Raw genomic sequence first — 141,251 nt, forward strand, 5'->3', positions numbered from 1 at the left:
CTGCACCCTCTCAGCACACAGGACTCCCACAGTCATGAGGTGTGATCACAAGAGCCACCACAGCTGCTACTACTTTTGTCCAAAAGCATGCCCTCCCTTTCTCATCTGGTTGCCATGTACCATGGTGGGGAATGGGGGAGAGAAGTGTCACTTTTCTTCAATTGAGTGAACAGGCCTCCTATTCCCCTCAGGGCTCTAGACTGAACTCAATGACAGTATAGCCCTCTAGGCTGTCCCTCATTCTAAACCACCAGCGTCACAGTCCGCTGTAGTCTGATCTCACCTTGCTCTCCAAGCTGGCACTTTCTCTTGCTCTCCAAGCTGGCACTTTCTCTGGTATTTTTCTCTGCTGCTGGGGTCATGTGTTTTGTCCATGCTCATTGCTGCATATCTGCACCTTCCATACAGGTCCAAAAAGTCTCTTCTGCAGAATCTTCAATGCAGTTTTTCCTCCAACTTTCCCTTGGGTATACACTTTCTCTCTTTTTATTATTTTCTTTTCTTTTTTGTGTGTTTATTTGACAGGTAGAGTTATAGACAGTGAGAGACAGAGAGAAAGGTCTTCCCTCAGTTGGTTCACTCCCCAAATGGCCTCTATGGCTGGCACTGCACTGATCTGAAGCCAGGAGCCAGGTGCTTCTTCCTGTTCTCCCACATGGGTGCAGGCACCCAAGCACTTGGGCCATTCTCCACTGCCCTCCTGGGCCACAGCAGAGAGCTGGACTAGAAGAGAAGCAACCAGGAATAGAACCAAGCACCCATATGGGACACCAGTGCCACAGACAGAGGATTAACCAAGTGAGCCACAGTGCCATCCCCTATTTATTTTTATTTTTATTTTTTTGCAAGCAGAGTTAGACAGAGAGAAAGAGAGAGACAGAGACAGAGACAGAGAGAAAGGTCTTTTTTCCATTGGTTCACCCTCCAAGTGGCTGCTATGGCCGACACGCTGCACTGATCTGAAGCCAGGAGCCAAGTGCTTCCTCCTGATCTCCCATGTGGGTGCAGGGCTCAATGACCTGGGTCATCCTCCATTGCACTCCTGGGCCACAGCAGAGAGCTGTACTGGAAGAGGAGCAACCAGGACAGAACTTGGCACCCCAAAACCAGCCCCTATTTTTACTATTTTCCCATAGCCTAGAGTAGCTTGCCATTCGCCTATTCTACCCTCTTGGAATCCAGAATTTCTTGAAAGGCTGATCTGGTGCTGGTGAATTCTTTTTTTGCTTATCTGAGAGATCCCTTATTTCTTGTTTTCTTCTTAAGCATAGCTTTGCTGGTTATATTCTCAGCTGGAAGATTTTTTTCAGACATTGAATACATCCTGCCACTCTATTCTGGCCTGTAGGGTTTTGGCTAAGTTTTATGTTAGTCTGACTGGTTTTTCTTTTTACATAATTTGATACTTTACTTTTTTAAGGATTCTCTACTTGTCCTTATTTTTTTACAATTTGACTTCAATATTTCTTGGCGAAGATTGTTTTGGGTTAATCTTACTAGGGACTTTTCTTCTTCCTGTATCCTGATATCCATGTCTATTTCAAGACCTGGGAAATTTGCAACTACTATATCATTTTATACTTTCTCAGTGTCTTTTACTCCTCATTCAGGAATCATTGTCATACGAATATTCGGCCATTTAGACCATTAAACCTGTGTTTCACAAAAACTTTGTTCATTCTTTTTAATTATTTTCCCTCTATTTTTGTGTGACTGGGCTACTTCCAAAGTCTTGGCCAGATAAGAAATCCTTTCCTCTTTGATGTATTCTGCTTTTGAAATTCTCAACCATATTTTTATTTCACTGATTGAAGTTTTCATTTCCAGTATTTCTATTTTGTTCTTAATGATTTCTACCTCTTTCATGAACTTTTCACTCTTGTCATGCATTGCTCTGTTCATTTCTCTTGCATCACATGGAGCTTCCTTACAATCCCTACTTTGAGTTCTAGTTCTGGCATTTCATTGATTTTCCTTAGATGAGAATCTAATTCTGGAAAACTCTTGTGTTCGTTTGGAGGTGTCATGTTATGTTGTGGCACTTTTACTTTGTCCCCACATTGATATATGTGCATCTGATGTAATAATCTCTTCTCTATGGAGCAGGTTTAGATGGAATGTAGGGTATCACTTGACTTGTTTTGTCTTTGGTTCTATGTGAGGACTGTGTGATATGTCTGGTCCTTCCTGAGGTCCTGCTGAGAGAGTGCAACTAGTGACCATGCTTACAACACCAACATTCCTAGTCCCTTGACTGGGGGATGTGAACTGAACCAGATCCAGTCCTACAGAATGAGTACAAGATATACAGTTATACTGCAATGGCAGGTGTGGGTTCAAAGTAGAATGCAGGCCATTCTTCCTTAGGTTCTACAGGGCTGATTCTAGATGATTTGAGGAAATTAATACTAATTTTTATAGCTCTAGAGTTGCCAGATACCATGAAGTATGCAAGTCAGGTTTTGAGGACAGTGGTAGCCACCTGTCTGAAGCACAGTGATGTAAACAGAGAACTCCAGATGTTACAAGGGCAAATTTCTCCATAGTTTAAAGTAGAAACATCAGCCACCCCAGTTCTGCAAGGCACAGAAGAAACTGCCCTCAGTTCTCACAAGACATGAATGAGTGTTTTCTTTTTAACTTGTACCCATATCTCTCAGCACAATGATCTCAGAGGTGCTGAGGACACTTCCTGATGTCAGATCCAGATATTTTAAGTGCTGCTGCTGTTGCTGTCCCCAAGTAGCTGAGGGGGAGCTCCTCTGGATCATATAGAGTGGGTGAACATAGCTTTTGGGCTTATGCCCAAAACTCCTACATTGCAGGAGGCAAGACATCTGTTCTGTACCTTGCAAGTTGCCCTGGTTCTGGCTCTTGTCACTTTTGGTAGCTGCAGAACAGAGATCAGCTGCATGGCCCTGAAAAGCTGAATCTGGTTTTTTGCAGATGCAGGGGAGGCAAAGGAGTTGAGGTGGCTTCTTAGAGCCAAACTGTTGTTCAGACCCCAGTTGGCACTCGAGAGGAAGTTAACACCAATGGGGCACAGAGAAACAAATTCTTACCATGGGAAGATGGCAATCCTCAGCTGGCAGCTGGCCACACCACACAACTAGCTGAAGAAGTGTCTCAGTCCTCTGTCCCCATGATGTTCCATGGAATCTATCTTCTGTCTTGTCATTTCTCCACTGGAAACATCAGTCAGTCCCTTGGAAACATGTTCCTTTATTTTTCTCACATCCTTCTGCAGCTGAAATCAGTATGGCCATCTTTGATCTCATCTGTCAAATTCCAAAGTCTTGACTCAATGCAACATTTTAAAATTCTATAGTTCATAGTCTCATCTGAGACTTAAGGCAAATTCTTAACTATGGATCTTCAAAATTAAAAAAATAAAACTAGTCGTGTAATCCCAAGATACAATACGGAGATAAGCAAGATACACATTTTCACTCCAAATGGGAGAAAAAAAAATGGGATTAATTGGACCAAGGCAGATGAAAATCCTGCAGGAAATACATTAAGTTCCAAACTTGTTTCTCTTATTCTGTGCATTTGGTTGGGGGCTGGGTTCTCAAAGCCTGGGTAGCCTCACCCATAATTACAGCTTCAGGTTTTGCTGTTCATACTTCATTGTCACAGATGTGAGTCTCAACTATACAGCTGCACTAGGAACTACACTAGTGGAATCTCCTTGTCGTGACTATTGCCCTGGAACTGGGCACCCTGATTATCCAATCCATCCTTTGAAATCTAAGTGGAAGCCTCTGTATATTCATGGATTCATTGGACTTCACTAAATGGGAGCACTCCAAGGCTGCAAGCTGATGTCATTGTCCAGACTACCCTGATGCACTGCTTGTAGATTTTCTCAACATATGTCTCGCATTGCTGACACTTCTGCTTTGTGACTTCCTCTACAACTCAGTTATTATGGACTCACTGTGCATTGCTCCATAGAGAGGCTCCTGCCATGAAGCACAGCTCTACCTGGCCTTGCAGGTTCCCCTTTGAAGTCTCAGTGGAAGTTTCTGTGACCCCCTATCTCTTCAGCTCTGTATGCATCCAAAACCAGCACTACATGGGCAATGTCAAGATCTGACACCAACAGATGACACACCTGCAACTCCTTCATAAAATTACTCTGTCTTGGAAGATTTTTGAAACAAATCTTCACTTTTGTGACTTTGATGTGGCAGTGATGGGAAAGGTCACCTCAAAGGTCTCTGGGGTGAACACACATCTTTAGCAAGAATTTTCTCATTTGCCTTTTCATGTCTCAAACAGATGAGTGCTTTCTCTTTCCTTCTTTGGCCAACCTTGAAATTTTCCAAATATTTCTGCTCTGTTCCCTTCAGTTACTGATTCTTACAGTAAAATATACAAAGAATGGACATTAACACCCATGCCACTTTTTGAATATTTTACTGCTTTGAAGTCTTCTCTGCCAAAAAAAAAGATCAGTCCACAGTCTTTAAGTCAGCCTCACACAATCTCAGGACACCCAGTACAGTGAAGTTCTTTGCCACCATATAACATGGGTAGACTTCAGTTCAGTTCCCCATTGGAATCTCATTTCTATCTGAAATCTCATCAGTATGGCCTTTACTGTCCACATTTCTTCCAACATTCTGGGCTTCTGAGGCCCTATCAGTCATCTATGCTTTCTCTATTCCTTTCTCTAGCCTTATCCAGTCTCTTCCACCTTTCCCATCAAAGCAATTTCAGAGGTTCCTCTATATCTTCATGTACAGTTAATTATAATAACCCAACTTCTTGGCACCAATTTTCTGAATTACCCCACTAGAGGAGTTTCTTTATGAAAAACAGTTTATTTCATCAATATGAAGTGGCCTCATAGTTATATGAGAATAGATATCTTAACTGTTAGCCCAGACTTTTGACTGCCCATAGAGTTAACACTAAATTAGAGGCATGATGTGGTGGACAGTGAGAACAGTATTTATAGCATAAACCAACCATTGCTTTGACATACTCAATTGTGATGTCATAAACCACCACTGTGACGTCTTAAATATTGTGATGTCATAATGAATCATGATATGCTAAAAGCCATTGTGATTTTATAATCAATAGGTCTTAAGACCATTGTGATGTCATAAATAATTAGGAGGACACACACTAACAATTGTGATGTCTTAAATCAACCATTTTTGTCATAATCTACTATGATGTCAAAAACCATCATTGTGATGTTTTAAATAATTGTGATGTCCTAAAAACTATTGTGATGTCATAATCAATTATATTTTTCCAAAAACCATTGTGATGCCTTAAATATTGTGATGTAATAAGGTAAGATTGTGATGATCATTTTGTCATAATCAATTATGATGTGATAAACCACCATTATGATATCATAAACAATACAGTGTGCTGTCATAATCAATTGTGAAGTCATAAGAATAATTGTTATGGGGCTGGCACTGTTGCATAATGGGCTTAGCCTCCACATCAGGGCTGACATCCTATATGGGTGCCATTTTGTATCCCAGCTTCTCCTCTTGTGAATCCAGTTCTCTACCTATGGCCTGGGAAAGTAGTGGAAGAATGTCCAACTGCTTGGGCCCCTGCACCCACTTAGGAGACCTGGAAGGAGATCCTGGCTTCTGGCTTTGGATTGGCTCAACATTGCAGCCTTCTGGGGAGTGAACAAGCAGATGGAAGACCTCTCTCTTTGTCTCTCCCTCTCTTTGTAACTCAACTTTTCCAATGAATAAATGAAATCTTTTCAAAATTATTTAAAAAAATCATTGTTATGTCACAAATTTACCTTTGTGATGTCATATGTGGAGGCTATGAAAATAATTATGATATAAAATAATTGTTTTTTCACAATCTATTGTGATGTCCTAAACTGCAGTTGTAATGTCATAAACCTGAAATGCTGATGTCATAAACCTACAATGTGGTGTCATAGAAAACATGATGTCATAATCAATTGGAATCTTAATTCCACAACTGTGACACCATAACCAGTGATGTCATAAGCCAACATTTTGGTATCATCTATTGTAATGTCATTCAAACCATTGTGATGTCATTAATTAGTAGTATGATGCCATAAACCTACCATTGTAATATCTTAAGACAACCATTGTGTTGTCACAATCCAGTGTAAAAACCAATGGACATCATAAACAATATTATAAAAAATTGTGGTGTCATAAACTACTACCATTATGATGCCATAATCAAGTGTGGTATCATAAACCACCATTATTATATTATGATTGTAATATCATTAAAGCCATTTGATGCCATACACCAATACTACCATGCCATATACCAAACATTGTGGAGTCATAGTGAGAAGTTATAAAATAACACATCATAAACCTACTATTGCAAATCATAATAAATCATGATGTCATAAACCACCATTATGATATCATTTAATTTTGATGTCATAAATATTGCTATGCCATAAAACTATCTTTGTGATGTCAGAGATAGACCATTGCTTTATTTTTTTTACAGGCAGAGTGGACAGTGAGAGTGAGAGAGACAGAGAGAAAAGTCTTCCTTTTTGCTGTTGGTTCACCCTCCAATGGCTGCCGTGGCTGGCGTGCTGTGGCCAGTGCACCACACTGATCTGAAGGCAGGAGCCAGGTGCATATGCTGCTCTCCCCTGGGGTGCAGGGCCCAAAGACTTGGGCCATCCTCCACTGCACTCCCAGGCCACAGCAGAGAGCTAACCTGGAAGAGGGGCAACTGGGACAGAATCCGGCACCCCAACTGGGGACTAGAATCCAGTGTGTTGGCACTGCTAAGCAGAGGATTAGCCTATTGAGCCATGGCACCAGCCAGACCATTACTTTATTATAATCATTTGTGAGGTCAAAAATCTGTTGGGGCCTATGCTGGGCCATAGTGGATAAAGCCGCTGCCTGCAATGCAGGCCTCATATGGGTGCCAGTTCAAGTCCTGGCTAACTCACTCCCAGTCCAGATCTCTGCTATGGCTTGGGAAGACAGTGGAAGATGGCCCAAATGCTTGAGCCCCTGCACCTGCCTGGGTGTCCTAGAGGAAGCTCCAGGCTTCTGGCTTTGGATTGGCCCACCTCTGGCCATTGTGGTCATCTGGGAAATGAACCAATGGATATAAGACCTATCTCTGTCTCTCTTCCTCTGCCTTTCTGTTACTCTGCCTTTCACATAAAGAGTTTTTAAAAATATACTGCTTTGGTCTGGTATTATGCCATAGAGGGTTAAATAACTGCCTGTGACAATATCCCATGTGGATGCCAGTCCAACTATCAGCTGCTCCTTTCTGTTCTAGCTCATTGCTAATGAACCTGGGAAAGGAGAAAATGGCCCAAGTAATTAGGCCCCTGTGCTCATGTGGGAGACTCACTTAAAGCTCTTGACTCCTCAGTATTTGGACTGGCCCAGCAATAGCTGTTGCAGCAGTTTGGGGACTGCACCAGCAGATGGAAGCTCTGTCTCTCTGCTTCCCCCTTCTCTCTTTGTAACTGTCTTTCAATTAAATTAATAAATAATTAATAAGGCTACCATGTGATGTTAGAAACACCTGTGATATCATAACCATCATGTCATAAACCATTGTTTTCCATAATCAATTGTGAGGTCAGAACTGTGATGTCATAATAAATTGTGATATAAATGATTGTTTTATTAAAACAATTATGATTATTATGATATGTATATATAATATATATACAATATACAATATATATGTATACATGTACAATATACAATAATATACAATTATTATGATGTTACAATCAAATGGTTCATGATAAACCCACCATTGTGAAATTATAAACCTACAACAGTGATGTCATAATCAATTCTTTTATTAACCTGTCATTGTTCCAAGATGACCAATTGTGACATCACCTGTGATGCCAAATTAGTTGTCATATTATAAACCACCATTGTTATGTCATAAATCTACCATTGTGGTGTTGTAAATCAACTATTGTTTTGTCATAATTGTGTTATCATAAATCATGATTGTGATGTGATAAGCCAAAACTGTGATGTCATAATAAATTGTGAGGTCCAAAAATCATTGTGATGGCCTAATTGTGACATAATTAAAACTAACATTATGCCAAAAACAGCATTGTGATGTCATTATCATTAAGATATTGTGATGTCAACATCAATTATAATGTCATTTAAAACAATTGTGATACTATAAATCTGTATTGTGCTATCATGATCAATTATGAAGTTACAACAACACTGTGATATCTTAAACCTACCATTATGACCTCATAATCAATTGTGACACCATAAACCAGCATTATCAGGTCATAAGTGTGTTGTCAACAAAACCATTGATATCAGAAATGAATATTGTCATGCCATAAACCAACTATTGTGATGTTTTAAAACATTGTGTTTACATATCAATTATGGTGTTATAAAACATCACTGTGATATTGTAAATACACCATTGTATGATAAATTATGATGTCATAAAACAGTCAGCTGGAGGCACACCATGTATTTGTGTTTAGAAGCATTGCTATACTATTATTGTTCTTAACATAGAATTTGGAACTTGGGGAGCTTTCCTATTCTCATTTTTTGAGGATACCCTTTGGTGCACTTACAGGGTTAGCACTGAGTTGTGGAGGCAGCAAAAAGCCAGTGGGGAGGAACCTATTGATCCATGTTTTATGTGCTAAAAAAACATGATTTCTGTAGAAATTCACCACATAATAGGGACAATTAAGAAGAATTACATCTTGGGAAGATTCCAAGATGACATAATAGGGAACGACATACTGTACAAGGCTATTGAAAAATATCAAGGAAAAAAGCATAGGAAGTGCACTCTCAGGGGAGAATTAGAAAATCCACACTAGGAATTCTACAAAGGAAGTATAATGCCATGGACCTGTCTGGAAGGTGTGGACACAGCACAAACATGAACACAACACAGGACTGCAGCAGCTGAGAGCAGGAGCAGGTGGAAGCTTGAAGGCAGAGGTGAGACCAGACTGCAGAAACCCTTGTTGGTCAAGCCAGAGGGAGAACATGGTGTGAGTTGGGACTGCAGCCTTGGAGGCAAGTAGTTACTAGTGGCTACTCACACATTCAGTGGAAGTAAAGAGGGCACATTTATCTCACCCCATTTTCCCCATAACAGGGCCTGCAGCCCAGCTGAGAAAGACAAAACGTTAAAGGGAGAGAAGACATTAAAAATGGGAAAACTCCCATGTTCATGATTGGAAGGATAAATATCATTAAAATATACATACTACTAAAAGAAATTTATAGATTCAATGCTATCCCAATAAAAATGCCATTGACATTTTTCTCAGATCCAAAAAAATCTGCTAAAATTCATATGAAACCACAAGAGATCTCAAATAGCTAAAGCAATCTTATACAGCAAAAACAAAGCCAGGGCAACACAATACCAGATTTCAAGACATACTACAGGGGCTGGTGCTGTGGCTCAGTAGGCTAATCCTCTGCCTGCGGTGCCAGCACTCCGGGTTCTAGTCCTGGTTGGGGTGCCGGTTCTGTCCTGGTTGCTCCTCTTCCAGTCTAGCTCTCTGATGTGGCCCGGGAAAGTAGTGGAGGATGGCCCAAGTGCTTCAGCCCTGCACCCACAAGGGAGACCAGGAGGAAGCACCTGGCTCCTGGCTTCAAATCAGTGCAGTGCACAGGCTGTAGCGACCATTTAGGGGGTGAACCAATGGAAGGAAGATCTTTATCTCTCTCTCTCTCTCTCTCTCTCTCTCTCTCTCACTGTCTAACTCTGCCTGTCAAAAAAACAAAAAAAGACACAGTACAGGACAATTATAATCAAAACAGCCTGGTACTGGAACAAAAATAGATGGATAGACCAGTGGAACAGAATAGTAACTCAAGAAATCAATCCAAAATCTACAACCATCTTATCTTTGACAAAGAAACTAAAATCAATCCCTGAAATGAGGACAGTCTGTTCAATAAATGTTGTTGGGAAAACTGGCTCTCTGCTTTCAGAAGTATGAAATTAGATCCATAACTTACCCTTTACCCAAAAATCCACTCAAAATTGATCATATAGCTAAATCTATGACCTGATAGCATCAAATTACTACAGAAAATTCAGGAATTCTATGAGATGTTGTAATAGGCAAAAACTTCTTGGAAAAGACAGAAGCACAGGCAATCAAAGCCAAAATTGTAAAATGGGATTACATCCAGCTAAAGAGTTTCTTCACTGCCAAAGAAATACTCAGCAAAGTGAACAGGCAACTGACAGAGTGGGAGAAAATATTTGCAAACTATGCAACTGATAAAGGGTTAATATCCAGAACCTATACAGAATTAAAAAAAAATTTCAACAACAGCAAAACAAACAATCCAGTTAAGAAATCTACAAAGGATTTGAATAGCCATTTTTCAAGAGAGGAAATTCAGATGGCAACAGACACTTGAAAAGAAACAAAAATGGTCATATCACTAGTAATCAGAAAAATCTAAAACAAAAACACAAGTGAGCTCTACTTCACTCCGGTGAGAATTGCTCTCATACAGAAGTCAACAAACAACAAATGATGGTGAGAATGTGGGGAAAAAGGTACAATGTTTCATTGTTAATGGGAATATGCAGCAACTGTGGAAGACAATGTGGAGATACCTCAGAAATCTGAATATAAACCTAACATATGTTCTATCCATCCCACTCAGGAATTTGCCCAACTGAAAAGAATTCAGCATATGAGTTATCTGCACCCCATGTTTGTTGCAGCACAATTCACAATGGCTAAGATATGGAATCAACCCAGGTGTCCATCAATGGATGCCTGAAGAAATTGATACACTTTTGTGTACTACTCAGCTCTAAAAAAGGGAAATCCATAAAATAATAAAATCTTTTGCAACAAAATGGACACAACTAGAAACCATTGTATTTACATAAATAAGCCAGTCCCAAAAAGAGAGATACCAAAGGTTTTCCCTGAACTGAGGTAACTAATATAGTACCTAAAATGAAATGTGTTGGAGTGAAATGGACATTTTGAGTTTCAATGATTGTTTACAGCCCTTGTCTCTTCTGTTGAGGAACAGTGACTTTTTTCTTCATATTATTTGTTGATCTCTTATAATCTAGTGTTACCTTCATGATCATTAAGTAAACTGAAAATCAGTCTTTGTAATAAGTAAGAGCAGGTATCGGAGTGGCAGGTGGAAGAAGGTTTGCAGAATGGGCAAGAGGGAGGGTTGAGTGGAAAGTATCACTATGTTCCTACACTGTATATATGAAATACATGAAACTTGTATAACTGTAATAAAATTTTTTAAAAACTAGAAAAGAGTAAGAAGACTAAGAAGATGCAGAGGGAGAGAAGGAAGAAGAAGGAGGAGGGGAGGGAGAAGGGCATTGATATCTGGGAGTACTACAGGGCACTAGCTGACCACACAGCTCCCAGGAAATGCGGAGAGGAAGATTGCATGATGGAAGAACAGCAGCAGGGCTGTATGCTGTAGGCAAGGGGAAAATAGTATTTTAAAAGTGGAGAAAGGCATTCTCAGGGGAGAGTTGGAAAACCACAATGGAGATTCTGTTGAAGGAGGAGAGGTGTTGTAGATCTGTGTGGAAGGTGCAGAGGCACATCAAACAGCACAGACACAAAAAGCCCTGAGCTGGAGAAAGTATCAGCTTTACAGAATAATATGAAATCAGACCGAAGTGGCCTATGACACTGGTGATATAGCCCAAACAAGAGCTTAGAGGACGGCATTGTCTTTGAGTCCAGACTAGAGCCCTGAAGGGAACAGGGTGCCTGCTCACTGAGACAAAAAAGAAAAAGGGCCTCTCTCTCACCATGCTTTCCGCCCCCCTAACAATGGCATTTGGCCATTGATGAGAGAATTTGGGCACCGTTTTGATGTACGTATGTAGTAGTTGATGTAGGTTTGTGTGTGCACCCAGGACAGTCACCATCTTGTCAGCAGAGGCAACTGCAGTGTCTCAGGTGCAACTGCTAGGGAACGTTGCCATCTTGTCAGTAGAGACAAACACAACAGCTTCTGTGCATGAACCCAGAAATGGGTTGGGATAAGGGGCCATTCTGACATTAATACTGGCTGCAAACACTTGTATGTGACCAGCATGATTGTGAAATGAGTATAGCTGCAGACAGCAGGTATTGTGCACGCATGTGACCCAAGGATTTTACTAGGGGGAAAAAGCCAAGTACCCACTGACTTTGATTCTGGCTGAGGGGATTAAAAGGCACTGGGCAACCACATACAGCTGTGAGGTGCCCCCAACCTCTCAAAATAACACAGGCTCTGGGCCTCAGGGGCTCAAACTGCCTCAGTGGCAGCTGGCTCTGGGAACATCTCAGCCTCCCTGTGGACATGACAGGCTAGGGGGCGGAGTGTTTCCTTGGCACTCTATGACTATAGGAGTCCTGACTACAGAGACTGTGAGAATTCTGACTCCATGAGATGGCTCAGGGTGTAGCTGGGTCTCTGAGCAATCACATTGTGCAGATCCACATGCTCAGCATTCCCTGACTGCCTGGGGTATGCCATTGCAGCAGGATCCATGTTCACAGTGAAGACTACACAGATCTCTTGTGCAGGTAATGCAAAAGTATAGATGAGTGCTACATCCACTGAGGGTTAACACTCAGGCACTGCTCACCTTGTAAGGGAAAAGCTGAAGATTATGTCAACAGTGACCATACCTCCCTTATGTTAACAAGACATCAAACACACCCAACTTGTGTATCACCGAGGATACTCATCCCACCATAGAGCACTGAGCAGAGCTCTCTGGCCACACGCAGAACAAACTTCTCATCAACATTGCAAGAGCAGATATTCCACTAAGCCACAGAGGCATTGTTCAGAGAAAAGCAATCAGAGGAAAAAAAACAAATATCTCCACAAATACCTAAAAATAAATGCAAAATTTCAAAAAAACAAGATTAGGAAAGACAACATGGCACCCTCTAAGGAGCCCATAAACACCTCAATATTAGATTATGAAGATGAAGAGACTGATAAAATTTCTCAAATGGAATTCACAAGATTATTAGGATTACTCATAATCAATGGGAAGAAAATCCGTGATTTAAGAATTTAAGAGAATGAAATTTTTCTCATGAAGTAAGGATTTGAAAGAGAAATCAAAATGAATTATTAGAAATGAAGAACTCAATTGTGAAATAAGAAAATTGGGAAACAGAATTGATAAGGCAAAAGAATGTCTGTGCTAGAAAACAAATCTTAGGAAATTTTTCAATCAGACCAAAAACAAAAAAAGAAGAAATTAGAAAAATTAAAAACAGTATTAGAGATTTATGGGATCCTATCAAATGACCCAACATACAGGTCCTAGGAGTTCCTGATGGCATGGAAAGAGAATGGACTGCAAAGCCCATTTAATGAAATAATTATAGAAAACTTCCTGAGTTTGGAGAAAATAAAAGTTGTGCAAGTACAGAAATCACCTAGAACTAATAGATATGACCAGAAAAGATCTTCACCACAATGCACTGCACTCAAACTCCGCACAGTAAAACATAAAGAAAAGATTCTAAAATGTGCTCAAGAGAAATGCAAGATTACTTGTAGGGGATCCCCAATTAGACTCATAGCTGACTTCTCAGAAACCCTAGGTAGGAGAAAATGACAAGATACAGTCCAAGTCTTAAGAGAAAAAAATGTCACCCCAGAATACTGTAACTTGAAAAGCACTTATTTATGGATTAAATAATTTATAACCAGTATCTGGCCTTACAAAAGATGCTTAAGGATGTGCTACAAACAGAAACAGAAAGACAGGCATCATTATGAAAGAATGTGAAGGCAGAAAATCTCCAAGTAAAATTACAAAGAAAATCCAATGCAAACAGTGGTAACATTAATCACAATGTCACAACCTAACGGTTGTGTTAACAATCAAGTTTCATGTCATAAAACTTTGTGATGTAAACATCAATTAAGATGTCATAAACCAACAGTTGTTTTGTCATAATGAATTGTGATATCATAAGCCTGTTATTGTGTTGTCATAGAAAACATTGTGAGGTAAAAACTATTGTGGTGTCATAAAGCAAGCTGTTTTGTCATAATCAATTGTGATTTAATAGATCTGCCATTGTGATGCCATAAACCTAACACTGTAACATCGTAAAAAAACTATGTTGTGATTAACCTATGATGTGATAAAACGTTATTATTAAATTATTATTGCAATGTCATGATTAATCATGAGGTCATAAAATACATTTTATCATCATAAATCTACCACAGTGACACTGTAATCAATTGATGTCATAAAACATCATTGTGATAATCCATTGTGATGCTATAAACTGATAAGTGATGCCAGATACCAACCATTGAACCATCATAAAGCAAAAACTGTGATTTAATCAAATGCATAGTAATAAATACCATTGCTGTGGCCGGTGCCACGGTTCATTTGGCTAATCTTCTGCCTGCAGCGCCAGCACCCCGGGTTCTAGTTCTGGTTGGGGTGCCGGATTCTGTCCAGGTTGCTCCTATTCCAGTCCAGCTCTCTGCTATTACCCAGGAAGGCAGTGGAGCATGTCCCAAGTGCTTGGGCCCTGCACCCAAATGGGAAACCAGGAGGAAGCACCTGGCTCCTGGCTTCAGATCAGCACAGTGCACTGGCCATAGTGGCCATTTGGAGGGTGAACCAATGGGAAAAAGGAAGACCTTTTATTTGAAAGGCTGAGTTACAGAAAGGCAGAGAGAGAGAAAGGTCTTCCATCCTCTGTTTGACTCCCCAGATTGCTACAATGGCCCGAGCTGGGCCAATCTGAAGCCAGCAGCCAGGAGCTGCTTCCGCATCTCCCATGTGAGTGCAGGGATATCTTCCACTGCTTTCCCAGACTGTAGCAGAGAGCTGGATTGTAAGACACCTTGAGCAGGCGTCCCACAAACCAAACCCCAGAAACACAGACTCCACTCCAATCGATGCAAAGGCAAAAGGAAAGTTTATTTCATTTGCAAATGGGCCGTCTCAGTAGCACCCTCTAGTGAGGTGCAGAGAGAGAACGGCCCCGAACATCAGCTTTACTGGATATTTAAAGCTCAAAACCACAGCATTAGCATATCTAGTCGTGTTAAAGTTCTATTGGATATGTTAATGGTTACTGGGTAAGGGTTTGGGATGGGGGTAGCGCGGGCAGTTTCTTCTTATCAGGTGCCAAATCCGTACAACTTGCTAAGTACCTTGCCCCCGTCACGCACTTGGTATACAGTGTTAGATTTAAAGGATGCTTTCTTCTGCCTGAGGTTGAGCCTCCAGAGCCAACCCTTGTTTGCCTTCGAGTGGAAGGACCCGGAGACTGGATTTTCAGGACAATTGACTTGGACAAGACTTCCTCAAGGATTTAAGAATTCGCACACACTATTTGATGAGGCCCTACATCATGACTTGGCAAGCTTTAGGGTGAGTAACCCTCAATGGACTCTCTTGCAGTACGTGGATGACTTACTCCTGGCAGCAGAAACCGAAGCAGACTGTAAACGAGGTACAGAACTGGTGCCCATATGGGATGCCAGCACTGCAGGCAGCAGCTTTACCTGCTATATCACAGTACAGCCCTGCCCCGAATTATATGTTCTTATATTTTATATTTTTCCACTATACAATCCAAGGTTTTTTTCCTTAAATTTGTTAATGGTATTTTCACTTTCTTGCTACCTTGAATGTTAATGTTAATTGTATTTTCATAATGTTCATTGCTAGTATACAGGAATATAATTGATGCTTATATCTATTTTATACTCTGAACACACTGAATTTTACTTTGAGCTTTTAGTGAATTCTCAGGATGTTTTTTGCTTACAAGATATGTCTTAGGCATTACAAATCATATTTACGCTTTTGTGTACAATTTGGATGTTTTTTGTTTGTTTGTTTATGATTTCTTTTGCATAGTCCTCTGCTCCACCATTGAATGGAAGTGTTAAAAGTATTATCAATGCCTGGCTCACACTTTATAGGAATTTACTGTAGATTTTCCATAGGTGCCCTTTCTGTGGTGGAGATTCCCACCAGTTATAGTTAGTTTAGGGTTTTAATCACAAGCTGAATTTAGTCAGTTTTTCTATATCAGTGGAATTATCAAATCTTGATATTCTTTTATTAGCATAGCTTATTTTATTATATATTTAACCTTAATATTACTATTTTTTTAACTTGAGAGAAGGAGAGAAAAAAATCGAGTGAGTGAGCTGCTATCTACTGGTTCACTCGCCAAATGTCTGCAATGATCAGGTCTGGCCTGCAACTGGAACTGGAGCCAGAAGCCAGAGGCGCAAACACAGTCCTTGCCTCCTTGTGGGTTTCAGGGACCCAAACTACTTGTCCCATCACCACTGCCTCCCATACTCTGTATTGACAGAAAGCTAGGGTCAGTGCCAGAGCAGAGAATTCAAGCCAAGCACTGTCAAATGGGTTGTGTGCATCATAACCAGAATCCCGACTGAGAGGCCAAGTGTGCATTCCTAGCCTCTCTGTTCCACTCCTTTGGTCTGTGGATTTGTTTTCATGCTAAAATGACACTTTTTGGCTATTTTTCCTGCTGAAAAAGGAAATGTGAATCCTCCAGTTTTGATCTTATTTTCAAGAATATTTTGAGTATTTGGATCCTTTGAGATTCCATATGAATTTTCTCTATACTTTTTAAAATTTTCTAATAAAGGTAACTATTATGGTGTTATAAAGAAACATTTGAATCTATAGGTCACTTACAATCTTCTGAACTTCATATATATATATATATATATATATATATATGTAACAATATATGAACTCAGGACATATTTCCATTCATTTTTTTTGACAGGCAGTGTTAGTGAGAGAGACAGAGAGAAAGGTCTACCTTTTCCATTGGCTCACCTCCCAAGTGGCCGCCATGGTCAGTGCTGTGCCAATCCAAAGCCAGAAGCCAGGTACCTCCTTCTGGTCTCCCATGCAGGTGCAGGGCCCTAGCACTTGGGCCATCCTCCAATGCATTCCTGGGCCACAGAGAGAGCTGGACTGGAAGAGGAGCAACCGGGACAGAATCCAGCACCCCAACCGGGACTAGAACCCAGTGTGCCAGTGCCACAGGTGGAGGATTAGCCTAGTGAGCCTTGGCACCAGCCTATTCATTTGTTTTTTAAAAAGGTTTTTATTTTTTATTTGGAAGTTAAAGAGAGAGTTAGAGACAGAGAATGAGATCTTCCATGCACTGGTTCACTCTCTAGATGGCTGCAATGGCCAGAGCTGTGCCCATCTGAAGCCAGGAGCTAGAAGCTTCTTCCAGGTCTCCCCCATGGGTGTAGAGGCCCAAGGACTTGAGTCATCTTCCACTGCCTTACCAGGCCACAGCAGAGAGCTGGGTTGGAAGTGGAGCACATGGGACTAGAATCAGCACCCATATGGGATGCCAGTGCTGCAGGCCAGTGCTTTAACCTGCTGTACCACAGCGCTGGCCCCTATTTCCATTTATTTCATGATCATTTATTTGTAAGTTTCAGTGTTTAGATATTTTATTTCCTTGGTTAATTTTATTCCTAAGTACTTTATTCCTTTTGATACTATTGAAAATTCTATTGTTCTCTTTATTTCCATTCAATTTATTTTTATTTTTAAAAATATTTTACTTCTATAAGGTGAGCAAATTTATGTATTTCATATATACAGATTTAGGAGCTAAGTGATACTTCCCACTCTGCCCTCTCTCCTACCCATATTTCCAACCTCCCTCATTCCTCCTTTCTTATTTTTTCTTTCAAATTTCACAACAACATACTTTCAGTTTATGCTATAATTCCAAGATTAACCCTCCACTAAGTAAAGAATTCAACAAATACTCAGTCGGAAATGCCACTGTTTCTTAAGAGTATAGACAAGGACTATAAAAAAAATCAGATCTCAAAATGCCAATTTCATTCATTTATATTACATTTTTGTACTCTGTATATTAGTTACCATACATTAGGGAAAATACAGGGTATCTGTCTATTTGGAGACTGATTTATTTCACTAAATATAATGGTTTCCAGTTCCATTCATTTTATTGCAAGAGACAGGATTTCATTATTTTTATGACTGAGTAGTATTTCATACTGTGTGTGTGTGTGTGTGTGTGTATATTTCCTTTATCCAGTCAACAGGCTACTGACATCTGTGTCAATTCAACATTTTAGCTATTTTGAGTTGAGCTGCAATAGACATGGAGATAAAGATAACATTTTCATATGCTAATTTCATTTCCTTTAGTGAAATTCCCAGGAGTGGGATGTCTGGGTCATGTAGTAGATAAATTGTCAGATTTCTGAGAAATCTCCAGACTGTCTTTTTAAATATTGGTTGTACTAGTTTGCATTCCCATTGACAGTGTATTAGAGTACCCTTTGCCACACATCCTAGCCAAAATTTATTTTTTAAATGTTGGTTTATAGCTGTTATAACTGGGATGAGGTGACATCCTATTGTGGTTATTTTTTAAGATTTATTTATTTATTTGAAAGAATTACATAGAAGGAGAGGCAGAGGCAGACAGAGAATCTTCCATCCAGTGGTTCACTCCCCAAATAGCTGCAATCATCAGGGCTTTGCCAGGCCAATGGCAGAGGCTAGGAACTTCGTCTGGACCTCCCACATGGTGGAGAAGTCCAGGACTTTGGTGATTTTCTATTGCTTTTCCAGTTGCATTAGCAGAGATCTGGATCAGAAGTGGATTATCCAGGACCCAAACTGGCATCCACAGGGATGCTAACAGTACATACAGTGGCTTTACATGTTACACCACAGCACCAACCTCTCATTTTGTTTTTTTTAAAGATTTTGTTTATTTGCAAGTCAGAGTTACACAGAGAGGAGAGGCAGAGGGAGAGAGAGAGAGAGAGAGAGAGAGAGAGAGAGAGAGAGAGAGAGATCCTCCATTTGATGGTTAATTCCCCAACTGAATGCAACAGCCAGAGCTATACCAATCTGAAGCCAGGAGCCAGGTGCTTCTTCCTGGTCTCCCATGTGGGTGCAGGGGCCCAAGGACTTGGGCTATCTTCCACTGCTTTCCCAGGCCATAGCAGAGAGCTGGATTGGAAGTGGAGCAGCCAGTTCTCGACTGACACCCATATGGGATGCTAACACTTCAGGCCATGGCTTTAACCCACTGTGCCATAGTGCCAGCCCCTCATTGTGGTTTTTATTTGCATTTCCCAGATGGCTATTGATCCCAGCATTTTTTCATTGTTGGCCACCTGAATTCTATCCTTTGAAAAATTCCTGTTCATGTCCTCTGCCCATTTTTAACTGTTTACTTTATTGCTGAATTTCCTGAGTTCTTAATAAATTCTCAATAATATTCCTTCATTCACATATAATTCACAAATATTTTTTTCCATTCTGTTGATTGCCTCTTCACTTACTTGTTTCCTTTGCAGTTAGGAAACTTCTTAGCTTAATGCAATCCCATTTGTCTACTTTTTGCTTTTATTGCCTGTGTGTCTGGGTTCTTTTCCAAGAAATCTTTGACTATGCTGATGTCTTGCAGAGTTTCACCAACATTTATTTACCTCTCATGATTTGATTTTATCATGTCATAGATTTAGATCTTTGATCCATTTTGAGTTGATTATTGTTTAAAGTGTAAGGTAGGGATCTTGTGTCATATTTCTGTATGCATAGACCTAATTTTCCCAGCTTCGTTTGTTGAAGAGACTGCCCATTCTCTGACAATTTATTTTAGCTCATTTGTGAAAGATTAGTTCATTGTATATATGTGCTGATATTAGTTTTTCCAATCCAAGAATATGGAAGATTTTTCCATTTTTTATTGTACTTTTTTCTTTCTTTCATGCTTCATAATTTTTTTTCATAGACACCTTTCACCTGCATAGTTAAATTTATTTCAAGTGTTTTAAGCTTTTTGTAGCTATTGTGATTGGGATTGATCTTACAAGTTCTTTCTCGGGGCCAGTGCTGTGCTGCAGTGGGTTAACACCTTGGCCTGAAGCCCTGGCATCCCATATGGGTGCTAGTTCGAGACTCGGCTGCTCCATTTCCAATCCAGCTCTCTGCTACAGCCTGAGAAAGCAGTAGAAGATGGCCCAGGTCCTTGGGTCCCCGCACCCATGTGGGAGACCCAGAGGAATCTCCTGGTTCCTGGCTTTGGATTGGCACAGCTCCAGCTGTTGTGGCCATCAGGGGAGTGAACCATCATATGGAAGACCTCTCTCTCTCTGCCTCTCCTCTCTCTGTGTAACTCTGACTTTCAAATAAATAAATAAATCTTAAAAAACAAAAACAACAAAAAAACAAGTTCTTTCTCCATCATGGCATTGTGTCTGTATAGAAAAGCTATTGGTTTTTCTGTGTTAAATTTATATCCTTCAACTTCACCAAACTCTAATGGGTTCCAATAGTCTCTTAGTGGAGTATTTTGGTTCCCCTATACATAGATACATGCTGTATGCAAACAGTGATAATTTGACTTCCCACTTTTCAGTTTGTATCCCTTTGATTTTTTTTTTCCTAATGGCTATGGCTAACATTTCTGAGAGTATTTTGAATGGCAGTGGTGAAAGTGAGTATCTTTGGTTCTGCATCTTAGTGTAAATACTTTCAAAATCTCCACATTCAGTATGACACTGGCTGTGAGTTTTCTATTATTGTCTTGATTGTTTTGAAGAATGTTTTTCCCTACCCAATCTGCTTAATGTTTTCATCATGACAGGATTTTTTTTAAAAAAATATTTTATTTTATAGGCATATTTACAAACAGAGACGGGGAGAGAGAGAGAGTTCTTCCATCTACCACTAAACCCCCAAAATGGCTGCTTTGGTCAGAGCTGGGCCAATAGAAAGTGAGGAGACAGGTGTTTCTTCCAGATCTCCCATGTGAGTGCAGGGGCCCAAACACTTGGGCCATCTTCTTTTGTTTTCCCAGGTGTATTAGCAGACAGCTGGGTCAGATGTGGATCAGCTGGGTTCAAACTGGCACCCATATGGAATGCTGGCACCACAGGTTGAGGCTTAACCTACTACACCATTGTGCTGGCCCCAGGATGTTGTATTTTATCAACTGCTTTCTCTGTATCTACTGAGATAATCATATGGTTTGCATTCTTTGTAAATGTGATATATCACATTTATTGATATGAGAATGTTTAGCCATTCCACTTGGTCCAGATGAATGATCTTCATGATGTGCTATCAGATTAAATTAGCTAGTATTTTGTTGAGAATTTATGCTTCTACGTTCATCAGTGATATTGGTATATAGTTATCTTTCTTTGTTGTGCCTTTTTCTGATTATGAAAGTAAGTTGATGCTGGCCTCATAGAAGGAGATATGGAGGACTCCCTCTCTCTTTTTTTTTAAATAGTATCAGCACAATGAGAATTAATTCTTCAAAGTCTTTTAAAATTCAGTAGTTAAGCCATCTGGTCCTACTTTTTTGTTTGGAGGTCCTTTATTACTGATTCAATCTGTATCTTGTTTATTTGTCTGTGTAGGTTTTCAATGTTGTTGTGCCTTAATTTTGGTAGATCATATGTGTTCAGAAATCTATCCATTCTATATTTTCTTATTTGTTGGCATATAGCTGTTTGTATTCATTCTTGGTGATTCTTTTTAATTCTGTGGTATCTAATGTTAGATCTCCTTTTTAAACTCCAATTTTATATATTTGGGACTTCATCTTTTTTTTTTACTAGTGTGCCAATAATTCATCAATTTTGTTTACTTTTTCAAATTACAAGCTGTTCATTTCACTAACCATTTACATTTATTTGGTTTCAATTTTGTTTGTTCTGTAATTTTAATTACTTGTTTCCTATTACTCATTTGGAGTATATTTTGCTGTTTTCCTTGATCCTTGAGATGCACTGATAGCTCATTTATTTTATGTTTCTTCAGTATCTTGATGTAGACACTAATTGCAATAAACTTCTATCTTGACACTATTTCTGCTATATCCCATAATGTTTGATATATTATGTTGTCATCTTAATTTATTTACAGATTTTTTATTTCTTCTATCAATCATTGTTCATTCAGGAGTGTGTTATTCAGTCTATCCATGTTGCACATTATCTATAGATTCTTTAGTTACTTCCCAGCTTCATTCTGTTGTGCTCAGAAATGATATATGGTATGATTTAAATTTTCTTGTAATTTTCTGAGATTTGGTTTATAGGATAGGATATGTTTTTGTCTAGAATAAGTTAAATGCACAGATGAAGAGAATCTGTATTCCATAACTATAGCATGAAAGGTTTTGTAGATATCATTTATGTCCATTTGGTTCACAGAGTAGAGTAGCTCTATTTATTTGTTGATATTTTTGCCTAATTCTTCAATATTGATGCAACTAGGGTGCTGCAGTCCCACATTATTATTGTGTTTGAGTCCACATCTCCCTTTAGGTCCATTAACATTTAGGATGGCACCCTGTCACTAAGTGAATGATCTATTTACTTCAGACACATCTTTCTGCTGAATTGATCCTTTTTTTAACATTTATTTATTGAATATAAATTTCCAGTGTACAGCTTATGGATTACAATGGCTTCCCCCTCCCATAACTTCCCTCCCACCCGCAACTCTCCCCTCTCCCACTCCCTCTCACCTTCCATTCACATCAAGATTCATTTTCAATTCTCTTTATATACAGAAGATCAATTTAGTATAAATAGTTCAACAGTTTGCACCCACATAGAAACACAAAGTGAAACATACTGTTTGAGTACTAGTTATAGCATTAAATCACAATGTACAGTACATTAAGCACAGAGATCCCACATGAGGAGCAAGTGCACAGTGGCTTCTGTTGTTGACCCAACAAATTGACACTCTAATTTATGGTGCCAGTAACCATCCTAGGCTGTCGTCATGAGTTGCCAAGGCTATGGAAGCCTTCCAAGTTTACCGACTCTGATCATATTTAGACAAGGTCATAAAAGAGTGAGGATAGTAACCAATGATCCTAAGAGTGGCATTTACCAGGTTTGAACAATTATACAGCATTAAGTGGGGAAGAGGACCATCAGTACACACAGCTTGGGAGTAGAGCCATTGGTGGTAGAGTAGAGGTTATGATTAAAAAGGAATGAGGCCCAAGTGCACTAGACAGGGTCTAGAACAAAGGACAGAGTCATTATTAGAGGAGCTAAGAAAGGTGCTGTCTAAGCTACAATTAAGTTTTCTGATTGAAAGGCAAATAGAACCTGATAGAAGGGGCTTGATAATAATCTGGTGGGCTTTAGGCCTTGTAAATTCAGAGGCCCAGACCTATCTATCTCTTCACATGGGGTATATCCTAAGGGAGGTGTGAACCTCCTAGGGGAAGGCACTCTGTTGACTTTCATTACTTGGCTGGCCTGGGAGGAGAGCTGGCCAGGTAAAGGCAGGGGGCATCTCTAACAAGAAATTTACAGTTCTGCCTGCAATGTTGCTGACCCTACTTGACCATCCCCTCAGCTGAAGTGGTCACTTTGGAAGTTGGGCTGAGTGAAGGGCTTTTCAGCTTAGAGCCAATAAGATCTGTGGCTCTGACCTGAGCATCCTTCGACTCCAGGGCAGGTCCATTTCCAGTGATCCAACTCTTGGCAGAGCTGCCAGGGCTCTTCACAAGCTGACTTCTGCTGAAGCCTAGGCTTACCACATTAAAAGCCACTGCAGTGGACTGGCCTGTTGGGTCTCCTTGAGGGCAGATCACTGTACAAATCAGCCATTAATAGGCCTGCCACCCATTGCTTCTGATGCCGAACTTTCTTTTCCTCCTGGTTTGTGTTAAAGCAGACCAGAGGATGCAAGTCAAGGGAGTGCCCAAGTCCCATCTCTAATCTTTGGTGGCCTGAACTACAAGTCTATAGTCACAGGCATGTTCTGTAGTAGTTTTTCTAAGGTAGACAGTGCCCATGAGGAAAATTATATTCTCACTTTAAAACTTTCTTTCCCTTTGGTCTGAAAAGGAGGTTTTTTCTACTTACTGTATACTTCGCTGATGGCGAAGTAAATCTAGCTATGAGATTATTATTTAAGTTCTTATTTTGGCTATGCTATTATAGAAAAATATTAGCCATCTCTTTTATAAGGTCTAAAGATTAAATTGTGCATCCTACAGATTCCTTTATAATAGAATTAGTTTCCTACCTTGAAGAGAATAGAGAAATGAAAGAACAAGTTGGGCTTAGAATAGAGAAATGAGGGAGCAAGTCCTAGATCGCTTGCTGACAATAGCAATATTACATGAATACTTAGCAAACAGTTTCAACCATTAGATAACAACTTAAGAAAACATTTACCAGAAGGTCCAATGCCTTCTATAAATTTTAAGAATCATGAAAGAACGAGGCCATCAAAGAAGGAGGTACCTTTCTCTGAAGGGAGGAGAGAACTTCCACTTTGACTGTGACCCTATCGGAATAAGATCAAAGTCAGCGAACTCTAAAGGCTTCCATAGCCCTGGCAACTCATGACTAGAGCCTAGGGAGATTACTGACGCCATGAACAGGAGTGTCAAATTGTTAAGTCAGCAGCAGGAGTCACTTTGTACTTACATCCCATGTGGGATCTGTCCTTAATGTGTTATCTAATGTGCAGTGATGCTATAACTAGTAGTGAAACAGTATTTTTGCACTTTGTGTTTCTGCGTGGGTACAAACTGATGTGATCTTTACTAATTATATACTGAATCAATCTTCTGTATATAAAGATGATTGGAAATGAGAAAAAAAAACCCTAGTGTTAAATTGGAAATGGCATAGAAAATTAATTAATTTTTTAAAAAAAATATTATGTAGGATCTCTGTCTTTAATGTGCTGTACAGTCTTATTGAATGCTATAACTACTACTCCAACAGTATTTTTTTTTCGCTATGTGTTGCTATATGGGGGCAAACTGTTGAAATTGTTACCTAATATATACTAAACTGATCTTCTGCATATAAAGAGAATTGAAAATGAATCATGATGTGATAGGAAGGGGAGAGGGAGCGGGAAAGGGGAGGGTTGTGGGTGGGAGGGAAGTTTTGGGAGGGGGAACCCATTGTAACCCATTAGCTGTACTTTGGAAATTTATATTCATTAAATAAAAGTTTAATTTAAAAAAAATAAAATAAAATAAAAAAATAAAAAAAATATTTAATTGAAAAAAAAAGAATCATGTATTTGAAAACACCTCTTAAATATCTAACGTGGTGTAGTTTGTTTAACCAGTAAACTTAAGCACAACCATATAAAATGTTTTTAGTTTCTTTCTACTAACAAGTTTAAAACATATGATACACAGATTCAGGTTACACAAATTAAAATGTATCTTTGATTGATTTTAGCAGCTTAAATTTATGGACAATCTTATCTATAAGCCATTTAAAATAAAACTCTTAATAAAATTTCCCCATGTGGACATACAATATGTACACACATATAACATAGCATAATAGACCAATATAGCAATTTTAATAATACTTTTTAAAATCTTTAACTCTTTTTGTAGATTGCCAATTGATTTGAATTGCTTTTTGTTTTTAGTAACCTCAGTTAACCATACTTTCTCTCAGTTGGTACTGTTAATACATTATTGGCTTCATCTGTTTACAGAGCCATCCCAAAGTACTGAATACAATAGAAGTGGCTGGAAAAAGTCCATAGGAACCTATAGGAGGATAGCTAAACACAGAACCAACAACGCTTTAGTTTTATGAGCAGCAAATCATATATAACTATGGATGACGAAAGACTTTTAGTCTCCATGTTTAAAATTATAAACTCATCAGCCAACAAGAGGCACTTGCTTACTTCACAGTATTTTTGAAAGCACCTGTAGGATTTTACAAGTATTAAACCCTTTAGGCCTCTGGGGCTTTCTCATTAAGATAACTATCATGTCTAGTAACACAAGATCATTAGACTTTTTAATTCTCAAACATTTGTATTAATAGCATTTTCCATTATAGAAACTTAAAGTTTGGTACCACATCACATCTTGACAGTACTTCTAATATAATCCAAATAGCCTGATTAGTTGGTGTCTCTAGAAGATGAGAGACATAGGTCCTTCGATTTTTTCAGTTGGGCCCAAACTGGAAAAACCAAAGTCCAGGATTTACTGGAAATTTTAGAGACCAGATTGTTTGAAACTTTGATTTTTTGAATGCCTGTCAAGAATGCCAAGAAGGCTCAAAATCCAAAATATCTGGTTGAAATAAGATTCCTTAAAATCATGACATAACACATACCAAATTTGATCATTGTTACAAGGTGATTATTCAAATCTTTGAAAATAAGCACATAGTTAAATAACCCATAGCTCTTAATAAAAATGCAGCTGTATTTGAACAATTAGAATTTAACAGACATCAAGAGAACACAATAGATTACTTTAACACATTGCTTTAACAGAGCATCAGAGTTTAATTCTATGTCAAAGAGAAATTGAGCTTCCTGTGATCTTTTGCTGTGAGGTTTCCTTCCTTTACCTTCTTTCATATTGGTGACCATGTTTCTGTGTTTCTGTGTGTAAGACATCTTTAAGCATCTTTTGCAGGGCAGGATGAGTGGCAACAAATTCTTTCAGTTTCTATTTGCTATGAAAAGTCTTTATTTCACCTTCATTCCCAAATGAGAGCTTTGCAGGATATAATATTCTGGGCTGGCAGTTTTTCTCTCTTAGTACCTGGGCTATGTCTTGCCATTCCCTTCTAGCTTGTAGGGTTTCTGATGAGAAGTCTGCTGTGAGTCTAATTGGAGATCCTCTGAGAGTAATCTGAAGTTTCTCTCTTGCACATTTTAGGATCTTTTCTGTATGTTTCACTGTGGTGAGTTTGATTACGACGTGTCGTGGTGAGGATCTCTTTTGGTCATGTTTATTAGGGGTTCTATAAGCTTCCTGTACTAAGATGCCTCTGTCCTTCTCCAAACCTGGGAAATTTTCTGCTAGTATCTCACTGAAAATGCCTTCTAATCCTTTCTCCCTCTCCATGCCTTCAGGAACTCCTAGAACCCGACTGTTGCGTTTTTTAATAGTATCCTATAGATTCCCGACAATATTTTTTAGATTTCTAATTTCCTCTTCTTTTCTTTGGTTTGCCTGTTTCCTTTCCTGTTCTCTGTCTTCTAAGTCCGATATTCTCTCTTCTGCTTCACCCATTCTGTTTTTAAGGCTCTCTAATGTGTTTGTCATTTGATCTATTGACTTCTTCATTTCATTATGATTTCTCATCACTATCACAGTTTCTTGTTCCACTAGTTGTTTCATTTCATTTTGATTCCTCCTTAATATTTCATTTTCACGAGAGAGATTTTCTATCTTGTCCATGAAGGATTTCTGTAGTTCAAGAATTTGTTTTTGAGAACTTCTTAATGTTCTTATCAATTTTTGAGATCCGCTTCTTGCATTTCTTCTATCTCATCATCTTCATAATCTTGAATTGGGGTGTCTTTTTCATTTGGGGGCGTCATAGTGTCTTCCTTGTTCTTGTTACCTCGGATTTTGCGTTTGTTGTATGGCATGTTTGAGATATTTGGTTTCTTCACTGTGGTGTTTTTCTTGTTATACTATGGCTATAGATTAAGTGGACTGTCTGCTTTTGGTGGAGCCTTAGAGGCTTGAGATGAGTGTGGTCTGAGAGCTGTGTTTGGTTCCTCAGGGTTGAGGGTGTGTCAAAGATGACACTCCCAGGTTAGGCATAGTAAATCTCTCTTTCTTTTTTTTTTTTTTTGATTCAAAAAGGAAGTAATTCCACACAGCTGAATGTAATTGGAGGTAGTTAGCAGGCGAATGATATACCCACAGGAGCCAGTGATCGGAAGCTCTTTCCCAAGGACCACACAGGGAATCTCTGCTGCCCTCAGTGTGGGCTCCAATTCTCCTGCAGTCTCCCACTGGGTTGCCAAGTTAGATCCTAATCTTCTGTTATTTCACCCCCCAGAGTCAGGTTTTTCTGCTAGGCTCAGGGCCAGTGCAGACCTGAGGTCACCCTGCTTATGACGTGTGTCCAAAATGGCGCCTGCTCTTTGTCTTGCTATCCGTTGAGGGGTGAGCAGAGAGAGAGAAAGTCATGTCCGTATCGGTCACTTTTTTTTCCCTCTCTCTCTTCTAGTTAGCCTGGTGAACTTTTCCCCACGGAGTTTCAAGCCTCGTTCCCTCTAGTCTCCTCTTTCCACTTTCCCGCTGGTGTCTTGGGCTATTGAGGTTTGGCTCACCTTGCGTTCCAGTGCTGGTGTGTTGATTCTGCCGCTGGTGTCCCAAACTTGGGCTCCCATGCTCTCCACGCAGGTCCACTGTGAATCACTAGTTCCGGAAGAGTTTCCTCTGCTGTTTCTTCCCCTACTCTTCCTTGACCCTGCAGTATCTCCACTTTTATTAACCTGTGTCTTGCCGAACTATCAATGTGCCCCCTTCCTATTCCGCCATCTTGCCACTCCTCCTGAATTGATCCTTTAATCACTATGTACTGCAGTTGGTTGTCTCTTTTAACCATTTTTGTGTTAAAGTCTATTTTGTCTGATGTTTGAATGGCTAATCCTGCTCATATTGCTTTCTGTTAGATCAGAATATCTTTACCCATCCTTTCACTTTCAGTTTGAATCTTTGTTGGTGAGTTGTTTTTCTTGGAGACAACAAATAGATGGGTCCTGTGTGATTTTTTTATTTGACAGGTATAGTTGTAGACAGTGAGGGAGAAAGAGACAGAGAGAAAGGCCTTCCTTCCATTGGTTCACTCCCCAAATGGCTGCCATGGCCAGTGCTGCACCAATCCAAAGTCAGGAGCCAGGTGATTCCTCCTGGTCTCCCATGTGGGTGCATTGGCCCAAGCACTTGGGCCATCCTGCATTGCCTTCCAAGGCCACAGCAGAGAACTGGACTGGAAGAGGAGCAACAGGGATTGAACTCAGCACCCATATGGGATGCCAGCACCACAGGCGGAGAATTAACCAAGAATGGGCCATCAAAGAAGGAGGTACCTTTCTCTGAAGGGAGGAGAGAACTTTCACTTTGACTATGACCTTGTCTAAATAAGATAGGAGTCGGCAAACTCAAAAGGCTTCCATAGCCTTGGCAACTCATGACAAGAGCCTAGGGTGATTACTGATGCCATAAACAAGATTGTTAATTTGTTAAGTCAACAACAGGAGTCACTGTGCACTTACTCCTCATGTAGGATCTCTGTCCTTTATGTGCTGTACATTGTGATTTAATGCTATAACTAGTACTCAAACAGTATTTTCCACTTTGTGTTGCTATGTGGGGGCAAACTGTTGAAATCTTTACTTAATATATACTAAACTGATCTTCTGTATATAAAGAGAATTGAAAATAAATCTTCATGTGAATGGAAGGGGAGAGGGAGCGGGAAAGGGGAGGGTTGTGGGTGGGAGGGAAGTTATGGGGGGAAGCCATTGTAAAATTTATATTCATTAAATAAAAGTTAAAAAATCTAAAATAATAAATAAAAAGCAAGTTGCACAAATATCTAGCAAAAAAGGACATCCATGGAGAATAGAATGGAAAGAGTATGAAAATATCTTTTAAAATTTGAAAGGACCTGCATCTGTGGAATTCAAGTTTAAGAACATTTAGAAGCAGCACACCAGAATTTCTGTATAGAGTAAACAAAGATAAAGTGGGTGGAAATCAGTATTAATTTATTTCTTTGAAATGTATAGAAATTTTATTTATTTGGAGTAATCCTGAGCTTATTTGGGGCCACTAAATCTCCTATATGTTTATCATGTTGAAAATCGGAATCATGAAGGATGTAGAATAAAAACACCTGAAAAATCCAAAAGACCAAATGCACAGTCAACAAGGACAAAAAATGAAGAACATTGATATCCAAATGTTTATTAACACATGAAATATGACACTTACACAATGTCCTTTTTGAAATAAAAATTGATCTTTTACTATTTTGCCCAAATTAATTTTTTTAATTAGGATAATATTTGGGTTAATACATATCTATTGGTTGAACAATTCCAAGTAAAATTCAGATAGTTAAATCCTAGGTAAAGATTGTTATACACAACTTATCAATACTTAATACATAGATCACCAACTCTTGTCTGTGTAGGTGCTATCTTCTTGCCAATGCCTTATCAATATCCTTTATATCCTCAGGGCATCTCCTTTGAAGTAGCAATACCAACACCAATGAGGAGGTACAAAAAATATAGCTTGAAAATTAGGTTTAATGAAAACATCATGTGTAAGAATATCTAGTCAATGCCATGGTGCATACAAGCCTTGAAGGAGTAATTTAACCTAACAGTGTAGCCTCACTAATGTCACTTGTCCAGTAGGAAGAAGAATGACTGTCCCCTGGCTAACAGGAATATTCAGGAATAACAGGAGTAATCACCTCAAACTCTCAGTGATTGAAAAACATAATAGCTTATTTTCTGGGAGGAAAAGTCAGTTATGTTCAGATCATACTCTATGACCACTGTCTTCCTTTGAGGATCTTTATCTGAAAGGGTTTACATAAAATGTGTGCAGACCCTAATTTCAGTCTCTAGGGAGACCCTGCCACACACACTGCATTGACACACATGATGTTTTCTCAATGCATCTCCAGGAAACTGCCTCCACATTTACCATGACAATAAAAGAGAACACTTAACTTGCAGTTCAGGGTTGGATTAAGAGAGAAAAATGGGCCATCACAAGAAGCATGATAATCTAATAAATAGGGGTAAGTACAGTGATATACTATTTGGCTTCAGAGCATACTACCAAACTATAGTGATCAAATCAACATAATATGGGCATAAAAACAGACACATCCATATACACAAACAGAACAGAACAAAAGCCCTAGAGGTAAACTCATACATCTATACACAGCTAGTTGACCTTTGACAAAGGTGCTAAGAGCATGAATTGGAGAAAACATGGTCTCATTAAATGGCACTAGAAAAACTGAAGATCCACTGCAGAAAAATGAAACTAGACCTCCATCTCTCAAAATACAAAATTGACTCAGAATGTATTAAATACTTGACTGTGCAACCTGAAACTCTGAAATTCCTCAAGAAAAGAATGCAAATGCTTTAGGACAATGGAATGTCCAAGATTTTTGGATAAGATCCAAAAATACAGGAAGCAAAAGAAAACCATGTATAAATGTGATTTCATTAAATTAGGAAGCTTCTGTACAACAAATAAACAATGCCTGAATGATGAGGTGACCCATTGAATGGCAGAATATATTTACAAACTGTAAATTTGATAAGGGGTGGGGATCTAGACTATATAAGGCAAGATAATAATGGTGATGATTTAAACAGATCCATAGACCTATATAAACATCTTTCACAAAAGACAAATGTCCAGTATGTGTATGAGAACAACTTTGGCATCACCAATCATCAGATAAATGCAAATCAAAACACAGTGAGATGTTACACCATTGCAGTTAGGTTGGCTATTATAAAAAAGACAGACAAAAACAAATGCTACTAAGAATATAGAGAAAAGGGAGTCCTTACACATTGTTACTCCAAACACAAGTTACTATATGGAAAACAATATGGGGTTACTCAAAAATTGAAAGTAGAACTGTCATGTGATCTAGTAATACCACTAATGAATGGATGGATAGATAGATCTCCAAAGTAAATAGAAACACTATGTTCAAGAGACATCTACATTCCCATTTATTGCAGAACACTCACAATAGACATGAAATTGAAACCATCTACACATTCATCAACTGATTAATAAATAAAGACAATTACATTTACATATTACATAGTGTAATATTATTCATCCATGAAAAAAGATAAAATGACATTTTCAACAATGAGGATGTGTCTTTGAGGACATTATGTTAAGCAAAATAAGATTCAATCTCCATATTGGTAATCAGTCTGTTTAGGTATTCTATGGCTTCATGATTCAATTTTGGTAGACTGTGTTCAGGAATCTATCCATTTCTTCTAGGTTTCCCAATTTGATGGCATACAGCTCTATATAGTAATTCCTGATGATTCTTTTGGTTTCTGTGTTATCTGTTGTTACATTTCCTTTTTCATATTTGATTTTATTGATTTGGATCTTCTCCCTATTTTTTATTGGTTAGTTGGGCCAACGGTATATCAACTTTGTTATTTTTATTCAAAAAGCCAGTTCTTCATTTCAATAATTGTATTATTTTTGTTTAAATTTGGTTTATTCTCTAATTATTTCTTTTCTGCTACTTATTTTGGGCTTGGTTTGTTTATCTAGGTCCTCTAGATGAATTGATAGTTCATTTATTTGATGACTTTCCAATTTCTTTAGGTAGACACCAATTGCTATAAACTTCCCTCTTAACACTCCTTTTATTGTATCCCACAGATTTTGATATGATGTATTGATGTCCTCATTCATTTCCAGAATTTATTTCTATTCTGATCTTTTATGATTCAGTGTTCATTCAGAAGTATGTTGTTCAGTCTCAATCTGTTTGCAGATTATTGAGTTGTTAATTTCCAGCTTCATTCCATTGTTGTTAGAGAAGATGCCTGATATGATTTCCATTTTTTGAATGTTCAGAAACTTGCTTTGTGGCCTAGCCTATGGTCTATCCTAGAAAAAGTTCTATGCACTCTTGAGAAGAATGTGTATTCTAAACTGTGAGACAAAAATTCAGTAGATATCAGTTAGGTCCATTTTGTTAAGAGTGTCGAATAGCTCTCTTGTTTCATTGTTGATTTTTCAGTCTAGTTGACCTGTCCATTGTTGAAAGTGGGATGTTGAAGTCCCCTGTTACTGTTGTATTGGAGAATATGTCTCCCTTAGATCCATTAACATTTCTTTAGGTAGGAGCACTTTTTATTATTTTTATACATTTTTTGTTATAAATACATTAATTTATTGTTATAAATACATTAATACATTATAATATATAATTTTATAATAAAATGTAAATTTATATTATATGTATATTTAAATTACATATTATATATTTACATATATTTTATATAATTACAATTATATAAAAAGCTATTTACATTTATTATAGTCACATCTTTATTTGAATTGGTTCCTTAATTTTACATAGTGCCCTTCTCCATCTCTTCTAAGAGTTTTTGTGTTAAAATATATTTTGTTTGATATGAGCATGGCACCACCTGTCTTTTTTTACTATCCATTAGCATGAAATATCTTTTTCCATCCTTTGCTTTCAGTGTGTGGGTTCTTTGCTGGTGAGATATGTTTCTTTTAGGGAGTAAGTAAATGGGTCTTGTTTTTTTTTTTTTTTTTTTTTTTTTTGGACAGGCAGAGTGGACAGTGAGAGAGAGAGACAGAGAGAAAGGTCTTCCTTTTGCCGTTGGTTCACCCTCCAATGGCCGCCGCGGTAGCGCGCTGCGGCCGGCGCACCGCGCTGTTCCGATGGCAGGAGCCAGGTTCTTCTCCTGGTCTCCCATGGGGTGCAGGACCCAAAGACTTGGGCCATCCTCCACTGCACTCCCTAGCCACAGCAGAGAGCTGGCCTGGAAGAGGGGCAACCGGGACAGGATCGGTGCCCCAATCGGGACTAGAACCCGGTGTGCCGGCGCCGCAAGGCGGAGGATTAGCCTGTTGAGCCACGGCGCCGGCCCATGGGTCTTGTTTTTTAATCCATTCACCTAGTCTATCTATGAACTTTACAGTTGAGGTCATTTGCATTCAAGGTTACTGTGGATGTGTAAAATGACATGGCTCAATAAACATTCCTATAAGACATTTAAAAAATAATTAATTCCAATTTTCTCAAGCTATTCTAAACAGTTAAAAGGGAGAGAAACAATTAAAAGGGAGAGAATCCTCCCAAGCTCTTTCTGTGAAGCCTGCATTACCTTAATTCCTAAACATGAAAGAGATACAACAGAAAGTTTACCATAGACCAATATTCCTAATGAACATAGATGCCAAAATCTTCAACAAAATATTAGCTAATCAAATTCAACCACACATCAGAAAGATCATTCACCTGGACCATGTAGGATTTTCCTCTGATATGCAGGGAGGGTTTAGCATTCACAAATCAATAAATGTGATTCATCACATAAACAAACTGAAAAACAAAAACCATGAGATTATCTCAATAGAGAAAAGCATTTGATTAAATACAACATAATTTCATGTTGAAAAATTAAGCAAATTGGGTACAGAAAGAACATTCCTCAACATAACTAAGGCATTTTATGGCAAATGTATGGCCTAAATTTTATTGAACTGAGAAAAGTGGGAAGCATTCTCCCTAATATCCAGGACCAACAAGATGCCTTCATTCACCATTGCTATTTGGTATTGTCCTGGAAGTTTTAGCCAGAGCCATTAGGCAATATCAGAGGGCTACATATTGGAAAGGAGAATGCCAGATTATCCTTTAAAAAAATGATGATTCTATAAGTACAGGATCAAAAAATTCTACTAAAAATAGAATGTCCTTATGTACTAAAGATGGTTGGGGGGCTATGGACACTCCAACCCTGCAGAGGCTCCAACTCCAGGAGGACCATAAAATGATGCAGCACCAGAAGCTCCATTCATCCACCACACCTAAGTTCCTATGGTGTTCATCAGCCTAGGCCTTATGGACAGGCTGGCACCTCTTCTGGTGTGGATCCTGATGCCTACTCATGTTCCAGTTTTGGACTCAGATCATACCAGTTATATTCCCACCAAGGAGCTAAAGCAGGCTCTGTCAATTATTCCTTGTTCAATGACAAGATATGCCTCATGATGATAAACATGTTTGACAAGACCAAGTCAGGCCACATCAATGTCTCTGATTTCTCAACCTTTGGGAAATTCATTCAGCACTGGAAGAACATCTTTCCACAGTATCACCAGACCACTCAGGCTCCATCAAGCTGCACGGAGATGCAGTAAGATTTGTCTCAAATGGGCTACAGCCTGAACCCCCAGTTCGCTCAGCACCTGGTCTCCCTCTGTTGCCTGCAAATCCCACCATTAAGCTTGATGGTTCCATTCAGGTGTGCCCCCACCTGAAGGTGCTGGCTGAGGCCTTCTAGAAGAACGCCACCACTGTATAGTTCTTCAGCTTGGCTTCAAGGACTGTCACCAAGATAGCTTCTCAGATGCTATGACCCAGATCATCTGTAGAGTGGAGTGCTACAGGGGTCTCTTTTAGCTCATTAGAGTGGGAGAAACAAGTGAGCCTCTCTTACTTTCCTGCCCTCTCAGAGATTCTCCTTTGCTTGATGCATCACTGAGAGAAGGGTAGGGGTCTTGTGTCATACTCACCAAATAGTGGGAACCTAGGTTGAGGCCACATAGACAGGGACCTGACTTAGGAGATAAGTGGAAGTTGAAAACCTGACAGACCTGAGAAGTTGAGTGACACGGTCTGGCAACAGGAGCAAGAACTCCAGTCATTACAGTGGGGTTAAGTGACTGGCCAGCTGGACCCTGGCTCTGGCTTTTCTTTCTGTGCCATGAAGCCAGTACTAAGTGTTCAACTGTCTCTTACTGTTAGCACTTATGTTTCCTCCCTCAGACTGTCGTGTCAGATGAACCCAGTTTTACCAAAGTAGAGTTGATTAGGCATGAGAGAGATTTTCCTGTGGGACCAGTATCTTGGATTGCCCCACATCCACAAGCCCTTGAGTTACTTCTCAATACCTAGGGGCTATCATTGTTCAGGGAGCTCAGAACCCTACCTTTTGGGGATCTTTGGCCAGACTACTGCTCTTAGGTCTTGGATTGCTCACTTCCTTGTCACTCTGTGTTCTGCTTTAATCCCCAGGGGACAGTTGCCACATTCCACTGCCAATGATTTTTTTTTTCATTTTCAATTCTCTTTATATACAGAAGATCAGTTTAGTATATATAAAGATTTCAACAGTTTGCCCTCACATAGCAACACAAAGTGAAAAAATACTGTTGGCGTACCAGTTATAGCATTAAATAACAGTGTATAGCACATTAATGACAGAGATCCTACATGATTTTTTTTTTGACAGGCAGAGTGGACAGTGAGAGAGAGAGACAGAGAGAAAGGTCTTCCTTTGCCATTGGTTCACCCTCCAATGGCCACTGCGGTAGGCGTGCTGCAGCCGGCGCACCACGCTGATCCGATGGCAGGAGCCAGGTGCTTCTCCTGGTCTCCCATGGGGTGCAGGGCCTAAGCACTTGGGCCATCCTCCACTGCACTCCCTGGCCACAGCAGAGAGCTGGCCTGGAAGAGGGGCAACCGGGACAGGATCGGTGCCCCGACCGGGACTAGAACCCGTGAGCTGCGGCGCAGGCAATATTTTTTTTTTTAAATTGATTAATTTTCTATGTAATTTCCAATTTAACACCAAGTTTTTTTTTCATTTTTAATTATCTTTATATACAGAAGATCGATTCAGTATATACTAAGTAAAGATTTCATCAGTTTGCACCCACACAGAAACACAAAGTGTAAAAATACTGTTTCAGTACTAGCTATATCATTACTTCACATTGGACAACCCATTAAGGACAGATCCCACATGGGACATAGGTACACAGTGACTCTTGATGTTGATTTAACAATTTAACACTCTTGTTTATGGCGTCAGTAATCTCCCTAGGCTCTAGTCATGAGTTGCTGAGGCTATGGAAGCCTAGCACCTTGGCAGGGTCCAGGCGGCTGCGCAGCATGGCGCCACTGGGCTTGTCCCCGCCGCCACCCCCGCCCCCGTAGATAATGTTGCCCAGACTGTGGTAGCGCTTGTGCTCTTTCTCGGCCCCCCAGTCCCGCCACTCCTACAGCGTGAGCATGGGGAAGCGGCCGATGCTGAATTGCCTGCCGGGCTCTGCCGCCACCTTGCCCAGGGCCCCAGGCCTTGCCACCACCTGCTGGGTGCGGGAGGCTGTTGGAGCGGGACAACGAGTGGGGCAGGGGCCCCAGGCCATGCTCGCCAGCCCATGAGCTGCCGGCAGCTGCCGGCATGGTGCCAGGGATGCCAGGGAAGGTGCGGGTATGGGCCAGGGGTGGGTGTGGTCCCAGAGGCAGAAGTGCGTGTCCTGGCTGGCCTAGCCGAAGCAGTAGGTTCTGGAGCCGGCCTTGGGCAGTGGGGAGACCGGGATGCGTCCGGCAGAGCCTGGGCACCCGGCCGCGGCCTCCCCCTCCTCCTCGCCGCCCCCCTCCCCACCACCGCCGGCTGCCGCCACCTCCTCTGCCCACGTGGTGTAGGGGTTAAAGGCTACAGAGTTGACCCAGGACTTGTGGTCGTGGCCACGGGCCACCATGCGGCCCTCGGTGAAGGACCACACGGTGACCAGGTCGTCTTCACCGCCTGTCACCATGTAGCAGCCGTCTGGGCTCCAGCACACACATAGCAGCCCGCCCAAGTAGCTCTTCACGAGCCCACGCAGGAGCACGGAGTCCAAGTGGAAAACGCGCTGGCAGCCGTCCTGGCTGATGCAGGCCAGCTGCCGGTTGTCAGGCGAGAAGGCAAACTTGTTGAGGGGCCCCTCGCCCACCGCCCACTTGGCCAGCGGGTTGCAGGGGCCTTGCTCTCGGCGGGGTAGGCGGCGAAGCCCTCGCCCTGCCTCAGCAGGCTGTACCGCCAGCGCCGAGGCACAGGATGGCCAACGTGCACAGGTACAGGTGGTCGCTGGCGTGTGAGGCCAGGAACAGGCTCTCCGACTCGGGCACCACTTCAGATACGTCACCTTGGTCTTGTGGATCAGCCGCTCTCCGTTGAAGAGCTTGCTGGTGTCCTTGAGGTCCAGGCACTGCACCTGGCCGGCTGGGAAGCCCACCAGCAGGGAGATGGTCTCCGTGGCGGCGGCGAACTGGCTGAAGTGGCAGGTGGGCTGCGTGCCCTTGTAGCTCCACTTGTCCGTGGGCTTCTTGAGGTCGATAGACCGCTGACTCCCGCGGCAGCAGCCCGCGTAGAAGTTCAGCTCGCGGCCCAGGTTGAAACAGACGCGGGCGCCCGGGCGCCCAGCCCCGCGGGCATGGCCGGCGGCTCCCGGAGGCAAACGAGGCTGAGGCACTCGGCGGGCAGCGCGGGTGCGGGCCCAGGGCCTGGGGCGGCAGGGAGGACGCGGGGTCCCCGGCGCCGGGCCGGAGGCGGAGGCAGGGCCGGGAGGGAGTTGCAGCGGCTGGGGTGGCGCCAGGGTCTGGGCGGAACCCGGACCGGACCGCGAGCGGCGCCCCTTCCGCGCTGTGGGCCGCCCAAGGCATCCCCGGCCCGCAGCCCCCGGGCCCTACCAGAAGCCGCGGGACCGCGCTGGAGAAGTTGGGGTCGTCGCCCCGGAGACGCCTCTTCCATTCGAAGTTGAAATATTTTTAAAATTAAGAGATATGGAGCACAGAATGAGAAAACCTATCAAACCGCACGTCTTCGGAGCATGCAGGAAATACTTTACATGAAAGCATAATGACTCTGCTTCTCCAATCCCTCTAGCCCAATGCAAGAAACAGTATGTCCAATGCGTGCCAAGAAGAGTGAGTGACAAGAAATCTACATACAGAGTATAAGGTATGACTTCTTAATGGAAAATAGATATAATTATAAAACTTACATGGGAAAAAGATGATTGAATAATGAATAACTGGACTAATAGATGAAAAAGAGAAAACGGAGAGCCTTGAATACTATCTTTGAAGTACTGAACACAGTCACTACTGCCCTGCACTTATCCAGAAAGATGAGCTGTCGTTATTGACAGTGAAATGAAACCAAGAGATCTTCCTAAGAGGCAGGGCATGATTTCAGAAGAATGAGAGGCAAAAGAATGGTGAGTAGTAAATAAAATGCAAATTACATCATCATCTGTTTGAAATAATAAACCTAATGGCTAATTTGAGGGGCTGAAAAAAAGAACTAAAATTCTGAATAAAAGCAACTCCAAATCAGAAAAGCAGTGATTACATTTTAAGTGTTCTAACAATCCCTGCAGTCCTGAGGAAAGAAGTACAAATAATTTAAACTTTTACCTTATTTAGAAAAATCTGTATGGTAAATGTTCCAAGATAATGACTAGTAATAGAAACAGTAAATATGCATCCCCAAAAAGGAAAGGAGAAAGACCCCATAAACTAAGTAACAAAATAATTGCTAAAATAACAATAGGAAAAATGGTAAAATTTTCTCAAAATCACCCAAATGGGTTCATTAGACAAAACTGAACAGTTTTTAAAAAAGGCATTAAAATACAAAGTGAAAAAAAATGGTTGTGAAAATATTGAAGTAAAGAACTTAAAATATATTTCAGGACAATATTTTAAAAAGAAAGTCACAATCAATATATCAGACAAAACAGACTTTAAGGAAGACAAATATTTTTTGGGGAAAAAATAATCAACACATAATGACAAAACTTTTATTCACTAGGAAGATAGGATCTCAACTTAATGCTCCAAGTTACCTGAAAATATTTAACTCAATTAAAGAACTAAACTACTGCAAGAAATAAGTAAATCTAAAATCCTAATGGGAAACTTTATTGCATATCTCTACTGAAAAGCCTTAAGCACAACAACTTGGAACCAAATAAGAAACAAAGAAACAAATTCACATGAGTACTGTGTACATACACATAAAATACACAGCACTTGAACCATTCAGTAATATTCACATTCTTCTCCAGCACTCCTCAAACCTTTACAAAAGCCTATCATGTGTTGCACCATAAAGAATGCCCCCACAATATCACAGAGACCCTGTGTTTTTACTGGTGTTTCAATTTAGTCAAAACAAAAAAGATCATATATACTTCAAAATTATTAAATATTCCAAGTAAAACATAGATCAACATTGCTCCTCAATTAAGCTCTTCTAAAAAACAGAGTAAAAGCCTATTATTTCTAGTTTAAGAATAAATGCATTAAGATATATTTCATTTAAGAAATAGAAGTGGTAGAACTGAAGTAATGTGACCATAGGGGAAGGGATTAGGATGACAAATGAAACTGATAAGGCTGTATTAGCCATTCTCTGCAACTTTACTTGTCAGTTCTGGGCACATATCCTATTGAGACCTTAAAATGATTTTTAATTTTTTATTTCTTTTTAATTGTTATTAATATGAAGAGAGTATATTTCATGTTTTTCATATGTATAATTCTTTTTATAGAAAGCTTTTATTTAGTCAATATAAATTTCATAAGTACAACTTTGGGATTATAGTGGTTCTTCCCCCAATACCCACTTTCCCACCCCCAACCCATCCCACCTCCTACTACCTCTCCCATTCCATTCTTCATAAAGATTTATTTTTAAATTATCTTTATATATAGAAGTTCAACTCTATACTAAGTAAAAATTTCAACGGTTTACACCCACACAGACACACGAAGTATAATGTACACTTTGAAGACTAGTTTTACCATTAATTCTCATAGTACAACAAGTTAAGGACAGAGGTCCTACATGGGGAGCAAGTGTACAGTGATTTCTGTTGTTGATTTAACTGACACACTTATTTATGACATCAGTGATCTTCATAGGTATAATTCTAAGAAGATAACCATACTTCCCCCCTCCCTCTTCACTCCATCATTCCCCCTCCTTCCTTACTTTTTCCCCTTTAACTTTCACAAAAACATAATTTCAGTCCACTCTATAATTGTAGGCCTAAGGCATCACTAACCATAATATTGAAGAAGTCAAAAGTATAAAGATCACAGTTCCACAAGAGTATAAACAAGAGCTAAAAACTACAATCAAATCATAAGATGTCCATTTTGATCCTATACAATTTCTTTGAATTTTAACTGGTAAATTTAAAAAAAATTGAAAAGTATATATTGTTCTACAGAAACCAAATGTAAGCCCCAAATTTTTCTAATATTCTAATAAATTTAATTAGATTCACTCCAATTCACTTGCTTAATGACAAGTGTCACTTTATTGTGGATGATTGAGCAGAGTTGCAAAACCATACAATAAAACTTATAGATTGATTTGATTATTTTATGGAATAGTGAATCTTGAATGAAAACTGTTAATATCAGATGACACAATTTTTTAGCTCACTTAATATCTGCCTTCCAGAACATTCTCCCCTATCCCAGAGGGTTTGTTAGTATCTGAAACTTCTAACTGGAGAGTAAATATCTTCTCGGATTAAGAATGCTCTGTTTATTGACCCAGCTTCCTGCCTCCTTTTTCTAATCATCACTGGATGGATCCTGGATTACTTGGGGACCTTTGGTTCTGATTCTTATTCAAAGTTTGCCTCTATAGAATTTTTTAAAAAATGTCTCCCATGTCTCTCTCATTGAAGACATCCTCAATCAATTGGTTCTTTCTGCCATTTCCAGTATCGATTCTAGATAAACCTATTGTTTCTAGTATGTATGTCACTAAAGGCATTTCAGTTTCATTCAATGTACCCAATACACTGTTACAGTAAGCCATTGATAATCTCCCAAGATTTCTGTTCCTTTTGGATTTCTCAAAACAACATTCTTGTGACTTTATTGAGGCATCAAATGTTGATAAGTTTGAAACCAATCAAATTAGCTTCTACCCATGAAAATAAAAGGTCAAATATGATACCGAAAGGGGGTATTTTTACCTACTTGAATGATTTTTTTAATTAAACTTTTATTTAATGAATATAAATTTCCAAAGTACAGCTTATGGGTTACAATGGCGTTCCCCCCTCCCAAAATTTCCCTCCCACCCACAACCCTCCCCTTTCCCGCTCCCTCTCCCCTTCCAATCACATCATGATTCATTTTCAATTCTCTTTATATACAGAAGATCAGTTTAGTATATATTAGATAACGATTTCAACAGTTTGCCCCCATATAGTAACACAAAGTGAAAAAAAAATACTGTTGGAGTACTAGTTATAGCATTAAATAAGAGTGTACAGTACATTAAAGACAGAGATCTTACATAATATATTTTTTAAAAATTAATTAATTTTCTATGCCATTTCCAATTTAACACCAGGTTTTTTCTTTTTTCATTTCCAATTACCTTTATATACAGAAGATCGATTCAGTATGTAATTAGTACAGATCTCATCAGTTTGTACCCACACAGAAACACAAAGTGTAAAAATACTGTTTCAGTACTAGTTATAGCATCACTGCACATTAGACAACACATTAAGGACAGATCCCACATGGGATGTAAGTACACAGTGACTCCTGCTGCTGACTTAACAATTTGACACTCCTGTTCATGGCGTCGGTAATCTCCCCAGGCTCTAGTCATGAGTTGCCAGGGCTATGGAAGCCTTTAGAGTTCACTGACTTTGATCTTATTCTGATAGGGTCACAGTCAAAGTGGAAGTTCTCTCCTCCCTTCAGAGAAAGGTACCTCCTTCTTTGATGGCCCCGTTCTTTCCACTGGGATCTCACTCACAGAGATCTTTCATTTAGGTCTTCTTCTTTTTTTCTTTTCCATCGTATCTTGGCTTTCCATGCATACAATACTCTCATGGGCTTTTCAGCCAGATCCAAATGCCTGAAGGGCTGATTCTGAGGCCAGAGTGTTGTTTAGGACGTCTGCCATTCTATGAGTCTGCTGTGTATCCCACTTCCCATGTTGGATCTTTCTCTCCCTTTTTGATTCTATCAGTTACTATTAGCAGACACTTGTCTTGTTTGTGCGATCCCTTTGACTGTTAGACCTATCAGAGCCATCGAATGTGAACTGAAATTGATCACTTGGACTAGTGAGATGGCATTGGTACATGCCACCCTGATGGGATTGTATTGGAATCCCCCGGCACATTTCTAACTCCACCATTTGGGGCAAGTCTGATTGTGCATGTCCCAAATTGTACATCTCCTCCCTCTCTTTTTCCACTCTTAAATTTAACAGGGATCACCTTTCAGTTAAAATGTAAACACCTAAGAGTAATTGTGTGTTAATTACAGAGTTCAACCACTAGTACTAGAACAACAACAACAAAAACAACAACAAATACTAAAAAGGATGAAGTATTACATTGTACATCTAGAGTCAGGACAAGAGCTGATCAGTTCATTGTTTCTTTTAGCGTCCATTTCACTTCAACAGGTTTTCCCTTAGGTTCTCAGTTGTCACCGATTAGGGAAAACAAATGATATTTGTCTCTTTGGGACTGGCTTAATTCACTCAGCATGATGTTTTCCAGATTCCTCCATCTTGTCACAAATGACTGGGTTTCATTGTTCCTTACTGCTGTATAGTATTCTATGGAGTACATGTCCCATAATTTCTTTATCCAGTCTACTGTTGATGGGCATTTGGGTTGGTTCCAGGTCTTAGCAATTGTGAATTGAGCTGCAATAAACATTAATGTGCAGATGGCTTTTTTATTTGCCAAGTTAATTTCCTTTGGGTAAATTCCAAGGAGTGGGATGGCTGGGTTGCATGGTAGGGTTATGTTCAGGTTTCTGAGGAATCTCCAGACAGACTTCCATAGTGGCTTAACCAGTTTGCATTCCCACCAACAGTGGGTTAGTGTCCCTTTTTCCCCACATCCTCTCCAGCATCTGTTGTTGGTAGATTTCTGAATGTGAGCCATTCTCACCGGGGTGAGATGGAACCTCATTGTGGTTTTGATTTGCATTTCTCTGATTGCTAGTGATCTTGAACATTTTTTCATGTCTGTTGGCCATTTGGATTTCCTCTTTCGAAAAATGTCTATTGAGGTCCTTGGCCCATCTCTTAAGTGGGTTGTTTGTTTTGTTGTTGTGGATTTTCTTGATTTCTTTGTAGACTCTGGTTATCAACCCTTTATCTGTAGTATAGTTTGCGAATATTTTTTCCCATTCTGTTGGTTGCCTCTTCACTTTCCTGACTGTTTCTTTTGAAGTACAGAAACTTCTCAATTTGATGCAATCCCAAATGTTAATTTTGGTTTTGACTGCCTGTGCTGCTGGAGTATTTTTCAAGAAGTCTTTGCCTGTACCTATATCTTGCAGGGTTTCTCCAATGCTCTCTAATAATTTGATGGTTTCGGGTCATAGATTTAAGTCTTTAATCCATGTTGAGTGAATTTTTGTGTAAGGTGATAGGTATGGGTCTTGCTTCAAGCTTCTGCACATGGAAATCCAATTTTCCCAGCACCATTTATTGAATAGACTGTCCTTATTCCAGGGATTAGATTTGGATCTTTGGTCAAATATAAGTTGGCTGTAGATGTTTGGATTGATTTCTGGTGTTTCTATTCTGTTCCATTGGTCTATCCATTTGTTTCTGTACCAGTACCATGCACTTTTGATAACAACTGCCTATAGTATGTCCTGATATCTGGTATTGTGATGCCACCGGCTTTGTTTTTGTTGTACAAGATTGCTTTGGCTATTCGAGGTCTTCTGTGTCTCCATATGAATTTCAGCATCATTTTTTCCAGATCTGAGAAGAATGTCTTCGGTATCTTGATTGGTATTGCATTGAATGTATAAATTGCTTTTGGGAGAATAGACATTTTGGTGATATTGATTCGTCCAATCCATGAGCATGGAAGATTTCTCCATTGTTTGGTATCCTCTTGTATTTCTTTCTGGAAGATTTTGTAGTTTTCATCGTAGAGATCTTCAACATCTTTGGTTAAGTTTATACCAAGGTATTTGATTGTTTTTGTAGCTATTGTGAATGGGATTGATCTTAGAAGTTCTTCCTCAGCCTTGGCATTGCCTGTGTATACAAAGGCTGTTGATTTTTGTGCATTGATTTTATATCCTGCTACTTTGCCAAACTCTTTGATGAGTTCCAGCAGTCTCTTAGTAGAGTTGTTTGGGTCCCCTAAGTAAAGAATCATATCATCTGCAAAGAGGGATAGTTTGAATTCTTCCTTCCCAATTTGTATCCCTTTAATTTCTTTTTCTTGCCTAATAGCTCTGGCCAAAACTTCCAGAACTATATTGAATAGCAGTGGTGAGAGTGGGCATCCCTGTCTGGTACCAGATCTCAGCGGAAATGCTTCCAACTTTTCCCCATTCAATAGGATGTTGGCTGTGGGCTTTTCATATATTGCTTTGATTGTATTCAGGAATGTTCCTTCCATACCCAGTTTGCTTAGAGTTTTCCTCAAGAAAGGGTGTTGTATTTTATCAAATGCTTTCTCTGCGTCTATTGAGAGAATCATATGGTTTTTCTTCTGCAGTCTGTTAATGTAGTGTATTACGTTGATTGTTTTGTGAATGCTGAACCATCCCTGCACACCAGGGATAAATCCCACTTGGTCTGGGTGGATGATCTTTCTGATGTGTTGTTGCATTCTATTGGCCAGAATTTTATTGAGGATTTTTGCATCTATGTTCATCAGGAATATTGGTCTGTAATTCTCTTTCAATGTTGCACCTTTTTCTGGCTTAGGAATTAATGTGATGGTGGCTTCATAGAAAGAATTTGGGAGGATTCCCTCTTTTTCGATTGCTCTGAATAGTTTGAGAAGAATTGGAGTTAGTTCTTCTCTAAATGTCTGGTAGAACTCAGCAGTGAATCCATCTGGCCCTGGGCTTTTCTTTGTTGGGAGGGCCTTTATTACTGTTTCAATTTCTGTGTCAGTTATTGGTCTGTTTAGGTTTTCTATGTCCTCTTGGCTCAATTTAGGTAGGTTGTATGTGTCCAAGAATCTGTCCATTTCTGATAGATTTCCCTGTTTGCTGGCATACAAGTCCTTGTAGTAATTTCTGATGATTCTTTTTATTTCTGTGGCGTCTGTTGTTACGTTTCCCTTTTCATCTCTGATCCTATTGATTTGGGTTTTTTCTCTTCTTTTTTAGTTAGTTGGGCCAATGGGGTGTCAATTTTGTTTATTTTTTCAAAAAACCAGCTCCTCGTTTGGCTGATTTTTTTGTAATTTTTTTTGGATTCAATCCTGTTGAATTCTTCTTTGATTTTAATTATTTCTCTTCTCCTACTGGGTTTGGGTTTGGTTTGCTGCAGATTTTCTAGATCCTTGAGATGACTTGAAAGCTCATCTATTTGGTGCCTTTCCAATTTCTTGATGTGGGCACCTATTGATATAAACTTTCCTCTTAACACTGCTTTTGTTGTATCCCATAGGTTTTGGTATGTTGTGCTGTTATCCTCATTTACTTCCAGAACATTTTTGATTTCTCTTTTAATTTCTTCTATGACCCGTTGTTCATTCAGGAGCATGTTGTTCAATCTCCATGTGTTTACACGTGCTCTAGGGATTCCCGAGTTGCTAATTTCCAATTTCATTCCTTTATGGTCTGAGAAGCTGCATGGTATGATTCTAATTCTTTAGAATTTGCTGAGACTTGCTTTATGGCCTAGTATGTGGTCAATCCTAGAGAAGGTTCCATGTACTGCTGAGAAGAATGTAAAGTCTTTAGATGTAGGATGAAATGTTCTGTAGATATCTGTTAGATCCATTTGGGCTATAGTGTCATTTAAATCTACTGTCTCCTTGTTGATCTTCTGTCCTGTTGATCTGTCTATCTCTGAGAGTGGATTATTGAAGTCCCCCAGTACTATTGTATTGGGGTCTAAGTCTCCCTTTAAGTCCCTTAACAAGTCTTTTAAATAAGCTGGTGCCCTGTGATTCGGTGCATATACATTGATAATCGTTATATCTTCCTGTTGAATGGATCCCTTAATCATTATATAGTGCCCCTCTTTGTCTCTCCTAACAGTTTTTGTGGTAAAGTTTATGTTGTCCGATATTAAGATGGCTACGCCCACTCTTTTTTCATTTCTGTTGGCATGGTATATCTTTTTCCAGCCTTTCACTTTCAGCCTGTATGGATCATTGTTGGAAAGATGAGTTTCTTGTAAGCAGCAAAAAGATGGGTTTTGTTCCTTAACCCAATCAGCCAATCGGTGTCTTTTAACTGGACAGTTCAAGCCATTAACATTCAATGTGACTATTGAGAAGGAGTAACTTTGCCCTGCCATTTGCCAAAGATATTTTCTAATATATGGTTTCAGATTCCTGTGATCTTTTGCTGTGAGGTTTCCTTCCTTTACCTTCTTTCATATTGGTGACCGTGTTTCTGTGTTTCTGTATGTAACACATCTTTAAGCATCTTTTGCAGGGCTGGACGAGTGGCGACAAATTCTTTCAATTTCTGTTTGCTGTGAAAGGTCTTTATTTCACCTTCATTCATAAATGAGAGCTTTGCAGTATATAATATTCTGGGCTGGCAGTTTTTCTCTCTTAGTACCTGGGCTATATCTCGCCATTCTCTCCTAGCTTGTAGGGTTTCTGAAGAGAAGTCAGCTGTGAGTCTAATTGGAGATCCTCTGAGAGTAATCTGGTGTTTCTCTCTTGCACATTTTAGGATCTTTTCTTTATGTTGCACTGTGGTGAGTTTGATTACGACGTGTCGTGGTGAGGATCTCTTTTGGTCATGTTTATTAGGGGTTCTATAAGCTTCCTGTACTAAGATGCCTCTGTCCTTCTCCAAACCTGGGAAATTTTCTGCTAGTATCTCACTAAAAAGGCCTTCTCATCCTTTCTCCCTCTCCATGCCTTCAGGAACTCCTAGAACCCGACTGTTGCGTTTTTTAAGAGTATCCTGTAGATTCCTGACAGTATTTTTTAGATTTCTGATTTCTTCTTCTTTTCTTTGATTTGATTGTTTCCTTTCCTGTTCTCTGTCTTCTAATTCCGATATTCTCTCTTCTGCTTCACCCATTCTGTTTTTAAAGCTTTCTAATATGTTTGTCATTTGATCTATTGAGTTCTTCATTTCATTGTGGTTTCTTGTCACTATCACAGTTTCATGTTCTACTAGTTGTTTCATTTCATTTTGACTCCTCCTTAATATTTCATTTTCATGAGAGAGATTTTCTATCTTGTCCATTAAGGATTTCTGTAGTTCAAGAATTTGTTTTTGAGAACTTTTTAATGTTCTTATCAGTTTTTTGAGATCCGCTTCTTGCATTTCCTCTATCTCTTCATATTCATAATCTTGGATTGGGGTGTCTTGTTCATTTGGAGGCATCATAGTGTCTTCCTTGCTCTTGTTACCTCGGCTTCTACGTTTCTTGTTTGGCATGTTGGAAATAATTTATATATATATATATATATATATATATATATATATATATATATTTGTTTTTGCTGTGGTGATTTTTTCTCATTATACTATGCCTCTAAGTGGGCTGTCTGCTTTGATGGATCCTTAGAGGCTGTGATGGGTGTGGCCAGAGAGCTCTGCTTCATTCTTCAGGTTTAAGGCTGTGCAAAAAGTGACTCACCTTCCTCCTTGCTGGATCTCTCTCTCTCTCTCTCTCTCTCTTTTTTTTTTTTTACTCAGTTGGGAAGTAATTCCGAATGGCTGAGTGGAATTGAGGGTATTTGAAATCTGGCCTCTGTGAGTATTCGTTTGAACTACCCCTGGGACCACACACAGAGTTTATGCAGCCCTCAATGTGTTCTCAAGTTTCACCTTAGACCCAAAGTTACTGTGTTTATGTACTCATTGCCGCTTTACATATGTAAAATGGTGCCTGCTCTTTGTTTTGCTCAAGTGCAGGGAGGGGCCTCTGCCTTTCCCCACTAATGTCTTGTATTTCTGAGGCTTTTGTCTTACCTCCCGTTCGTTCCCGCACTGGGGAGATTCTGCGGCTCGGGTCCCGCGGCTGGATTTCCACGTGGTTTGCTCCTTGTAGATCCTCTGTGTGACATCCACTAGATCCGGAAGCGTTTCCTCTGCAGTTTTTTTCTTGAATCTTTTCCTGAGGCTACAGTAATTCCACTTTTATGAAACTTTATTTTCCAGACTATCGGTGCACGTCCTCACTATCCGCCATCTTGGCTCCGCCTCCTACTTGAATGATTTTAATCACCTCTCTTTTTCTTATAAGTGATGAACAGGAAAAAATGTATAACAGATATAGGTGGACATTCAAAGTTGAATTATTTTTCAAAATAAGTTAGGATTAAACAGCCAAGAACCACAACTCAGATATTTCCATATCAACATCATTGTGCTAAGCACTGTATGGGTAGGATGAGGGTGGAGAGTGAAGACATTGGTCATTTATACGTCATATGTTATCTTGTAAAAGCTACAGTGGATGAACCTCTCCTAGAACATTTTTATGAGTATGTTTACTTGTAATCATGACAAGATAATTTCCTGTATGAAAATTGAAGTACAGAGACAGAGCAACAGATTTTCCATTTTCTGATTTACTTCCCAAATACCCAAAATGGCCAGGACTGGTCTCCTACAGGGTGGCAGGGATCCAAGTACATGGGCCATCTGCCACTGCTTTCCTGGACACATAAGCAGGATCTCTAAATTCTCATGAAAAAATTTTGCTGTAGAGGTAGTACCAGCTCCTCTAATAGTACTGACTCACAAAGGGGAGGACAAATAACGCAGCATAGTAACATAAGGATAATGGTGCCATACAAAAACTTTCTCTCTACTGATTGTTCCTCTACTACAGATCCATACCCAGAACAAGATTGTTCACATTTAAGGAAGCTCATTTCTGTGCACATAAGCTTAGGCCAAAGAAGTGTTCTTCTGTTCAAGAAAACATCTTTATCATCAAGACATTACCATTGTCTGGAAGAGAATTCAGAGGTCATCTTAGGTAGCCTTGTAGGTGACAGAAATTGCCACTGAACTTTTTACTGTTTAAGAACGATGGAGTGCCTTCCATTTCAAAGGGCTTAGAAAGAGGGACAATAGTTCAAACATGCCAATAGAAAGTAGTAAAAAAATAGTCATTGAAATATTTTTGATACAATTTTCCACATCAGAACAGTATACGTAGTCTGTCTTCTGTGGAGAACAAGGGGAGTTCCTAGACCTCTTTCTTTGGAATCTAATACATACAATAAGGCCATGAAGTATTTCCTTTGATCTACAGTTTTACTTTCCCTTAAGGTGCCTGTTTGAAAACTGAGAGATCATTGAAGTCTATCTTGAGTACAACTGATCTTATCCAAACCTCCTTTTTCACATGAGGATGCTAAATGCTAAGGCCCAGAGAAGTAAAGGGAATTGTTCAAGGTCACATAGGTAAGTTGTAGCAGGGATAATTCTGTATTAGAATTAGGTATCCTGATACATAGGCCACTGTTCTGTCAATTTAGTACTCCTTCTGGAGTTAAAGATTATAAGTTGTGGAAAATTAAGTTTGGAAATTTAGTGGTTGCTATGTTGTTATGGTGAGAAATTTCTGTGTATACTTATGAGTTGTTTGAATTTTATTCAATATATTTTTCTAGTATGTTTGCTATTTAGTTGAAATGTATAACAAATAGCTTCATCTATTTGCCAAAATTTTTTAAAGATTTATTTATTTTATTTGAAAGTCAGAGTTACACACAGAGAGAAGGAGAGGTAGAGAGAGTGGTCTTCCATTCACTGGTTCACTCCACAGTTGACCTATTTTTGAGGAATTAAATTGATAGGCTGGCATTGTGGCTAAGTGCAGTAAGCTGCAAACTGTGAGGCCAGCATATCACGTGAGTTCCACTTTGAGTTTAGGATTCTCCACTTCCAATTTAGCTCACTGTGAAAGCACCTGGGAAACCAGCAGAAAATGGACGAAGGACTTGGGTCCCTGCCACTCATGTGGGAGACATGGATGAAGCTCTTGACTTCAGCATGCCCCAGACTCAACTGTTGAAACTCTCTGGGGTGTGAGCCATCAGATGAAAGATATCTCCATCTTTCCCTCTCTCTCTCTATAAATCCACCTTTCAAATAAACAAATATTTAATAAACAAATTAACTGATTTCAAAATACACAAAAACATGAACAATATTATATCATCATTACAACAAAATGATAAAAAATAACAAATGCTAAAGAGCATATGGGAAAAGAAAACCTTCATATATGGTGGGTGAAAACACAAATTAGTACAGATGTTATGGAGAACAGTATGGTCATTCCTTAAAAAAGATAAAAATTGGGGTTGGCATTGTCATGCAGTGGGTTAAAGCCCTAGTCTGAAGTGCATAGCATTCCATATAGGTGCCAGTTCTGGTTCCAGCTGCTCTTCTTCCAATCCAGCTCTCTGCTATGTCCTGGGATAGCAGTAGACGATGGCCCAAGTCCTTGGGCCCATGCACCCATGTGGGAGACATGGAGGAAGCTCCTGTCTTCAGAATGGAACAGCTCCAGACTTTCTAGTCATCTATAGAATGAACCAGCTGATGGAGGTCCTCTCTCTGTCTGTCTCTACCTCTCTGTAACTCTTTCAAATAAATAACAAAAATTTAAAATAAAGATAAAAATTGACCTACCATTTGACAGTTATCTTGCTCTTGGCTATATATAAGAAGAAAATTTTATAAGGAAATGAGAAGATCATATCAAAGAGACAGCAATTTTCCACAACACAGTCACTATAACACAGTTCACTGCAGCCATGATTTGGAACCAATCTAGCTGTCCATCAATGAAAAAAAAATGGACAATGGAAAATCATTTAGATACAAAAAAGGAAGTAGTATTAAATTCATTGAAATAAGCCAGAAACAGGAACACAAATATCACATGGTCCTTGTCACATGTGGAAGTGAAAGAAAATAATGGGTCTGAACACAGAACTGTGATTATTAGAGGTCGAGAAGGGAAGGAGCTAGGGATAGAGGAGGATTGGATAATAGGTAACAAAATACAAAGAGGCAGAAGGAACTTCTGGTGTTCCATAATATAATGAGATGACTACATTCAACCATATTAGGTTCTGTGTAAAGAACTGGAAGAGAGGAGCTGGTAGTCTCAAATCATGAAGAATTAGAAACTGTAGTTGCTTGGGGGCCAGCACTGTGGCACAGTGGGTTAACACCCTGGTCTGAAGCACCAGCATCCCATGTGGGCACCAGTTCTAGTCCCGGCTGCTCCTCTTCTGATCCAACTCTCCGCTATGGCCTGGGAAAGCAGTAGAAGATGGCCCAAGTCCTTGGACCCCTGTACCCAAGTGGGAGATGTGGAAGAAGTTCCTGGTTCCTGGCATCAGATTGGCAGATCTCTGGCCATTGTGGCCATCTGGGAAGTGAATCAGCAGAGGAAGACCACTCTCTCTCTCTGCAGCTACTTCTCTCTGTAACTGTCTTTCAAATAGATAAATCTTTAAAAAAATTAATAAAACTGTAGTTGCTTAGCTTGATCAGTTTCTACTACATAAATGTGTGCAAATATTGCACTATACCCTGTAATAATGCATGACTAGTACACATTAATCACAAATTATTTAAATAAAATTTTAAAAATCAGAAGCATTTCTTTATATAACAATGAACTATTTGAAAAAGAAATTAGAAAAACATTTCCATGCATAGCAGCATAGAACCAGGAACCAATTTCTTCAGCATTATCAGTGATGAATCAGATTCACAGCCCTCAGCATTCAGCTTTTGCCATAGCCCTTACCATGGCAATTGTGGGAATTTAGTAGTAAATTAATGGACAGGAATCCTTTGTCTCTAAATCTGTTAAAGAAATAAACAAGGAATTCATCAAAGAGAAAGTGATATCAATTTGGATGCCAGGTCACAAAAACATAGGCACTTGAGCTTCCTCCACTTTGTGATGCCAACAAATTTTCAGACATGTTACATTTTCAGAGACTTTTCTGTAATCTTGCTAAGCTTTCTGGAAATCTGCCTTATAGCAAAGGGTTTCCCAATTCCATTACACTCATGATTTTTCTTTTGTGTGAGTTATTGGTTTACCATCTAGAGATGATTTATGGTACAAAACTTTTCTATGCATGCATGTTTTCTCATTTGTGAGTCTGTTCATGGGAATTGAAAACTGATTTATGGCAGAAATAGTTTTTCCAAAGTCATTGCATGGACAATTGTTCCTTATGAATTCTCTAAAGTCTGTTGATGTCTAATTTCTGGCTAAAGGTTTTATCATATTTACAGCATGCAAAGAATATCACTTTTGTGAATTCTATATCTATACAAGCCTGAAATAAAGAAAATGTTTTCACACAACCATTATACTCCTAAGAAACCACCGGTGTCAATTCTCTGATGTACCATAGATTTCTGACAAACAACCTTTTCACACTAATAATATTTATAAGCTTTCTCCCTTACATGAGTCTCTGTTGGATAGGATGTGATTTCCACCAAAAAGGTTTTGTCACAATACTTAACATTTATTTTTTGGAAAAGCTCTTCTGCCTTCATTATATTGTTAAGGTCTCTCCCTTGTTCAAATTCCATGATGGATTATGAGGCATTACCTATGTGAAATGGCTTTCTCACATTTATTTCATAGATTAGATATATATGTTGTGCATTCTGATATAAGGAGAGATTTGCGCAGAGCTTTCCAACGCTCAATACACCCATAAGGTTTCTCTCCCATGTGAATTCCCTGTTGTCTTATGAGGTATGGCTTCTAATTAAAGGGATTTTACTTTCAAAGGGGTTTTTCCCTATATGAATTTGATGATGTACAATGAGGGCTGAATTATGGTAAAAGGCTCTGAGTCATTACATTCATAAAATTTCTCCCCATGAGAATTTTTATGTTTGATGAGGTCTGATTTGCACCACAAAGGCTTATTCACATTTATTACATTCATTTACTCTCCCCTTGATGAATTCTCTAATATTTTATGAGATATAACTTGCACAAAAAGGTCATGTAGAAAACTCCCTGTGTGAATTCTCTGATATCTTATGAGTTATGAATTACAGCAAAAAGGCTTTCCACCATCTTTACATCCATAAAACCTACCTAAATTGAGCAACAAAGATATAGAAAACCTAAACACACCCACAACCAGATGGAAATGATATCAGTAATAAAGACCCTCACCACAAAGGAAATCCCAGGACTGGATGGCCTCACTGCTAAATTCTTACACACATTTAAAGAAGAACTACCTGTAATTCTTCTCAAGTTATTCAAAACAATTGAGAGGCGATTCTCCCAAATTCTTTCTATGAAGCCAGCATCACCTTCATTCCTAAACCTGAACAAAGTGCAACAGAGAAAGTAATTATAGACCAATTTCCCTGATGAACATACATGCAAAGATCTGCAAAAAAAAATTCTGGCCAATTGAATCCAACAATGCATCAGGAAGATCATCCAGCCAGACCAAGTGGGATTTATCCTTGGCATGCAGGGATGGAACCAAAGGCATTTCCACAGTCACTTTATTCATAACTTTTCTCCATGGTGTGAAGTCTCTGATAGTTTCTGAGGTTTGACTTCTTGGCAAAGGTTTTCCACAGTCACTGCATTCATAAAGTTTCCCCCCAGTACAAATTCTCTGATGCTTTGTGAGGTTTGAATTCTCAGCAAAGACTTTTCAAGTCATTACATTCATAAGGTTTCTCCCCTGTGTGAATTCTCTGATGCATTTTGAGTTGTGATTTCTGGCCAAAGGTTTTTCCACAGTCATTGCATTCATAAGGTTTCTCCCCTGTGTGAACTCTGATGATTTATGAGGTGTGAATTCTTGCAAAAGGTTTTTCCACAGTAATTGCATTCATAAGGTTTCTCCCCTGTGTGAATTCTCTGGTGATTTATGAGGTGTGCTTTACGGCTAAAGGTTTTCCCACAGTCATTGCACTCATAACGCTTATCCCCTGTGTGAATTCTCTGATGCCTTCTGAGGTTTGAATTTTGGCCAAAGGTTTTTCCACAGTCACTGCATTCATAAGGTTTCTCCCCTGTGTGACTTCTCTGATGATTTATGAGTGTTGATTTGTGGCCAATGGCTTTTCCACAATGATTACATTCATAAGGTTTCTCACCTGTGTGACTTCTCTGATGATTTATGAGGTGTGACTTATGGCCAAAGGATTTTCCACAGTCATTGCATTCATAAGGCTTATCCCCTGTGTGAATTCTCTGATGATTTATGAGGTGTGGTTTCTGGCCAAAGGTTTTCCCACAGTCAGTGCACTCATAACTCTTTTCCCCTGTGTGAATTCTCTGATGCTTTCTGAGGTTTGAATTTTGGCCAAAGGTTTTTCCACAGCCACTGCATTCATAAGGTTTCTCCCCTGTGTGACTTCTCTGATGATTTGTGAGTCTTGATTTCCGGCCAAAGGCTTTCCCACAATGATTACATTCATAAGGTTTCTCCCCTGTGTGACTTCTCTGATGATTTATGAGGTGTGACTTATGGCCAAAGGCTTTTCCACAGTCATTGCATTCATAAGGCTTATCCCCTGTGTGAATTCTCTGATGATTTATGAGGTGTGACTTATGGCCAAAGGTTTTCCCACAGTCATTGCACTCATAAGGCTTATCCCCTGTGTGAATTCTCTGATGATTTGTGAGTGTTGATTTCCGGCCAAAGGTTTTCCCACAGTCACTGCATTCATAAGGTTTCTCCCCTGTGTGACTTCTCTGATGATTTGTGAGTGTTGATTTCCGGCCAAAGGATTTTCCACAGTCATTGCATTCATAAGGCTTATCCCCTGTGTGAATTCTCTGATGATTTATGAGGTGTGCTTTACGGCTAAAGGTTTTCCCACAGTCATTGCACTCATAACGCTTATCCCCTGTGTGAATTCTCTGATGCTTTCTGAGGTTTGAATTTTGGCCAAAGGTTTTTCCACAGTCATTACATTCATAAGGTTTCTCGCCTGTGTGGATTCTCTGATGATTTATGAGGTATTTCTTCTGGCCAAAGAACTTCCCACAGTCATTACATTTATAAGATTTCAACCTTTTGTGAATTCTCTGATGTCTAATGAGATCTGACTTCTGGTGAGTGGTTTCTCCACAATCATTACATACATGAGGGTTTCCCACTATGTGAGTGCTGTGATGGAGGGCATGGCAGAATTTATTACTGAATGATTTCCCACAAGTTTTACATGCATAAGATTTCTTCCCTATATTTGGTCTATGATTCATTCTAAGATGTGATGGGTAAATGACAGGTCCCACAGGCCCAATATATTTATAAACATTCTCTCTTTTGGGACTTTGTTGATGTATACTGAGGTTAGAATTTTTATGGAAATCTTGTAGTACTTGAGTTATCTTGCCAATAGTGGCAGTTGACTTATTACAGGTTTCTACCATAAAAAGCTTCTCAGATTCACAGAATATATTCTTCCTTTTGAAGACTTTCCCTTGTCCAATTTGTTCAAGTGCCTGCTCTATTTCTGGATAGTTTCTCTTTCTGATACTCAATTTTGGAATATGGCTTGAACTTAAATTAAGTGTTTTTCTGAATTCAACTCCCTTGGAAGTTAATGTCTTACTATTTTTCATAACACCCTGATTCAGATTTTTCTCCAGACTTTTCTGGTTGGTCTTAATCAGTTCATCCAGTTTCATGGCAACTGAAGTGAGAAAAAAAATGATGTCACTAAATCAAATATAATTGTTTCTCCTAGCATACTCATGTAATAGGAATGAAGTTACTTATATTCCAGAGGGATAAGATGTTAGGAAAAGTTCTGGATTGGTGCCTCCTCACACAGGGCACCAAAATGTTAGGAAAAGAGTTGTAGAATAGAGGAGACAGTATATAAATTTACAGCCAAACAGAATTTATCCAGAGAAAATCAATCCGCAGAGGTGGGTGACCAACTGCCTGTGTGTACAAGATGGAGCATGTGGCAGAAGGCTCTGACTCCCAGGGGCCAGGCCTTTTTAAGGAGGGCTAGGGCTGGGCATGGGGGTAGGGGGCAGCAGTGGAGGGGAATTCCAGGAACTGGGTGGGGGCCTTGGGAACCTGGAAAATAATGCTAGGGTGGGGTATGAAGGCAATAGGCTGTGAGACCCAATTGAGTTTCAAGGGCAAGGAATACATTCCAAAGTTTATCTCCTTTGAGCAATGAGGGAGAATGGCTCAGGCTTATATCCTCATTCCATCATAACATTTTAACAAAACAATTATAAGATACATATTTATGAATATTATATAGATTTACTCCATAATACATTAGTATATTAAATTGTATCCATAGATTTTCCAATGTTCATCCATGATCCTGTTTACTAACAGAATTTTTTTTCAAGTATGACTGAGTGGTTTTTGTGGTAAGATGTCTTAAGTCACTGCTTGAGATGCCTGTATCTCAAAACAGTGCCAGTTTAAGCTGAGGCTACTCTGCTTCCAATACAGCTCTGGGATAATATATACTGGGAAGCAGCAGATAATGGTTCATGTGCTTGGGACCTTGTGATAGAGATGAGTAGGTGAAATTCCAGGCTTCTGGCTTCAGATTAGTCAGACATATTGTTGCTAGTATTTGGGGAGAAAGTTAATAGAAAATCTATTTCTCACTGTTTCTCTCTCACTTTATACTTTACCAAAAATGACTAAGACTTCACAGAATGGACTAATATTTAATGAATATATTCACCTGTAGCCTAGAAACCAATTTTTCCCTGTCCATTTTTTACAGTTATTTTTTAATGTATTTTTATGTATTTATTTATTTATTTGACAGAGTTAGACAGTGAGAGACAGAGACAAGATCTTCCTTCCATTGGCTCACCCCACAAATGGCAAATATGGTTGGAACTATGCCAATCCAAAGCCAGGAGCCAGGTGCTTCCTCCTTATCTCCATTGGAGGTGCAGGGGCCCAAGCACTTGGGCCATCTTCCACTGGCCTCCCGGGCCACAGCAGACAGCTGGACTGGAAGAGGAGCAACCAGGATTAGAACCCAGGGCCCATATGGGATGCCAGCATTGCAAGGGGAGGATTAACCAAGTGAGCCATGGTGCCAGCCCCTTTTTCAATTCATTTTTAGAAAAATTGTGGGTTTGTACTTCGGTGATATTTCAACCATATATATGGGGAAGTTTTTCTAGATCATTTGCTTGCAAGTGGAGAGTGAAATGTGTCTATACTCTAAGCAGGATCACATTCATGGGACAAGATTTGAGTATGTGGTTGTCTCATGTTCGGTTTTCCCAGGGAAACAGCATTTGTGAGATTTTTCTAATGAAAATCTCTGTTTTATCTGCACTGTTACAGTTTCCCCATATTACTAAGGAAAGCTGACATCCTCAGGTTCTTTGAACTACAACAGTTACAGAAAGTCCCTATATACCACCTTGGCTATACATTCCCACCAGTTTAAATAATTTGCTTCTGCAGCCCAGAGTCTGCTCAATTATTGAAAATTGATTTCTAACTCATTGTGAAGACGTTAGCCCTGGTTACCTCCTCTTGTTTCTTTCTATAAACACTCCTCTCTGATAATTTGAGATTCTGGAGGTTTTTGATCAGTTGTTCATTTTCACATAAAACTTCATTTCCGTTGCCTTTACCAGAGATACTGATCTACATAGACACTGTAGACTGTCTGTGTCTGAATCACAGGACCAGCTGTCTTCAGAAGTAAGACTTGGGAAAAACTCATGGAAAGAACACCAGTCAACATCTGCTGCACTGCTTCTACTTTGGCCTCCCTGCCCGTTATGTGCAGACTGACCTGGAAGGCTCTGATGTAGGCATTCTTCCCCCATCCAGGGCTCTGCTCCTTGCTCCAACTTGAAGATCAAGTCAGGTTTGGTCATGCAGTACCCTATTAATGGAAACAATGTAGACTTTGTGAAATCACTATCTTGGGTTAATTAAAGAAGTACAGCTTGGTCCAGAAGCTATGCAACAAATGTTCCAATTTGAATTCCTTCCCAGGTGGTAGACATTCAGATTCTTCATGGACTCAAATTCTATACCTATCCCTCATTAAACTTTATGAATAGTGCTCACTTATTTGTAAAATAGCGAGAAAATGTTACCATTGGGCATGTGAGGAGTGTCACTCACCCAGGGAGAACAGGCTGCTGTAGGTCTCCAGCATCACATCCCTGTACAGGATTTTCTGAGCTTGGTTCATGTTCTGCCATTCCTCCCAGGTAAAGTACACAGCCAGGTCTTCAAACGCTATCATCACCTGGGATAGAACACTCCTGGTCAACATGTCTACTCTGTCATATAACAAACAATCGCAGTTGCATATCTTCTACATGGGTACAGAGGAAGAAGAAGGAAGAATGCCATTTGATTTCAGATTTGTTGAGCATTTGGACAGCCACACAGAAGCAATCAACAGGGGATCAAACCTATGGTATAAAGGCTGTGAAAAATGCCCAAGCTGGAGGGAAACAGGAATTTCTGTTCACAAAGGCCAGACTATGTCAAGGGCAATTGCACAGTAGGCTGAAAGGGGGACAAAAGTCACTCTGGAATGAGCAATGTTCAGAAGAATGTAGAAGTATTCAGGGAAAAAGACAAGAAACAATCAGGGAAGTTATGAAGGCATTGAACGGTGAAGAATTTCCAGGAAAACACTATACACAGTCAATGCAATTATGGCAGAGAAAAAAAATTTTTAAAGAGACAGTAGGCATTTAACTTAGTGTTTACAATGCCAGCTCAGATACTCTATCTCTGCATCAAATTTCCAAAGTTGGACTTCATGCCAGCTCCAGTTTCCAGCTCCGAGCTAATGCAGACTAGGGGAAGCAATGGTGATGCCCACCAAGAGGGAGGCCTAGATTCCATTCCTGACTCTTGGCTTCAGTTGTGCCCCACCCCTGCTTGATATGATTATTTAGGCAGTGAAGAAGTGCATGGGAGCTCTCTAGCTTTCTCTCACACCATCAACTTTTTTCTCTACCAAGCTCATAAATATTTTAAAATAAGGGAGGAGATTCAAGAAAGAATAGAAAGCAGCTTTGGCTTTTTCTATAATTATTCTACTCATAAACATTTAAAAAACTGAAATAACGTTATAACAAATTAAAGTAAAAGCAATGGAGTTATTTACACAAGAACAGAACCTGAGCAATTCTGAAGTATAATCTGCATTTGTGACTGAGGGAAATGCAGAGAGATTTGTTTGAGAACCTGCAGTAGGCACCAGCATTGTGGTGCAGCAGGTAAGTCTCCACCTGCAATTCAGGCATCCCATGTGAACAAACAATTTGAGTCCCTGGTGCTCCACTTCCAATTGAGTTCCATGCTAAAGTGCCTGAAAGAGCAGTGAAAGATGGCCTGAGTATTTGGGCCACTTCCATGGTTATGGGAGACCCAGATAGAGTTCCAGGCTCCTGGCTTTGGCCTGGCCAACCATTATGGCCATTTGATGAATGAACCAGTAGATGGAAGATATCTCTTTCTCACTACCCATCTCTCCCTATCTCTATTACTCTGCCTTTCAAATAAGTTAATAAATTTTGGGGTGGCACTGAGGCACAGTAGGTTAATGCCCTGGCCTAAAAAAAAACAGCATCCCACAGGGGCACTGTTTTGAGACCCAGCTGCTCTACTTCTGATCCAGCTCTCTGCTATGACCTGGGAAAGCAGTAGAAGAAGGCCCAAATCCTTGGGCCCTTGAACCCCTGTGGGTGACCCAGAAGAAACTCCTGGCTCCTGACTTTGGATCAGCACAGCCCAGCCATTGCAACCAATTGGAGAGTGAATCGTTAAATGAAAGATCTCTCCTCTCTCTCTTTCTCTATGCCTCTCCTCTCTCTGTGTAACTCTGATTTTCAAATGAATAAATCAATCTTTTTTAAAAAAAATCTTAATACACAAAAGAACCTGCAGTAGATTATTTTCCCCACATCATCCTTACTCTAGCTCAGGATCAAGTTCATCTCCTCAAACTATTAAGCACTGCATTGTTCTAACAATTAAAAATAAATGCAACTTTTTTGTGTTTTAGCCCTAGGTAACTCTTTCCCTTGCAGAATGCTAAGTGTTTATTTCCAGGGTGGCACTAAAACACTGTCCACTACATCATCTGTATAACACTAAAGACTCTATTGGACATCATGACCCCAAAATTTAGAATATTGTCCTTGAAGCTTCAACTGAAATCATATAACAAATATATATTTTGCTATGGCAACAGAAAGATGAGAGACGAAACTGCCTTATCTTGGATAACTGCCATGCTTGATAGTCATGACATATTCACCTTTCATCTTGTTTTTATATATTCCCTGAGAATAAAATTCATCTTCATTTATCCATTTGCATTAATAAATTATTATTAACCTAAAAAGAAAACTGACAGCAAGCTGGGGAATAAGAAAACCACTCATAGTGGCCAGTGTGATTGCACAGTGGGTTAAAGCCCCAGCCCGCAGAGCCAGCATCCCATTTGAGTGCTAGTTTGAGTCCTAGCTTCTGTACCTCAGATACAGCTCCTGATAATATGACCAGGAAAGTACTGGAGGATGACTCAAGTCCATGGACCCCTGCAACTATGTGGGAAACACAGAAGAATCTCCTGCCTCTTGGGTTTAGATTGTCTCAGCTCTGACCATTGTGGCCTTTTGGGGAATGAACCAGCAGATGCAAGATTCTGTCTCTCTCTCGCTCTCTTTCTCTATCACTCTCTGTGACTCTTTCAAATGTATAAAATAAATGTTTTAAAAAGTACACAATTTGCAGGTAGTGTATGAACTTTCTTTGCTCTTTGAAATATCTGGAGGTGCCCTGAATCATACCTGGAAGAAAATGTGAATGCAAGGAATTAAAAGAAAATTTCTTGTCTTTCCTTCTACATTGCACTGTAGAAAAAGGAGTGATAAAATGAATAAAGAATCTTGAATATATAAATAGAGAAAATGTCAACTTCACCATGGAGGAATAAATGTTTAAACATGGAAATATAGAAGCAAGTGCCCCCACCTCTATTAAGTGGCAGAGATTAACCAGAAGTTATCATTGGTTTAATGAAAGCATTGCCAAAATTTTATTAAATGACAATGTAACAATAAAAAACAGTAAAACTTTGTTGTTCAAATAAACTATGTTCAGTAAATTTACACTAATGAAAGTTATTTTGGGGACTGGCACTGTGGCTTAAAAGGTAAAGCAGCTGTCTGTATCCCATATGGGTGCAGGTTCAAATCCCAGCTGCTCTACTTCAGTTCCAGTTCTCTGCTATGACCTGGGTAAGCAGTAAAAGTTGGCCCATGTCCTTGGGCCTCTGCACCTGCTTGGGAGACCTGGAAGAAGCTCCTGGATCCTGGCTTTGGATTGGTGCAGCTCTGGCCATTGTGGTCAGTTGGAGAGTAAATCAGCAAATGGAAGACATCTCTCTCTCTCTGCAAATGGGATTGTCACAGAGTATCCAAACTTCCACATTTTTGCAAACTAGGTCTTGTATAAAGTTCTGTAACCTTGAAAGAGTAGTGCAAGGCAGGCTACACAATGCAGGAAAACAGAAATTTTTCTAGAAGATGATACACCATGAAACCCCAAAATTGCAATTGTCACATAGTGTAAGTCAGCCTGCATATATCTCATGAGGATTTCTCAGGGAATGCAGGGACATTTCACTAGCAGTGTTAATCTTACAGACAGGTAAATAGTGACAGAGGTGCAATAGATATTCACCCACACACATTTCATCCCAAATGGCCTGAACCCCCAGCTCCATCCCATTGCCGTCTTGGATGAGACAGACTTTCTACAGAATTTTTAGAACTGTACTCTGTACACCTGGAGACGCATTGGTCTTCTTTCAGTGCACCAATTTCTGACCAAAAAAATCCTTAAAATCTCAACCTTATTCACCTTTTCTCTACTTTCAGTGCAGCATTTTCTGACAATTTGTTTTTTTTAAATTTCAACTTTCTAAAATATGTTAATAAAAATTCACTCCTTCTACAGCTCCAGAACTGAGGCTGTGCCACTGGTGTCTCTTCCTCGACCAGCCAAGATCTACAGGGTGCACCTGAATACCTGACTTAACACCTCAGATCTATGGCTGTCACCTATGCCACCAAGGGACAGACACCTGTCCTGCTCTCCAAGGTTCCTTTCACCCTCACACTAACACCCACAGATGCAGAAACCAACCACACAGCTCTTGAGCATATGAGGAAAGCCCCAGGGGTCAAGAATTCTGTGAAGATGGTGGGAGTGGTTGGAATGGCACATGCTGAGAAGGAGGCCAGAGGAGATTTCCCATGGTCCTGACCTGCTGACATCATGGGCAGATGACGCTAGATTCCCAGATACCAATGCACGCCTCCATTAGGAAGAAATGAAGATGATCCATATATTGGCTGGAAAATCAGCCTCCTAGGACATGGAGGGGATATATCAGAACTTTCCTAACCACATGAGATACCCACATAATTGTGCAATTCCTCAGTAATTCTTGGTTTGACATATTTACATCTGAAAGAAACATAGTATAAGTGGAGAAATTCAAATGTGGAAAGAATTCTTGGCAATTGTCATTAAATTTATTATTATTTTTAAATCTCATAATTAAAATATGGTTCTAAAAACCTCACATATTTTTAAGGCTTATTTTATCTATTGAAAGACAGAGATACAGAGAGAGGTAGAGCAAGAGAGAGAGGTCTTCCACCTGCTAATTCACTCCCCAAATGGCCGCAACAACCAGAGCTGAGCTATCCAAAGCCAGGAATGGAAACTTCCACTTGGTCTCCTGTGCAGCTGCAGGGGCCCAGGGACTTGAGCTGTCTTCCACTGCTTTCCCAGGCCATAGCAGAGAGCTGGTTCAGAAGTGGAGCAGCTGGGACTGGAATTAGGCCCCATATAAGATGCCAGCACTGCAGGCCAGGGCTTTTACCTGCTGCACCAAAGCACAAGCCCCCCTAAATATATATTTCTTACAGATGCTCAGGAAAAGACTCCAAGAATTCTTTTTAACTTAAAATATTCAAAGAAACTAATGTTCCTGAACAACCCATTTTTAATCTTTTAAAATGATGCTTGATCTAACCTACTAAAACATTTTTTTCACCCATGAATGCATCATATTTTGCAGTGAGGAAAATTATTTGAATATATTCAGTGGATTAAAATGGCTAGAAATTGGGCTGAGTGCCTTCTAAAATATTTATGAATATTTGAAATTGCACTGCCTGGTAATTTTTTTTTTTTTTGACAGGCAGAGTGCACAGTGAGAGAGAGACAGAGAGAAAGGTCTTCCATTGCCGTTGGTTCGCCCTCCAATGGCCGCTGCGGCCGGCGCGCTGCAGCCGGTGCACCGTGCTGATCCGATGGCAGGAGCCAGGTGCTTCTCCTGGTCTCCCATGGGGTGCAGGGCCCAAGCACTTGTGCCATCCTCCACTGCACTCCCTGGCCACAGCAGAGAGCTGTCCTGGAAGAGGGGCAACCGGGACAGAATCGGTGCCCCGACTGGGACTAGAACCCGGTGTGCCGGCGCTGCTAGGCGGAGGATTAGCCTGTTGAGCCACGGCGCCGGCCAGTTTACCCAAAAGTTCCTGAAATTCATCTATGAATCACTCCATTTAGTTAAGTATTTAACAAAACTTTATTTTTTTTGAGATCTGAACTTAATTTGTGGTTTCTCCCACAAATTAGCAGAGAGACGGATATAGGGATGCCATGGACTTCCTGCTTTTACTCCTTTTCCTCTATAAGTGAGAATGGATATGAAATTATGATCAAATTCTTGATGATTTGAGCGGTAGTGTCATTGGGCACTGACTCTTGGCCCATAGCTATTGGACAATTTTTACTAGATATAATGTCTGAACTGTGCTGTTGAAATTCCTGTATCATCTCTGAGCTGGTAATTACCTTTCAGTGACTTTATTCTGCAAATCGAGGGAGGTCAGTCTTCTTTACTTTTTAATTTTTAAATATTTACAGGATTTATTTATTTATTTATTTATCTGAGAGGAAGAGTTATAGATAGGGAGAAGCAGTGACAGAGATGCCTTCCAACCACTGTTTCACCCACAATGGCCAGAGCTGGGCTATACCTGCTATATCACAGCAGCAATCTCAGTAAAGCTTTTTAAAAATCTAAAGAAGGAAAACATAAAATGCATAAATTATAGTTGTCTGCATGTATACATTTCTGAAAAGTACATAATTTGATCCTATTGAAAACCTAAAATTCATTTTTAAATTATATAATTAAAAAAGATAAAAAAAGATGTTCTGTCTTATGTCTCTACAGCATAAGATATAAATCAACTTTCCCAGGTTCTATATTCATTTATTAACAAAGTTTCATAGATGTAATCAGTTGAGTGGCTCCAATAAGTCTTAACCAGGGATGCAACTAAATTTAACAAGAGTACTCAATAGGAATTTTAGAAGAATTCCAAAATATGTATCAGAAGAAAAATAAGTACTTTATTTGGTACATCTCATTTTAACTATACTATTGTCTAAATTTCCAGTTGTCAGATGTACTAAAAAAATACCAGAAGTGGCAGAGTTAGTCCAACATGATGCGTAATAAAATAAAGTTTTAAAGTTACAACTTGGCTAGAGAAAATGAGTTTGCAGATCCCAGAATACAATAACCAAGAAGGCCCAATAAAAGAAAACTCAATGTCTTCATATACTAACATTTCCTACCTCAGATTTATTTAACAAAAAGGTGATTATTCAAGCTATACCCCATTAGGTAGCCCAATTATACCTTCTAAATCCAATTAAAAAAGCACCTCATGATAGATTACTAAAATCATATTGCTATATGCCATCCACCATGTCTACTGTACCTTATAGCTAATGCTAACAGATCTGATGCATCTCAATAGATAAATGCTGTGTCTTAACCAAGTATGGCAAATGTGTTTTGTTCAAAGTTTTTCCATAAGCCCCTCAGTCTCAGTTTGCCTTCACCTTGAAAAGACACTTCTGAGGTATACAAATCAGTCCGGCTTCTTTGGACCTCCCTTCAATGAAAGGGGCTAAAATACATCAAAATGAACTCTAGGCACTGTCCTTGTGCTCTCAGTGACTTTTTCACTCTAGAGGCTCACAAACCTTCTAAATTCTTTACATCACCTGTGATGTCCATTAGTTCTCAAAGACTATGATGCAAGTAATTTCTGCTCTTGGAACCTTGTTATTAACTGTGCTGTATGAGAAATGAAGTCTCCTACACACCTTGTACTTATGATTCTCCAAACTATGTTGTCTGCTAGGACTTTGGCCATGAGTATAGGACAGTAATACCTGAGCATGGTTACTGAGGTGTCCTTAATTAAGGATAGACTGGGGCCAGCACTGTGGTGCAGTGGTTTAATCCTTTACCTGCAGTGCCAGCACCCCATACGTACCCCAGTTGTAGTCCCCACTTCTCCTCTTTCCATCCAGCTCTCTGTAATAGCCTGGGAAAGCAGTAGAAGATGGTCCAAGTGCTTTGGTCCCTGCAAAAATGTGGGAGACCTGGAAGCTCCTAGCCTGGATTGGCCCAGCTCTAGCCATTGCAGTCATTAGGGGAGTGAACGAGCATATGTAAGACCTTTCTCTTTGTCTCTTCCTCTCACTGTCTGTAACTACACCTGTCAAATAAATAAATAAAATCTGTGTATGTGTGTGTGTGTGTGTGTATATATATATATAAAATGAACCAAAATGTGGCATTCTCCACAAGGGACAGGCTCCAATATCTACTGTCTATGACAGTATGTCAGTATAATGCAGGAGGTTACCTCTCTACCAAACAAGAAAACCTATTTTATTATTATTATTTTTTGACAGGCAGAGTGGATAGTGAGAGAGAGACAGAGAGAAAGGTCTTCCTTTGCCGTTGGTTCGCCCTCCAATGGCCGCCGCGGCTGGCGTGCTGTGGCCAGTGCACCATGCTGATCCGATGGCAGGAGCCAGGTGCTTCTCCTGCTCTCCCATGGGGTGCAGGGCCCAAGCACTTGTGCCATCCTCCACTGCACTCCCTGGCCACAGCAGAGAGCTGGCCTGGAAGAGGGGCAACCAGGACAGAATCCGGTGCCCCAACCGGGCCTAGAACCCGGTGTGCCAGGGCCACAAGGCAGAGGATTAGCCTTGTGAGCCGCGGGGCTCACCAGAAAAGCTATTTAAGTTCAGCTGGACACCATTCTGCTGACTGTTGACCTTATTTACTGTTAGTCTGGATGCTATCATTGGTTGCAATCCAGAGACCCAATTTTCCCATAGATATTAACATCAGCAAACATGAAAATTTAGTAAGAAAAGCTTAAACTCAGAGTTATTATTGATAACTATTTTAACAAAATTTCTCAGAACCCATCTAGTCCAAACCTTGGACAATTGGAAGCTGTTGTACTTGGCCCACCCATAATCAAAATGGATTCTAAATTCTTTAACTGCAAAGAGAGTATCATAGACATTAATGCTCCAAACTGATCCAGTTCCCTGCTAGTGTGTCTAGAAAAGCAGCACATGATGACTCAAATATTGGGGCTCCTGCACCCATGTGAGAGACTGAAAGAAGGCCCTGGCTCCTGACATCAGTCTGGCCTAGCCACAGTCATTGCAGCCATTTGAGGAGTGAACAAACCAGGAGGAAAATCAATCTCTCCCACTCTCTTTCTAGTGCTGCCTTTCAAATAAATAAATACATCTTTAAAAAAGTAGATCATTTCAATAAATTTGCCATTGCTCAGTCATGATGACTTTTACTACCCGAAGTTCTTTTTCAAAAGATTTATTTATTCAAAAGGCAGAAAGAGGAGCTGGTGTTGTGCAGTGGACAAAGCTGCTATCTGTTACACTGGCATCCTGTATGTGCACCAGTTCAAGTAACAGCTATTCCACTTCTGATCCAGTTCCCTGCCAATGGACTGAAAAAACAGTGGAAGATGGGCCAAGTGCCTGGGCTGTTGCCACACACATTAGAGGAGAAGCTCCTGGCCTCAACCTGGCCACACTCTGGCTATTGAAGTCATCTCAAAAATGAATCAGGTGATGGAAGATTTCTGTCTCTCCCTCTCTCTGTAACTCTTTCAAATAAATAATTAAATATTTTAATATGATAAAAAAGGCAGAGAGACACAGAGACAAAGAAAGAGGGAAAGAGAAACATAGAGATCTCCCATCTGCTGGTTCACTTTCTACATGGCTACAACAACAGTGCAAGACCAGGTTCTCAAGTCCCCATTTAGGTTACAGTTCTCCAAACTACATGACAGGAATCAAAGAATTCGAGCTGTCATCCATTGCTTCCCGGGGATATTAACATGAAACTGATTTGGAAGTGGAGTACCCAAAACTCAGATTAGCATTGCAATATAGGATGTGGGCATCTGTTGTGATGGCTAACAAATTGGAAAACCTAGAGGAAAAAAATCAACAGATTCCTGGACATACACAATATACCAAAATTGAGTCATGAAGACACATAGAAAAGCTAAACAAATCAAAACCAAGACAGAGATTGGATGAGTAATAAAGACCCTCCCAACAAAGAAAAGTCCAGGATCAGACAGCCTCACATTTGAATTCTTCCAGTCTTTTAAAGAAGAACTAATTCCATTTCTTCTCAAACTATTCAAAACAATTGAAAGAGAGACAATCCTCTCAAACTCCTTCTATTAAGCCTGCATCACCTTAATTCTTAAACTAGAAAAAGATACAGTAGAAAATGAAAACTATAGAAAAATATCCCTGATGGGGGCTGGTGCCATGGCACATTGGGTTGATCCTCCATCTGCAGAGCCGGCATCCCATGTGGGTGCCGGTTCTGGTCCCAGTTGCTCCTCTTCCAGTCCAGCTCTCTGCTCTGGCCTGGGAGGGCAGTGGAGGATGGCCCAACTGCCTGGGCCCCTGCACCTGCATGAGACCCGGAAGAGGCATCTGGCTCCTGGCTTCAGATCAGAACAGATCTGGCCATTGTGGCCATTTGGTGAGTGAGGCAGTGAAGAGAGGATCTTTCTCCCTGTCTCTCTGACTTTCTGTAACTCTACCTGTAAGTAGAGTTAAAAATTTTTAAAAAGAAAGAAACATATCTGTGATTAACATAGATGCAAAAATCCTCATAAAAAATACATAATTGAGTCCAAATGACCACAATGCCTGGAGCTGGGCTGATCTGAAGCAAGGAGCCAGGAGTTTCTCCAGAGTTTCCCACATGAGTGCAGGGGCCAAAGTACTTGAACCATTTTTCACTGACTTCCCAGCCCATTTGCAGAGATCTGGATCATTAGAGGAGCAGCCAGGATACAAACTGATGTCCATGTAATATGCCAGTGTGGGTGGCAGAGGCTCAATCTAGCACACCACAGCACCAGCCCCCCAAAAGCAATTACAGATTCAATGAGATCCCAATCAAAATACCAACAACACTCTTCTGAGATCTGGAGAAAATAATGCTAAAATTAGTATGAAAATGAAAGAGACCTCAAATAGTTAAAGGAATCTTAAGCAACAAAAACAAAGTTGGAAGCCTCACAATACCAAAATTCAAGACCTATTACAAGACAGTTATAATCAAAACAGCCTGGTACTGGCACCAAAAAGTCATGTGGATGAATGAGGTAGAGTAGAATCCCCAAAAATTAATCCACAAATCTACAACCAACTAATTTGTGACAAATGACCTAAAAGAAATCCCTGGACAAAGAACAGTCTTCAAAAATGGTACTGGGAAAATTTGACCTTCTCATGCAGAAAAATGAAACAAGATCTCTACCTTACAACTTATACAAAAATACAGTATAAATGGATTGATGATCTAAGTCTATGATGTGATACCATCAAATTCCTAGAGGGAAACATCAGGGAAACTCTGCAAGATACTGGCATCGGCAAAGCCTTCTTGGAAAAGGCTCCAAGAAGCACAATCAATAAAGGTATAAATACTCAAATGGGATTACATCAAGCTAAGAACCTTCTGAACTGCAAAGTAAACATTCAACAAGATGAAGCACCTGACAGAATGGAAGAAAATATTTGCAAACTAGGCAACTGAAAAAGTAAAATATCCAGAATCTAGAAAGAGCTCAAAAAACTCAGCAACAAAACAAACAATCCAGTCAAGAAATGGGCAAAGGATATAAATCGACATTTTTCCAAGGATGGATTTCAATTAGCAAGCAGACACATGAAAAACATGCTCAGGAACAATAGCCATCAGAGAACTGCAAATAAAAGCCACAATGACCTCTTGCCTGGACCAGTTAGAATGGCTCTCATACAGAAACCAAAAGTCAGGAGATGGGGGGTTTTGTGTAGCAGGTTAAGCTGCTGCCTGCAGTGCTAGAACCCCACATGAATGCAATTTTGAGTTCAGGCTGCTCCACTTCTGATCCAGCTCCCTGCTAATGTGCTTGGGAAGGCAGCAGAAGATGGCCCAAGTACCTGGGCCCCTGCATCCACTTGGGTGACCAGGGAGATGCTTCTAACTCTGGCTTCAGATTGGACCAGCACCACCTGTTGGGTCGTATGGAGAATAAACTAGCAGATAAAATATTTATGTCTCTCTGCCTCTGCCTCTCCCTCTCTGTAACTCCACCTTTCAAATAAAGAATTGTTTTGAAAAAGTCAAACAATAAAGGCTGGTGGAGAGGTAGAGAAAAAGGTACCCTAACCCACTGTTGGTGGGAATGAAGCTAGTACAGACATTATGGAAGGCACTATAAAAGTTCCTCAGAAATCTGAAAACAGATATACCATATGATCCTGCCATCCCACTCCTGGGAATTTATCCAAATGAAATGAAATAGAATATGCATATGCACTAGAATATGCATATGCATGAGTTATCTGTACCCTCATGTTTATAACAGCTCAATTCACAATAGTTAACATGGAATCAACCCAGATGTCCATCAACTGGTGACTGGAAAAAGAATATGAGCAATATATAGAGTGTAAAATACTATTCAGCCATAATTTAGAATGAAATCCTATCTTTTGTAACTAAATGGATGCAACTGGAAACAATTATGCTTCGTGAAAGAAGCCAGTCCCCAAAAGACAAATACCAAAGTTTTCTCTGATTGGTGGTAATTAATATATAGACAACAAAATGTAGCATGAGTTAAATTGACATTTTGAGATTTGGTTATTGCTCATAGCCCTTTTCTGTATTCTTTGAGTATAGAAAATATACTCATTGATATTTCTGCTACTACTTGAATTCTTTCTTTTGTAGAGGGCTAAATAAAATCAAAGAATGCTGTTGCAAAAATTGAAAGAAAATAAAACAAGAAGGAGGGAGTTAGAAGTATGAGACAAAGGGAAGATAGGGTAGGATGTATCAGCTTGCTCTTAAATCTGTATATATAAATTACATGAAATTTGTTCATTTAATATGAATTTTAAAATATGAACTTAACACTAGAAGAAAAAGACCTGAGATCAGTGTTTTCTGGATCACCACTAATAAAATTTAGTCTTCATTTATGTCTGATCATATTTGATTTTTTATTTATTTTATAAGAAAATTAACATCACCATTCCTAACAAGCCCATCCTGAATCATCCATATCTATCAGTTCCCACTATGCTAATAATTTCTCATGAACTTATATCCATATCATCTTAAAAAGATTCAATGTGGGGATGGCGCTGTGGCATAGCAGGTAAAGCTGCTGCCTACAATGCTGGAAACCCATATGGGTGCTACTTGAAGTCCTGGCTGCTCCACTTCTGAACCAGCTCTCTGCTATGGCATGGGAAAGCAGTAGAAGATGGCCCAAGTCCTTGGGGCCCTGCACACAAGTGGGAGACCCGGAAGAAGCTCCTGGCTCCTGGCTTCAGATCGACACAGACCAGCCATTGTGGCCAACTGGGAGTAAATCAGTAGATGGAAGACCTCTCTGTCTCTGTCTTAGTCTCTCTCTCTGTCTCTCTCTCTACCTCTCCTCTATTTGTGGAACTCTGACTTTCAAATAAATAAATAAATCTTTATAAAAAAAACCTGATTCATGTTATTATTTATGTCTTTTAGAGGCTTTGCAGATGTTGATTGCATAAGCCATGAAAATGCATTAAAATGCAAATCCTAGAATAGGCAACTCCATGTTCACTACACTAGTAAAATCCAGTGCATGTGTTGAAAAACACACTAGCAATAAATTTGAAAAAGGTGTTAAGTATTATAAGTGGCTGTCAAAGAGCTAAAAACCTGACAATGACTCATTATGTCATTAATTTAGTACATAATGCTGAGAAAAGCAGAAGTATTTGTTAAAATTTCTGCTAAAATGCACTAGATTTATAATATTTGAATGCATCTTTCTTATGTGTAATGTAGTCCTGTGCTACTTTAGAGTATCAGAAATTTTAAATGTTGGACTGGTGCTGTGGTGGAGGTTAACACCATGGCCTGAAGTGCCAGCATCCCATGTGGGGGCTTGTTCAATACCCAGCTGCTCCACTTCTGATCCTGCTCTCTGCTATGGCCTGGGAAAGTAGTAGAAGATGGCCCAAGTCCTCGTGCCCCTGCACCCATCTGGGAGATCTGGAACTAGCTCCTGGCTCCTGGCTTTGGAACAGCACAGCTCCAGCAGTTGCAACCAGTTAGGGAGTAAACATAAGATGGAAGACCTCTTTCTCTCTCTGGCTCTCCTCTCTCTTTGTAACTCTTACTTTCAAATAAATAAATTTTTAAAAATTAAGAAATTCGGCCGGCGCCGTGGCTCAATAGGCTAATCCTCCACCTTGCGGCGCCGGCACACCGGGTTCTAGTCCCGGTCGGGGCACCGATCCTGTCCCGGATGCCCCTCTTCCAGGCCAGCTCTCTGCTGTGGCCAGGGAGTGCAGTGGAGAATGGCCCAAGTGCTTGGGCCCTGCACCCCATGGGAGACCAGGAGAAGCACCTGGCTCCTGCCATCGGATCAGCGCAGTGCGCCGGCCACAGCGTGCCTACCGTGGCAGCCACTGGAGGGTGAACCAACGGCAAAAGGAAGACCTTTCTCTCTGTCTCTCTCTCACTGTCCACTCTGCCTGTCAAAAAATAAAAATAAAAATAAAAATAAAAAAAAATTAAGAAATTTAAAATGTGAAAGGTTTTTAAAAATGTATTTATTTATTGTGAGGCAGAGTTACAGATATAGAGAGAAGTGAAAGAGAGGTCTTCTATCCACAGGTTCACCCCTAAATGGCCAGAAAGGCTGGAGCTGGGCCAATCTGAAGCCAGGTGCCAGAAGCCAGGAGTCAGCAGCTTCCTCCAGGTCTCCCACATGAGTGCAGGGGCCCAAGCATTCATCTCACATTCCACTGCTTTCCTAGGCCATTAGCGAAGAGCTGGATTGGAAGTACAGAAGCAGGGACTCAAACTATTGCCCATATGGGATGCTGGTGCTGCTGGTGGAGGCTTAACCTACTATGCTATGCCACAGAGTGGGCCCAATGAATGGTTTTAGGAAGACACCTTGCATGTAGAATTGGCTGCAATATTGTAAGGCAAAGTTTAGCTTTTATTTCTCACACATCAGTATTCATCTTTTAGCAACTATAAGTATTGAATATTATACATATATACATAAATATAGGTAACTGCAGATTTTGTTGTCGTTCTTTCTAATTCTATTTTTAATGTCTGCTTATAGGCCATCTTATGGATTATTATTGATGTTACCTGTACACAACCAACAGGCATTTCCACTGTAGAATGCATTTATATGTACAGGTATTTTTTTTGTGTGTACATGAATGCACATTGGATGGAGATAGCACTGACAATAATACTGTGAGAAATCCTAACGCTGATTTCAAACTTTCTGTCCTCCCTAGAAATGACTGTCATTGAAGCAGACCACAGGGCCCCTTTTGATGTTATGGACTGAAATGTGCCTCCCTAAAGCTTAAACACTGAAGTGCTAACCACCAACATGACTCTACCTCAAGAAAGTCCTTTTTTTATTTATTTCTTTATTTTTTTATTTTTGACAGGCAGAGTGGACAGTGAGAAAGAGAGATACAGAGAGAAAGGTCTTCCTTTTGCCATTGGTTCACCCTCCAATGGCCACCATGGCCAGCGTACTGCGCCGATCCAATGGCAAGAGCCAGGTACTTATCCTGGTCTCCCATGGGGTGCAGGGCCCAAGCACTTGGGCCATTCTCCACTGCACTCCTTGGCCACAGGAAAGAACTGGCCTGGAAGAGAGGCAGCCAGGACAGAATCCGGCACCCCGACTGGGACTAGAACCTGGGATGCCGGTGCTGCAAGGCACCTAGTGAGCCATGGCACCAGCCTTGATCTTATATTTTCAACCTCCACACTCTGAGAAGTAAAATCCCATGATTTAAATCATATTCTCTGTGGTATTTTCTTAGCAAATTAATACATCCTCATTTCTGCCAACATTTCATGCAGTCATCTAGAAGGTCCTCGTGATTAGCAGAGAAATATAGAAACTAAAAACTATGACTATATATGACCAACTATCTACAAACACAAAAAAAAGATATCCCAGAAGCAACTTACTACCATCCCCCAGTACCCAGAGAAAAACAAGAATGAATCAAGTTGCAGGGCAGTAGAAAAAGTGAATAATGAAACATCACTGCAGAAATAAATAAATAAAGGGCTGGTGCTGAGGTGCAATGGGTTAGAGCCTTGACCTTGCATCCCATATGTTGCTGCTATGAGACCAGCTACTCTACTTCAATCCAGCTCCCTAGTAAACCTGGGAAATTGGTGGAAGATGGCCCATGTTCTTGGGTGCTAGCACCCACCTGAAAAGACTTAGAAGAAGTGTCTGGTCTTTCAAAAAATAAATAAAAAAAAATAGAAGCAGTGTTAGCACTGTTGGAAAAACAGACACACAGTTCAATGGAAAAGAATGGGCAGCTGAAATAAACCGACTTTTCTACAGGCAACTCATATGTAACAAAGAAATTAAGACAAACAGGAGAAAGAAGATTCCTTTTAGCAAATGGTCTGGAGAAAAGTGATTATCCATATGTAGAAGCCTGAAAATATACCCCAACACCTCAAACACTATGTAAAAGCAGCTCAAGGTGAATTAAAAATCGAAATATAAAACCAAAAACTAAGTAAAGATAGAGGAAACTATGAAACATTAGCATAGACAACCATTTTGGGTAAGCTTCCAAAAGCACAAGTAACAAAAATGAAACATACAAATTTGAGTATATCGAATTAAGATACATCTCACAACAAAGTAATCATCAGAGTGAAGATCAACGGACAGATGGCAGAAAACATTGAAAACTCTGAATATGACAAAAGATTGATAGCCAGAACATACATATATAGAACTGGAAAAACTCCAAACAAAAAGCAAAATGTACAGTTAAGAAATGGGCAATGATCAGAATAGATATTTCTCAGAAGAAGAAATCTAAATAGTCAAGACATATATCAACATGCCCATTAGGGAAACATATATCAAAACCAATAGCAGACTCCATCTGTGGGAGAAGACAATGCTTGGGTTTTCATTTGTGCAACAAGTGGGTTTAGAGAACCCTGTTCACCTCTAGAGGACACAGTCTACATAGAAGTAAGGAAACCTTATTGTTTTCTAATGGGCCTGTTAAATTTGACCAGTGCCTATTATATTTGCCACAATCTTTCCAGTCTCACCACTTTCCTTCTTCTTCTCTCTCTGTGGCTTGCAAAAATAGTATACCTTCTATAAACAGAGGATACTTATTTTTTTGTTTTTATTCCTTCTGTCCCTTATGATATTCCTCTAAGAAATCACAACCCTCAAAGTATTCATTCATTTATGCAGTCTGCAGTTTGCATGGGCTACTACATGGCAAAGTACTAGGTTAAAGGAAAGGTATAGGCCAGGAATTGAGCAAGGTTCACAATGATGAAGCCATTGGGGGAATGAACCCAATGGAAGACCTCTCTCTCTCTCTCTCTCTCTCTCTCTCTCTCTCTCTCTGCCTCTCCTTCTCTGTGTAACTCTGATTTTCAAATAAATAAATAAATCTTTAAAAACTAACTAACTAACTAAATATAGTAGTAACCTGGTGGCAACACCTTTCTATCAGAACATGTGAAGCACTCAAACACAGTTTGTCACGGAAAGTCAGCCATAGTTTTCCAGGGCACATCTTCTACTCCACTATGTGGACATCTCTGTGGGGGGCAAGGGGCACTTATTTCTTCCCTTCTTCTTTCTTACCACTCTCACAGTTATAACTTCTATAGATGCTTCCACAGACCAGTCTCTATGAAATTGTAGAACTAATATCCTCCCATGTAAAAAATGTCATGGGTTTAAACACAGAACCCAAAATAAGACAAGTAACTAGCCTTCTTAATTACACAGTGTGGAATATAAGATTCTCAGTGGATCACTGGGTAACTGTAAAGTACTAGGCAGAGAAAAACTGTTACTTATCTGTATTTACGATGCTGTAATTCTCCACTTTATGCAAACTCAGATTAAAAGAGCTCCAGTTAGTGGGCAGCACTGTTGTATAGTGGGTAAAGCTACTGCCTGCAGTGTCAGCATCCCATATGGGTGCTAGTTGGGATCCTGGCTGCTCCACTTCCCATCCAGCTTTCTGCTGTGGCCTGGGAAAACAGTAGAAGATGACCCAAATCCCTCATCTTCTGCACCCACCTAGGAGACCTGGACAAAGCTCCTGTCTCCTGGTTTTGTATCAAAACAGCTCAGGCCATCTATCTCTGCTTATGCTACTCTGTAACTCTGCCTTTCAAATAAACAATTATTTTAACAAACAGCTTCAATGCAGAAGATGTTCCTGGCTACTGGCTTCAGATCACCACAGCCCCAGCTGCTGCTGCCAATTGGGGAGTGAACCATTGGATGGAAGACGTCTCTCTCTCTCTGCCTGCCTCTCTCTGTGTAACTCTGACTTTCAAATGAATAAATAAATCTTTTTTTTTTTTTGACAGGCAGAGTGGATAGTGAGAGAGAGACAGAAAGAAAGGTCTTCCTTTGCTGTTGGTTCACCCTCCAATGGCTACCGCGACCAGCGTGCTGCAGCAGGCGCACCGCACAGATCCAAAGCCAGGAGCCAGGTGCTTCTCCTGGTTTTCCATGCAGGTGCAGGACCCAAGCACTTGGGCCATCCTCCACTGCACACCTGGGCCATTGCAGAGAGCTGGACTGGAAGAAGGGCAACCGGGACAGAATCCAGTACCCCAACCAGGACTAGAACCCAGTGTGCCAGTGCCGCAGGTGGAGGATTAGCCTATTGAGCTGTGGCACCAGGCAATAAATGGTTTTTTTAAAAAAAAAGCTCCTCGGCCGGCGCCGCGGCTCAATAGGCTAATCCTCTGCCTTGCGGCGCCGGCACACCGGGTTCTAGTCCCGGTCGGGGCACCGATCCTGTCCCGGATGCCCCTCTTCCAGGCCAGCTCTCTGCTGTGGCCAGGGAGTGCAGTGGAGGATGGCCCAAGTGCTTGGGCCCTGCACCCCATGGGAGACCAGGAGAAGCACCGGGCTCCTGCCATTGGATCAGCGTGGTGCGCCGGCTGCAGCGTGCCTACCGTGGCAGCCATTGGAGGGTGAACCAACGGCAAAAGGAAGACCTTTCTCTCTGTCTCTCTCTCACTGTCCACTCTGCCTGTCAAAAATAAAAAAAAAAAGCTCCAGTTATTGACAACACAATATACTTGCATTAATTTTAGTTCACTTTTCACTTTGCAAAGGGATCAGAGGCAGGTAAAACAGTTGACAGCCTTGCTAACAGGAGGAGAAATAGCTGAAGACAGAAAATGAAAAGTAGTGAAATAAATCATCAGCTATGATTCCATGGCCTTGTAGAAGAAATACAGCCACAACCTGAGACAAAGAAAGAGAAGTGGACCCCATCCAACACAAACCTCGAAAAGTGGATGCTCGTTATTAACGAGTGAAACAGCTGCCCACTGAAATCTTGTCTAGGGAGGGAAGATGCCCTAAGTTCTGCTTCTGTAAACTCCAGTCATAAATCTGTCCCTGGCATCTCTTTTACAAACATAGTGGACCCACAGACCATTGTAAATGTGGTCCTATGTCATGTAGGCTGCCATTTAAACCCACCAGTACTGTGACAGCTGAGGTATGATGCTGATGATGCTATACATATTCTAAGAAACTTGAATTTGATGCTCAATTCTCAGGAAATCATTCCAGCTGAGCCTAGGGCTATTAATATAAACTCCTGGTATCCTCCACTCTCTCTGTGCCTGTTTGAAAGAAGGGAGTTTTCCCACACCAGGTTTCTGTAACAGCTTCAAATTCCAGATTGGAAAAATCTGATAATACTGGAGAGGGATCAATGCACAAAGCAGCTACACAGGCTTCACACTGCTCCCTCTGGGAAAAAGCCGAAAATACTCAGGGCCACACCTGGCAGGTGCATCCGCAGGGACCCCACCAGGAAGATGAGGTGCAGGATGAGAGCAGTGGGGCAGATCCTAGTCAGATCCTCCTTCCCACCCCCCTGCTGCCTCAGGCTCTTTGCTGAAAGCCATCCAGCCCCAGCCCACAGGAACCAGCCCAGGAAACAGCAGGAGGCCCCACCAGACTGCATTCTGAGACCACCCGCAGAGGGAACCCAGCTTATTTAACTGTGGAGAGTGGAAGTCTCCCCGCCTTCCTTCCCTGTGCTCTCAGCTGCCCTGCGTGTGCAGTTTCCCAGAACGCTGCCCTCTCTCTCCTGTAACCACTAAATAAAGCACATTCGGGACAGTTTCGTTGAGGTTCTGCAGGAGAGAGTCCAGGCGCTGGGAGCCTGGGAAGCGGAGGTGGGAGGCAGAACAGCCCGGGTCCCAGCCCTGACCTCGGGGAAAGCTGCCAAAATCACTGATAAGTGAGCCTAACTGGGAGCCGCCAGCCGCCCTGGCACCCACGCTTCTCCCACATGTGTCCCCGCCCCTTCCTGTACACTAAACCTGCTGCAGAAAGTCCCAGGAGCAGGTACCCTTTCTTCCGAACCCACTGGGAGCAAAGCGGGGAGAGTGGGGCAGAAAGCATCCCTGACACGAGGGACCCACAGGCGGATGATGAAGAGGGAAGCAGCAGCAGGAAGCAGGCTCGGGGTGAGCACCCAGAAACTGCCTGGGATCTCACTTGCAGAGCAGGAGATACAGTAAATGTGGGAGAAGGAGCAGCACAGCCCCCAGGGCTGACCTCGACCAGGGAATGAACTCCCTCTGGTCCAACCCATGGGTGGGCACTAGCACGCGCAAGCGCACAGGCAAGCGCACAGGCATTCGGAAGGCAGAATATGTCGGAGCTCCTAGGGACTCTGGGAAATGGAGTGCAGGCTGCAGCATCGCTGGAGACACCAGCTGGCCCTCCCCAAGGGCTGCAGGCTGGGGTGGGTGCCCACAACCAGAGGGCATTTGCTTTTGTTTATGTCCCTCCTTCCTGTCCTTCCCACCCCAAAATCTCAAGGGTCAGTTGCTGTTCTTCCTTTCCTGAATCAAAATCTTAAAGAATGACACCTACTGCTGCTACTGACTCTAAATCTTGGCTCCCTCATAACCTTTGTCTCTTCCAGAAAAATCTTACTTACAGCTTTGGCCCTAGAAATCATAAATGACTATGATACAATGTAACTTTTAACAGAGGTGTAGAAGGCATGGTTTAACATCCAGTTTTGAGAATACAATTTTCATTTGTGTTTTATGGATGTCTACAGTTCTTTTAAGATTTATTTATTTATTTGGAAGTCAGAGTTACAGAGAAGGAGAGGCAGAGAGAGAGAATTTCTGTCGGCTGGTTCACTCCCCAATTGGCAACAGCGCCACAGCACCGACCCTTATAGTTCTTTTCAAATCATTTTACACTGTCTTTTTAGTCATGTAGTACAGAGACAAACATAGGAATGGACACAGAGCTAACATAGCTGAGTATTCAAGGAGACAGGTTAAGGGGTTAAATGCCTTATATCATTTATACCTTAGATTAATTCTGGGGACAGTATTATCTGGAGTTTACAAAGGAGAAACTGAATGGAAAGGGCTTAGAAAAACATGGTGTTTTTAATATCATTAAAAAGTCTAAGTTAAAGGCCAATCAAGGGGCCAGCACTGTGGCATAGCAGGTAAAGCTGCCACCAGCATTGACATTCCATATGGGTGGAGGTTGAGTCCCGGCTACTCGGCTTTGGATTCAACTCTCTGCTATGGCGGGAAAGTGGTGGAAGATGGCCCCCAAGTCCTTGGGCAGCTGCACCTGTGTGGAAGACCCAGAAGAAGCTCCTGGCTGCTGGCATCAGATCAGTACAGCTCCAGCCATTGTGACCAATTGGTGAGTGAACCAAAAGGTGGTAGATGTCTCTCTCTCTCTCTCTTTCTGCTTATTCTCTGTGTAATTCCAACTTTCAAACAAATAAATAAATCTTTTTTAAAGAGCCAATCAACATACAATACTAGTTTTAAAAATCTTTCTTTTGTCTTGGGTCTCAGTTTCTAAAATCTGATTTCTCATAGGGAAAAAATGTGAGAGATACAAAGAGTACCTACAAAAATAATTTACACTGTAAAGAACCACATAGGATTATAACATGTTAATTTTTTCTTATTTTTAATATCAAGATAGTATATAAATATTATGCAGTCCTAGGTATTTCTGTGTTGTTTGATATGTTTTCTTTTTAAGCAGAAATTCAAAGAGATAACTGGGTAACATGGAGTTCTATGTTTCTGAATACTTATCTCAATTAGAGATCATGGGATTAGAGTTGGTGCTGGATTAAGAATGCTTAAATCTTTATCCATTGACTTCACACCACCATTTACTATGAAAAACAGTATTCTTTGGGTAGATTGCTCTTTCTTGCCAGACTGTAAACTTCATGGGGTCTAGAAACATATTTGCTTTGACACTAAAACTCAGCATCTTGACAGTCAGTCTTTTAGTTGAATGAATAAATGATATACAAAATAAATATTTCTGCCCCTCAAGAACTGCCTAATAGAGAAGAAAATTAAAAAAAAATTGATTTGATGACTGTCAGTATTAGGTGAATATATAATTTGTTGTTCTTACATAAGCTTGGTCATAAAAAAGGGCATATTAATAATTACAGAGTTGAAGTGTATAAACATCTAAGGCCAAGTAGGTTAAATGTTCACCCTAGCTATGTAAGGTATTCCATGTCAATAGGAGAGGAAGGAGGAAGAGGGGAGGGAGTGTAGGTGGGAGGGTGTTTAAGGTGGGAAGAATCACCATGCTCATTAATTATTAACAAAGAATCTATGATCATTTGTTGCTTAAGAAAGGGTGATAGGCATTATTTAATTATAATGCAGGCATTAATGTTTTCCTGTCTCTGAAATAGGAAGTCTATAACTCAGAATTCCTTGCTGTTTCATCAAAAACAATTCAAAACAAAAACCTAATTAAGCATAAGAGGAAGTTATGCATTAGATGTGTATTCTAATCTCTAGGAGGTTCAGGGGTTGGAAAATTCATCCCAAATCTTGCTGCGAAATGTCCCATATATTTTCCATGACCATTACCTGTAAGCATAAGCTCTTTTTTTTAAAGATTTATTTATTTATTTGAAAGTCAGAGTTACACAGAGAGAGGAGAGGCAGAGAGAGAGAGAGAGATAGAGAGAGAGATCTTCCATCTGCTGGTTTACTCCCCAATTGGCCACAATGGCTGGAGCTGAGTTGATCCAAAGCCAGGAGCCAGGAGCTTCATTCAGGTCTCCCACATGGGTTCAGGGGTCCAAGGACTTGGGCCATCTTCTACTGCTTTCTCAGGCCATAGCACAGCTGGATCGGAAGTAGAGCAGCTGGGACTCAAACCGGTGCCCATAAGGGATGCTGGCACTGCAGGTAGCAGCCTTACCCACTATGCCACAGCACTGGCCCCCATAAGCCCTGTCTTCTGCAGAACCAGTATCCCAGACACCAGCCACCACATGACATCCCACGGCACACCCACCCCTGGCAATGTTCTGCAGCTCCTGCAGCACACAACTTTCACTGGAAGGATCTGCTGCTCCTTTTCTTCATGTGAGTAAGTCAGATTCAGATGATGTCCCTGATACACTTGGCTGGCAAGTGCCATGGCATGTGTCCATGACCTAGCTAAATGCAAAGCTGGAACATTTTTAACTTTTCACTGCCATGGTGAAACAAAGACTCCATCTAAAGAAGTTTGGGATTTTTCAGGGAGTCTAGGGAATCAAATATGACAAAATGACAAATCTTAACCAAAGAGTGTCATGGTAGAGAGGAAGAGAACCCAAAATGTATTTTTCTATCTTTTCTTTTCTGATATAAGTGCCTAAAAACAAAGCCAAGGAGGGCTGCGACAGACCCATTCTGAAAATTCCTTAACATCTTCATTTTCATCCAAATACATTACTTGAAGAAAATAAACTTTTACATAAATGAAAATGTGGTACCACAGACAAGTGTACAGGAGAAAATAGGCACTCAGTTACCTTAGAAAAATCTGGGTCCATTAATGTGTTCTTCCAGAACCAATGCTGCAGTACAATAGAACCACAGCCTCTGACATTCCCCCTCCACCCTGATGGATCTTGGGTTTTCCTCCCCCCTCCCCTCTCCTGTGAATATCTAAGTAGTAGGACAAAAGGAATCCAAAGATACTATGATGGTATTTAACATGGCATAAACATACTGTTTTAGTCAGTACAATCCTCAATACTACAATAATAATTCCTAGTTCACTGATTACAAAATTAAGTATAGGAAATCTATTCCTAATTAATCATTCCATCGAGAGCTTAATGTAGACTTTCAGAGGTGAAAGAAATAGAGATATGTGTAGAGATGTATATCTCTAAAATACAGATTTACCTCTGTACTTTATAGACAATATACCATGTTTGTATTTTTTTTTTTTTGCAGTCTGGCATAGTTTATTACATCCAGCTTGTCACTTTGGAAATTTTATGATTAGACATTAATATACAACAAATTTTGAATCTTTACAGATGATATAGAGCACCCTAGACCCTCCCAAGGGCAGAAAACAGATCAAGAGCTCATACAATGGCTTCAACCACAAGGAGCAGATGAAGATATCATCGGAAAGATACCTATCCCTGCAGTGTGGCTGCTGAGCAGTTCTGCCCTTACAGATCTCGTCTGTTTCAGATCACTGAAGAAGGTTACAGGCTTTCTGACATTCCTAAAGATTTCACTGATGAGGATCTAAGATATATTCACTATAGAAAGAGCCACAGAATGATTTGTACAATAGAATGTTACTTTTTCTGTGTGAATATGCCTTAAAGCAGTAGAAAGCACACTGATAACTTTCTAAATTAATTCCCTTTGCTGGAGCTTGGTCAGAAGATGAGCTTCTCCACCTCCCCACCAGTCAGGCATTTTGCCAGGATTGCCAAGCTGTGGCTGGAATTGCGGGACAGATGGGCAAAGTCTGAAGCAGGAAGGTAAATGGTTCAGCCTCCTGCCATCCACACCTTGCTCTAAGGGAGGCAAAGCATGAGATGCCAGCAGGCAGTACCTGCACACTTGTTCTCCTGCAGCACTGTGCTACCTCCCTCTAGACCACTTCCTCCACCACTGGCACCCAAGAGCCACCTCCAAACATGCAGAAAACATTTCTATTATACAAAGAGTTTGTGGAACATGGAATTAAAAGATAGGTGTATGGCCGGCACTGCAGCTCAATAGGCTAATCCTCCGCTTTGCGGCGCTGGCACATGAGGTTCTAGACTCAGTCAGGGCACCGGATTCTGTCCCAGTTGCCCCTCTTCCAGGCCAGCTCTCTGCTGTGGCCAGGGAGTGCAGTGAAGAATGGCACAAGTGCTTGGGCCCTGCACCCCATGGGAGACCAGGAGAAGCACCTGGCTCCTGCCATCGGATCAGTGCAGTGTGCTGGCCACAGCGCACCAGCTGCGGCGGCCATTGGAGGGTGAACCAACGGCAAAGGAAGACCTTTCTCTGTATTTCTCTCTCTCTCTCACTGTCCACTCTACTTCTCAAAAAAAAAAAAAAAAAAAAAGGTGTAAGGGCCAGCATTGTCAAGCAGCAGGATTAGCCACTTTTTGCAATACAGACATCCCATAGGGGAGCTCCATTTCAGTCCTGGCTGCTCTGCTTCAGCTTTCTGCTAATGCAGCAGGTGTTGACTTATGTGCTTAGGCCCCTGCCACCCATGTAGGAGACCCAGAGGGCATTCTTGGCTCATGACTTCTGCCTGGACCAGCCCTTCCCTAGCTATTGCATGCACCTGGTGAGTGAGCCATCAGATAGAAGATCTATCTCCCTACCTCACTCTACCATCTTAAAAAAAAGGTACAAAGAAACTGAAAGCCATGCATATGGAATATACATAGTATGAATTATGTGTCACTCTCACAATTTATTTATTTATTTTTGAAGTTAACACCTTAAAAAAATAACTTGAAAGACAGCAACTGAGATCCTCCATCTACTGCTTTATTTTCCAGATGCCCATAACAGCTGGGGCTGGCCAAGCCAGGAACTCTAAGCCTTTAAGCCATAATCTGCTGCCTCCTAGGTGCACAAGCCTGACCCACTATGAACAGATGCCCCTACATTTTTTTATTTTTCCACAAACTTTTTAAAGTCACTTTTGCCAAAAGGTTCCTGACACCTCTCTTGTTGCTTTCATAGCGGCAGACCCTGGAATGCCATCTCCCAGTACAGAAGACAGCCTCAGCAGTCCTCGGGGGCCAACAAGTAGGCGGATGGTGACAGGGTGAGCAAATCCCGTACATCTTTGTTGTTAATGTAACTGTAAATATGGCCAGTGCCGGGGCTCACTAGGCTAATCCTCTGCCTGCGGTGCTGGCACACTGGGTTCTAATATCAGTTGGGGCACCAATTCCATCCCAATTGCTCCTTTTCCAGATCAGCTCTCTGCTGTGGCCCAGGAAGGCAGTGGAGGATGGCCCAAGTGCTTGGGCCCTGCACCTGCATGGGAGACCAGGAGGAAGTACCTGGCTCCTGGCTTTGGATTGGCACAGGCACCGGCCGTAGCAGCCATTTGGGGGTGAACCAATGGAAGGAAGACCTTTCTCTCTGTCTCTCTCTAACTCTGCCTATCAAAAAAAAAATGTAACTGTGAATGTCCATATAATTTTGTTCTGTTTACACAAAAATAACTTTGTTTAATTAACAATTTAAGATTGATGCTGTAAAAACTGTCCTCAAATTTTTTGCTATTTTATTATTTATAAACCCATTTTGAAGATTTATAAATCCATAAGTCCCTTGAGGACAATGCACCTTGGTTTTGATATCCTTCACAGAAATAAATACAAACTGACTTCCATGGGGGGAAAATCACTACAAACTATTGCACTTGTCAGAAAGCAAATAAGATGCTGGGAGAATGGCTGCTCTGGATATGCACAGTAACTACTATAGCACCTAAATAACTAAAAGAACCTGACTGTAGGAAATAATTATAAAGAACTGTCTTGTGCCATCTGTTGGCTATAATCCTCTCATTACAGAAATGCCAGTCCAACAGTCATGTGAATACTCCTGAGGGGGAAGCAGCACTGGCCCCTCAGGGCAGGCAATGAGCTTTTCCTCTTCAAATGCTGGCAAGGTTGCAGCAGGCACACAAGGAGTTGCTCTTCCTTTAAGTAAATGGGGAGTATTTGTTAAAAGTATTGAACTAAAATTTGGGAATCTGTATTGCCCTATCCTCACATTACTTAACATTCAATTACATTTTTTAAAAGATTTTATTTATTTATTTGAGAGGTAGAGTTACAGAGAGAGAGGCAGAGAGAGAAAAGGGGTCTTCCATCTGCTGGTTCATTCCCTAAATGGCTGCAGTGGCCAGAGATTGGGCCGATCTGAAGCCAGGAAATCAGGAGCTTCCTCTGGGTCTCCCATGTGGGTGCAGGGGTACAAGCGCTTGGGCAGCTCACTAGCATGCTGCCTGGTTCCACTGTTCAAGCACACATCCCCCATTCTCTTTTGGCGGGTCTACTGTAAAGAACGGGGAGTATCTACAGTAATTAATATCTTACTGTTGCTCTTGCTGTCCACCTGCAGGCCTGAGGGAAGAGCACCTGAATACGCACTGTGGAGTTCTGGACGTAGTTTCCAAAATTCAGTCTCTTCGCAGCTCAGGCACTCTGTCCTCATCAATCACCTTAAAGCCTGCAGGAGTAGGGAGAAGCTGTGTTTGAAGAATTCACAAATAAAGTGCATTGAAGTCAACTACTACCACCTCCACCACACCCCTAATTCAGGGTTCTGGCAAATCCCAAGCAGACCAGGAGTGACTCAGGAGGTGACCTCAACTCTGAAAGGCTCCAAAGAGCCTGGTGCAGCCAGGGTGAGCTCAGCGCATCGCCCTCCTGCCCCCGCCACCAGGACGCCCAGCTCCCAGATCCTCCAGGAGACGAGAGGCGGCCCCGCAGGTCCAGGCACACGCGGACATGCATCCAGAGCTGTCCCAAAAAGCAGGCCCAGCTCGGGTGTCGCCTCCTGACAAAGTCACTGTCTCCTAGGCCCTCCCAGAAGGCTGCAGGCCGGCACCCGGAGTCACAGAGTTCGGGGTTCATCTGCTCTCCCTTAAAGAAAGCTGCCCCCGTGGGAATACCACTCCACTTGCGGGAAGGGCTGGGGAAGAAGGGCTAAGCCAGCCTCTGCCCCAGGACTGCAGCCTGGGAAAGTCCAGGGCCCCAGCGCCCCTGCCAGGCGTGGTGTCTCCCTGAGTGTGCTCTGAGCCGAGCCTCGGCCATCAGCAGCTCCCTTGCTTCCAGAATCTGCTGCATGGATGCTCAGGCTCGGCCTGGCCAGGGGCCTCAGACCAATCCTCACTGTCCTGGGACAGGACCGGCGCTGCCAGACTCGCCCCACGCCGGCCGGCTATAAAGGCGGTGGTCATTGGCAGGCAGCTGGTCATTGCGGTGTGTGTGGGTGACGAGGGTGGTGTTAGGTTCTTGGCCATTGAGCTCAATTTTGGACCTTGAGACAAGAACACAGGCGGCAGCATCGAGAGCTAGGAGAGCCAGGAGGGGAGGCAGACCCGGTGAGCGCGACCCTCAGCCTCTCCCGCCAGCCCTGCTGGCTGAGGTTTGCAGCACATGCGGCACTTGGGGAAGCAATGAAGGCCGAGTCTCAGCAGGAAAACCAAGTGCGTGGTGCTGATTTGCTCACTGACGCTGCATCTGTGTGGTCTGCACGGGCAGACAGGAGGAAGGGCTTGGTAGGAGGCCACTGGAGGTGCACTGGGCCCTCGTGCACAGCCTGCTGTAGGCATCCAGGGCAGCAGAGTCCTGCGGGGTCCCTAGAGATCCTGGCTGCGCTGTGCCTTCCGTCATCCACCCTCCTGTGCTGCTGCTGGGGCAGTGCTTCTGCAGTTGGATGTCTCCTCCGAGTCCATGGTCGTTTTGTCATGATGGGCTGACCTCACGCAGTGACAACCATGGAACAAATCACTGTTCTGCGGCATCTGCCTCCCAGGAGCGTTGCGGGTTACAGGGGGGCACGGGTGAGGCGGTGGCACCTCCTGTGCGTGGTCTCTGGCCCGTCCAGGACCGAAGGTGGAAAGGGAAGCAGAGGAGCTGGCTCAAGGTAGTCCCGCTGCGGGTTCCATCAGGTGTGAAATGTCTCCCGATTGCGGTTAACCTTGCAGGGAAACTGTCCCCTTTTGTGGGCCAGAGACAGCATCTGCTTTATTAGCTGTGCAGTGTATTGAAAAAAAAATTAAAATCCTATCTTTAGTCCTCAAAGCAGTAGTTACATTCTGAGGAACTGATGAAACTGCTCAGTACTTCGGGACTGAGTTTAATATTAGGTGGCTTTTGGTTTGTAGCTATTGGGCGACTTTATTTGGTAAAAATGCATTCAGGCTCAGTAGTGTATTCAAGGATGGCCATTCAGTGAAATGTATTTTTTTTTAAGATTAAAAGATTTGAAGACATGATTAAGCTACTTATTGCAAAATCCCACCACTCCTGGGAAGGCCAAAATCAGCAAGAAAAGCAAATAGCAAACTTTCATCAAGTAAGTTGAGATTCCTGTGTTTGCAATCTGAACAGCTCACTGCTGAGCTGGGAAGGGAACTGCTCTGAGCACAACTCACTACAGAACTGCTCTTGCAGACTTTCCCTGAAGGAAGCACTGCTGTGGTCAGAAGCATTCCAGGAGCTGCTGGCCAGCAAATGTGAATTAGTCTTGAATTTAATCCATTGCAAATATCGCAAGAGTGCAGAAAGGCTGTGTCCTCAAACACACATGAACAGCTCATCAAGGGGAATGAGACTTAACCTAGAAGGTCTGTTTATCTCCCTTTATTTCTCAGCATATTCACCCCAGGTGGGGAAGATAAATCACCCTTCAGCACTATACTGATTCTGAACAGTAATTCAGTGTTTCTGTATTTAAATTCAAAAATTCCCATGAACTCAAATGTTTTTGTGTAGGTGCTAATAGAACTACAAGCCCCAGCAGTTATTTTATTTTATTTTATTATTTATTGATTTATTTGTAAGTCAGAGTTACAGAGAGAGGAGAGGCAGAGAGAGATGTTTTCCTTCTGGTGGTTCACTTGACAGTTGGCTAAAAGGGCCGGAGCTGTGCTGATCAAAAGCAGGAGCCAGGAGCTTCTTCTGGGTGCAGGGGCCCAAGGACTTGGGCCATCTTCTACTGCTTTCCCAGGCGATAGCACAAAGCTGGATCAGAAGTGGAACAACCAGGTCTTGAACCGGCACTCAAATGGGATGCTTGCGCTTCAGGCCAGAGTGTTAACCCACTGTGCCATAGCGAGGGCCCCAGTCCTAGCTGTTCTATGCTGTTTAGCATTTCATCTTCAGTGCCAACTGCTAGAGTTGCAGAAGACTTGACAGTCATGCACACCTTACCATAAGATAGTATTGTGTAAAATAAATCCTTTAAATTAAAGACAATCTTCTTATTTCACAGTGGAGGAAGAACCAGAGGGGTAAAATGACTTGCTAATGTCACTTAGCTCTTTTGGTACAGAAACAAGGAAGGCTCTCAGCTTTATGCCACTTGCCTCAACTAGATGAGCCTGTAATTTTAAAGACACTCAACTTGGTCTCCATGAGTTTACATGAATTTTCCAAGGTTACATGACAAAGAAGCATCAAAGCCAGAAGTAAAAATCATTGCTCTCATCTTTCTCTTCTTTATCCACTATGGAAGTCTGATTTACAGTTATAAATTATTCAAATATCATTTACAACCAAGAAGCATTTTTTTTTGCTTACTTTAACAACAAAACTATTTTTAGCCATTGAGGAAGTTATTTTAATGGAAGATATAGACATACTTTTTTGTTTTGTTTTTTAATTGGAGATGCAAAGAGACAAGTAGACAGAGAAGTGGTATTCACCCTCTAGTTGACTGCTCAAATGTCCACAGTGGCCCGGGCTGGCCCAGGAGCAGGGAACCCCATCATTAGTGCCATCACTTGCTAGCTCTCAGGGTCTGCATTTTCAGAGAGTTGGAGTCAGGGGCTGGAACTGGGAATCAAACCCAGAAACTCCAATATGGGACACAGGTATCTGAACCACAAGGCTACACTCTGGCTTCCAGACTTGTTTTTTCACCAGTCATCTGAAAATGAAAGTTAGTTCAGACCTGAAATCTAAGGCTCTGGAGTCCTCAGGTGTGTGTGTCTATGCATGAGAGTTAGTTGGGTTGCCCAAGCAGAGTCTGAAGTTTAAAGAGAACAGAAGAGTGAAATGTATGTCAGAGGATGTCAGCACTGGAGAGGTGGCTGTGCTCTAGTCAGAGGCTGAGGAGGACAAGTCCACAGAGAGCAGCAGCACCAAGGGAGTGTGCTAGAAGGTAGGGAGAAAAAAGGTTGAAAAACAAATATGTTAAAAAGATTTGTTTATTTATTTGGAAGACAGAGTTATAAAGAAGGTGAGACAGGGATGGGGGAGGGAGAGATCTCCCATCTGCAGATTCACCCACCAAATGGTCACAATGGCTGGGACTGGGTCAGATCAAAGCCAGGGTCTGGAAGTCCATCCAAGTTTCCCTCATGGTGGCAGGGACTCAAGAACTTGGGTAGTCTGCTGCTTCTTAGATGCACTGGCAGAGCTGGATGGGAAGTAGAACAGCTGAGATGCAAACCAGTCCCATATGGGATGCCAGCATCACTGGCAACAGATTATCCTAATGCATCACAACACTGGCTCCAACAAATGAATTTAGGTAAAACAATTCAAAATGCCAGGGAAATATCAAATAAAATGTCAGGGATGAGCACTGTGGTACCGCAGGTTAAACCACTACTTAGGAGGCATTCCTCATTCTTAAGTATGAGGATTTTTTTTAACCACTTTTGTACAAGAGAGTAACCAGATGAAAACTGTTCTCCAAGGAGTCTGATCTGATCACATCACATAGGATAGACAGAGATTAGAAGAAACTGCAAGACAGATTACAGGTGCAGAAAAGAGGAAACTAAAACTGGAGTGAAAGCATGAGGAAGGGAATGCAATCCATGTTTTGCAAGAAATAAAATCAGATATATATATATATATATATATATACAGTTTATAGAAAAATAGAAGTAAAAGCAAATATGAGAGTTTCAAAAGTTTGGAAAATGGAATTAAAAGATAATCTTATTTTATGCAACAAATTCAAAATCTCTGCATGTGAATGGGCTTCAAAAAGTTCATGGAAAATGCCTATTATACAAAAATGGTACATGGATTTCAAAATATTTTTAAAGAAACTCCATTTATTTTTAATTTTTTATTTATTTGAGAGGTAGAGTTACAAAGAGTGAGAGAGAGAGACAGAGAGAAAGGTCTACCTTCTGCTGTTTCACTCCTCAGATGGCTGCAATGGCTGGAGCTGTGCTGAACCAAAGCCAGGAGCCAGGTGCTTCTTCCCAGTTTCCCATGTGGGTGCTGGGGCCCAAGCACTTGGGCCATTTTCTACTGCTTTCCCAAGCCATAGCAGAGAGCTGGATTGGAAGAGGGGCAGCTGGGACTAGAACCAGAACCCATATGGGATGCCAATGGTGCAGGTCGAAATTAACTTTATTTTTACGAAAGACAGTTATGTGGGGGTGGAAAGGGGAGATATAGATCTTTCATTTTCTGGCTCTCTCCCAAAATGATCACAAGAGCCAGGACTGGCCCAGGCTGAAGATGGGAACCACAAGTCCATATGAGTCTCCCACAGGGGTGGTAGGGGCTCTTCTGCCAGGAGCATTAGTAGGAAGCAAAATAGCCAGGACTGCAACTGGCACTCAAATATGGGTTGCTGGCCTCACATGTGGCAGCTTAACTTGTTGTGTCATAAAGATGGTCATTCAAAATAAATTCTTGAACGTTAAGCCACCTTTTGCAGTGCCAGCATCCTATATGGGTAGCAATTTGAGTCCTGGTTCCACTTCTGATCCAGCTCCCTGTTAATGTGCCTGGGAAAGCAGTGGAAGATGGTCCAAGTGCTTGGGCCCCTATACCATGTGGGAAACTCAGAAGAAGCTCCTGGCTTCAGCATGGCCATTTGGGGACTGAATCAACAAATGGAAATCTCTTTGTAACTGTGACTTTCAAATAAATAAATCTTTAAAAAACATCCTTGTGCACTTAAAAGACCTCTTGCAATACAGGTGCACAGTTACTTGTTCAGCAAAAATGCTAATTCAGGTGCAAGAAATGCTGGTATCAGGGATGCCATAGTAAAGTAGTGGTTTGGAGAGGCCACTTAAGGGACTTTTATGTAGAACACAGGCAGTGGTGTTTCAGAGTTTAATAGATAGTGTTAGTTTAAATATTACATATTGGGACTGGTGCTGTGACATAGAGGGTAAGTAAGGCCAGCAGTGCCATGTAGACACTGGTTCGAGACCTGGCTGTTCTGCTTCTAATCCAGCTCTCTGCTGAGGCCTAGGAAGGCAGTAGAGGATGGTCCAAGACTATGGGCCCCTGCACCTAAATGGGAGACCTGGGAAAAGCTCCTGGCTCCTAGCTTTGGATCAGCCCAGCTCTGACCATTGTGACCATTTAGGAAGTGAGCTAGTGGATGGAAGACTTCTCTCTCTTTCTCTCTGCTCCTCTGTTACTCTGCCTTTAAATAAAATAAATAAATCTTTTAAAAAAAACTTAAAATAGTTATGTATTAACTTCCAACTGGGAGATCAGTTATTAAGTCAAGGTAAAGTTACTCATTTAAATAGGCATCTAGTCAGCCAGTAGTGATGACCTCATTTCATTTCTAAACACAGAAATTATTTTAAATGGCTTTAGAGAATTACTTATCAAAATAATGTGGGCAGGACTCCCTGGGGCAGAATGGAGGCTGCAGGAGAATGCAGAACACCTGAACCAGTGAGCCCTGGGCAAAGTGTTATGCAGCTGATGCAGGACTCCCAGTCTTTAGATGATAGACACATGGTTCACAAATGGAAACAGAGAAAACTGCCTGAGTAGCATAGTCATAGGAACAGGCACAGAAACCTGGTGTTCCAGGGCATGGTCCTTTTGGTCCTCTGCCATTACTTCCCCTTAGCAACAGGCAGGGCCTGCAGCCATCTGCCACCCACCTTCTCCCCACAGAAAGGAAGAGTTGGAGGGGCCTATGGATGTGGTGCATCTTGGGAGGCTGAATCCCTGGGAGAGGGCAGAGCTGGTGTGGAGCTCACCTGGCAGTGCTTGGGGACAGTTTCTCCATTACTGCATTTTAATGGGGACAGCAAAACCCTTCCCATAACCCTTCCCATACACACTGCAGAGGCTTAATTGGTGAATCCTTCCACACAGCAGTGATTGGGCCAGGAGCTAAACACAGCAATTTCTCCTAGAACTGTAGCTGAGGGAACAGGTCCCACTCACAGATGGAGGGAATGGGGACAGGCTACACCCCACCCACAAACACAGATCAGGTCATAAGGCTCTCACCAATTAGCAGCTCTTTGGTCTCACCTCCCTGGTCTTTCTAACTGACAAGCTCTTCCCAACTTTGCTGCCTGGGAGGGATACACTCAGATGTCACCTTCATGGAAAACCTAGGAGTTCTTTTTTTTTAAGATTTATTTATTTATTTGAAAGAGTTACACAGGGAGAGCAGGAAAGGCAGGGAGAGGGAGAGGGGAAGGGGAGGGGGAGAGGGAGGGAGAGGGAGAGAGGGAGAGAGAGAGGGAGAGGGGGAGGGGGAGAGGGGGAGGGGTAGAGGGGGAGGGGGAGAGGGAGAGGGGGAGGGAGGGAGGGGGAGGGGAGAGGGAGAGAATGAGAGGCCTTCCATCTGCTCTTTCACTCCCCAATTGGTCACAAGCGCTGGAGCTGCACCAATCTGAAGCCAGGAGTCAGGAGCTTCCTCTGGGTCTTCCCACATGGGTCCAGCGACCCAAGGACTTGGACCATCTTCTACTGCTTTCCCAGGCCATAGCAGAAAGCTGGATTGGAAGTGGAGCAGCCGGGACTAGAACTGGTGCCCATATGGGATGCCGGCACTGCAGGCGGCAGCTTTATCCATGACTTCACAATGCCAGCTCCAACCTAGAAGTTCAAGTTGACATAGTGGACAGTACACTGTGGTCCTCAAGTCTAACATAACCATGGGCAATGTTAATAGATTGTGTCACAGGCTGAGAGAGGTGACAGGCATGCTCTGCTGCAGAGCTGTGATGTAGGAGAAGGGACTCCAGACCAGGAGAAAGGGGACCCTGGGGTTCCCCACCCTTCCTCTCTCCTCAGTGACCACTCTCCAGAACACCTCTTCTCTGTGGCCACAGACAGCTCTGAAAGCAGTATCCTGGGGCAGGGAGGGGGGGTTGCAGGGAAGATCTCTGAGTAGTTGGTCCAGAGGGAGCATTCCTCTTAAAACATTACAGTCCTGTCTGCACCAACTCCCCTGACCTTGATGATCATTTGTCTATTAATGTCCCACGTCAGATGATACCTCCAACCTTTGCTATTGGACAGGAGGTGATTGGCAAGAAATTCAACCTAGAGTTTTAAAAGAGTTATGTATTAGAAAGCACTGGCTCAATCCCCAAATGTCTGCATCTGGGCCAGGCTGAAGCTAGGAACTCCATCCTGTTCCCTGACATGGGTGTCAGGAGCTCACATACTTAAGTTATTACCATTGCTTCCCAGGTGCATTAGCAAGAAGCTCAACTGGAAGCAGAGGTGGGACCTGATTTCAGGTCCTCCAATATGGGCCATGGGCATCCCAAGTGGCAGCTTAACCCACTGTACCATAACACCCTCTACTTTGATATTATTTATTTATTTACATATTTATATGCTTATTTATTTGAGACACAGAAAGAGACCTTCTATCTGCTATTTCACTCTCCAAAGGCCTGAAATCTTTAGGTTTGGGCCACACTGAGGCTGCGATCAGAGAACTCAATCTGGTCTCCCCACATCTGCTGCCTCCCAGGTTGCACATTAGCAGGAAGTTGGAATTGCAAGTGTGCCAAGACTTGAACCAGGCACTTTAATTTGGGATGAAAGTTTCTCAAGAGCCATCTTAACCACTGGGCCAAGCACTGACCCCCCACTTCAGTTTTTAAAGAAAGACAAGGAATGCCATTTTCTTTCTATTACCCATAAATAAGAGTGTGGATAATCTCAATTGCTTGCTCCAAGCCCAATTCCTTTTGTCACAAAGAGAATCAACTTCAGATAATGATAGTGCTGTGAGTCACAGAGCAGAGGTGAAAAGAGCCCATGTTCTCACTGATATCTCCATCCATGGAATTTGTCGAGCCCAGGGCCACTGTGTCTGACTCTCCTCATTGTTCAAGCTGGTTGGAGATGGGCTTTTAGTGACCTGAACTCAAAAACAACCCAGTGAAAACACCACGTACTCTCTACAAGATGTTTGTGAGAAGGATTTTGAACTAAACTATCCACGGTCACCTAATAGGCCACTAAAGAGTTGGACTCATAATTTTGTCTTAGTACAAGGTGTCCTAACTGAGGACAAAGCCACCAGGATTTCCTCTGATTCATCTTACATTTGAGGAATTTATTACAGTGCCTAAAAAGGGATGGGGTGCAGGAACCTCAGTTTTCCCACTCAGCTTTGTGTCCCTGAGAAAGGTGTTTAGATTCTATGGGCTCCACTTTCTCACCTGCCCATGGAGAGTATCACAGTGCTTGTTTAGAGGGTTATTGTCGGTATCAAAGGAATAAAATGACTCACGTGTATTAGGGTTTATTCCAGCTATGAGTACCACACAAAGGAAATATTTAAAAGTGTAGCTTAGGGGCCAGCATTGTGGTATAGTGGGTTAAACCACAACCTATGACTGGTATCCCATAGGGGTTCCAGTTCTAGTCTTGGCTGCTCCACTTCTGCTGGAGCTCCCTGCTAATACACCTGGGAAAGCAGTGCGGAATCCAAGTACTCAGGTCCCTGCACCCAGGTGGGAGGCCTGACTGAAGCTGCTAGCTCACGGTTTCAGCCTAAGTCCTAGTGGCTGCAGCTATTTGAGGAGTGAACCAGCAGATGGAGGATACCTCTCTCTGACTTTTCTTTCTCTGTAACTCTGCCTTTTAAATAAATAATGTCTAAAAAATAAAACCACCTGTAGCTTAACACTTCTCTCACATATAAGGATTCAAAGATATTCATTCCAGGAGGGGCTCCTTTGCCTTGTTGCCTCATCCATAAGGTTCCCTCATGGGACCAAATGGTTCCTGCAGCTCCAGTCACCCACTCTCCATCCCACCCAGAAGGACAATAGAATATTTCCTTGGGTCAGGCATTTCACCTCGCAGATAAGATGCACCTTTCCCATATCAGAGTGGCTAGCTTTGACTCCTGGCTGCAGCTGCCAATTCCACCTTCCTGGTAATGTTCACCCAGGGAGTTACCAGTGATGACTCAAGTCATTGGGTCCCTTTCATCCCCATGGGAGAAATGGATTGGGTTATTTGCTCCTGATTTAGGACTAGTCCCGTCCCAGCCCTTGTAGACACTTGAAAAGTGAACCAGCAGATGGGAGCTTTCTCCATGTCTACCTGTCTCCTCTTTGCCTCTCAAGTAAATAAAATTTTTAAAGTACATTTCCTGGGAGTCAGTCACACATCATGGCAGCAGGTGTGCCCAACAGAAAAAAATCAAGGAATCTGTAATGGGAGATGGGGAGGAAGTATCTAGCTTCTGCTGCCCCTGCAGAGGATGAGCCCAGTGATGTGGAATGGAGGTAGTATCCATACAGGGCAGGTGTTCTCTTTAAAAATCTCCACTCAGCCCAACGCTCAGTCCCCAGTCCTCTGTCAAAATCTCATCATGTCCTTTAGGCTCATCAAGCATCCATTTATGCTGTAACTGAGCTAACATACTGTATAGACACACAAAATCTGAGTAATTTCACTATGAAGCCATGGTTGCCAAGTCACTGCCTATGAAGCTGCACCTGGTTCACAGGAAGCACTTAGTGAATCTTTGAAATTACTATTCTTGTAGTTAAAGAACTAGTTTCAGGCTAGCATTGTGGCATAGTGGGTAAAACCACCGCCTGCAGTACTGGCGTCCCATAAGAGCACCAGTTTGAGTCCTGTCTGCTCCACTTCCAATCCAGCTCTCTGCTATGGCCTGAGAAAGCAGTAGAAGACAGCCCAAGTCCTTGGGTCCCTGCACCAATGTGGGAGACCTAGATGAAGCTCTGGACATTGTGGCCATGTGAGGAGTGAACCATTAAATGTAATACCTCTCTCTATGCCTCTGCCTTTGAAACAAATGAAATAAATCTTAAAACAAAACAAAACAAAACAAAACAAAAACTAGTTTATCAGGATTAGGAGGAATGGAGCTTGAATTCCTCCTGTACCAGTTATCAGCCATGTGACCTTTGACAAGTCCTTAAACCACTCTATGTAGCAGCCCTGCTTATGTGTTTGAGAGCTGCATTTAGCTAGTTGCTTCATGCATTCCTTTCTAAATGCAACATTTCTTTATAAATTTGACTTTTCTGTAACAAGCCTTGTAGGTCACAGCACTGTGACATTCTTGTCACTACCTGAGAAAATGTTTCTCAACCTTATTCTTTTGTGTACTGATACAAAGAACATGTCTCAGCAAGTAGTTGAGGCTCCAATAAACCAGAGGGATGCTCAGACAAAATAACAAACAGCCTAGAAAATACGCAAAACAGCTTAATCTAAATGTGCTCATCTTCCTCGGAGAGGTAAGGCAGCTAACTTTTATGATCATATGGCTTGGAAACATAAAAATAACTTTTTCATAAAAGGCCAAATCCATGTAACATGAAATAGAGAAGATGGTAGACTGATAATTTAGGTTTGTTGTTGTATGCATAGTTATATGGTAATCCAATCTAAGTATGAATAAAGATATGATTGAATGGGTTCAGCCAATTCATTTTTTATAATGAAAAGTTTAAGGATAGATCAATGTTTCCATAAAATCACGTCTGCTTTTGTTAGAATGAGAATGGAAGGGAGAGAGGGGAAGGAGAAAGAAATAGTGTCTGTATTTGTAGGAAGCTTGGGAATCACAGCTCCAGTGAAGGAGTGAGAGTCCAGTCTTGGTGTTGTAGAGGAAGGTGCATTTCCCTCTCCCGTGTCCTCCATTCAACCCATGGGAGAGGAAGCTGAGTGCAATTAGAACATATCTGATTGTCTTCTAGAGTTTGCTCTGAAGTTATCGAAGTTGCTCCTTGCCCCTTTCCACGATTAATGGCTCATCAGGTGAAGACTAATTAGCAATGTGGTGAGTAGGTGCTCTCCTTTGGGAGATGCAATTTTCCCTACAACATGCATTGCCAGAAAGTTATCTAATCATTAATCAAAACCCAAGTAGGAATAACAACAAAGTACTCACAAAAAAAGTGTCCAATAAATCCAAGCTCCTAAACTTACTCAGATGTCTAAGTACACAATCCTACGCAAGGGCCCCCTGATCAAAAGAGCATATCTCATTCCCTTGTCACAGCTCTAACATTCTGTTCCTCATTTGTTATTGTGGCCCAGGTAAGTGGAGTCTTACAGTAACATGCAAGCATTAGCAATATAAGATTGGCATTTCACAAAGAACAGCTCAGGGAGAACAGAATTTATACATCCAGAGTCTAGAACCCAAAAGGTTTTACAAGACCCAAGACATTAGCAGTAAACGAAAGGCCTGGGGAAAGTGTTCTGAATGCATTACAGTTGGCAATGAAGCTTTTGTGTAGAAATAACAGCAAACCTATTTCAAATGGCTGAAATGTTAACACCAGAAAAAAAGAGAACTTCGAAAACTCTTCACATGACCTAAACAGAAACACAGAAAACACATTCAAAATCAAGATCTTGCACTGTATACCCTGAAACTCTTAACCAATGCAAACATGAAGATATACTGTACCTGTATCTTTGTGTAGAATCAAGAAGGCAGGAATGTCTGTTGCTCAACAACCTACATCCACACCTGAGCAGTTTCTGGACCTGTAGGGAAGATGTTTTAGAAAGGGAAATATGTGATCAATGCCATATTTCTGACACCCCCACCTTCCTTATGAGCACAGAAGCCATCATTTTCTTCCCCTCAAAGTACTTGTCTTCCCCATACACAACTGATTTGTTTCCTATTCTTTTATCAAAAAAAGAGGCCCCAGATTTCAAGATTTTGTTTTATAAGTCTATACCTAGAGTCCTCAGCGCCTATATTTTTGCTCAATTCCATGCAAATTGAGTTTACAGTTCTGGTGTATGGGAAATGTTGCCAAATTAGCATCAACAACACACTATCTTTTTTTAAGGTTTATTTTATTTATTTGAAAGACAGAGTTACAGAGAAGGTACAGACAGAGAGGTCTTCCATCCACTGGTTCACTCCCCAGATGACTGCAACAGCCAGAGCTGCACTGATCCGAAGCCAGGAGCAAAGAGCTTCCTCCAGGTCTCCCACATGGGTGCAGGGGCCCAAGGACTTGGGCCATCTACTACTGCTATCTCAGACCATAGCAGAGAGCTGGATTGGAAGAGGAGAAGCCAGGACTAGAACCGACACCCATATGGGATGCCCGCGCTTCAGGCCAGGGCTTTGGCCTGCTGCACCACAGCACCAGCCCCAAAATATTTTCTAAATCAGAAAGATTTGACTGGAATAATGATCGTGTTTCTTTTCATTTTTTTTCTTTTTTTTTTCCCCTGGATTTGCATTCTGACAATTCATTTACTCAAATGTTTGGCCTTACTTGATTATAAAGGTGATTCTTAGTGAAATGTTACATTATTTCTAAGAAGAATGAGAATTTACTCTAACTGGAGTACCTAATGGAAAGCAGTGTGCAGTACATTGCACGCGTTCCAGCCCACGTTTAGCTAACTGGTAAGACAGGCAAACAGGGCCTGAAGGCCGGAGCCGGCCTCGCCTCAACAAAAGGCCACAGCGCAGTCCACGCTCCCCGATCTCCCTCCGTCCTCTCCACACGACCTGGGGAGAGGCGGACTGCGCGCACACAGAGGGAGAGGAGGCTCTGGAGGGAGCCGAGGTCGCTGGTGCAGGGACGGGGCCTGTCGCCCGTGTCCGGACCCGGCCCAGCCCTCAGCGGTGGGGTCCGCGGATGGAAAAGCTCACGTGGGGTAAGTCCAGGTCCCTCTGTAGCTGGTTCTGACAGAATCCATCCGCCCACGGCCCCTTCTGGGAAACCTGGCCCCACACACTCACCACTTCCCGCTCCCGAAGCCTCTGGCTTCCTCTTCTCAGAGCAGAGAAGGCCGAGCCACCACAGGGACGCTCTTCCCGCTGTAGTCTGGACACCACTAGGACATAGGGATCTCGCGAGATGAGGAAGTGCTCCACCACCCTCACCGGGGGGCCCTTGATTGGACAGCTGCAAAACCAATGGGTGTGAGGGGCGTCACAAAGGCCATAGCCAATCAGCATGCTCGCTGTCGCAGTGGGCGTGCGGAGGTTGTTGCCGGGCAACGGGACTGCTTGCCAGGTTTGGGGTTTGAGGCCGCCCTGGTGCCTGATTTCCGGGCGGGGTCACTGTGGCCTCGGTGTTCCCCCGGGCTCTCAGGACCTGTAGAGTTCGTGAGCTGCAGAAGCCGCTCAAGGTGAGTCACCGCTAACTGCGGATCATCGACTTCTGATCTTGTGTTTCTTCATATCCCGAACGATTTCTCCTTTGGGAAGTTTCTGTGATGTTCCTTTGAACAATGTTTAAAGATATTGCGTGGCTAATCCTCTTGGTTCATTTCTCTTGTAGATAACGTGTTTTCTAGTCTGTCTTTTGTCTTTTTAATATTTCCTATGTGTTTCTTGCTGTTAATAATATTTTAAAAAGGTTTATTATTTAAAAGGCAGAGTTACAGAGAGAGAGAGGGAGAAAGAGAAAGGTCTTCCATCCGCTGGTTCACTCTCCAGATGGCTGCAAAGGTCAGTGCTGCACCAATCTGAAGCCAGAAGCCAGGAGCTTCTTCCAGGTCTCCCACGCGGGTGCAGTGGCCCAAGAAGTTGGGCCATCCTCCACTGCTTTCCCAGGCCACAGCAGAGAGCTGGGTCAGAGTGGAGCAGCTGGGACTCGAACTGGTGCCCACATGGGATGCCGCGGTCATGACATTTTGCCCAGTCATCTCGATACCCTCACTTGTCAGTTGTATGTAGTTCGGGATGACATTGTATCGTTGTATGTAATGGTGTCATCTGGGTACATTGACAGAGTTACTGGTTTATTTAGGGTTGATGCTTTCTTGTTTTTGTTGTTAGATTTCCCTGTTAAGAGAGATGGGGGAGAAGGCAGGCATGGCTAGGTCTGTTCCCAGGGGAAAAGCTTTCACTGACCTTGTGTTAAGTAGTTTCCTATAGATCCATTTTAGACTATCTTGATCACATACAGGAAGTCTCTCTTTTTTGCAGTTTTGCCAGAAGTTGATTTTTTTTTCCATCAGGATACTGAATTTTGTTAAATGCTTTAACACTTAATCTAAATGATCATGTAATTACCTCACATTTTCAACCTACCTAGATGATTTACAAGGTTTGTTTGACAGTGTTGAATGCCCTTTACTTTTTAATGTGTCTCACTTGTTATTGACCTACAATATTGTTCTATATGGTTGAATTCATATAATTTTTTGCTCAATATATCACCTGTTTATGAAACAGAAGCTCATTAATTTCATAACCTGGTGTTGTTGGCATCATATATATACTACTGACTCTGCAAAAGTAATTCAAATATAGTCTCTTGGAAAGAGTTTGGGAAATTTAATTTTTTTTTCTTTCTTAAAGGTTTAGAATATTCCGTATGTTTGGGCCAAAAATTTTACTTATGGGACTTTTGGTTGGCTGGCTTTTAAAAAATTTGATCAACTTATTTAATTATGTAGAAGTTTATCTGTTTCATGCTATATTTGTGATTTGGGAGACTGATTTTCAAAATGTAACAGATTTTGAACTCTGGAGTAAAATTTTTACTTCTAAGAATTTAACAATATCCTCTTAGTATCTTGCTAAGTTCTGTATGTTCTATAAAGAATGGCCCTGTGTTAATTTCCTGAAATTAGTTATAGGCTTAATAATTGACTTAACTTTTAAAATACAGTTTTTCTTACATGTTTCTGGAGTACTTTTGTGGCTAGAAACATTTCATTGATGTCTGTTGTATCTGTGTCCTGCCTTTATTTAAATATTCTTTCAGCATTTTTCCTCTTTAATTCTTGAGAAGTAGCTGAGATTTCAGTGTCCTAACATATTCACTTAAGGATTTGCATTTTCTCTAAGCACTGTATCCATATCCCCTTAATTTTCTCATATATTTGCAAACCCTGTAAGTTTAGACCCTGTCTGCCCCAGTGTCTCCATCCCCATGAGCCTGCAACCATACCAGGCTTCATATATCTTCTTTCCTGTGCCAGAAACCCCATGTGTTTTCTCCAGTGTCACTCTTCATATAACTGTGACCTCTCTTCACTGTTGTATTTTGTCATTTGTAAAACCTCTGTACTCCATGTCAGCCCTCAGAAGTCCTATTCCATGTGCTTTCATGTGTCTCCAGCCCCTGTGTCTCCAGCACCTCTTTTTAAAAAAGATTTATTTGAAAATTACATAGAAGGAGAGACACATAGAGAGACAGAAAGAACCTTGCTCACTCTCCAATTGGCTGCAATGGCCAGGGTTGGGCCAGACTGAAGCCAGGAGCCAGGCATTTGGAGCTTCTTCTGGGTCTATCATGTGGGTGGCAGAGGCCAAAACACTAAGGCCATTTTCCACTGCTTTCCCACGTCATTAGCAGAGAGCTGGATCTGAACGGGAGCAGCCAGCATACAAACCAGCACCCATATGGGATGCCAGCATCGTAGGCAGTGGTGTAACCTTCTGCATCACAATGCCAGCCCCTCCATCACATCTTTCCTTGAGTGTCTATCTGAGCCTGCATCCTGAGCCAATTGTCATGTCCTCCAGCCCCTTTGCATGAAGCCGTGATCTCCCATCAATTATCTGTATCTGTACTCCAGAGTATTTTCCTGCTGCCCTGAAGTGACTTCATTGCCTGCGCCTCCAGCTCATGACAGCCTTCAGATACCTCTCTGCCCTTTGCTTGAAGTTATTGTCTTCCTTAGGCTTCTAGAACCCCTATGACTGACTGCAGCCTAGCTTTTCTCTTGTGTCCCCATGCTAAATGCCTGCACCCTAAGCATCTCATGTGTCTTCATCTCCTGTTCTCTTCCCAGGATCTCCACCCACTTTGAAAGTTTGGTTATATGGTTAACTATTGAAGAACAACTTGGTTTTGTATGAGTTTAGCCATTGTGGATAAAGCTGCTATATATATTTTCATGTCAGCTTTTATCGAGGCATATGTTTTCACTCCAGCTGTGTAAATATACTAGAATGTGTATGGTGTATGACATGGTGTGTATTTCTAATAACATGTCAAGATGTCTGATAAAGCATCTATCCCACTATGTGTTCTCACCAGTAATGAATGTGATGTCCTGGTACTCTCCTTGCAAAGCATTTATAATTTGTATTTTTAAAGATTTATTTTATTTCAAATTCTGAGTTACACAGAGAAAGAAGGAGCGGAAGAGAAAGGGAGAGGGGGAGAGGGGAACAAAGAGGGAGAGAGGGAGAGAGAGAGATAGAGATAGAGAAAGGGTCTTCCATTTGCTTGTTCACTCCCCAGTGGCTGTAATGGCTGCAGCTGCACTGATCTGGAGCCAGGAGCTTCCTTTGGGTCTCCCACGTGGGTGCAGGGACCCAAGGACTTGGACCATCTTCTTCTGCTTTCCCAGGCCATAGCAGAGAGCTGGACAGGAAGTGGAACAGCCAGGACTTGAACCAGCACCCATATGGGATGCCAGCACTGCAGGCAGCAGCTTAATCACTATGCCACAGCGCTGGCCCCTGTAATGTTTATTTTTAAGTATAACCATCCCGATACATGGTGTATCCTTCTTGTTGCTGTCTACATGTGCTCTTCCTTAATGTACAGTACATTTTTTCTCATAATTCCCTATTATATTCAGAATGATTTATATGCTTATTTTAATATATGTATTTTATGTGTGTTTCTTTATATATTCTGTCAGTATTTAAATTTGGGAGCATTTATTTCCTGTTACTGAGTTTTACAAGTTTTTATTAAATTTTGCATGCAATTCCTTCAAATGTATATTTTTCTTTTTTGTAAGATTTATTTATTTGAAAGAGTTACAAAGAGAGAGAGAGAGACATTGCAAGACAGATCTTTCATCACTGGTTCACTCCACAAATGACCACATTGGCTGGTTCTGTGCCAGACTTAAGCCAGAAGTTTAAACTCCTTCTGGGTCTCCCATGTGGATGACAGGGTCCCAAGCACTTTGGTCATCTGCTGCTGCTTCCTGAGGCACATTATCAGGGAGCTGGAAGGGATGTAGAGTTGAACTGGTACTCATATGGGATGGTGGCATCACAGAGCATGGCTTAACCTGCTGTGTGACAATACCAACCACTTTGTGACAATAGCAACCACTGTTTTGTCTTTGATAATAGGCTCTAACTGGAGTAACTTGGTATCTAATTTTCATGGTGATTTGCATTTCTCTGTTGATTAGTGATGCTGAGCATTTTTTCTGTACTTTTTTACCATTTGTATGCCTTTCTTTGATCTAATGCCAGTTTTAAAATTTTTTCATTTTTCATTGAGTTTTTTTAAGATTTATTTATTGCTTTGAAAGTCAGAGTTACACAGAGAGAGGAGAGGCATAGAGAGAGAGGTCTTCCATAAAATGGTTCACTCCCCAGATGGCCACAATGGCCAGCCAGAGCTGCACTGATCTGAAGCCAGGAGCCTCTTCTGGGTCTCCCAAATGGGTGCAAGGGCCCAAGGACTTGGGCCATCTTCTACTGCTTTCCTAGGCCATAGCAGAAAGCCGGGTTGGAAGAGGTACAGCTGGGACTTGAGCCAGTGTCCGTATGGGATGCTGGTGCTTCAGGCCAGGACATTATCCCACTATGCCACAGCACTTGCCCTTTTTCACTGAGTTTTTAAAATGCCTTAAATGTGTATATGTATTCTAATTATTCATCCTTTACTAGATGTATAGTTCATAAATATTTTCTAGAGTTTCATAGATTGTCTCTTTGCTATGTTGATTATTTTATTTGCTGTATAGAAGTTTTTAAATTTGATAAAAATCCATTTGACTACTTTTGCTTTTTTTTCCTTCCAGTGCTTTGATGTCTTATCCCCAAAGTGCTTAACCACTTTAGGTCCTGGAGCATTTTCTGCTAGTAGTTTCAGGTCTTACATTTAAGTCTAAATCATTTTGAATTGAGTTTAAAAATTATGTATTTGAGAGCAGATAGACAAAAAGAGACAAAACTCTCATGTTGATTGACTCCACAGATGCCCACAAAGGACAGGACTGGGCCAAGCAGAAGCCAGTAGTGTAGAAATCAATCCAGCTTTCCTGCATGGTGTAAGGAACCCAGTACTTGAGTTATCCCTACTCCCTCCCAGCATCTGCATTAGCAGAAACTGGAGTCAGAAATCAGAGCTGGGTATCTCCTAGGTACTCTGATATGAGACACTAACATCTTAACTGACATGTTAATGGCTAGGGTAAGTGAACACCTTTGAGTTCATTTCTTTGTACATGATGAGAGATAAGGGTTAAATCTTCTGTGTGTGAATATTCAATATTCAAAGTCACTATTTATTGAAAAGACTGCCATTTCTTCGGTGCATATTCTTAGCACTTTTATTGAAGATCAGCTGGCTGGAGATGTTTATCTTTAGGCTCTCTCAATCTTTTTATTAATATACAGAGAACAGATTTCATGTATTTCATACATACAATACTAAGAAGATATTCATAGTACCCTCACTTCCTCCATCAATCCACCTTCACCCTTCCTTTTTCTCTTTAATTTTTGCAAAAACATAAATTCAAAAAAACATAATTTCACAATTTTCTTTTTAACCTCAGGCTTAGTGCACCACTAACCATAATATTCAACAAATAAAAACTCCAAAACCACAGTTTCACTAGAGTATACACAAGGGCTAAAAACAATAATCAAATCATAAGTCCATTTCATTCTTATATATTCTTGTATCCTATATTAATCAGAACATATCAAGCAAGAAATGACATTTATCTTTCTTGAATTGCTCATTTCAATAAGCATAATGGTTTCCAGTTGCATCCACTTCTTGCAAAGATAAGATTTCATTCTTTTTTATGACTGAGTAGTATTCCATACTACTCATTTTCTGGCTTGATTTCTTGTCTTAATTATTGTCAATTGAGATGCAGGAAGCATGGGGGTTATAAATAACTCTTTCAAAGCATGATTTCATCTTGTTTGGGTAAATTCCCAGGAGTGGGATGGCAGGGTCATATAGTAGATCTATTTTCAGATTTCTGAGGAATATCCTTACTATCTTCCATAATGGTTGTACTACTTTACATTCCCACCAAAAGTGTATAAGGGTACATTTTGCCCCACATCCGTACCAGCATTTATTATCTTCTGATTTTTGCATGATAGATGTTCTAACTGGGATAAGATGAAACCTAATTGTGGTTTTCTTTGCATTCCCCTGATGCTTAGTGATGCTGAGCATCTTTTCATGTGTCCGTAGGCCATTTGTATTGATTGCATCTTTTTGAAAAATTCCTGTTCATGTCTTTTGCCCATTTCTTAACTGTGTTATTTTGTTGCAGTTGAGTCTCTTGAGATCTTTATAAACATCAGATATTAACCCTTTATCAGTTATATAGTTTGCAAATATTTTCTACCACTCTTCACTCTGCTGAGTGTTTCCTTTTCAGCACAAAAGCTTCTTAGCATGATGTAATCCTTTTTGTTTCTTTCTGCTTTTATTGCCTGTGCTTCTGGAGTCTTTTCCAAGAAGTCTGTCTTATACCAATATCTTGCAGAGTTTTCCCAATGTTTTCCTCTAGTAATTTGTTGATATCAGGTCATAGATTTAGATTCATGATCAGTTGTGAGTTGATTTTTGTATGGGGTGTAAGTACAGGTCTTGCTACATATGTCTGCATGTAGAGATCCAATTTTCCCAACACTATTTGTTGAAGAGACTATCCTTTCTCCAGGGATTCATTTTAGCTCATTTGTCCAAGACTAGTTGGTTGTAGCTGTATGGATTAATTTCTTTGGCTTATATTTTGTTTCATTGGTATACATTTCTTTTTTGTTCCAGTCCCAGGCTGTTTTGTTTGTAACTGCCCCGTAGTATGTCTTGAAATCTGGTATTTTGATACTTCCAACTTTTTGTTGTTTAACATTGCTTCAGTCATTTGGGGGCCTCTTGTGTTTCTATACAATTTTTAGCATTCTTTTTTCTAGATCTGAGAAGAATATTCTTGGAGTTTTGATTGGGATCTTATTGAATCTATAAATTGCTTTGGGTAGTATGAACACTTTATTAATTTTTCCAATGCAAAACATGAATTTTTTTCCTTTTTTGTGTATATTCATCTATTTCTTCCTTTAATGTTTTGTAATTTTCATTGTGGAGATCTTTCACATTCTTAGTTAAATGTATTCCAAGGTATTTAATTTTTTAGTAGGTATTGTGGTTGGTATTGTGCTTACAAGTTCTCAGCCTGGAGTCATCAAACACAAATATATTTATCTTATCCAATTCCCAAAGGATTCAAAGTTTACTTTTTTGATACATTATGAAAATTGTAAAAGGAGTTATTAGTTGTTATCCATCCCAGATAATAATTCCTGTAAGATCATTCACAGATAGGTACAATTAGAAATGTGGATGTTAATTATAAGTATAGATGTTGATGTATCCACCATAGTTTACTGTTAAATTTTAAGTCATTCCTGATTACAAACTGATGAGTATCATGACATTGGTGGCAGTGTAGTATGTTCATAACTTACATTCCTAATCTCTCTGTATTCTGAATGATTCAAGCTAGACATGGAAGGAAGTCAAAATGTAAGCTTTCTAGACCACAGAGTTGTTAGTCTTGGTGCTTAGCAACAAACAATCCCTTCCATTGCCTTTGTACATTACATTGCATCCTTACCTAGTCACTTACAGAGCACAGGTTTTTTTTTTTTTTGCTAAATTTACAGTATAAAAGAGGGCAGACAAGAACTCATATTCTTTCATAGGCATACTAGAAAAATTCTAAATACAGAAAAAGGGGGGGCATGGTAGCTCTTTTCCTCTTTCCAATATGCACATTCATGTAAGTCATTCATAAATCCCATATAGAGGAACAAGGGAGCAGGGGTCAGGAGCAGTGCCCTAATGTTTAGGCATTTTACTTTGTGGAGGGGGTTGTATCCTTGTCAGCCTAAATTCAAAAAAGATACTCTATCCCAGAAAAACAAGAAGACTAGGAAAATCAACATATACACATTGTTTCTTTTAATTTTAAAGACTGTCTTGTGTCCAACTGTGGTCACTATGTTAAAAGGAATGTTTAGCAGAATGTGAACATTTGAATGTTGAGCAAGGAGTTGCTCTCCTATGACATGGGCATGAATCTATTGTAAGAACAATATGCATGAGTACATTTTTATAGAATATTTCTGCAGTGGTTTCTGTGTTCTTACAGATTTCAGTTTCGTAAAATGATGCCAAATTATTATATTTACTTGGTTACTGAAGAGACACAGTCAAGTATTTTTCTTTTAATTGAAGAAACAAATTGTAAATGGTTGGGAAGCAATTAATTCTGGTATGTAGTAATTTGCAGTAACCAGTAAGGATGGCTAAAATATATGTATTCATATATATATATATATATATATATATATATACATGTACAAATTTAAAATGCAAACCAAGTAATGAAAAATGTTTTTGTTGCTTTAAAAATGAACATTTTAAATTCTCTTCTTAAAATATATTTTTCTTTATACACTCTCAGTTCTTATTCTCAAGACGTTAAACTGCTATCACATTTTTATTGAGAAGCAAAGAAAAATGTTCCATTTTAGAATATTAAAAATATACAATTTTTAAATTTTGCTGCACAGTTTGTAACAGTTGAATTTGTATTTTTAAGCATAAATTTTTTCTTGATGTATTATGACAGATATATTATTTTAAAGGTAGTGGAATGTATGAGGTAAATGATCCAACAGATTTGATTTCATTAGATCAAACTTGTCCATGGGATATCTAAACTTAGAATGAGTTTGACATCACAACACTATTTACATTCTCTGTAAGAAAAGTAAAGGACATTTTGTCCCTAGATTTCAAATAACAGAATGAGATAGTCCAATTTACTTTTGATTCTCAGTGATGTATTATTGTGTTTTATAACACCATGCATTCATAAAAATAGATTTTTATTCAAAAGTTCACATTTGTACCACTGTTTTTTTTTTTTCTTTAGCTGGGTAGGTCTAAAATTTTTCTAAATGACAACCTTTCTATAATACAAATTCATACGTGTTGCCCAGTGTAATCAATTTCTTTTTTTAAAGATTTATTTTTATTTTTTGAAAGAGTTACATAGAGAGGTAGAGAGAGAGAAAGGTCTTCCATCCATTGGTTCACTTCCCAATTGGCTGCAACAGCCAGAGCTGAGCTGATCTGAAGCCAGGAGCTTCTTCCAGGTCTCCCAAATAGGTGCAGGGGCCCAAGGATGTGAGCCATCCTCTGATGCTTTCCCAAGTGCATTAGCAGGGAGCCAGATCAGAAGTGGAGCAACCAGGACTTGAACCAGCACCCATATGGGTTGCTGGCACCATAGGCTGGGGCTTTAACCTGCTGTGCCACAGCGCTAGCCCTTGTAATCAATTTCTAAAGTGTACACACTGACAAGAATTATTACACAAAGCACATTCATCTAACAAGCATATCTTTGCTAAATTTAAAGATGATGGCTTTACCTGCTATGCCACAATGCCAGGCCCCAAGTATTTGGTTTGGAGCAATACTCATCTGCAGTTTCCATAGATTTTATCAGAAAGTATCATTTGATAGTAAATCCTTTTAGTGGATACATGAAATAGACCAAACATTGAATTTGTGGCAAAAAAAAAAAAATGGCTGTCAAGGCTAAAAGACGAAATACCACTGGACTGGTCAGATGAGGCACCTAAAAATTGTATACCGCATACCGCAGATTCAGGCATGGTTTCCATGAAGGAACAACACCTAAACCCAAGAGGGCAGCTGTTGCAGCATCCAGTTCATCTTGAGAATTTCAACAATTAGTCAAGCAATAAATGCTCTGGTTTCAAAATATATAAAAAAATGGCTGTCATTCAGATCATGCCAAGTCTAAGGCTTTGCCACTGAATGATTATATATTCTTGGGCAAACCAGTTCCTTACCTCTTCATGCCTTAGTTGCATTTCCTTTAAAGTTAAGATAACAGGAGCTATCTCCATTTTTCTGGAAACATAAAATGCTGGAAACATGGCCTGGTATAAAATAAATGTTAGCAATTATTGTTATTATCTATTCACATTTTCCTAACTAAATGTATTTAAATATATGTGATTTCATGCTTAATGTTGTAGTGTACACATTTAGATACAACTCAAAATTTATTTGAAATTATATACTTTTTTAAAAACTTCATATTTTGCTTGACATGGTAACACAAACTAGATTCAACTCCATTTAATTTGATGAGTGAGCCATTTCTTATCTAATTCCCTAGATAGTGCAACTTATTCACTCATTTGTGCTTTGTGATGGCACCTGCATCTTTTTCAAAAGAGTAACTAAACTATCATTTTTGGTCAAAACTAAATCACTAGAGTAAATTGGTATTTAAAGAAAGGGACTATTCTCTGGCAGTAATCTTAAACTAGTATGTTAATGCATTTTGGTAAATGGATTGGAGACTTGCCGATTGTGTATGTGCATTTGTGAATGTATGGTGTGTGTGTGTGTGTGTACTCAATTTAAAGCCACAATAAAATTGTAGCATTATCCAAAGAAATAATCCTGGAAAATCATAGTTTGCAATAATTTTTGTTCTTTGGAGATTATGATATTTAGATGATGCTTAAAACATTTCTGTTAGGCCAGCGCTGTGGCTCACTAGGCTAATCCTCTGCCTTGTGGTGCCGGCACACCATGTTCTAGTCCCGGTCAGGGCACCGGATTCTGTCCCGGTTGCCCCTCTTCCAGGCCAGCTCTCTGCTGTGGCCAGGGAGTGCAGTGGAGGATGGCCCAAGTGCTTGGGCCCTGCACCCCATGGGAGACCAGGAGAAGCACCTGGCTCCTGCCATCGGATCAGCGCGGTGCGCCGGCCTCAGCGCGCCAGCCATGGCGGCCATTGGAGGGTGAACCAATGGCAAAGGAAGACCTTTCTCTCTGTCTCTCTCTCTCTCTCTCACTGTCCACTCTGCCTGTGGGGGGAAAAAAAGTTTCTGTTAATTTTTTTTCAGAATTCTGGAAACATACTACACTGAAAGTCAGACAGAAGAGGAAAATCATTTGATTCTAAGATATCATTAGACTACAGACCCAATCAGCCATAATTCAGGCCCCAAAATTAAGCCACTTGCATGAGAAAATTTAAGGGGTTGTATTTATGTCACATATTGTTTGCAAGCAAAAGTATCTTTTTAAAGATTTATTTATTTATTTGAAAGTCAGAGTAACACACAGAGAGAAGGAGAGGCAGAGAGAGAGAGAGATGTCTTCCATGCACTGGTTCACTCTCCAATTGGCTGCAAGGGCCAGAGCTGCGCTGATCCAAAGCCAGGTGCTTCTTCTGGGTCTCCCACATGGGTGCTGGGGCCCAGGGACGTGGGCCATCTTCCGCTGCTTTCTCTGGCCATAGCAGAGAGCTGGATTGGAAGTGGAGGAGCCAGGACTTGAACTGGGATGCCAGTGCTGCAGACGGAGTCTTAACCTACTAAACTGAAGCACCGTCATTGCAAAATGGCATCATATCTGCTAAGCAAAATGCCATCCCAATATTATCTTTATTAGAAAGTAAAGCTTGACTGTGAGTTGAAGTATAGGAACTAGTTGTCTCCCTCCCACAGGCTGGGCTAGTTGTCTACAACACTCTGGGTCACCACTGACCCCAGACCTCTCAGGCAGACCCCCTCTTGCAGCACAGTCCCCTAGCCCAGGGTGGGGCATGAGTGGAGAGGGGTGGTGAGGACCAGGGCAGCACTAAATCAGGTGACTGGGAATTCCTCCAGGCAAGGCTGGTGGATCACACTGCTGTTGGTGATTGGAAGCACACACCACTGATGCAGATTCTCATTGCTGGGAAGCAGCAGACCATGCATGACCCCAGCAGCTCAGTGACCAGTGCCTCACACACCCTTTCCACTGGTTGGCTGGCTGCAGGCTCTGCCTGTGCCACAGCGTAGAGCAGGTGGGCAGCTACCTGAACGAGGAAAGGGCAGATGGCATGCAGCATAGCCATAAGCAATGGAGGAAAGAATTTCTGAAATGTCAGAAAGGAGTTTGAATTGCTGGAGCAAAACTGCAAGGTACTTCTAAAGCACTTAAAGTCAGTGACTTGCAACTGGTTGTCTGATTTTAAGAAATATCGTGAAAACAGACCCATTGCATAAGTATCTGACTTGTCAGAGGGAGAGAATCTGCCTCTGGGGCCACCCTATTTTCATTTCCACATTTTGTTGACTCCACCTTACAGCCCCTCACACTTTGAACCCTAATGTCAATCTGCACCATTTACTTTAAGAAGAATATTTCAAGTCGTTTTCCTGTCCAGTCAAGCTGCACATTGCTGCACCATTCAGAGGAAGAAAACATGCCAGTGTCTCTCCTCCAAGTTGCCCAAGGCTCATGCAATCACTGTGTTGCATCATGCAGCTGATGCCCATGTTTGTAGCCACCAATCCTGCCAGTACTGCAGCCAGCATCTCCAAGTGTTAAGGACAATCCCTTTCAAAGAACCCACCTAAATGTAACACTGCAAGGGAAAAACATACCTTGTGCAGCTGGGTCACCAAACAGATGGAGATGTGAATGAAACAGTGGCAGAAGTGGAAGAGAAAGTGGGTGCTCACTTTGACTTTTCTATGCCTACCTCAGAGACAGTCATGTGTAGATATCAGCCAGCCCATGTCCTCACAACTAAAGCTGATGATGGGTTCTCAGGTGCCCAAAGCATCTGTCATATCGGTACCTCAGAGCATTGTACAAAGCCCATAGCTGCCAATGGTGAGCTCAGATGGTACCAGGCTCTCCCATTGCCCCCAATCCTGGGTTTTCCCTTTAGCAGCTAAAGTCTTTCCTTAGATCGACTCTTCCAGAATAAGAAGTCCCATCTGTAGTTATCCAGGATGTGGCAAGACCTACTTTAGAATTTCTCCTGTGGGGCTGCAGCTGTGCTGTCTTCAACAGCCTGCATCACCGATGGGTGCCAGTTCAAGTCCTGACTGCTCCACTTTGGATCCAACTCCCTGCTAATGTATCTGGGAAAGCAGTGGAAGATAGCCTCAGTACTTGGGCCCCTGTATTCACATGGGAGACCCAGATGAAGATCTGGCTCCTGGTTTCGGCCTGGCCCAGCCCTGACCATTGTGACCATTTAGGGAATGAACCAGTTGGATGGAAGATCTCTCTCTCTCACCCTTGCTTTCTGTAATTCTGACTTTCAAACAAACAAATAAATCTTTAAAAATTCTCATGCGATAGTCCCCAGGAGAACACATACAAGGAAAAACCCTTTTAGTTGTAGGTGGAGAGGTTGTGAAAGCTGGTTTGCCTTTTCAGATGAACTGTCCAGATGATGGCAGACTCACATAATGAGAAGCAATTTGCTTGCCCATGTGTGAAGTAGAAGCCTCAGCCAGGAGTGAAGGCCCATCCTGCGTTGGACAAGTGCTTTGGCCACAATCAGGTCACAGGATGGCAGGTTCCATTTGTACTTATGTAAGAGATGAGAAAACTGTGTTCCTTTGAATATTTTGAAGGTTTCAGATGAGGTCAACATAAGTAGTACAGATTTTGAGTTTGTGTGGACTTTATTTTTTTGCTGTTGATGATTGAGACAAACTTCTTTTTTTAAGATTTATGTATTTGAAAGGCAGAGTTACAGAGAAGGAGAGGGATAGAAAGAGACGGCTTGTTCACTCTCCAGATGGCCTTAATGGCTGGGACTGGGCCAAGAGCTTCATCTGAGTCTGCTAGGGTGCTGGGGTCCAAGCACTTGGGCCCTGTTCTGCCTTCCCAGCTGCAGCAGCAGGGAGCTGGATTGGAAGTGGAGAAGCTGGGACTTTACCTGGCACCAATAGGGGATGTTGGTGTCACAGGTGGCAGTTTTACCTGCTATACCACAATGCTGACCCCAATACCAACTCTTCAATGTGATTCTTCTCAACTGGTCTCAATAATTTAGACTAGAAATAAATGTTATGGTAAAGAGATATAGTCATAAAAACAGTTTCTATTGTTCCAGATACTGTTATCTTTCCCTAGAGTTATCTTGTTTATTGTTTCTAGTAATTCCAATCAACATGGATGTAGTCATTTAATGTATCTACAACTATTGTTTTTACACTATTGATATTTGGGATTTAATGACTACATGTTGCTAAAGAGGGTCCAACAATGGAATTCCCACTAATTTAATTGCTCTGAAGTGTGTAGCTACCACTTTGAATTTTTACTTTGAAAGCTTTACAAATGATTATATCCAGGCATTGTATTGTCATTTAAACTTCAGTTTCCCTGGAGTTTCTTGTATAGATTTTAAAATAGTATGCCGATGTGTTTCCTGTGGACTCTAAGATAAACTGCATTTTGTTTAGAAAAAAACTGAACATGAAATATACATTGTAAAGAAGGATAACTCCTTGAAAATAAACAGCTTCTCTCATCAGTAAAATGCCCTTATGATGATGTAAGCTGTGCTTTATTGAATTAGTACATTAGAGAGCATTATTCACAGGTGGACAATGATATGTTAACTTATAGGAGGTTTTTGGAATACAGAAATAGATAGGTAGAAAAATTAGTATATTCACTTATGTTAGCAATATTTCTGTTCTGTTATATAGCAGGTGATAAACACTGTGGTAAAGAGATAGAAGGATCTTCTACCTACTGGTTCACTCATCAAGTTCCTGCAACAGCAAGAGCTGTGCCAGATTAAAACAAGGGCCCATAGCTCAATCCATGTTTCCACATGGGTGGGCAGTAATGGAAAGACTTGAGTCATCATCTGTTGTTTCCCAGAGTGTATATTAGCAGGAAGGCTGGATCAGAAGCAGAGTACCTGAACTCAAACCAGGTTCTCTGATATGGAGCACAGGCTTCCCAAATGGTGATTTAAGCTACTGTGCCACATGCCCATCTCCAGAGAATCGTTCTTGCCTTAGGAACTTAAGGCCCAGAAAACTAGGGAGTTTGAGTAGTCCCGAATTCACAGACACTGAAATATGCTGTACAAACTAATGTCTCCTGAAGGATCCTGCTGTTTGCAATTTTGATTGCATGATTTCACCACAGCTTGTGCAATGTCCACTTGTTACATTGTAGTCTGAGATTGCCTGTAATTGGGGTTGATGCATTTCCTACAGAAGGGGCCATTGGTGAGACAATGAATAACTGCTTCCTGGCAGAAAGAATATCAGTTCCTGCCCATTGATTTAGTAAATTGTCTACTTTGCAGGAAGAGGCCCTTATAATACAGAGAGTATTGAAAAGAACAAAACTGAAAAATTTCAAAAAATAGTGATGAAAATGAGACCTGTGTTTGAGGATATAACACTGAAAACCCAAGCAATGGCCCCTTTTCCTAACCCTAAAAACATTGGGACTAAATCATTATCTTATGAAAAGGGAATTTTAAAATGCAAATTAGATTGAGGATATAAACCTTGAAATAGAGGAATAATCTTGCAGTACCCATGTGGATCTGATCAAACATTTGACTTGTAAAAGGAGAAAGGGCATGCAGAAGGATTGGCCAGGGATATGTGCAGGATTCTGTTATTTTTTGTTGCTTCCTTTGAATAAAGAGGCTCATGATCCATGAAATGCAGTGCTCTCTAGAAGCTGGGGACAGACTCCACTTACAGCCAAAGATAGAACAAGGACTTTGGTCCTACAACCACAAGAGAATGCATTCTGCTGAAGACCCAATGAGCAAAAAATGAATGGACTTGTGGAGCTTCCAGAATGGAATATGCCCTGTATTTTAGCCTGATAGACTTATGACATGCAAAATATCAGAATGTAAATTTGTGCTTCTCTAAGACACTAAGTCTGCAGATATTTGCTATTTTAGTTATAGAAAATGAATACATAGGAAGACAGTTTAGTGGGGATGGAGAAGATAGAATGTTGAAAAGTAGAATTCAAAAATTATATTTGGTGTTGCAGATATCAAGATAAGTGTGTAAGTAGATAAGTTATTTTGAAACAGGTAAATCCTGTTATAATACTCAAGTTCAACTATGGTGTTATTCATTCCTTTCATTTACACTTAGAATCACACCTGCCTTTAATTGTTACATCGCATGGGAAAAATCCAGTTTGGATTAATGTAGGAAATAATCAGTGAAATTCAATGTTAAAATAACATTTTCTCCATCATGAATCAGCCTAACCTTGTTCCAGTGAGAACTGACAATATTCTGATCAGGGTTATGCTGGAGATAAGACAGAGGATACTTACTGATGAAGTTTGGTATGCTTACTGGTTTCATAGTGTCCTTCATTTCATGGAAGCCAAGAAAGATCTGACCAATGGTCAGCTGTATTATAAAAGATTTTGTCAGATTTTATAGGTAGTGCAATTAAAACAGCCTTCAGTGTACAATTGCAATTTACGTTTTTTGAACTTTAGGCAGCAGAAATAGGTTAGCAGAAGTGGGATGAGGGAGAGAGAAAAAGAAAAGATAGAGCTTTCTTGCTCTATTACTTAAATTATTTGCTTTAAGAGGTCCTAGATTGAGTCCAGCATTGTAGTGAAGCAGGTTAAGCCATGACTTACAATGCTAGCCTCTCATATGAGCACCAGTTTCTGTTCCAGGTGCCCCACTTCCAATCCAGCTCTCTGCTAATGCAACTGGCAAGGCAGTACAAGATGGCCCAAGTACTTGAACCCCTGACACACACATGGCAGACCCAAATGGAATTCTGGGCTCCTAGCTTCAGCCTAGAACAGTACTGATCTTTGTGTCCATTTGTGGAATGAATCAGCAAATGGAAGATTCTTGCTCTCTCTCTCTTTGTGTGTGTGTGTGTGTGTGCATGGATAGATAGATAGATAGATAGATAGATAGATAGATGTATATATCCGTCACTCTTTAACTTTGCTTTTTAAATAATTTTTTAAAAAAGAAATAAACAAGAGGTCCTGGCTTGTGCTTATAAACTGCTATTTGAAGGCATTCAAGATCCTCCTACAGAATAATAAATCCATACTTCACTATAAGACTTAGCATCCCAACCCAAACTTCAAAAATGAAATTGCATACATTCTTTAATTTTATGCCTATACCTTTCTCCCAAGAGGAACTCTTTTGTAAGAACATCTGGAGGGTGATTAATCAAGTACAATCTATATAACTTGTCTAGAAAAGAAGAAAAATAAAAGCACAAGGTCATCTAAAGATTTGAAAGATTTGGAACCGCACAGATTAACATAATTACATTTTAGTATTTTATTTTTCATAGTTTATATGGAAAGCAAGTTCCTAGAAAATTTAGTTTACATTGCTAAGATATTTTTCTCAGTGAATAACCTCCTTTTGTAGTGCAAATATATTATTTCACTATCAAATTGAATAATTTTTTAAAATTTTTATTTATTTATTTGAGAGACAGAATCACAGACAGAGGGAGAGACAGAGAGAAAGGTCTTCAAATGGAACAATAACTGGAGCTGGGCTGATCCAAAGCCAGGAGCCAAGAGCTTCTTCTGCGTCTCCTATGTGGGTGCAGGGGTCCAAGCACTTGGGTCATTTTCCACTGCTTTCTCAGGCCGTGGCAGAAAGCTGTATTGGAATAGGAGCAGCTGGGACATGAACTGGCACTCATATGGGATGCGGGTGCCACAGATGGAGGCTTAGCCTACACCACAGTAACAGCCCCCAAATTAAAGTTTTGTGTAGGCTTCTGGATCTGAATATAACATTCAACCTTATAGCTAAATATTCCTTTGTAATGATTTGATTTCCTTGAAAATATTCAGGTATTATATTTAAGTATTTTTAGAAAGTATATTATAATGAAAATATTGTTACCTGTGAATTGAATCCAACATAAAGAAACTTGCTAACATAGGACGATTTGATAGACATGTATTTAAGGAAATTTCTTCCTTTTATTTTTAAAAAAAATTCCTAGGACCTAATAGAATTTTAAGACACATTGTTAGAATCAATAGTATAGAGTTTGACTTTGTGTAGATACAAGTAATAAAATTCTTTAGAAATAATATTTTAATTTTGAATACAAATAAAGCTCCAGTTTGCAGCTCATGCTCAGAGGTTCTGATATACATGAACAAGTTTTTAAAAAAGATACCAACAAGGCTGGTATGGTGTGTGACTATTGAAGTTGAATCAATGAGCAGAGACTAATGCCACTGACAGATCCATTGCTCACATTAGTAGTATCATAAAAGGTAAAACCTTATATTTATAGCTAAATATTTTAAAAGCTATAGTCAATATACAAGTGATATTATGAATAAGTACATTTCCAGAAATAGAAAATGACAAATCAATTTTTGCTGAATTTTGCATAACCTAGAAAATTTGTATCTTTCTGAATAGTATGCCATTTTCACTGGATATTAGAATTTTATGGGAATGCAATGTCAATAATGATACCTATGGATAAAATTAGTATAGTAGTACAAAATATACAACAAATCAAGGAAAAAATGTGTAAGGGGCACATCTTTGGGCCACCAGAGAAGATGCCACTTTGGATGCCTGATCGAATGTTGGGGTGTCTGAATTTCAGTTCCTGCCCTGCTTTTGATTCCACCTTCCTGTCAATGTGCATTCTAAGAAGCAGCAGATGATGGCAACAATATTTAGGTCCCTGCTACCCACAGGTGAGACCTGAATTGACCTGGGTTTCTTGCTTAGCCTGACCCTGCCTCAGGTTTGGCTGGCATTAGGTAAATAGACCAGTAGATGGATGATCTCTGTCTAACTTTCTCTCTGTTGGTGTCTGCTTTTCAGGTAAATAAAATGATTAAATGAACTTTGGAATGTACAAAGTCATCATATGAAGTGCTGTGCAGTGACTAAAATAAAAAGTAAAACAGATGTGATGCCCACAAACTTCAAGGCAGATTTTAATTGGTTTCGGAGTAGGAATATTGGCATGTGAGAAGAATATTGGAGCTGTGTGTGGACAGGGAGCTAAGCTGCTACCTGCGATGCCAGAATCCCAAGTCAGACTGCCAGTTCAAGTCTAAGCTATTCTGTTTCTGATCCAGCTCCCTGCTAATGTGCCTGGGAAAGCAACATGTGATACCCCAATACCTGGGCCCCTGCCACTCACATGAGAGACCAGGTAGGAATTCCTGGCTCCTGGCTTCAGCCTGGTCCAGCCCCGGTCCTGTGGACATTTTTGGAGTGAATCAGCAAATGGAACAAAGATCTCTTTCTCTCTCTCATTCTGTCAAGTAAACAAATAAATATTTTAAAAATAAGAATATTGGTTTAAAAAAGATGATATTGCATGTAACATAAGTATACCGTTTAGGGTTGGGACAGAACAATTGAAAATTTTTTAAAATTTATTTTATTTATTCATTATTTATTTATGTATAATTATAGAGAGAGGGAGAAACAGAGAAATATCTTGGCATCTGTTGATTCACTCCCCAAATATCTGCATTGGCTAGGGCTAGGCCAGGCCAAAGCCAGGAGCCAGGAGCATCTTCTAGGTCTCCCATATGGGTTCAGGGGCCCAAGCACTTGGGCCATCCTCCACTGGCTTTCTCAGGCACATTAGCAGGGAGTTGGATCAGAAGTGGAGCAGGGGCCTGCTGGTGTAGCAGGTAAAGCTTGGTACTGTGGTGTAGGCTAAGCCTCTGTGGCGCCCGCATCTCATATCGGTGCCAGTTCGAGTTCCAGCTGCTCCACTTCTAATCCAGCTTTCTGCTATGGCCTGGGAAAGCAATAGAAGATGGCCCAAGAACTTGGGCCCCTGCTCCCATATGGGAGACCCAGAAGAAACTCCTGGCTCCTGGCTTCAGATCAGCCCAGTTCTGGCCATTGCGACCATTTGGGGAGTGAACCAGCAGATGGAAGACTTCTCTCTCTCTTTGCTTCAGCCTCTCTGTAATTCTGTCTTTCAAATAGCTAAATAAATCTTTAAAAAAAAAAAGTAGAACAGCTTAAAGTGGGACTTAAAGTGGTGTCTATATGGGATCCTGGTGCTGCAGATGTTCACTTAACCCACTGTGCCACAACACTGGCCTCTAGTAATTTAAAATCTTAAATATTAAAGTTTTTTCTGATGCTTGATTCAATGTCTCATTCAAATATATTGCATTTTAGGGACAGGTATTGTGGTATAGCAGGTAAAGTCATCACTAGGAATATCTGCAAACTATCTTCGAGTGCCTGGCATCAAGTCCCACCTGTGCTTATGATCCAGCTTTCCGCTAATGTGTATTCTGGAGACAGAAAGTGATGGATGGAGTAGTTGGATCACTGACAACCATGTGGCAAGATCAGATGGAGTACTGGACCCCAGGATTCAGACTAACCCAGTCCTGGTTGTTACAGGCATTTGGGAGAGTGATCAAGTGGATGATAGTTGTTGCTCATTCTCACTCACCCTCTGTCACTCTGCCTTTCAAATAAATAATTTTAAAATAAATATACGTTAATAGAAGACAATGTGCTCTGGGCTTAAATATGTCCCCAGTTTCTTGCCAACAGCTTTCCTCTAAGCATTCATTTTTTATTATTTTTCAGAGAGTTACACAGAGAGAGGAGATATAGACAGAGGTGGGGGCAAGGTCTTACATCTGATGATTCACTCCCCAATAGACCGCAAGTGCCAGAGCTGTGCTGATCCAAAGCCAGGAGCCAGAAGCTTCTTCTGGGTCTTCCACTCAGGTACAGGGACCCCAGGACTTGGACCATCTTCTACTGCTTCCAAGGCAGTATAACTGGATTGGAAGTGGAGGAGCCAGGTCTCAAACCGGCGTCTATATGTGATGCCGGTGCTTCAGGCCAGGGCGTTAACTGGCTGTGCCACAGCACCGGCCCCACAAATTTAGAATCATTAACAGGGGTCCTTTTACAGCTTTTGCAATTTTATTTCTACTCTTGTGTCTTAGGACTCTACTTGAGATTATGAAATGCCTATAAATTAATTTCAGGTTTTTTTTTTAATTGCTGGACCTCAATTCTGTGTTTTTGGGAAAAAGACCACAGTAGTGAAGTATCATTTTTATCATATCAAATCAATGGTAAATGCTACTGACATGACTTTTCATATCATTTATGATGTCAACCATGATCCCCAGGTCATTGTATTGGTTGTCAGGTTCTTCACCATAGGATGTTTGTTTTCTCATTCTTTCACTACTCCATTCTTTGAAAACAAGTCACTAAGAATAATAAACCCTCAAGAGGGGGAGAAATTCACTTCCATGACCTTGAGGAGATTTTCTCCAGATAAATCTAGTCTTACCAGCACTCAATATTGTCATATAAGAGCTGGCGCCATGGCTCACTTGGTTATTCCTCCATCTGCAGTGCCAGCATCCCATATGGGCACCAGGTTCTGGCCCCGGTTGCTCCTCTTCCAACTCTCTGTTGTGGCCCGGGAAAGCAGTGGAGGATGGCCCAAGTGCTTCGGCGCCTGTACCTGCATGGGAGACCAGGGAAAAGGACCTGGCTCCTGGCCTTGGATCGGTGCAGCACCAGCCGTAGTGTCCATTTTGGGGGTGAACCAATGGAAGGAAGACCTTTCTCTCTGTCACTCTCTCTCACTATCTGTCAAATAAATTTTAAAAAAAGTGTTTAGAGTTTAAATCTATTTCTAATAATTTACTGAAAATTTGAATTTGGGAATCATTATTTATTTGATAGGGCTTTGGTCTGCAATTACTTTGTCATATTTAAAACAATTTTTTACAAAAAGAAAATAAATATTCATAAATAAATAATAATACATTTTGTTGACTTGCTTAATGGAACATATTAGTACCTCATCTGAAAATTCAGGTGAGCAGCATATTGACTGCATGTAATGGCTCCAGTTCTTCAGCTCTCCTTTACTCACATCTGCTGCCACAGAGCATTCTTGTGGCTTCCCACTCCTCTCTAGATACCAGCCGCATTTCCTGGTTTGTACAGTGAGATGTGTGCAGGTCAGACAGAAGAAGAGATTTGGAAAATCATGTACATCTCCATCCATGCTCTTGATCTTTTATCATGGCCATAACCATATGCCTGAGTAAGCCTTCTAGAGTCTAAAAATCATGACTGCATTCTTGGAGTCTGTTTGTATGGAGGCAGATGTAGAACTAAGGTGTCCTAGTCAGGAAAGCTGAGCCACCCTAGGTTAGCTGCCATCCAGATGAATTCCAGATATATAAGTGAGCCCCAGTGAGACTGGTTGAGTCTAGCCCTAGAGACCTATACCTCACAAACACATGACCTAATTATGTATTTCTTGCTGTAGATCACTGAATGTTTCATATTGTTAGAATATATACTGATATAATATCTTCATATCAATATCTAGAAAATGCAACTTTAAATTTCATTAGACTTCCCAGTGTGTTCATGACATTTCAAATATAGTGAGCAACTGGGACTTGAACCGGTGCCCATATGGGATGCTGGCATTGTAAGTGGCAGCTTTACCTGCTATGCCATAGTGTTGGCCCCTTCCTGTGCATTGAAAGTATGTACATCTTAACTTTCTCACATTTATTTAGAAAATGACCTATAAGTGTCATTTAATTTTACTTATCCCAGTAAAGGACCAGTGTTAGCAAATGGGCATTAAGACTTGTTCAAGGGGCTGGCACTGTGGCATAGAAGGTTAAGTCACCACATGCAGTGCCAGCATTCCACACGGGCAGCAGTTTGAATCCGGCTGCTCCACTTTGCATCCAGCTCTCTGCTAGTGCTCCTGGGAAAGCAGTGGAAGATGGTCCAATTCTTTTTGGGCCTCCTCTACCCACATGGGAAACCCAGATGAAGCTGCTGGCTACTGGCTTTGGCCCGGCCCAGCCCTGGCTGTTGCAGCCATTTGGGGAGTGAACAAGTGGATGGAGGTGTTTCTCTCTTGCTCTTGCTCTTTATCTCCCCCTCTTCCTCCTCTTTTCCCTCTCTCCCCTCTAACTCTGCCTTTCAAATAAATGAATAAATCTCTTTTTTTTGAAGAGTTTTTCAGAATTTCCTGAACATTTCATTTTCTCTGGGAAAAAAAATCACTAATCTCCCTTAACTCAAGATCAGGTTTCCTGAAAACTTGCCAATTTTTCATTTCTTCATTTTACATGATATAGGATAAAGACTTTTGCTTATAAACATCTTTAAAGTGACTTTTGCAGTCTCCTTTCCCCCTTATAAATATTCATTGCATAAGGCCACTATAGACCTTAGCCTGCTGAATTTCCTATAGCTCCCCACCTCTCTTCTGTGTTGGACCTTGGACGTGTGCCCTCCCTTTAAATTCTGTACTTTGATAAAATTCCATTTATAAGCAATAGTTATGACTCCCAGTGCAATCATTTTGAGTCTTCAGATATTTTCTCTGCATATTTCCATTGAGAAAGTTTGTCATAGGATTCATAGATTGTTTCTCTCCTTAAAGTCAGTGAAAGAGCATTGAGCTATCATAATTTTAATTCTATTTCAAGATTCATTTCAAAATTTTAGAAAATCAGTTGATATATTTCACCTTCCATTCTGATTGATTTTCTAAAAATAAGTCATGGTCCTTTTGTAAATTATGTCATGATGTTTCCATGTTTGGAAAAAAGAAACCTTTTTCACAAGTGTTTTTCTTGGGAACCATTATTCTGAAAATGTATTTTTCCCTATGTAATTTTTAAAAGCTTTACTTGCTTGAGAGGTAGAGTTATAGAGAGAGAAGTCTTCCAATCCACTGGTTCACTCCCCAGATGGCCACAATGGCCAGAACTGCACTGATCTGAAGCCAAGAGCTTCTCCAAGTCTCCCATGTAGATGCAGGGCTCCAAGCACCTGGGTCATTTTCTACTGCTTTTTCCAGGCCATAGCAGAGACCTGGATTGGTTGTGGAGCAGCTGGGACTTGACCTGGCACCCATATGGGATGCCAGCACTGCAGTTGGCAGCTTTACCTGCTATGCCATAGTGCTGGCCCCTTCCTATATATTGAAAGCCTGTACTGTATTCTCATTTATACCAAACTTATACTAATATAACTCTTTAATTCTCAACAATTTCTTGTATCCTGTCATTTAATTTTGAAGTTTTTCAGCATGGAAAGGAATACAGAAAGCAAATTTTGATAGAATTTATTTATTTATTTATTTATTTATTTATATAATTTGCTTAGCAGCAATGCTTATTTTAGGGAGATGGACTCCAGGGTGTGTCCAGTGGAGTCCCAGGGTTTCCTGTTTCTCACATGGCCTTCAGGTTAATGGAACTTTTTTTCAAGATTTATTTATTCAAAAGTAACAGTTACACACAGAGAGAGGAGAGGAGGGAGGGGGGTGGTCTTCCATGTGCTGGTTCATTGCCAGAGCTGCACCAATCTAAAGCCAGGAGCTTCCTCCAGGTCTTCCCACATGGGTGCAGGGGGCCCAAGGACTTGGACCACCTTCTGCTTTCCCAGGCCACAGCAGAGAGCTGGATTGGAATGGAGCAGCTGGGAATCAAACCGGTGCCCATATGGGATGCCAGCACTGTAGGCAGTAGCTTTGCCTCGATCTTCATGAGTTTTTTGTGTTTGGCCATATGCTCCAAGGGCAGGAGTCACCAGTCTTGATGGTCAGCAATGAATGTGTGCTGCATTTTCCCAGAGTGTGGCTCAGAGTCACCCCCCAGCCATTAAACTGAGCCAATTTACAGGCCTGGGTGGGTCAGTTACTGGACCAGTCTAGCTGTCCTTCAGCAGCAGTACCGCTGCAGGCCTTCTTCTCCACAGCCTGGGCAGTCCTCAAGGGGTTGTGACCATGAGGTCATCCTCCATGATCCAGATGTTAACCTCTAAAAGGAATGAGGGCTCAGTGGCCCAGTCATTCTGGTTAAAGGGGTCATCGATGGAGACCACAGGATAGTTCTTCTATTTAAAAAAAAGACTTATTTGAAAGGCAGCATTAGTGGGGGGAGAGAGAGAGTGAGTTAGTTAGTTAGTTAGAACCATCTGCTGATTTACTCACCAAATGGCCACAATGGCCAGAGGTGGGCCAATCTGAAGCCAGGAGTCCATCAACTGATAACTAATTAATGAAATTGTGAGATGCACACACACACACACACAATGGACTGCTACTCAGTCATTAAAAAATGAAGTCCTTCTTTTATTGCAAGAAACTAGATGCAACTGGAGACTATAGTGCTTACTGAAATAAGCCAGCCCCATAAAAATAAATAGCATATGTTTCTCTGATTTGTTATGGATAATATACATAAATGTAGTGCACATGATCAAAATTGATATTTTTACATTTGACTTTTTTAGCCCTGGTCTATACTCTTGAGGAACAGTGGGGTTTTTTGTTTGTTTGACTTTTTTGTTTGTTTTTTACTGAATTACAGCTTGTTACTGGTTGAATTCTTTATTTAGTGGAGGGTTAAGCTTGTGTATAAAGTAAATTAAAAGTATGTCATTGTAAAAATTAAGAGGAAAATAAAGGAAGGAGGAGGGAGGGAGAGAGAGAGGGTAGAGCGGGAAGCATCATTATTCTCTTAAAACCATATATGTGAAATACATTAAATTTGTTCCATTCATTTAAATTTTTTAAGATTTTTTTATTTATTTCAAAGAAATACAGAGAGGCAGAGGCAAAGAGAGAAAGAGAGAGAGATAGAGGGAGAGAGAGAGAGAGAAAGGTGTCTTGCACCCACTGGTTCACTCCCCAATGAGCCACAATAGTTGGGGCTTCTTCCAGGTCTCCTAGAAGGGTGCAGGGGCCCAAGGACTTGGCTGATCTTCTAATGCTTTCCCAGGCCACAGCAGGGAACTGGATCAGAAGTGGAACAGCCAGGTCTTGAACCAGCACCCACATGGGATGCCGGCACTGCAGGTGGCAACGTTACCTGTTATGCCATAGTGCTGGGCCCTCCATTCATTTATATATAATTAGCCTCAAGCTTAGTAATTCAATGTACACAAAGCAGTCTAATCTTAAAAATCAGACATATGAATAATGAGTTATATGAAGAGTGTACTATAATTATTTATCATAGAAAATTATTAAAACTTAAGATGTCAAAAGGAGAGGTTAATATTTTCAGCCAATTAAAATTACAGCCTTTAAAAAGAGTAGTTAACAACATGAAGGGAAAATTACACACTGTTGAGTAAGAAAAATAGACGACAAAGTAGCATGTCTATTTTGGTCATGGTTTTGTTTGTAAAAGTGTACGTGTATATGCATGTATCTGTGTGTAAATGTTAAGTGACTGAATATAGAAGGAGATTTGATCTCTTCCCATGGCCTATATGAAGTTTTCCAAATGTTCTGTGATGCACATATAATGCATACATGTAAACAGAGACACATTTTTAGAATGAAGTTAAGGAAAATCTTCAACATATTTATACACTTTAAAGGCAGTTATAGAGACAGTGAGGGAGAGAGAGCTCTTCCATATGATGATCCACTCTCCAAATGGCCACAATGGCCAGGACTGGGCCATGCTGAAGCCAGGAGCCAAGAACTCTATCCACTCTAATATATTAGAATATTTTTACATGAGAAGATAGGATTGTTTTCCAATCTCCTAGATAAGAATGATAATCAAAATGAAAGTATCTACAATGTCTCATTTTGTTTTAAATATTTGTCAAATTGCATATTTAAATATTTGTCACATAGGTAGTTTTGTTTTTTTTTTTGACAGGCAGAGTTAGACAGTGAGAGAGAGAGAGAGAGAGAGAGAGAGAGAGAGGGAAAGGTCTTCCTTCCGTTGGTTCACCCTTCAAATGGCTGCTACAGCCGGTGCGCTACGCTGATCTGAAGCCAGAAGCCAGGTGCTTCCTCCTGGTCTCCCATGTGCGTGCAGGCCCAAGCACTTGGGCCATGCTCCACTGCACTCCCAGGCCACAGCAGAGAGCTGGACTGGAAGAGGAGCAACTGGGACAGAATCCGGTGCCCCAACCAGGACTAGAACCTGGGGTGCCAGCACCGTAGGCAGAGGATTAGCCTAGTGAGCTGTGGCACCAGACAAATCAGTAGTTTTTTAAACAGATGCAATATTATTTGTATACACAATTCTAAAAGCATAATGATATATCCTTCTTCTCTCTCTCCCACTCTTCTTCCTTGTATTTTTTCTTTAATTTTTGAGATAACATTTTAAATACACTTTACAGTAAAAAAAAAAAAGGTCTTAATACTTCACCAAAAAAAAGTTTAACAAGTAAAATGCAAAAAGACCCTAGTTTAGTGGGAATATAGTGAATGGCTATAAAAAATATTTAAAAATCAAGACATTAAATGAGAAACTAATATGTGTCTTAATTCCTTTACAAAAAGTTTCATGGGAAATCTTTCATTTTTTACCAAATATCAGTGCAAAAACATCTATTTATATGATCTCTTAAAAAAAGGATTGTGTATAATAAAGCAGAACTTTTCTCAAGTTTTCTTGACAGTCTCACATAAAAACTGTTTAATAAATTTAAAGTTTCAACCTCCTTGTAAATTTTAGAAATTAGGCATCCTACACTCTTTCTAGTTAATAATTCCACATACTAAAACTAATGGGGTATTTCCTAGAAAGCTACAGAGAAAGCCCATGTCCTGGAACTGAGACCCTGTTTCCTGCATGGGAAGAAAGGAGAACTGGGGACGACAACCTCTCATGTGCATGAATCCCATACACACAGCACTGCTTTTCCCTAATGAGCACCCTGACCCCACTGCACAATCGGGGAGATGTGGGGCTGCTGCCACTCAGCTTTCCACAGATGGCTCTGGGGCTGAGACTTCTCTGCTAACAGGGAAGGGGCAGGGTGCCTGGGTCCTGGGCACCAGTCCAGGCCCCACCCACTAGACCACAAGGAACCCAGGGAAGTGCTGTGTTGACAGTAAGATGGGGCCCAAGGTTCCAGAGATGCCCTCTGGGAGCCCCGTATCCTGCGATCGGGTACCACCAGCTTCCCCTTCCCCCACTCTGGACACCTGGCCCCACACACTCACCATTCCCAGGCATCCAAGATGGGCTGTGTTGTGGTGGGCAAGGTCAGAGAACAGCAGATGCTGCACTAGCTCCAGAGTCTCCCAGCAGCAGAGGCCCCTCCTTGGGCCTCTCTCCTCCAGGAATTTGGAACTCTATGGTGTCACAATCCAGTGTGATTATGTGGCAGTGATGTCACCGTGCCTGATTGGACAGCTCACATAGCCGTCAGCATGCAGGACCCAGAAGTCATAGCAAATCAGCATCTTTACAGCAGGGACGGGAACTCCAGGCCACTCCAGATAGGGAGAGAGGGGAGGCCTGGGTTCAGGGGCCAATGGCCTCCTCTAGGCTGCACTCTCTCACCAGTGGGATCCTGCCACCTGCTGGGACCCTCCTGCCTCCCCACGGGTCTTCCTGGGAGAATCCCACCTGGAGGCTGCAGTAACCTGCTTAGGTGAGTTAGAGAGTATTGGCTATTTATTGGCTTTGGTCTTTTTCGTTTTCTTCATATTGCTGACTCATTTCTATGTGGGGTTTTTAATATTAAGAATGTTTACAGATATTACAAATTCAATTCTTTTTTTCATCTCTCCTAGATATTTGTTTTCTAGTCTGCCTCTTGCCCTTTAATATTATTTTCTGTTTGTTTCTTGCTGGTACTTAGTAATTAGTGGATTTTATGCATTGATATTTCCAGTAATATTGTTAAATTTATGTATCAGTTGTATTTATTATTAGATTTTATGAATTATCTAGGTACTTATGTGTCATCCTATATAATTCTTTGTGTGTGTGTGTGTGTATATATATATATATATATATATACATAATTTCATTCCTTATAAATTGAACTTTACACACTTTTGGCCTTTTTATTTCCCTGATTACCCTTACAGTAGGAAGTTGAAAAGAAACAGTGGTGGCATCTGGGTGTAGGCTTACGTGCAGGAAAAAGCTTTCAATGATCCTGTATTAGTTGTATTGGTTGTTATTAGGTTTCTTTCAATCTTGATCAGATTGAAGAAGTTACTTTCTGTTTGTTTGCTTTTACTGATAGTAAGGTTTATTTTATTAGATGCTGAATTTTATTAAATATTTTTTGACATGCAGTTAAACAATGAGGGAGAGACAGAGAGAAAGGTCTTCCTTCCGTTGGTTCACCCCCCGAATGGCTGCTACAGTCAGTGCTGCACCGATCAGAAGACAGGAGCCAGGTGCCTCCCCCTGGTCTCCCTTGTGGGTGCAGGGCCCAAGCACTTGGGCCATCCTCCACTGCACTCCCAGGCCACAGCAGAGAGCTGGCCTGGAAGAGGAGCAACCGGGACAGAACCAGCGCCCCAACTGGGACTAGAACCCAGGGTGCCGGCGCTGCAGGCAGAGGATTAGCCTAGTGAGCTGCAGCGCCAGCCCAAATTCTATTAAATATTTTCAACATGTAATCTAAACAATCATATGATTGTCTTTTTGCATTGTTCACCTATTTGGATGGCTTTTTTGGGAGTCATGACAACTCTTGTATTTTTTATTATCTCTTGCTTGTGATCTATTAGGTTTTCCTATATAATTTCATTTATTACAATAATACTTTGCTTAGAATATTTGTATCTGTTTATCAAAGGTATGCTTTTAAAAATTATTTCAAGTTCTGGTACACTTGCATCATCATCGACATAATGCTGGTTTTCCAAAAGAAATTTTAAAATATTCTCTGCTTATTTCCACTTTGCATAAGTTTGGGAAACAGGTTTCTTTTTTCTTCCTTAGAAGTTTGGAATATACCTGTAAACATGGACCTGAAATTTTGATTGTTAACTTTTTTTCTTGGTAGCTTTCAAAATATGATTCAACTTATTTGGTTTATGTAGAAATTTCCTATTTTATGCTATATTTGTGTTTTGGGAATTTGATTTTCAAAATATGGTAGGTTTTGATCTGTGTAGTCAGAGTTTTAGTCCTAAGGATTTCACACATTTCTCTAAGTAGGTTGGTAAAAGCTATAACTTGTACAAAAGAATGATTTGGTTTTAATTTCTGAAATAGGTTATTTGTGTGACTTTTACTTTTGTTTCCTTGATCGCTTTTAATAATCTTTTATTAACTTTGCTAACATTTCTTAAAAAATCATTGTATCCTTGTTTATTTGCTTCTACTTTTTTACAGCATTTCATTGTGCCTGTTAAATTCAATATGTTTTGAGTTTTTTTCTTTATAATTCTTGACAAGAAAGCTGTAATGATTGCTTTTCAGGTTTTTGTTTTGTTTTGTTTTTTGTTTGTTTGTTTGTTTTGACAGGCAGAGTGGACAGTGAGAGAGAGAGACTGGTCTTCCTTTGCCATTGGTTAACACTCCAATGGCCGCCACGGCTGGCGCCCTCCGGCCGGCGCACCGCGCTGATCCGATGGCAGGAGCCAGGTGCTTTTCCTGGTCTCCCATGGGGTGCAGGGCCCAAGCACTTGGGCCATCCTCCACTGCACTCCCTGGCCACAGCAGAGAGCTGGCCTGGAAGAGGGGCAACCAGGACAGAATCCGGTGCCCCGACCAGGACTAGAACCCGGTGTGCAGGCACTGAAGGCGGAGGATTAGCCTAGTGAGCTGCAGCGCCCGCCAGCTTTGCAGTGTTTTATTCTAACATAGTCATTGAAGGGTATGAGTTTCTCTAAGCGCTGATTTACTGCATCCTCTTTATTCCCTCCTGTGTTTTCAACCTCGTTATGTGCAGGCCCCGTCTGTCTCCCAGTGTCCTCAATCCCATGTACCCGCAGCCATCACAGACTACATGTGTCTTCATTTCTGTACCTGGAACTCATGTTCTGATTGGTAACTTGGTGGTTGATCCATTAGAGACCCATTCTTTACAACTGTATGTGCATGTAATCACAGCACAGCAGCCACCCCTTCCATGACTGCAAAACAGCCATGGCCCCTCAGGATACAGCACGTTCTCATAGAGCAGTATCTCTCCTGGTTTCTTTTAGAAAAGCAGTAAAATTCCCAGGCACAGCAACTAGACATTTCCTTATGTACTGTCAACTGCATGTTTTGACAACTTCTAAATCAATTTTCCAAAACAAACAGGACCACTGTGATTGTCTGAATTTTTACTTTATGGGGTTGCCTGTTAATTGCCAGCATGTGTTGATGCTAAAGAGATTCATATACCTGCTTTTTCTATTAATTCACTACATTAATTCACTAATTCTGGAGTGGCCTGGATGGCAGGACTCTTTAATCATAGAGCGTATTTAAAGAAGGTGATACAGACAACATATTTTTAAGTAACAACTGTCTAAGTTTTTTCAGAGCTTCAGAGAAAAAATAAAACTTTATAATTCAATAGATCCTAGCCCAGGAGAAAAAAGTTACTTTAGATAGAATAGTTTGAAAGGTTTCATTAACGGGTAATATTTGAGCTGAACACATAATAATGGGGCGTGAAGATCAATAAGGAAGCAAGGAAGAGAACATTTAAGATGAGGAAGCAGACAGCAAACTTAGAGATCTTCATGAGGGGAAGAAACTACGAGTGCATAATTACAGGATAGAAGTTGGTACTGTTTAACTGTTGAATAACCTGGTTAGTGACGCTTGAGCTTGTGATTATAATTTTTGCAAAAATCCAGGGAAAAACAAGGAAGAGAAACTGCAAAGTGACCAGCAGCGGCGGCGGTCGCGGGCGAGCGGTGGGGAGGGGCGGAGCGGGGGGCGGGCGCGCGCGGAAGGGAAGAGAGGGGCGTAGGAGCAGGGGGGGCGGAGTGAGGGGCGCGCCCATGAGCGGAGGGGGCGGAGCGAGGGGCGGGCGAGCGAGCGGGGGGGAGGAGCGAGGGGCGGGCGTACGAGCGGAGGGGGGGCGGAGCGAGGGGGAGAGGCAGGAGCGGAGGGGGGCGGGGCGAGGGGCGGGCGCACAGCTGAGGGGGGCGGAGCGAGGGGCGGGCGCACGAGCGGTGGGGCGGGGCGGAGCGAGGGGCGGGCGTACGAGCGAAGGGGAAGGGCGGAGCGAGGGGCGGGCGCACGAGCGGTGATGCGGGGCGGAGCGAGGGGCGGGCGCCCGCCGCGGCCAGGGGTCTCCAGCCTGCGCGTTCCCGGTCCGCGGAGGGCGCGAGTGCGCGGCGGGAGCGGGCGCGGCCGGGGCTGACGGGCGGCGCGGCTCCCGGGGAGGAGTCTGCGGCGGTCGGGCCCTGAGCAGTGGTGGCGGCGCCGCAGAGGACGCTGCTTTCCGCGCCGGGCTGCCCGAGCGGGGCGGGGAGAGTCGAGGCGCAGCCGGAAGGAAGAGGCGGTGGTGGGGAGACCCCGGTCCTGGCCGCGGCGGGAGGGCCACGCCCCGCCGCTCCCGACGGCCGGGGCTGGTTGGGGCCCTGAGTTCCCTCCTCATAAGATGGTTCTTGCAGCCGGTAGCTCTTAGTTCAGGGCCGTGTTCCTGAGTGGACCAAGTGCACGTGAACAGACACGCGTGCACTTGAGAAATGCGGATGCTGCCGCCTCACAGGTGGTGATAACTTACGCTCACACGGGGGACTTGGCGATCCGTGACAGCGCCGTAGCACAGCCTAGGAAACAGCCTGCTTCCTGCAGGTGCAAGATGTGCTGCGACGTTGTCAAGGATATTTATTGAACCATAAATGCCGATAATTGTGTGCGATTGTTAAGTGTTGCTGATCTCTTCAGTTGTGAGGAATTAAAACAGAGTGCGGAAAGAACGGTGGGGCGTGAGCTCACTGCTGTGTACCACCAGGAAGGGGGCCTGCAGCCATCACGGGACCTACTGATAGACATTCTCAGTGCTGACAGTTTAAACGTAGCAAAGGAAGGAACAGCTGGAGAAGCTGCTGTGCTGTGGCTAGAATACAGCACAGAATCCCGGTCCCAGTGTTTGTCTTCAGTTCTCAGCCAAATCAGAACTGATGCACTTTCAGAAGTAGCAGAGAGCTTGGCTTCCAGGTTTGCCACCCAATGAGAAGTCTGTGGGGGTTCAAGGTCTTTATGTCCATGCCCAAGTTTTTCAAACCAAGACTTGGGAGATGAAATAGGTTATTCAGTAATTGAGAAACGTTCACGTGTAGCATGAGAGCATAAGAGTCTGGGTTACCTAACATTGTTAGCCCTGTGTATGCGCAGTTCAAAAAGTTCACTTATAAAGTAGCTTCTTGTTCTTAGTGTGGTATATCAGCATTGTGCTGAGGTTATTTAAGTATGTGTATTTCATTCCTGTGCTGCTTTTCTGAAGTCTTGGATTACAGTTTTTCCAGTGTAATTAATTCAGCTGCACTTAACACTAACGACCATGTTGGTATAGAGCTGTCTAAGTCCTATACTATGGTTGAGGAAGATCTTCCATAGTTCTATGGTATTACACAGGGAACGCTATGACTGCAGGATCAGTCTTACTATACTGTTAGGTGCATGTATTCTCTTTCCATTAACTTATACTTGTCTATCTAGAATACAGGTTGCCCAGTCCACTGGTCATATACCAGGTTTGGACTTACGTTGCTGGGTTTGCAATAAGAATTGCTAGCCCCTCATCGTGCGAGTCGGAGTGGAGGTTTAATCAGTAAATGTCTCCACTCTGTATCACATTTACATTGGCTCATGCATATAACTACCTGCTGCTGATGTAGTTCTCCATCTTAAAGATTTCTAGTGGGTTTACCAGGTCATTACATCTTAATTTAATAACAAGCATTACTGCAGAGTGATTGTGTACAGGTATATGTTAGCTGTCAGGGTTTTTTTTAAACCTGTTGTGTGTGTGTGTTGTGGGGGTAGGATTAGGAAGGGGAACTGTTCAGGAATTTTCTGCACAAGCTGTGCAGACGAGCAGGTAACTCGCACTGCTCTGGCATTAATCCCAGGAACCACTAGCAGTAGTGGGGCGCCGCCAATTTAACATGCGCACAGGTGCTTCATGACAAACATTACTAGCATGGTCAACAGAATAATGTTCTGGCACTGTATTTTAAATGACATTAATTTATTAAATAAATTGTATATATTCAAAAAAAAAAAAAAAAGAAAGGAAGGGCCAGCGCCACGGCTCACTAGGCTAATCCTCCGTCTGCAGCGCCGGCATCCCAGGTTCTAGTCCCGGTTGGAGCGCCGGATTCTGTCCCGGTTGTTCCTCTTCTGATCCAGCTCTCCGCTGTGGCCTGGGAAGGCAGTGGAGTGTGGTCCAAGTGCTTGGGCCCTGTACCCGCATGGGAGACCAGGAGGAAGCACCCTGCTCCTGGCTTCGGATCGGTGCAGCGCACCGGCCATAGTGGCCATTTGGGGGGTGAACCAATGGAAAAGGAAGACCTTTCTCTCTGTCTCTCTCTTTCTCTAACTCTGCCTGTCAACAACAACAAAAAAAAAAAAAAAAAAAAAAAGAAGGAAGAAAGGGACTTGAGGGAGGAGGGAGGAAGAGTGGTAGGGAACTATGCATATCTTTAGAATTTTACATGGAAATACATGAAATCCATTCTCTTTATAGTAAAAAAAAAACTAATACAATTTTTAAAGGTTTTTTTTTTCATTTTTATTTATTTGAGAGGTAGATTGACAGACCATGAGAGGGAGAGACAGAGAGAGGTCTTCCTTCTGTTTTTCACTCCCCAGATGGCCACAATGGCCGGAGCTACGCTGATCCGAAGCCTGGAGCCAGGTGCTTCCTCCTGGTCTCCCATGCGGGTGTAGGGACCCAAGCACTTGGGCCATCTTCTGTTTTCCCAGGCCATAGGTGAGAGCTGTATTGGAAGAGGAGCAGCTGGGACAAAAACTGGTGCCGATATGGGATGCCGGCACCACATGTGGAAGATTAACTTACTGAGCCATGGCGCCAGCCCCAATACAAAATTTTTAAAACTTGATTGTCATGTAAGATGGAGATAAAAATGAAACATGGTAAATATGGTTAATAATAATGGATTATATTTTCCAAAATTGTTGAGAAGATAGATTTAAGTAGTTCTCAAAATATATGCGAGGTGATATTAAACCCATTTCTTTAGCCATTTCATAATTCATACATATTTCAAAGACAATATATACAGTGCTACTTCAAAAATTTTTGTAAAATGAAACATTTTTGGTTCAGAAAAGCTTCAAATTCATATATAGTTTTTATAACATTTTCAGTGACTTTTTAAAAGATCCTGTTATATGTATGGTTTTCAAGTTTTCATGTACCAAAATAAATGCACTTTTAAATTCCATCTTCTTCAAACTTTTTGAAATACCTATAGTACATAATAAATGAAAATATAATGTTCACTTTAAATTTTAATTAAATGTTTTTATCAAATGAATAAATAATAAAATCAGAAAAGATTGAGTGATCTTAAGCCTGGAGGTCTTTTTTGTAGCTGATGTTTTAAAGAACTCACTCATCTTGTGGAGACTGGATAGTAGAGGGGTAAGAATAAATGGTAAGATCCAGTTAGGAAACTAATCAGGTTGGCTGTTCCATCACTGACTGAGCTGATCATTTTCTGATGGCATTGTGAATGTTGTCCTCCATGTCTCCTACTTTTCTGTTGATTGATTGCTATTACAAGCAACACTGTGAGGAACATCCTGTGCAGATGTCTTTGTGGTCTGTTCCTTTTGTTTCCTTAGAATAAACCCCCAGAAATGAAATTACACAGCACAGCTCCTATTGTTGTGGCCACCTGGGAAGTGAACCAGAAGATGGAAGACCTCTCTCTCTGTCTCTACTTCTCTCTCTAACTCTGCCTTTCAATAAATAAAATAAATCTTTAAAAAAAGAAATTACTTTATCAAAAGGTGTTTTTAGCTTAGTCTCTCATCACACAAGGCATCCTACCCTTTGGAGTCATGATGCTTCTGCTGTGACCATTTGAGATGGATCCTGACTTCCTGTCTTTCTACTAGAAACCATAGTTTGAGCATTACTAATAGCCACAGCTGACAAGGGAAGTTTTTCTTTTCCAGAAAATGGTACTATGCTTGGGGCTGGAGCTGTGGTATAGGAGGTAAAGACTCTGCCTGCAGTGCTGGCATCCATGTGGGCACTGGTTCGAGTCCCAGCTGCTCCACTTCTGATCCAGCTCTCGGCTATGGCATGGGAAGGGAATAGAAGATGGCCCAAGTGTTTGGGCTCCTGCACCCACGAGGGAGACCTAGAACAGGCTCTTGGCTCCTGGCTTCATTCAGATTGGTAAAGCTCCAGCCGTTGTGGCCATCTGGGGAGTGAACAAGTGAATAGAAGACTCTCTCTGCCTCTGCCTCTCTAACTCTGCCTTTCAAACAAAATAAATTTTTAAAATGTTACCATAATAATGTAAAATTGAAGATAGAGTTTTATTAAAAAGTATTTTGTGAAGCCTAAACATATATGGACTCCACAACAGTAAGCATAATTAATTGGTCAGGTAAATAATTAGTTGATGCAACTGCAAATATCAAGGTAGCCTTACAAAATAGGTTAAAAGGGGAATAAACATAATGATAGAATATAGGCAGCAGTTTGTCATCACTGCATTAGTTAATTTGAGAAGCTTTTATATGTCAGTAGAACAAAGTGGCTAGATTAGGAAAGAAAGAGGGAGCCCTTAGTTAAATTTGAAGTTCTGCTAAACAACATAATTTTTGGTTTGGCTATGTTCCACACAGTATTAGGGCATCCTGCATTTTATCCGACAGACCCATTCTTGTAGCTGTGCAATTATCACATTGCATATACATATTGTCTTCCAGTGAAACATGTTTAACTTAAGCCTATAAAACTTAGCTTTAAATCTATGTTTCTGAAGAATTCTTAGGCTATAGAGTAAAACATTCAAGGATAATCTAAGAGAATCCAGAAAAAAAAGATGACAGTGAGGTGGGTTTGGTGCAACTGGCCTTTGTTTCCAGTAGGTCAATAAAATATTAAAGGGAATGTACAAGACTAAATGACAGAAATGAGCAAAGAATAGACCCAGTCATTTGACCTGCTTTGTATCTTGGACATGTGTGACATGTGGAGAAATTGAAGTAATCATTGCTCATTAAATTGAACAGAAATGCATGGCTGAAAAAAATAAATATTCATGAAATGATAACTGTGATTCTCATATAATGTTCTTATATTAGAAAAAAAGTAATACTTGTTTCCATGATGAGATCTGATGAGTCTTAAAATTAATAGAAAATATGTACTATGAAAACAACTATGCATTGATTTAAATATTTTTGCAGAAATACTTATCTTTCAATTCCATGTTTCTAAAATCTTCTCAATGTGCCCTTGTTTATATATGCTAAGAAATCTCCCCTGAACGTCATGTTGTTTTTGTACCACCCAGTGTTGAAGGTGAGTCCTGTTTGACTTGTTTTCAGGTTGTAGATTATGATTAAAAAGAAATAAAATAGCATATTTGCAGGTGTTAAATTCTGGATGTTTTTGTTTTCAAATATTTATTTATTTATTTATTTATTTATTTATTTATTTATTTTAGGTTTGGTCCAGCCCTGGCCATCATAGCCAGGGGAAGTTAACCAGTGGATGGAATATCATTCTCTCTCTTTTTTTTTTTTGGACAGGCAGAGTGGATAGTGAGAGAGAGACAGAGAGAAAAGTCTTCCTTTTTTGCCATTGGTTCAGCCTCCAATGGCTGCTGGGGCTGGCGCATCATGCTGATCCGAAGCCAGGAGCCAGGTGCTTCTCCTGGTCTCCCATGCGGGTGCAGGGCCCAAGGACTTGGGCCATCCTCCACTGCCTTCCCGGGCCATAGCAGGGAGCTGGCCTGGAAGAGGGGCAACTGGGATAGAATCCGGTGCCCCAACTGGGACTAGAACCCGGTGTGCCGGCACCACAAGGCAGAGGATTAGCCTGTTAAGCCATGGTGCTGGCCTTATTTATTTATTTGAAAGGCAAAGTAACAGACAATGTGAGAGAGAGATCTTCCATCTGCTGGCTCACTCCCCAAATGGCCACAATAGCTGGAGATGGGCTAATATGAAGCCAGGATCAAGGAGCTTTTGGGCCTCCCATGTGGATGCAGGGGACCAAGTACTTGAGCAATCTTCCACTGCTTTCCCAGGTGCATTAGAGGGAGCTGGATCAGAAGCAAAGCACCTAGGACTCAACCCAGTGCCCATATGGGATGCTAGCACTACAAGCAACAACTTTACTCACAACACTGTGCCAGCCCCAAAGTTTTGGACTTATAAGACAGAAATTTCACTGATTTCAAGCTAAAAATATTTGTCATCCATTCTCTCAAAGAGACTTGGCACTGTTTAGCAATAAACCCAGAGCACCCAACTTTACTATTCAGGTTGCCTGTCTATGCTGAGGTACATGCATTGCCAGCAGTCACTTCCTTGTGAAATTGGATTGTATTTAAAAACAAAGAAAAAGAAACCCCAGCCCTGTCCACAAACATGAAATTTAAAATAAATACATAAACCTTCAAATGCAACAGTCCATAGTTTCTTGCAGTTTCATGTTGTAAATTTTCAAAAACATAAAAAACCAAGAATAAAATGAAGAACAATAAGACAAAAAGAAAATACTTAGCAATACTGCTAGTGACAATAATGTTAACATTTTAGTTATATACCCTCTACAAATTGTGTTCTTTCAAATTGTGACCCAAGCACACAGGCCCCCATCACCATCTTAATAAACACTTAGAAATCTGGACTCTTTTGTAGAAAAGTGCTAATCTAACCCAGCCCTCATTTGACAAGAGCTGGGAGTCTCCAATTGTACACTGATTTATCCTAGTAAAAGGGAAAGAGAGCCAAGGCAAAACAGTCAAAATGAAGACAACTCTGATCATCGAGATTTCAGATAGTGAAGTTTAGAGCTGTTCTCATGGATCATCCACACATACATAATTATTTTTCACTTTCATTAATTTCCCAAATAAAGGCAAAATGCTGTCAATAAGCTTTTGGAAGGGCATTACAGAGTGTATTAACCAACTTTGCATGGGAGTATAATCTACACATTTCATTTCTCCAAGGTGGGACAGTGAACATATTTAACTAGCAAAAGGTCTGAATCAGGATTTCTAATACTCACTAAAAACACTTTAGAAGAAATATTTGCTTAACTTTATTTTTTGATGGTCAAGTAGCATAAAGCTCTAAAGAAAAAGAGTACTTTGAATTCATTGCCATTCTCACAGTGTTCTAAATGCTTCACTCTGGCTCTAAAACCAAACTACATCACAACAATTGTCAATCTCGATAAGTACTCAGAATATAAGTCAATGATGCACCGAGATTTGATTAGCCATATTGATAATTTTAAAAGAATTGGAAATAAAATACTAGGGACGGAGGAAGCAGATAGCATGGTAAAAATAGTCTTAGACTGGGGCCAGCACTGTGGTGTAGTGGGTAAAGCTAATGCCTGTAACCGCCGGCTTCCCATATGGACACCAGTTTGAGTCCTGGCTGCTCCATTTCTGATCCAGCTCTCTGCTATGGCCTGGGAAACCAGTAGGGGATGGCCCAAGTCCCTGAGCCCCTGCACCCGCATGGGGACCAAGAGGAAGCTGCTAGCTCCTGGTTCCTGGCTTCAAATCAGCGCAGCTCTGCCCATTGTGGCCAATTGAGGAGTGAACCAGCGGATGGAAGGCCTCTGTCTCTCTCTGCCTCTCCTCTCTCTGTGTAAATCTGACTTTCAAATAAATAAATAGATAAATAAATCTTTTAAAAATAGCCTTCAATTAGTCCTGTATATAGTTCACATTCACCAATAGGCATACAGGCAAACCTCTAAGGTAAACCTTTAAGCTACACTTGTTTATTTTCTTATATTTAATTTTTTCTATGCTTTGAATCTTATTTAAGAACAAATCTTTTGAAGGCATATACTCATTCTATCACTTGAGTGTTTATGGTTCTCACCACATTCAGAATTTTCAGATCTCTCTTTGACAGTTTTTATTGCCCTCTTATCCAGGTTAGTTGGAAGCATCACTTTACACTCCAAACTCAATTTTTCCCATACTTATAGTTTCTTTCTTAAAGATTTTGCTATTTTCTTAATAACTTGGATTTTATAATAGCATCCAGAACTTGTATTTTATTTTTTATTTTTATTTATTTTCATTTTACCTGAAAGGCAGAGACAGAAGAGAGAAAAAAGATCTCCTATCAGCTGGCACACTCCCCCAAATACCCATAGCAGCCTAGGATGAATGAAACTCAAGTCACTTGAAACTATCTTGGTCTTCCATGTGGATAGCAAAGATCCAGGTACTCAGTCAGCACCTGCTGCTTCCCAGATTGCACATTAGTATGGTGTGAGCTTGGACTCAAGCCATGTACTCTAATATGGTATGCACGTATCCAAAGTGGCATCTTAACTGCCATGCCAATCACCTGCCCAAAGTCCTTTACAAATATATTGAACTGGGGCCGGTGCTGTGGCATAGTGGGTAAGGCCGCTGCCTGCAGTGCTGTCATCCCATATGGGCGCCAGTTCTAGTCCCGACTGCTCCACTTCTGATCCAGCTCTCTGCTATGCCCTGAGAAAGCAGAAGTTGGCCCAGGTACCTGGGCCCTTCACCCACATGGGAGACCCAGAAAACACACAAGGCTCCTGACTCCTGTTTTTGGATTGGTGCAGCTCCAGCCAATGCTGCCAATTGGGGAGTGAACCAGCAGATGGAAGACCTCTCTCTCTCTCTGCCTCTCCTCTCTCTGTGTAACTCTGACTTTCAAGTAAATAAAGAAATCCTTAAAAAATATATTGAACTAAAAACAAACAAACAAAAAATATATTGAACTAACTGGTGACTAACTTACTCAAGGGAAAATGCATATTTGAAATTATAAATACTAGTAAAGTGATGTGGGCAAGCCACACCTGTCGAACGGAACCTGAAGGAGGGAGTGGGAATGAAAAGAGGGACAAGGTCGCAGAGAATGGAGCCAAGACAACAAGGCTGATCAAGGCTCGTTTATTCCAGCGTCTCAGTGATATTTTATACATAACCAGCTGCAGCTCAAGGCAACACAGAAGTGAACAACACAGGCAAGCAACTTATCAGGCTTTCTGCAACACAATCATAACGTAGTTAATTTTAGCGGAGTGTTCTTATTTGATCATTCTCCTAGAGCATGGGAATAGGTGACTTTTTTTCCTCCCAGGAATTCCACAAGCCAAGACTGACCTTGACTTGTCTATGACGTGTTTATGGGCTGCCTACAGTAAAGGAGACTATTTCATGTGCTTTGAGTGATGAATACTAGGGGTTCAGTATATTATAGCAAAAAGTTCTTACTGCCTGTATGCACGTGTTTGTCACTGTGTATTTGGGTACCTTTTTGAACATAAAGGAAAAGTATATTTCCAATTACACATTATAGTTTCATTTGAGCAATGCGACTGAGTGCTGGTGAATAGGATGTGGTCAGAGGTAATCAATTCTGAATCTGATACTTCAAAGATGCAACCCTTTCTTCTTTGTCTTGTAATCTACTTGGTAGATCAGCCACAGATGCTTATGCAGCAGAAGGAACTTCGATGTTGGATCTACTGCCTGGGCAGGAACTTCAGTTATGGCTTCCCTACATGGCAGTGGGTGAGACATGAGGGAACTTAAGAAAATTCATGGAAAGTGAATTGAAAGCATGAGTTTGTTTTGATATATGTGTTCTTTGCAAAAAAGGCATTTTTGTAATATATGGAAAGTACATAAGGTGAAAAATACATTTTTATGAATTTCAAATTGCAGTTGCACCAAAATAAAGCCATATATTTAATTCTGTTTTATGAACCTTTAAAATGTTTTTATATTTGTTTCTTCGAAACTTAAAGCAACAAAGAGAACTACTTCCATCCTCTGGATCATACCCCAGATGTTTGCAACAGCCAGGACTGGGCCATTCTGAATTCAAGACCAAGAAACTCCATCTGGGTCTCCAATGTGGGTGGCAGTAATCCAACCACTTAGGACATCATCTTCTGCCTCCCAGTAGAATTAGTATGAAAATGGATGAGAAGCAGAGGTAGGACTTGATCCCAGCACTCTGTTGTGACATCTCAAATGGTGCCTTAACCTGTTACACCTCAAACCAGCTATTCTTTGAATGTTTTGAAGTACTTGCATACTTTTATTTTACCAAGTATCTGATATTCCAGGTGTGACTTATTACCTCCACAGTATCTACTTTCTCTGTCCAGCAGAGAATATCATGA

The 141,251-nt window shown here is 41.1% G+C and overlaps 1 protein-coding gene and 3 pseudogenes across 1 annotated transcript; 2 read left to right on the plus strand and 2 right to left on the minus strand.

Moving 5' to 3' along the window:
• Positions 1–36,454: 36,454 nt before the first annotated feature.
• Positions 36,455–38,310, minus strand: LOC133746968 (dystrophia myotonica WD repeat-containing protein-like; annotated as a pseudogene).
• Positions 38,311–48,134: 9,824 nt separating this feature from the next.
• On the minus strand, positions 48,135–99,121 carry LOC133777209 (zinc finger protein 260-like). The gene is given in 7 exon segments (XM_062216686.1): positions 48,135–54,264; positions 54,266–56,138; positions 58,248–58,340; positions 58,586–58,712; positions 85,436–85,568; positions 97,734–97,813; positions 99,039–99,121. Coding segments are annotated over 4 exon segments (2,226 nt in total). The 5' UTR covers positions 58,710–58,712; positions 85,436–85,568; positions 97,734–97,813; positions 99,039–99,121; the 3' UTR covers positions 48,135–54,128.
• Positions 99,122–111,225: 12,104 nt separating this feature from the next.
• On the plus strand, positions 111,226–130,847 carry LOC133746969 (Krueppel-like factor 10; annotated as a pseudogene).
• Positions 130,848–131,129: 282 nt separating this feature from the next.
• LOC133746970 (kelch repeat and BTB domain-containing protein 2-like) lies at positions 131,130–132,130 on the plus strand (annotated as a pseudogene).
• The last annotated feature ends 9,121 nt before the right edge of the window (positions 132,131–141,251 follow it).

The sequence above is a fragment of the Lepus europaeus genome, chromosome 18 (genome assembly GCF_033115175.1).
Source record: "Lepus europaeus isolate LE1 chromosome 18, mLepTim1.pri, whole genome shotgun sequence".
NCBI lineage: Eukaryota > Metazoa > Chordata > Mammalia > Lagomorpha > Leporidae > Lepus > Lepus europaeus.